The sequence below is a fragment of the Callospermophilus lateralis genome, chromosome 10 (assembly GCF_048772815.1).
Source record: "Callospermophilus lateralis isolate mCalLat2 chromosome 10, mCalLat2.hap1, whole genome shotgun sequence".
NCBI classification, from domain to species: Eukaryota; Metazoa; Chordata; class Mammalia; order Rodentia; family Sciuridae; genus Callospermophilus; species Callospermophilus lateralis.
In genome coordinates, this window is record NC_135314.1 from 6,233,097 (window position 1) to 6,376,106 (window position 143,010).

Here is a 143,010-nt window from a genome sequence, read left to right on the forward strand (position 1 = left end):
TTGTGAACGTCCCAGTTTTCTGGCTATTAAAGAAAATAATAAAATAAAAAGGGCTCCTAGGCGCAAGAATTCCATAAAACAGAGAGCGGTGTATGAGGCACATGGATGCTCCCCGTCCTGGTGGGAAGCTCAGAGCAGCTCTAAGTCTGTGGAATTGGAAGCTCTCACGCCCTTGCTCGGTGTGGGGGGTGAGACTCGGGCACCCTCGCCGTCCGGGATCAGAGCAGCCCTGCTTTACCTACAGGAATTGGATTTGTGAGTTAAAAGTGAATCATAATGTGAAGTGTAACTAAAAAGAACCAATGAAAGGGAAAACAACTGGGCTCGGTGGTCCGCCCTATAGTCCCCCGCCCCTCAGGGTGGCTAGAGCCCAGGAGTTCAAGGCCAGTCTGGGTCAACATAGTGGGATCCCCACCTCAAAAGAAAACAAAAGAAAAAAGTTGACCTTTCCAGAACCCTGCAGGTGTTTGGCCAGGATCCTGCTAGGGGCAGATATGTTTTTCCTGTTCCCCTTGGTGAGGGTTTGACAAAATGGAGACCTTCCGTGTGTACCTGTGCCTGTCACCTTTGCCCACAGTGACGCTCCAGTCCCTAGCTGGGCCCACCGGTGGAACCTTCTAGATGGCTCTCAGTACATCCGAACTTGACTGGTGCACACCACTCCCACCCCCACGGCACCCTGGAAGCCTGAGGGAGGGTGCGAGGGGCAGCGAGCCCTGACCTCCAGGAGCTGGTGCTGCGGGGAGCGTGGTGTCCGCACCTCTCCACACCAGGGCTTTTTTTTCAGTAACATGGAGAATGAATTCTCATCCTCAGCCTCTGCTTCCTATTTGCCCATTGATTTGGAAGTCACAGAGGGACACGTGGGAATTTCCCCACATCTCCTGGGGAAGGTGATCTGGGGTGGATGCAGAGATTTTTTTGGAGCATGGGGCCGAATCCAGTCACATAGGACCTGGAGACCTTGCGGCCCTTAGCAAGGGCAGAGAACCAGAGTTGGAGGCCGAGCAGGAAGGGTCTCCTGCTGGGGCAGAGTGACCCCCACAGCATCTGCACAGCCACTAAGCAGAGGAGGAAGGTGGTGGAAGAGGAGAGGGATGGACTGCTGAGGCCCACTTCCTATGTTCTTCTTTCAGGTTAAAGTGCTGTGATTTGATAGAGTTTTCTTTCCAACTACTATGCAGGTTCTTCTTTGGGTGAGGACTTGTGTGCACCCTCAGTGCCTGACCCATGACTTGGCAGCCAAGGTCAATACAGATTTGGAGGATAGATGAACAATCACATAGGAAGAATATTTTTCTTCTTTAACAATGTTGCCAATGTCTCTTTTTGAGTAAGGCATCTGGCCATGACATTCTACTTACATATTGCTGCCTAACAAATGACTCCAGAGCTCAGAGGCTTTAAATCACAGTGGTCCTTCATGGTTCCAGGGGTTGGCCGACTGAGACAGGCATTCTCTGCTCAGTCTCCTGTTTGTTGTGGTCAAGTGGCTGTTGGGGCTGGAGTCTTCTGGTAGTTTATTTATACCTCTGGGGGTTCATGCTGGCTGTGGGCTGGGACTGACCACTAGAATTCCTGCATGTGGCTTGGGCTTCCTCCCATGATGGTGGCTGAGGTTTAAGAATGGGTGTCACCAAGAAAACTTGGTGAAGTTGGCCGTGGAAGTCACAGAGCTGAACTGTAAAAGGCACCAGCCCATCCAGATTCTTCAAGGAGTGGCATATGGAACCAGCCTTTCTAAGTAGCCAAGTCAGCGCCAACATGTGGAAGGGCATGGGTGGGTAGAAAATCCTACTGGAACATCTTGGGAGGTATAACCTTCCTGGTGATATGGTGGGTGCCTAGCAATGCAATGAATCTGCCTTCAGGATGGTTTCTACACATATGCCTGAAACCAAACTAGTTGCTGAAATAGTTTATCTAAAAATAATTTTAGGCAGAGTTCCTTTGGAAAATTGCCAAATGGGAGCTAGGATTTTATGTCAAAGTCCAGATGAATCTTCTGTCCCCCTGTCATGATGCAGGTAAAATAGATGTCCACTCATTCATTCACTTATTCATTCAGTATTTTTTTAAAATTGAATATTCACTTGCTGCCAGGTCCTGTTAGGACTCCTGCTGAGCTGGAAACCCCATAGCACACAGGGTCAGAAGCCCTCTTAGAGACTATTTACCTCCCTTCCCAGTGATTTGGAAAGCTGCTCAAAAGGCTGCTTCCAAAGTGACCTGGGCCTACAGCTGGACACGGGGAGGGGAGATGCAGACTTCTGGGGGAAGGGGATGGGTGGGCCTGAGGCCTCCTCTGAGTCTCTCATCTGTTTACTATCTAGTGTGTGTGGGTGGTGGGGGGAGCATTTGGGTGACTCACAACAGCAGCTATAATCTTATTTTGAGTGAAAATCTCAGGACTTGCTTAGAAGGCTATTGGAAACCAGACAAATGGCCCAGACACTGGGCACATTCTGTTCAGAGTTCAGGGAGGGGTTGGTGGTTTGGCCACAGCCCACAGGTGAGCCTCAGCTGTCCTGTGGGCAGCTGGCCCTGGCCCTGTCACTGGTTAGTACTTCACCCAGAACAAAGAGATCCCAATATCAAGTCAGACTGTGCCCCTGAGGGCCTGTCCTGGGCTGGCCACAGCCATGTCCACACCGCCGTCCCCTGCACTTCTGGGCTCTGTGGACAGGCTTCATTCACTCACATAGCAAGTGCTGGATGTGACTCATCATGGTGACAGCTCCGGGCTCCCAGATGTTTGCCACTCTTTGTGGGGAACTGGGAGGGAGGATGGCGGCGGACCTGCTCACATGCACGCCAGTTCCTCCTTTGAGCCACCTGTAAAGGTATTCATTGATTTAAAAAGGAAAATCAGCACAACCGAATTAAATTCCTCATTGGTGCTACCTGACAGGTAAGGATGAAGCCAGGCTCGCCACCCTGAGCCAGGCATCCCTGACCTGTTTCTGTCTCCGCCTAAGCCAGCAGTCGGTGTCACTGAGGCTCTTCCACCAAGGTCCTATCTACCTGCAGGTGCACCATGGTGACGCTAGGCCAGGATCCCCCATGACACAGGAGCAGCTGCATCCCATCTATTTTGTGATACCACTGACACGCAGAAGCCTGTTTGTTGCCTCTAAAAGTGGCCGAGTCACCGATGAAACTGCATTAATCATCCTTCTGCAGAGTCCATTGGAAGCCGACCTCTCTGCTGGGCTGGCAGACAGAGAGGAAAGTGCATGCTGACCACAGCCCCTGGGGCCTCTTCAGATGTTGGTCAGAGCCGCACCACACACAGCCTGCCCTGGACAGCCCTGGACGCAGACAAACAACTCTCACCCGTTGACCTCACCAGTGCTTGTAGATGAGCCAGTGTAGATGGAAGGGGAAAAAAGGAAATACTGCGGATACTTTAAAGTACAAGTGAGGACAGAAAGAGGAAATTTACAGAATAGGCTATATTTTGGGCAAATATTGCCAAGGACTGCATTTTGTTTAAGTGTTCAGCATTCAATGAACAAAAAATTAGTGTAATTGTATAATATTATTTTTCAAGAAAACCACCAGATTTAGTTTTAAAGCTTCTTTTGTTTTCATTCATTCATATATATATATATATATATATATATATATATATGTAACTATTATACATACAACTATACGTACACTTATGATACCATTTTGTAATTGAAAACTATAAACAATCCCCAAATACTATCCCCCCACTTTTTGTTTTTTTAATAAAGGAAGGAAGTTCCACAGGACTCTTTCACATCTGATGTATAATCGTATAATTTCTGTTCCCTTCAACAGATTTCAGCTCCAAAAGGACCCTACTAAAGTCTGAGTTTAGGCAAGATTCTAGCGACCAAGCCAGTGTGGCCCACAAAACACACACACACTAGAAACTGACCTGTTAATTCAAAGCAACTTGTACCAGGAAGGTTTGGAACCATCTTGAATTATTGTAAAGTATAATATTTCTTGGGGTTCAAAATTATAACAGTGGGGTAGAGCGATCATACAATGTCCCTGGTCCGGTCTCACCCAGGAAACCATGCCGTTAGTCTCAGGGGCAGATCTGTGCTGTCTTTGCTCCTAACAGCCTGTATGCCCTTCTGCTCTGTAATACCACCCAATTCACATTTTTCAAAAAAACTTTTCTACATTATGAATATTGTGTTTTAATTTTAATGGGTGAAAGCACAACTGCTTTGTAGGATAATAACATCAATTCAAGGAATTTGAAGTCAGGACTGGGGCATGTGGGTGTTCTCTCTGAGGGCCTTTTGGGGGACCCTTAGCGCCCTCTAGTGTCCAGGAGCCAAGCTGCTGGAAGGGAAGCTCCTGCAGGGCTGGCTCCCTGTAGGTAGGCAGGAGGTTGCTTCCTGAAGTTCTTGGGGCAGGATTGTTTTTGTAGCTGTAATTAAAGGACAGAGTAGTCTCCACCAGGCAAGGGCACAATGGGGACACCATGATTTCCCTCCTGGCTTATCACTGCCAGCATGTTCAGAAAGTCTTTCCAGGTGGCGCTGAACACTGCAGCCTTTCTCCAAACTCATATCGAGATCTGCGTTGGGGTCAGATGACAACAAATTAACTTACTGTCTAGCTCCATTGCTGTTCAGTGCATTTACTGAAATAGGATTAGGCACATCTTCAAGTGGGCAAATTGGAAAGAACTGGCCCCCTTGACTGACTCCCACTCTACCCTTGTCGTCCCTGCCCTGGCTGCATGGGACATGGTACACTGTAGAGGGAGTCATTGTGATAAAGGCTACAAGACAGCCGTCCCATCCCATCCCATCCTGTGTCATCATGTCCCCCGGCCCCTGCCCCCATGAGGGGCTCTGAGTGCTTCATGACTTCAAATTCGGCATAGGCTTAGTCGCCTGGTGATACTTATGCGAATGTAAAGGAATTTATGGCACACATTTTCTGTCTTGGCTTTTATTTCTGATTCCATTTGTGATATGAGTAAATTAGCAAATAAATCATCATACTGAGTCATGTTAAAATAAATAAAAGACCATCGTAACTCAAAAGCAGCCCCTAAGAAAAGCAGGAGCAATTATTAAATGCAGACTTCTCTGTAAATTGCCACCAGTTTAGTGGCATTAGAGTGCCATTTGTTATCTGTCTTTAGGAGATAATTTATATTTTCTTTTAAAACTAATTATAGATCAAGACAAAAGAAAATTATATGATGAAGATGGTGGCCAGTATCTTAGAAGGGAGATGGACATACTCTTTAAAAAAAAATCACTTAAACTTCTGACCAGTGACCAAAATTGATGTTCATTTCAACCACCCAAGATGACTTCTCAGGGTGGCCAGTGATGTTGTCTAGCACCTGGGACAGAATCCTCTGGATCCAGGAAGGGGGCAGAGAGGCAGGGCACCCTCGGGGCAGGATGGCCAGATGGTCTGGGCACCCTCAGACTGTGTGCCTCCTAGAGAGACCAAGGTGACCAGATGCAATCTGATGGCTGTGTCATCTGAGCTCAGACATGCCCATTTAGACGCATTTAGTTGCTCACAGATTCTACGTAGAGGCTTGATTAGCAGAATCAAAAACTTTAATGGTCGCTTTAAGCTGAACTATTGTGGCAAGAGAACCGCTCTCCTCGTGGGCTGTATTTTTAATTGTGAGTAATACATTGACGTGTTTAGGGTCTCTGATAATGGATCTGACATTCTTGCATTTGCAGAGGCGTGTGGTGTGGGCAAAGCTGGCACACATGGGAGAATGTGGGGGCTGCTTATGCAATTGAGTTTATTGAAATCATTGCTTCATTTGAGCCCATGGGGCCCACCTGATGTGGGCTTCAAAATGAAGGAAATTGCAACTCAGTGTTGAGAAGTCGAGGATTTAGTATGTGATAACAGTTTCCTTGGTTTAGAGGGGTTCCAATCAAGCAAGAGACTGAAGAATATATTGACCACAGAGAAAAAGTGTTGGAACAGCAGTTATTTAAATTGTCATTGGATTGTTTCTTCATGTGCTGATGGGGGATGGCGTGCACCCATGTGCGCTCACACACACACACACACACACACACACACACACACACACACACGTACACACACAGCTTTACCCAGTGGGGCCAGTCCTGCGGTGTGCTATGAACAGAAGGAGGTCCTTCAGCAGTGTGCAATGGCGACCTTGAGGGCTGGGAGCGCCTTACTCTGCATTTGTTCTCAGGCAAATCCTCCTATTGATGCAGACGGAAAAGCCCCCTGAGTGATGTTGTTCCCATTGTAGGGGCAGCTCCAGATGCTCGAGTCTTATCTACAATCTCAGGCATGTCCCTGGCAGAATTCCTTGGGACATCCTTCTTGCAGGGCTCTTGTGAATAATCCAAACACTGTGCATTTTAAGATTCATGTGTCATCTTAGGGACAATATACAGCATTTTTGTGCTATTGTTTCACTCTTAAAAGCCTGTGTTTATTTCATGGGTCGGTTCCAGGCTCCGCAGTTTCATGTGTGCGGAATCCAAGCAGACTGACCGCTTCCCGAACCCCCAAGAGGGGTCTTGTCACCCTGGCTTCCTGAGTGCCCACCAGAGTTCCTGCGTGGAAGGGGCATTCCGTTGACACAGATGGGACGGATTAGTGTTGGGTCAGTGACCACCACGGAGCCCATGCCTATCTTCTGGGGCTTCTTACTAAAATCTATCAAAAAACAGTGAACCTTGCCTTGCTGGAGGCAATTTAAAAACAAGGTGCATTTTGCTACACATGGGCTAGGGCGCGGCTGCTCGAGGTGTCCTGTGCTGCATGTTACACAGAACAAGCCTGCAGTTGACAACAGCTTCCCCAAACAGAACATGCCATCTCACTTAGACATTAGAATGTAACTTTTGTTCACTATAAATGTTCTGAAAATACAGATGATTCTAAAGAGAAAGGAAGAAAAAAATGACAAAAAATTATCTACTGTTAGTATTGTATGTCTACACCTGCTGATATTTTTTCTTTCCTTATTCATTTTTAACATGATGGGTCTGTGCTGTAATTCTCCTTCATGGCTTTTTAACTCGCCGGGTAGCATGTCAGAGAAGTTGTAATATCAGAGCGACCGTCTCCTACCTCATTTTCCGGGACACTCTCCGTGACGATGGACATGGCTTTGCGGGTCTCATGCATGGCCAAGCCAAGGAGTAGGTAAGTCATGAGCCTCCACCGCCTCTTCTGTTCTCCACCACGTCACGCGTCCTTGTTAGAACTATGTTGTTCTCCTCCAGAGCCTTCTCCACTCCCCAGCTCCCTCACATCCTCCACGTGGAGAAGTCAACAAGAGCACGAAGATGAGAACTTGCAGAACTTGCAGAAAGTGGGAAGAGTTTCAGGACAAGTAAACATGGGGGCGTCTCTGTTGTCACAGTTCATTGGTGGTCTTTGGATCTTACATCCTCCTTTTATTTGGAGCAAAACACTGCAGACTTCTGAAGGGTTTGGGAGAATTCGTGGGTGATGGATGCCTGACGGATAACTGCAAGATAGAAAAGTGTAACTGATCGAGGGGCTGCTGCCTACAGCTGCTGGGTGGGCTCCCTGGTCCAGGTTGGTGTCTCCTCAAGCCAGGGTGGGACAGGATGGGCCATTTGCAGATGGCCCCCTAACTGGTGACCTTGAGGGCCGCTTTCCCTAAGGAAGAGTGGGATCTGGGTGTAAAGGTAGCCAGTCGTGAGGCAGCTGGCACCCAGGCTGAGGGTTTGGTGTCGGGTCAAGGAAGGATGAAGTCACCATTTTCACGTGGTTTCCCTAGGGTAATGTTCAGGAGGTGGCTTTTGCAGTGCAGTGTTTGATCAATAGGTTTGCCCTGTGCCACCAGGAGCTGATCAAGTTGGCTCTAACTGTCCTGAGACTCCCAGGTGTGGATGCTGTTCATGCCATTCTAGACCTCAGGACTTGCTCTCCTAGAAGATGCTGGGAATCAAGCATTTCTTCACTGGAAATGAGAAAGATAAGGCTGGGGACGTAGTTCAGTGACAGAGTGCTTGCCAGGTGAGAGCGAGGCTCTGGGTTCTATCCCAAGCACCATTAAAAAAAAAAAAAAAAAGAAAGAAAGAAAGAAAGGAAGAAATGGAAAAGGTTGAATTTGCCTTTAAAAAATTGGTTTAAAACTCAAGATCCTAAAAGTCAACATTCTACAATCATTTTTTAGATTTTTATGCATTTTCAAAATTAGAATCAAACTGGCAGAATCTTTAGGAAATAAAAATTTCATCTGGTTTCTCTTTGTTGTGATCCAGGCAAACAGATTAGTCTCAAATAAAACAATATTCTCATTATTTAAAGAATAAGAGATATTACATATGTGTATATGATGCATAAATAAATAGGTAGATCATCGTGGAAGAACGGGATCTCCACAAACATGCTAGAGCTTCTGGCTGTCGAGGGCAAGCCAGGGAGGCAGGACCACGCACAGCTCCCTCCCGGCTGCTCTGTTAGCAAAGGGGTCGTCTTGTTTAAGTTGGTGCTTGGTAAATCCTTAATGCAGCACTGCTTATGGGAGACGACCCGGAACACTAAACCGGTCCTCTTTAGAAGAGAACAAAAAGCAAGAAATCTTGGGGAAGCTAGAGAGGGTTTTTCCTTTCTTTTTTCTTACTACTCCTGAATTCTAGTGGAAGCTGCCCAGATAAAACAACTCAGGACTTTGAAATTTTAGGGGAAACACAGTTTTAATCGGCCTGCCATCTCACTCATTGTTCACAGATGAAAAGGGCGGAAATCAGCCTCCCTTCAACATGGAGGTGCTGAGAACTCACAGCTTCTGATTGCTACCCAGAATGAGATTTCGTAGGATTTCTTCCTCAGTCCTCAGGTTCTTGCTTGTTTGCTTTTTCTTCTCTTTCCCTTTCCTCTTGTCTCTCCCTTCTCTTTTCCTCATCTCCCCGTCCCTCCTCCTCTTCCTCCTCCTCCTGCCCTATCCTAACACAAGAGGGGGACCTGGGGTGGGGCTGAGGACATGGGAACCTTTCAGAACTAGAGAGGCGCAGGCTGGTGGAGAGCGTCTGCCCGGGCAGGCCCGCAGCCTGAATGAAAGCAACTCCGAACCTCCACCTCTGAAGCCCAGAGTGGCCAGTGACTCAGGTTCTGCTCTATTGTGTCCCTGGGTCCCCACTGAGACCACACCTCTTCACTGGTCCCACTTTTGTGTAGCTAGATCCAACACAAAATGTTGTTTCTTCCAGAGAACAAGTAATTTCCTGACAATGAGTAATTAAAGGCCTGGAATCCTCTAAGGAATGTGCAGGCTGCATGAGCTGTACTTCCTTGAGTGGAAAACAGCCGTGTGGCCCTGAACCTGCCGGGCCTGGAGCACTTAACGAGATCCTCACATGGCATCTCCTGGCAGGCCACGCTTGTCGGGCTGTTGTCCGCAGCCTTGCCGCTTGCCAGGGGACTGCTCACAGACATTCTGAAATGTGGGCTGTATTCTCGTTGTTTGGATTTTAAATATTTGAAAACAAAACTTTGACAGGTTTATTTATTTATTTATTTTTCGTCTCTTGGTGACTTTGGGTTGAGAGCCTACATCTTTGACCCTTTATTTATTTATTTTGTGGAGCAGATCGCCACTGTGTGTGTTTGGAAGGACAACATAAAATTAAGTAGTTCTGAAACACTCGGTTGAGGGACGGAGGGTCACTTTAGCCGGCCAGTGGCCATCTAGGAACGTGAAGAGGGTCCCACCTGCAGAGTTGGCCTGCAGGGGAAACAGCTCAGGTCCTCCATCCTACCTGAGTGGCACATCCCGGGAGAAGTGGGCCGAGTGTCCTGGCACCCAGGTGGAGGGTGCCCTCCCCATGTGAAGCCATGCGGAGTCCCACCACATCTGTATCCTGCCCGGGTCCTGGTGCAGAGTGTCACATGGAGCCATGCCGGTCACACCTGCTGTGGCAGGCTCAGTCCCAGGCAATTGATGTCTTTTTTTTTTTTTTTTTAATTAAAAAAAAAATCTCCTGGCTGCATATCATCAAGAAAAACAACATTGTTTTCAGGGTCTCTTATCTCTCCACTCCCAAATATCCTGTTTCTTCGGACTGGGCGGCCAGGACCAATAGAAACCTCTTCCTGCCATTGGCTGACTTCATTTCCCAGACTTAGCACAATCTCATCCGCTCTAAACAACCTCATCAAAACTACTTTCTGGTCAGAGAGAAGCAATAATTATTATTAACATTTATTAACAATCAATAAACTTGATTGCATTATGGCCAGCACTATCAAGGTAAGGAGAGGGTTCCTTTTCGTTTGACAGAATCTTGTTCTTCTTGCGCTTTCTCTGGTTTCCTTTATCAGGGTAGATAAGTTAGGGTTGGGCAACACCCCCCCCTACCACAATAGAGGACAACAAGATTTCCTCTGCACTGCCTAGTAAATTTCCTTTTTCCTACTCCAACCATCCGCAAGGCTTAAAAACTTCAAACTCAGAAAAAAATTGGGGTTTCTAAATTCACTGTTGAGTGCTGTGGGTGACTTTTGCAAAGCTTTTTGGAGCGCTTCTGAATTTTTAGATTCTTTCTTGATTCCTCGCGGTGCCTGGTGGTGGTTCCGACTCCGGGCAAGAGTCGCCGAGGTTGGAGGGCAGGGGCAAAGGAAGAGATGGGCTTGACAGAGTTGAACTTTTGGAAGCTCTTCAGGGACTCCTTAGCCCCAGGCATGCCAGCCAGTCCCCGTGGAAACGAAGAGATGCTCAGCAGGTGGCTGTGGGTAATGGGACATGCTGGTGTTGGCTTGGTTGGTGGGACCTCTGTGCCGAGGAGGCCAAGCGTTCCTTGGTGGTGGTAACTGGGTTTGTTGGGGACGTGTTTATGGTTAATAAAATTCCTACCCCTCTGTGCACTGTAAGATTTCTTCCGAGAGATGTTGGTTTGTGGGGATTGGGGAGCAAGGGGCTGCGGGTTCCCCGTGCTCTGGGTGTTTGGTCGGAAGTATTTTCTTGCAGTGTTTCAGTAGATGGCATGTAGAGTTTGACCGGGAGCTAGACCCAGGTCGGTGGAAACCTGACGTGGTTCAACTCCTGGAAATGAAGTCAAGGCAGTGCTCAGTGCCAGCGGCCAAGTCTGCGAGGCGGTGGGCATTTTCCAGGCGCCAGGCCTTGGTGACATTTGTAGAAATGAGAAAAATCAGCAGCACCAGCAGATAAACCAAGGAGACGAGGAGCAGGGGCCCGCCCTGAGCTCTGCGGCCGGCGAGAGGTGAGGAGCTGCGGGCCGTGTCCGCGCAGGGTGTCGGTCAGCTGGAGAGCTCACGGACGTGGACGCTGGCCTGGAGCTGGGCCGAGGGGTTTCCCAGAGTCCTCTTGGCTTGGTGTTTTTGTTGTTTGAAATGTTTGTTCTGGAGACTTGCTTGACACACACCCTATAAACTGTGTTTCAGGAGCTCTATTCCGTTTTATTAGTCAAGTGTGTTCAATAATTCATCTCTAAATTCATGTACCAAAGACTCTCTCGCCTGACAGAGAGGTTTCTTCTATTGAAATACAATTATCATCAAAAAGGATTTTAAAGCTGGAGGTTTGAGGTGCTTCATCTTCAGTGAAACTTCAGTAGAAACTACTTGATTTCGCGGGCCCAAATGCTACCCTTTTGGTTTTTGTTTTTACTCTTAATTATAGCCATACTTCGTAACAATCACATCAAATGTTTTGGTGTAAATCTTAAGTAGCTTGAGTAGAAGCCTCTATGTTCCCCTCCATCAGTGCATTAAATGGGACAGAAATAACTGACCCTCCTTTAGGAGGTAGGAAACACTTTGAAAACTGCACGGATGTGTTTGAGTGTTCAATTTAGAGTCTATTTTGACAAAGACATGAAGTTGTTTTGGGAATTTGAATGCTTTGTGATTCTCAGAATAAGTTTTGGGAAATAGTTCACGCTTCTATTTAATATTGATTTACTACTTTATTACACTCAATGCACGGGTAGTGTGTCTCTTAAGTGAACCTCTAAAAAGTGACTTCAAAGCCCTTGGTTAAAAGCCTCTCTTCGCAGGTAACTCCCAGAGGACTTGCCTCTGTGAGGCTTGGGCGAGGTCAAGAGATGAGTTTACAGCCCTGTTTACAGAGTAGAGAAAGGAGGTCTGGAGTCCTGGACTGCAGTGTTAGTTATGTTAGTGCAAAGCTCCAATTAGCACAGGGAAAATTACCGCTGCGGTGGAATTAGGGAACAGCTCCCGACACAGGCTCTTCCAGTCTTCTAGTGTGCGCACTGTTTTGGGTCGTTCTAGTAAATAAATCCATTAGCTGTTCAGGTGTCAGGCCCTGGGAATTTGTAAGGTTGTACTCTGTATCTGGGTGGGATTTGTTCTCTTCACTGACATTTATAAGATCCCGTGAGGCACTTGGAAGAGGGAAAAAGTATTTGGCCCAGTCTGTGATTCCCATCATTCTCCCTTGGTGACTTGAGATTGGGAACAAAATATCTCAATTGGAAGAAGTGAAGGAACTAGGAGCTTATGTTTATCTTTTTAAGGGTCCTTGGGTTTTAGGAAGAGACCCAGAGTTCTAGGGGAAACGCGGGCGAGCGAAGGAGCTCATGCCTGTGTGCAGGCTGCTCACCCTTGGCCTTCGGGGCTCCCCTGGCCTCTGGTGCTGGACGCCATCTGTCCCACCTTCACCACAGACCAGCTCTGTGTTTGCTTGCAGACTCCGGGAGACCTGCTCCTCTCCCCATGACTCCGTGAGGTTCACTTTGGGGGGTTCACGTGACCCCCAGCCTTCCCTGATACTGTTGACCATTTAGGAAGTCTGGTGAAGTCAGGAGCCCGACTCAGAAGAGTGCTTTTAAACACATCAAAGAAAATACTCAGAATACAACGGAAATCTCTTTTGATCCGTGGGTCCCCTGTGGGGGTCAGGAACCCCAGGTTGCAGCCCCGATCCTAGAGTTGAATCTTTAAAATGGGAGCTTGGGGGGTGCCCTCGTCACACAGGCCCAGCGTGACTGGTGAGAGCAATGTTAGAGGAGAATCAGGATGTGGAAGCCACCGAGAGGCTTGCCCAAGGCCGAGGGACGGGGGCTCCGTGCCTGCTTCAGTGACTCGTAGAGAAAGGCGTTGGTTGAACCCACAGGGCTTGGGAAGTTTGACGATAAAACATGAAGTGATGGGAAATTGGTTTCATTAATTTAAAAACATCCAGCCAGCTTTCTCGATGTCACGCTGTGCACACAGCAGGCACCCAGAATAGCGCCACCCACATGAAGCAAGCTCATTAAAATGGAGGGTGACGGGAAGGAGGGAATGTCCTCCTGGGATTCTGGTGGACGTGACTCAGGGTCTCCATAGCAATAAGTGTGTATCTTCCACCCACCTGTTGGCTTGAAGGGATGTGACAGGTTTTATTCCTTGATACTCTGTGGGATTCTGTGATAGTAGAAAAAAATGACAGTGCCAAGGGCTGTTGTCCTGCTGTGTAAATGTCACATCCCAGGGCTGGTCCTCATCTCCTGCTCTTGCCTAAACGTGCGCTGATAGACTGTCATGTTAAAATGACTTGCTGTTGGTCCCTGGGCTGCTCCTGACCCCAGGCTGCCCTCTGTGGACGCAGCTCACTTCCGCAGGCTCTCTGCTGGGCACACACCTGTGCACAAGGGTACTCAGCCACCCTTGGGGGCAGAAGTGGGAAATCCAGGGCCTGAGGACCCTGGTCTCATTTAGTGCACCATAGGTCTGCTGCTCTCTTAGAGAATGTTCCAAAATGGACCCATTTCTTCATTATCTACATCTTTTTAAAATTTTTATTTTTAAAAAAGTGTTAGTTCAATTAAATTTTTGTTTTGCAAACAGACCTTTATTTAAGGTGGTCGGGGGGAAGCCTACAAACACACATACACACACTTATGTCTCTTAAAAAAGCATACCTAAGAATGAAATCAAATTTTTAAAAACAACCATTTCTGACACCTTCAGGAAAATCATTTCTTCTGTATTGAGCACTCTGTGGTGAGTGGGGCCCAAGGCAGGACCGTGGCTTAGGAGCTGGCAGGAAATAGAACAGCTGATGCTCAGGAGAATCAGATAGAAGAGGCCCTGGAAGTCAGTCCTGAGAGCTTTCTGACAGCTGATCGCAGTGAAGGCATTTTAGAGGAGGGTCTGCGGCCTTGCCCGGCTGGCTGGCACACTCTGCTCTGTGGGACCTCTTCTTTAGAGCTGGGGACATCTTCACGCTGCAGGAGCTGCCACCCTCCTCCTATCCTGACAGGATGGGGGAGAGCTGTCCCCTGCCCCGCCCCAGGGAGTGTGCCACAGCACCCCTGAAGGTCGATCTCCTACTTGATATGGCCACAGACACACCTGCACTTGAATCCTCATCCATCTTGAGCCCCGGGGCAAGGTCCCTGACCTGTCTGACTCAGTGTCCTCATCTGCAAAATGGGATGGCAGTGACTGTCCTGTCTTGTGCTGTGCGGGCTAATGTCAGTCATGCCTCTGTTTGGTGCTCAGTAAATGGAAGATGCCATCAGAAAACCCAGGGGATGTAGCCCTGCCAGCATGTCGCCTTGTCTCTCTGTCCCTCCTCTTAATTCTATGCCTGCTTTCCTTGTGTCCTGATGCTTCTGCAGGGACAGGGAGAGTAAGGGGTTGGGTCATTCTATGGGGCACTGTAGTGTCCTCCCACGTCTGCAGCAGGCACACGGAACCTGGGTGGCAATGAGTCTGGGCAGGGCAGGAGGAGAGAGCCGGCCAAGTCCTCCAATGGAGGTGCCCTGGGGCAGGTGTCCAGCACGGGACAGAGGAGTGTCCAGGTAGTCACTGAGGTGGTGCTGGTCAGCCACCACCTTCAGAGGCTTCCTCTTGCTCTGAGTTTTTTTTGCTCTGTTTGTGCAGAGAGGCCAGAGGCCTGCCTGACATTGTGCTCCTGGTGAGTGCAGGAAGAGGGGCCCTGGAACGTCTCCACGGTCCTATTTTCTTGTTAATTTTGAAAAAAATGCATCCTGTTGCTTTATACAAACTACCAACACAAAGCCTTCTCATTGTTGAGATGATGAAAAACAATCAACCTAAATTGCCCCAGATCCAACGAGCAGAGAAAAGGATGGTTGACACTTGGTGTGTCTTTGCTGCCTGCACCTGTCTGATTTGCTTCTTCCCTTTAACTCTGCTTTACAGATATTTCTCCAAATCTTGGAAGGGTTTTGATAGGCAGAATTTTATGTCGTGTTATATTCCATCTAAAAAGAGTATTAAAATTTTTATGACCCTATCCTGTTGCAGGAAATAGTCCTGTTTTCAAATTTTCACTAATCATATTGCAATGTACCCTCTCTTCGATTTTTAAAAATTTATTTTGTTAGTATCAGTGCTTAGAAAAGGAACTTTGGGCCAAGAAGTATACATCTCTTCAATCTTTGCCAGATTCACGTATTTGCTGATTTCAAGATTATTTGCCAGTTCACTTCCTAGAAGGATTGTACCGATTCCCACTTTCTCTAGCTGTACGTCCAGTTCCACTGCACCCAGAACAACCCTGAGTGTTTTATTCTTTGCATCTTGTTCATTCTGGCAGGCAAGGACAGAAACTGGTTTCTATTTCTTTAACTTTACTGTTCTTACTGTTAATTTTACTTTCTTCTTCCTGTAGACCTGTTTCAACTAGTGGCCCGCTGTGTCCTCAGATTTTACTTCTATTTGTACTTTTGTTCCCTGTTTGATCCAATTTGCTTTCCATCTATTCCTCAAGTGTAAGACCAGCTCATTCTGTCCACTCTCTGCCAGCCTCACCTCCTTTGGGAGCGTGAATACTTTCTGATCCCCACTGAAGTCCCTGGGACCTCCTCTCCAGAGGCATCCGTCCACTGTGTCTGTGTCTTCAGCAGGCCAGCTGTGGGCGTTCAGTAAGCATTAAATAAGTATGTACTGGAAAACATTAATGTTAGTTAAAATTCTCTGAAGTCATAAAGAGGAAGTTAAAGAGATCAGAGTAATACAGTTGTGAATTTCAAATAGAATTCTCATTTCTTTAGAGAGAGTTCTCATAAGTTAGAACAAATTAGGCTGAAACGAATATTTTAAAGAGCGTAAAACTGCTATCAAAGGAAGCTCTAGCATCCTGACTTCGTGGACCAGGTTGGAGTCCCCTGGTGCTGCCAGCTGGTGCTGGGCTCTCCTGCTCTCTCCCCTTCTTGCAGCCCCTGGGTGCTGGGGACGGAGGGCTAGAGAGGCTGGGGACCCAGGTGTATCTGTCTCCTCTCTGTGCCATCCTGACCTCCTTGTCCCCGTTTTCCCCTCTGACCCAGGTATTAAATGACTGCTGAGACTCGCTTCTGCATTAAGAGACAGGGCAAGGCGTTCCCAAACTGGGGAGCGACAGTCCTTCCAGCTGGCTCCTTTATGTTGTCTATTCCTGCATGAAAAGTCCCGCGGAGGGCAGCAGTTATTTTACTCTTGGTGACCAGGCAAGTGCTGGAAAATTCAGGAACAAAAATTCTAGTACTCAATTCTACATGTGGTCGGTGATAAGAATTCTTTCCATATTTGGCAATATCCAAAGGGCAGCGGCTCCTGATGCCAGATCAGCTGCGACATACATGTCCTCACCCCCAGAGGCCACTTCCGTGCTCCCTGTCTTGGGGCGTCAGGAGCAGCGAGGCAGGTCGGAGTTTTCCGCAAGGCCTCCCCATGTGTCTCCTTGGGGCTGGGAGGAACCTAGCATCTGCTGTGCTGCACAGATAAGTGCTGAGACATTTAGAAAAGAAACACTAAGGCCGAGCAAAGTGATTTGTTTTTTAAAGTGCCCTGGCAGAATCCAATCATAACATGAACATCGGAGCTGTTACTTTAAACACTTCTGTGAAAAACAAAGCATGCCAAATTCTGGAAAATGCGATCCAGTACAGAGCGCAGAGATCCCGCACTTGCAAATGTAATACACTGGCTCTTCAATCCTTCCGCCTCCATCTCTCTTGCCATCTTGAAATTAGCGTCTAGCAAATAGCGCCGGTGCTTTATTATTATCATTTTTAAAAATTAAATAAGCAAACATTGCTTCGGGGACAGCACACAAGAGAGGACCCCTTTCCACCTGCACGTTCACTTTTCACCCAAGGCCATTAATTTGAGGTTCATCAGCCAACTGCAAATTTCTCAGCCCCCCTCCCCTTGGGTCCCACTGGCTCTTATTTTTTAAAACTGACAGTGGCCAGGCAAAGCAAAGCTCACCTTTGAGGAAGAGGGAACTGTTGAAACGATACTTTGGGATTTGTCAACGTATTACTTGGTGTCTCAATTTGAGGTAGATTTCTCAAGACATTGCTCCAAGTTAAAAAAGAAAAAAAATTTAAAAAAGGAGAGAGTGTGTGGCTTTTCGTTGCGTAGGGCACTTTGGCTACCTGACCCTCCAAGGGATGTCAAAGTCCTAAAAGCTCGGCCAGCGTTTATCTTTTGCCCCGAGGGGCACTTGATACTCTATGGTGACTCCCTTAAAATAGCCTCTGTGGGAAAGGATTGCTGTTATCTTCCCTGCAGGGGGCGGAGGCACAGATGGCTGCTGACAGGGAAGAGGCCAGCCTGGGAGAGGTGGCCTGTCACTGTGGGACTGCCGCAGAAATCGGTCCCTCCCCGGACCTGGCTCCTTCAGAGAGGAGCTGGGCTGGTGGGCCCTCTCCTTTCTGACCTTCCATGTGCCTGCCCCAGGGTGGTTCATGGCAAGGTCACCGGTGGGACCTCAGAAGTGGGGACGGCCCTGTGTTTGAGCCGCTCCTGGCCCCTTCCTGGTTAGCGAGTTCCAGCCTCACAGCTGGAACAGAGGGCTCGGGTCCCAGCTCTGGGTGTTATGTGAGTGCACCAAGGTGGAAGCGCTGGAAACCGCAGTCAGCACCCAGGAGCCCCTCAGTCAGTGCCAGCCAAGTTTTACCATCCACTCAGGTCCAGTGTTCCTTCTGGGACTGCAGTCAGGAAACCCATAAAGACTTTTAATTTTTACATTTTTTTCTTTCCCCTTTTGTTCAATTTCCACAACGGTTTTGCAAATTCAGTTTTTTTCCCAAGGAGCCAATGTGTCCATTTTCCTTGGACTAACATGTTCTTTTCTCTGTATTATGAAATAAAAGCTCTGATAGAAACAGTGAGTTCCCAATTATTCAGAAGCACTTTGTGGGCGTTGGAGAGGACTCAGCTCAGTGTTGGAAGTGCCTATGTTGAGTTCCCCTGACCTGGGAGGACACCTGCAGGGCCCTGTCCCCTGGGCTTCCCTCTCTCCTCCTTACTCTCCTTCCCTCCTCTTTCACCCACTTGGCAATGGCTGGCAGCCCCATGGGAGGTTTGAAAAGCAGGCAGACGGCGATGGGGAGATGACCCTCCTGGAGCATCTCTGTGCCCAGAGCCCTTGCTGGACCTGTTCTGTCCCTCACAGCTGCCGCTCCCTCCCAGACACTCAGTCACTTCTCTCCTTCTGGGAAACCTGGGACAGGGCAGGTTTGCAGACTTTTGATCCAGAATAAAGAGATAAAAAGAAGGTGCCTGGAGAGTTGGCCTGGGCCAGAGGAGGGTCTTCAGCGCCTTCTCATTCTGGTTCTGACATTCCACTTCATCTCATCTGAACTCCTGGAACTGGACGCACCTTTATGTTCACGTACAAATTAAGAAGACTGCCCACAGACAAAATTAAATGACTTTCTGAATCGTTCATTCCACCAGTGAAGTTATAAAGGACAGTTTTCATTGACTTTACCCCTTTTTAGCCAAAGAATATGATCTCAGTTTAGCCTGTGTTAGGCTTAGTAAAGAAGTGAAATTTCTTTTGCGGCGAAAGAAATTTCCTTTGTTTCTCGTACACCCCTGAGAGGACCCCTCTGTCCTCTCCGGGTGTGTCCCTCCGACTCTCTCACTGTTGGAAGCACAGGCGTGTGGCCACCAGTTTTGATAAGAAGCTGGTTATGAAATGAGCACAAATGTAATTTTTTAAAGCCTTGTTCTCTGGAGATGGAAAACATCTTTTTTTAGATCACATGTTTACTGCGTTGGTAAACAGTAAAATGCTGCTACAGCAATTACCTTGAGGATGAAGGTTTGTAGACAGATCCTTCCTGCGTTCACTTCCTACTCAGATAGCCAGCCCAGCGCAGGCGCGCCCTGCAGGAAGGGCTCCCGTGGACACTTCCTCTCCGCCACTGTGTGGCTCATTCCTTATTCGTTATCTCTTCTCCAAGGGGAATAAACCTGTCACTCTAGGTTTTCTGGGGAGAATTCCCTGCCTTGAAAGAGGTAAAGAATTGAAGTTTTAAACTAATGATCCTCTCAATCTTGGTGTCTGCTGGGTGGGTGGAGGAGACTAGCCCTGTCTGTAATGGTGTGTCCTGTGGGTACCTCAGTCCCTTCTGAATCCCGGATGACAATGCATGAGTCTAATAGTTCTCCTTGAGATCTGATTAATGACTTTTCCCAGGGCTGCTTTGTTTAAAGGCATTTTGAATTTTGCTTTCTTTACTCAGAGATCACCAGATTTGGGTACAAAAATTTCAACTCATATTTTGTTCTCTGTGCTGAGTTTACACCAGTTATTAAATTCCAAGGAATGCATTGTTTAGGCCCTTTGAACCAAAGCAAATAAAACCACAAGGTACCAACGTTGAACAATAGGGGATCATCAATTACCCCTCTACAGGATATGTCCTTGCGGACCAGACCCTTTGTAGGGGGAAGAATATCTCAAGACAACAAACAATAACAATGAACAATAAACTAAACAAAATAAATAGCACCTGAGAGGCCCTCCACTCAAGCACTGGCAGAACACCAAAGAATGATGTTTATGCATGGAAACGTACAGCTCCACCCAGGTCTCCTGCAGAGAGACCCACAATAATCAGAAAACCAGCCAACGCTCGTTCCTGGGTCACGTCACGGTGAAGCATCTCCACTGGAGAGCAGAAGGCACCTGGGAGTCTTGGATTGCAACAGAGCAGACAGTGGCCAGTGGAGCCTTGTCCCTGGGGAGCACAGTCAATGCGGGAGGTGGCTGCCAGGTGCAGAGCAGGGGAAGGTTGCCCTGAGCAGCTGCAGACACAGGGAGATGATGTAGTTAGTGTCTCATGAGTGGGGGGGAAAGTATGTTAATATGCTGTAGTGATTTTTATCTACATAATCACCCAATCTGTTTATTTGTATTTGAAGTAAAATTATTCAAAAAGAGATTTTCCTTTAGAGAATCATTTGATGATACATTTGCTTGTCTCATTGGTAGACAGGCCTGTCAAATGCCTAGCCTCCTGGTGGAATGAGGCCTGCTTTCTTCCTTGACATTTAGTGTGCCTCTCTGTCACCTGGTAGTGACACTCTGCGGGCATCTCCCAGTATCCCCCTGCACACCACGCGATGCCTCTTCTGCTTCTGCTCCTTTGCAAAATGCCTTCCTTGGTCCCTACGTCTGTGTGGGCCCAGGGCCACCCGAATCTCAGCCCTGTGATGCTCGTGCAGCCAGACGGCACATAGGTCGTCTCTGAGGCCTGCTGGGGCAGCCTACCCCTTGACATCATCTCTGAAAACCACGTTTTCCGGCCAAGGATTGCTTTTTGCTTGTTTTGTTTGCTTTGACCTGGAGTGAACAGATTCAATAGACCCACCGGATGGTATATGTTTGGAACAACAATAACAAAAACTTTCTTCTTTTCTCCTTTTTCAAAAACAATTATTATAGAAATTTAGAAAATAAATATTTAGAAAATCAGATAATTGATTAATTCAATTGACATTACAGGAATTGGTTAATTAAAATAATTGATATTACAGCATCAAAGACTGTTAGCACTTGATTGTTTTGGAGTTTTTGAAATCTTCCCTCCATTTTTCTCAGATAGAGTCTTTAAATAAAATTGGAGAAATTAAATTCATTTTTAGTAGTCATTTCCCACTCACTTCCTTTTATCTGGAATAGAAGCTCTTCTGAAGTTCCTGTGGTCTCCCAGATCTTCTATGCTTGCTTGGGATCAGGTTTGGCGTCCCTTCCCGAGGACCCGCTTCCTGGGTGTGGAGCGGTCTCAGGTCATCCCCCCGTCACGGCAAGGTGGCTTCCTTCTCTGCGGCTCCCTTTGCTCATCTGGAGGGTGCATCCCATGACGATGGTGCTGTGGTGGAGGGGGACGCTGCTCCGCCTGTCTGCGCGTCGAGCTGTGGGGTGCCTGCGGGAGCCGGGCTGGCTGCCACGAGCTCTGAGGGGTCATTTACCTTCCTGGGTCCCCACATCCTTGCTTTTCTTCCTGGATTGTCTTACCTCTGGAAAGGAAGCTCCGTAGGCGCTGGGATCTGCAGCTCCTTTGCGAGGGCTGAGAGTATTTCTCTGGGGGCTGTTGGCGTCCTCCTCACTCTGTTCCTCTGAGGGTCCTAGAGACAACACAGTGCAGTCACGATCGTGGGACCGTCTAGTGGCTCAAGCAGCATGTGACCAAACTTTCAGCGACTCAGCCCTATTTTCAGGAACCCAGAAAACCAATGTTTTGATGATTCAGAGGAAATCCAGGTAGAGACTGAGAACTGTCTCCTGTCCCCTCCCCTGGGGAGGGCCACGAGCGGTCCTGGAGTTAAGGAATTGAGGGTGCTCTCCAGCCACCTCCTAGAGCTGGCATGTTCTTTAGAGGAGAGGAGTGGGCATCTCCTGGTCACCATCCTGCTGGGCATTGCTGTGATTTAGTCTAGGCACCTCAGTCCAGTCCAGCAACTCTGCGCCTCCAGTTGCCTGGCTTGTGTCACAGGATCTTTGATGCTGATCTGGCCTGGCGACGAGCAGGTCCTCGGTCTCATGGGTGAAGGAACACCTGCTGGAGGAGGAACGCGGGTGGTGCCCTGCGCTGTGTCACACAGAACTGGCTTTTTGTACGAAGGCAAATGGAGTCCATTTAAGGTTTTTCCCAGATGGGTGAACAATTGTTATGTACCTTTATTTTAATAAATCCATACTTTCTCCCCAAAACTGTTTTGAACTGTGACTTTCGTTACTTATTTATTTATTTTGAGTACCAGGATTTAATTCAGGGGCACTCAGCCACTGAGCCACATCCCCAGCCCTATTTTGTATTTTATTTAGAGACAAGAGCTTGGTGAGTTGCTTAGCACCCCACTGTTGCTAAGGCTGCCTTCGAACTTGCGATTCTCCTGCCTCAGCCTCCTCAGCCTCTGGGATTACAGGCACTTGCTACTGTGCCTGGGTTTATCCTTTTTTTATTTTATTTGTTGTATATGTTTAAGTTGCATGACATGAGTTTTGATATGTGTGTGTGTGTGTGTGGACACACACGCATATACATAAAGTTATATATAAAGTTATTATACTCCAAAAGATGAACACCTCTATTATCCCCCATGGTGACCCATGTCCTGAGTGCGTGTGTCAGGAGCACCTAGGAGCTACCCCTGGAACAAGGTTCCTGACTATGATCACTAAGGGTCATCCCCCTGTTGTACCTTCGACTTCCAGATCGATCTTCCCCTGACGGCGTCTGCTACTTTGAATCCTTTGACTTCCACCTTCCCGTTTCCTGTCCCGCCTATAGCCACATTTCAGTTTTATGGACTGTCTCTAGGTGTACTGAACACTGTTTTCTCTTCTGGGTTCTAATGGGTGCCCCTCCGTGGGCACCCACCTGATGGGGGTGCTGTCTCTCGTGGCCACAAATGGGAACATTTTCACTCCCACATCAAAGCGGAGACACAGTCCCGGCCAGACAGCGGCCTCTGTTTGTTCTGGGCTCTTGTCTTCATGAGGTGGACCAAGCGCTCTCACTTTGGGGGGCAGCAGTGCGTAATTACCCGTGTTTATTCAGGGTTCACATTGGGTCATTGAAATATTCAATGGTTACAGCCCATTTTACAAAAGGTCTTTTGGGTAGGAACTAATGAAAAGTTGTATTTAATGGGCTATGATGGGGACTATTTATTTTTTCACTTTTGTTCCTGTAGTCACTCCTTTAAAATTTCAGTGACACTGTAATTTAATCCCTCAAACACACACGCTGGTCTCCACGAACTGGTTCCCACAAAGGTTTCCATGTTCATTGGAATCTGGCCGACTACCGGACTATACTTACTATGTAAATGGCATCTGCAGTGGATGTCATGTAACATAATAGTTTCACCAATAATGAAGATTTATATTCAGTTGCAAAATAATCTGCTTTATCATAAAGATGGATTTCAATAGCAATTAATAACTAGCTTTAGGGAGTGAAATGGCACTCCCTGCTGAAATTTAGAAATTTGCAAACATATTATTTAATATATGGACCTTTACAGATTAAAATATTATATAGAAGACAATGAAGAGGTGATGTCTCATAAAACCTAAAGTATTTTTATTACTGTGATAAGTTTTTTATGAACTAAGTTTTCAGTCTAATCATTTAAGGATTCATCTTGCCATTGTCTCCACAGGGGCTCACACATAAAGTGACACCTATAAGTATTTGCTAAATGAATGAAGCAGGAGTAAGTGATAAAATGCACATTAAAACCTTTCCCCAGCCAGGTGCAATGGCACATGCCTGGAATCCCAGTGGCTGGGGAGGCTGAGATAGGAGGATCACAAGTTCAAAGCCAGCCTCAGCAATAGCGAGGCACTAAGCAACTCAGTGAGATCCTGTCTCTAAAAAAACATACAAAGTAGGGCTGAGGATGAGGCTCAGTGGTTGAGTGCCTCTGAGTTCAATCCTCGGTACCAATAAATAAATAAATAAATAAAAGTTTTCCCCAGCGAAGCACACACTTGGCAGTGGTGTGATTCCAAGAAATCTGACAGGGTTCCTCTTGTATATAATCTAGTTTTTAAGGAGTCAAAGAAAAGGAAATGATTTTATTTGGGAGTCAAAATGTTGGAGGCAACTTGCCTGGCCCTCCAGGAATCCATTGTGTCTCACACTAATTGTCCTTTGGATCAGGTCACTTTTAATTGTTTCAGGATAATTAAAAGCAACCAGGATTTGGAGGACGAGTGTGTGTGGAGCGACCATGATTGACTAATTTGCCCACGATTGTTGGTTGGAAAACATACGGAGGAAATGAGATTTTAATTTCCTTCAGTTGTTTGTTTTTGACCTTCTAAAATTATTTTCAAACAAATAAAACTTTGAGAGAACTAAAGCTGTTTGTCACCACACCTGGCCATAGGGCCAGGTGTGAGGGCCATTAAGATGTGAACTGGACACTCGGCCCAGCGGTCTGAGGGAGGGCATAGGAGTTGATGTGTAAAGGTTTACAAAATCAGATTTATTTTGGAAAATATAGACTCTCTGGTCACTGTAACCAGAGAGCAACTTAATTCTTGACTTACATACACTCCAGCGCTGTTGGAAGCTGTACTGACTCTATAAGGCAAGTGGTGGGTCCTCTAGTTCCCCAAAGTGGCAAAATTTTTGTTAAAAACAGCATCCACAGGAGGGATGTTCGTCTCCCAGGGCAGCCGTGACGCTACCACAGCCGGGGTTGAGAGCAGAGAGCCGTCTTCTCCCACAGTTGAGGAGGCAGAAGGCCAAGGCCAAGGTGGGCAGGCTGCTTCCTCCCGGAGGCTGAGGGAGGCTCCGTTCCCTGGCCCTCCCCAGGGTTCTGGTAGTGCCCACAGTCCTTGTGATCCTTGGGTGTGGACACCTCCGTCCACTCTCTTCTCTCTCTTTTCTCTGTGTCCCTGGGGGCTCTCCTGTGTCTCTTAGGACACGTTCGCGGAATTCACCACCTACTCTAATCTGGTGTGACCTCACTTCGGTCATTACTTGACCTTAGCAAAGATGCTGTTTCTGAACAAGACCACATCCTGAGGTTCCAGGTGAATGAGGACTTGGGGTGACAGTGTTCAAACCCTACAGGTGGGAAGGAAGCAAAGGTCTCAAGGGGGGCCCTCTCCCCGGGTCGTAGGTTTCTAACGGTGGTGCCGGGCTCCTTCATCCACAGCCACTAACGGGTGAAGTCCTGCCAGGACTGTCCTGTCCATGCTCATGAATCAGTCACTCAGGTGTAGACAGCATCTTGGAAGAGGGCAGTGCAGCTAGTTCTCCTGAAAAAAAAAAAAAAAAAAAAGAAGTAAAACTTCACAGCATTTAGAGCTGGCCCGCGAGCCATTACGTTGTCAAATCCTGTGCCAATCAGAATAAAATCACTGTAAGGCCAAGTGTTTACTCGCCACTGTTTCAGTTTCACAAGACACTGGGTATGATGCTGTGGTTTCCCTTATCTCGTCACTTTACTTGGGAGATGTCGAGAAACGCAGGCAGCCCAGGGCAGGCTCAGGGCTCAGCCCCGGGAACCACGTGCCCTCGGGCTGCCCGCCGCCCTCCTCCCGCCTTCCAGCCTGCCCTGAAGGACAGTGTGCCGGTTGGGTCCGTGGAAGCAGGGTTCCTGTGGCCTCCTCCAGGACGTCTGCACGCTGAATCGACACAGTTCCACGGCAGGAGTCACGGTGGGCTCCCTCCGCTGGCATCACCGTCAGACACGGTCATTTTAGTGCTGACTGCTCATCATGCCAGTAACACGGAGGACTCCGCGAGGTCATCTGGGGAAAGAAAGGCAACTTTAAAAAGCAATCCAGGGGCTCCCCGAGTGCCCTTGTCTAGCTAGGTGACATGACGGCCACTCCCCTACGCGTCATTGGCTGGGTCAGGTGCCCATGGCCAGCTCCTCCTCTCCCCAGGTTAAGGCACTGGGAAGCTTCCAGTGTGCCTGGGAGAGTCACACCGCTGCCAGCCTTTGCTGGCATCCACTTAGCCACAGACACGGAGATGAGGTGGAACCCCGTGGTGGGGGTGACGCCCGTTGCTCTGCTCTCCACGTGCCCGCTCGGTGGGTCGGGATTTCTCACCCTCAGAAAAGCGCCGTCAGGGGTATGATTGGCAGCCATCACAGCGAGGCCCTGTTGCCGGAACGCTGTCCTGGGACTCAGCAGAACTTCTCCGTGTGGCGCACGTGCCCTGACATGCTGGAGACACAGGAGTGAGCCAGACCCTGGGCTCAGCCTGTTGCACATGGGGCCTTGACACCCATGAGTCACCCACGGGGTTCAAGGGCCAGATGAGAGCCGTGGCAGGATGGGCGATTCTGAGAGCTGTCCTAGGCCATTATGATAACTAATTAAAACTTTGGGGGAGATAAATGTGCTTAGAACACACTAAAAGAATTCTTTCATTTTTTTCCTTTTTAAAAAATCTGAGCTCCAATGGCTCGGCAAAATAGAGGATATATTTCTTATGTTTCCTTGCACATAGACCTAAATATTGTTCTTGTTTAAATGCTAAGCCTGTTATGTACCCTACGTTGGTTCGTAGCCACCTCTGAGCTATAGGGGACTCAACCTTTCTCTGTTTATTGTCAGTACCTTGTATATACATGGAGTCCAGTGGCTAGATATAATTCCTAACTCCTAATTCGAAACAAAGCCACTGCCTGGCTGATGAGTTAAATGACCTTGGAGCTCTTTGGTGTTGTAAAGATTATCTTTTTTTTTTTTGTACTGGGGATTGAACACGGGTGCTTAACCACTGAGCCACACCCCCACCCATTTTTTATATTTTATTTACAGACAGGGTTTCACGGAGTTGCTTAGGACTTTGCTAAATTGCTGAGGCTGGCTTTGAACTTGTGGTCCTCCTGCCTCAGCCTCCCAAACCACTGGGATTACAGGTGTGCACCACTGCACCCAGCTTAAAAAGGTTATTTTAACTGCAGGTTTCCTAGTGAATCCCCCCACTGCTGGTATTCTGCACAGGCCACCTTGGTTAGCTCAGTCCGTTGGGGCACATGCTGATAAGGGGGAGATCACAGGCTTGCATGTGAAGCCAAGAACCTCTCAGAGATTGGAAGTGGCTGGCGTCTGTGCCCACATGCTACAGCACCCATGCAGCATCTGCGTGGTTGGAAGAGAGCAGCTGGTAAGAGAGAGAGCTCACTGCCAATGTTTCTGCAGTTAGAGAAAGAAAAATTCGAGTTCATCCTTACAGTGGACCTGGGCCCTGCAGGAGAACAGCTACATCCAGGTCCCCTAGAGATTGTCATGCTCATCCATCAACCCAAGCCAGGACTGGGGAGTCACCCGAGTCAGCCACAGAGCCGGCACCCACCTTTACCCTGGGCTTTGTCACTGGTGCACATCTGCACAAAGGGGCCATGCATAGAGTCCAAATCTGGTTGTTTAGTCTAGGGGTGCGGGGACGGTTCTGTCTCTTTAATGTTTATAACGGTTGGACATTGCCTGTCGGGTGAAGGTTAATTGCTCTCCGGTTTAAGCAGTTCTGTGCCCAGATGGGTTATCAGGGCTGAACACTCGTTACAAGATTAATCTCGTTTCCGACAAGACTTCCCTTTCCTTCAACTGATTTTTGCCCGGCCATTGGAGCTGTCATCGGCCGTTAGAAGGAGGGTGACTGCTTGGGGCTGTGAGTGGTGGGATGCAGAGGAGCAGCGCAGAGCGGTGGCCCTTCTCAGGGAACAGCGCAGGAGGATACTCTGGGAGGTGTTGCCAGGCCCAGGCTCACAAATAGCAGGGACAGTTGGAGCTTTTGGGCCAGCGTGCTTGGTGACAAGGCCCAAAGGCCATCGCAGCCACCTCCCCACAGAATCCCACCCTGTGACACAAAGCTGTGGTTCAGGCTCCTGAAGATTCTAAGATAGTTTTTCTGCAATTAAGAGTTCATTCCAGAGGACCCCCCACTGAGCCCCGAATGCCGCTGTAACTGATGAATAGTGACCCAGTGGAAGCAAAGTCAAGGTCCTAGAGTTGGCGGGTGGAAGCAGCGAATGTCAGGTGCCACCCACGCTGAGCCCCGCACAGAGGGACCTACGCTGGGGCTCTTCCTCTTAGTCCCGTGAACACTTCAGGGTTCTAATTTCCCAGATTCCTTACATATCATCTTTTTTTTTTTTCCTTTTTCTTTTTTAAATATTTTTTTTTAGTTGTAAATGGATCTTTTATTTATTTATTTATTTACTTATTTACATGTGGTGGATCAAACCCAGGGCCTCACCCACGCCAGGCATGCGCTCCACACTGAGGCCCAGCCCAGCCTCTTACGTATCATCTTTACCTACAGGTGACAGGCAGATTGCTGGGTCCCTTTGGGGTTTGGTGTGGGCCAACTGACACACCCACTATTCACCAGCCATGTATTGGGCTCCACCAGGGCCACCTAGCAGGACAGCCAGGCTCCTTGGGCACCCTCAGTGCAGTGGGGACATGTGGGGGACACTGACAGGTGGCGCACAGGTAGCCAAGATGGGATCTGGCAGGAGGCCAGAAGTGTGGGGCAGAACGGAGATAGAAGCCCCGTGGCAGGCCAGGTGGGGCTCAGTGTGGACCGGGTGTCAGTGACGGTGTTCGCAGTGACGTTTGTCTGTCTGGGGAGCAGGCGGTGGGCCAAGGCCCGAGGCAGGGACCGGCTTGTGTGTCTGAGAGCGGTGTGTCCTCTCGTGGTTTCACAGAGGACGCCAGCCGAGGAGGGGCCTGCCCTGATGAGGGGTCGCTCCTCTGTTTTCACCCCATCTCCTGGCCCCGGGCAGCTCTGCAGATCCTCCAGCTCCCTGTATTTGGGGTGACTCTGCAGGCCGTCAGTCCGGGGCTGCTTGGTGCACATAGACTTGGGATGCCTTCTGGAAACATGCGCAAGACAACTTCCTAAGTGCAGAGCCTCAGTTTCCCTACCTTGACAGTGGGCATAATGGTAGCTCCTACTTTAAAAGGTCCAAATGAAGCCGCGCACGGATTGAGAGGGGCACTCTCCTAGAGCCTGCCTCGTTGTGACCATGTCACTAAGGTGGGCTATCTATGATGTTTCCTTTACTCAGATCCATCCACTCCACTGAGAACAGTGAGGTGCACTGTTGTCAGGCCGAGAGACACTGCTGTGGGTTAGAGGTTGATGTCCTCATTTTTCAGTGACCCTGTCAGAGCCTCTCTCTGTCCCTCAAGTTTCTGTGTGGCTTAAGGAGACATTTAAGCCCCCAAAGCACGAGGTCTTCCAGTAAGAGGCCAGGAGGAGGGACAGCAGGAGGAGGCGAGAGTGCTTGGTGCCTCCTCTGGCCTCAGAGGCTCTGCCTCTGAGAACTGGAGGACACGCCCCCCCCCTCCCCCGGGGACACCCCGCGGCTCACCTGACCCTGCATTGCAAAGAGGCTGTGCAGAACTGTGTTGCCTCTGGTGGCCTTCAAGGGCAGCACCCAGTGTGATCCCGTGCTCTCATTTCTCGGCTTCTCTGTTGAGAAATGAGCCGCTTCCCTTCCGAGACCTCCCGCAGGAGCAAGGGCCGTGAGTGCTTGGGGAGGGTGGCGTTGAGAGCGCAGGATGACCTCAGCATGACCACTTCTGGGAAGTAAATGCTCCTTAGAAAGGAGAGCTCCTTGTGGGGACGCGTTCAGTTCCCTGCCTGGTCCCCATCATCATGCTGTCAGGGAAAAAAAAATCAGTGGTCTTACTTTTTCCAACTTCCTTTGTTCTGCAGTTTCCTTTGTGCAACTCCAAACTCACCCATTTTATGTAGGTAGAACTCAAGTGAACTGTAAAATGATACTAGATCATACATTTAAATACAATCTCATTTCACAAAATAATAGCATCCTTAGACCTTGTCTTTAACATCCCTCCCTGCCCCCTCCCCTTTTTGTATATAAATTTTGTGTAATCATAGATGGAAGCTTGACTTTATTTGTTTATCTCTATATGATGCTCAATATCAAACCCAGTGCCTCACACATGCTGGGCAAGTGCTCTGCCACTGAGCTTGGGCCCCAGCCCCCGGGGCTCTTTTTGATTATTTGCTCTGTGGCCACAAAGAATATTTCCTCCTGGGTGTGTGTCAATGCGTCTTCGTGTTCGACAGATTTGAGTCAGTTTCCCGTAGGTCAAGGTGGGATCCAGCTTGAGTCATTATTTCAACACTCTCTGGTATGGAAGATAATGACGTTCTCTTCAAAAGGGAGAGAATGTCCTTAATAAGAGAATTAGATGTATGGTTATGTGGAGATAGAGAAAGCTGGGCTCAGTGTCCCCAGGAGCAGCGGAGCTCTGAGCGAGATAGAGGCCGGCATTACAGCCGCACCTGCCTGGACAGCGCGTGCGGTGGCACACGGGGCCGAAGCCATTTGAGGAGCTTCCCAACAGGGCTCAGCCCAGCACAGGGTGGACTTGCTGTGCTTGTTCTGCTCCTGTGACTTAGGAAATCTGAGTCGTCACTGGCACCTCTTGACTCAACTGAGCAGCTGAGGTGCCCATGGTGAGAAAACTCAGCTTCCTGGAGGCCTCAGACCCACGTTCAGAGCCGCCCAGGGCAGCACTGTCCAGGGCAGCCCTTGGGATGGATGGCACCAGGGCTGGCCAGCTCTTCCTGTTTGTTCACTGCTGTGTTCCCATCCCTTAACCTTCACGTTCCATGTCACTGTTCCAAGACATTAACTTGGTCCTGTCACTGGACGTGCAGATGAGCTTTGCTGGCTCCCACCGCGTGGTCTGCATTAAGGCCAACCCACGCAGTGCAGCAGAAAGGTCCTCGCGAGTCTCAGTCCAAGGCCTCGCCTCTGTGTCCTCCCACCTGAAACTCGGGGCCACTCTTAGGCTTCCTCAGCACCAAGGGGACCTCAAGGCTCTGGCTCAGGTTTGCCAACAGACTCCTGCACCCCTCTCCCCCTTCCCCAGCACCCCTGCCCTATCTGGGTGCCTGCTTTGCATACTGAGCTCCTGTCGAGGAACGTGATGGAGAATGAGTTCCACGACCCTAGAATATCCTCCACATCTCTGATTTTGAAGGATTTGAGCCCAGAGACGTGAATTCTAGTCCCGGCCACTCTACTCAGTAGCCATGACAGAGCAGTTCTTCTTTCATTAGAAGAGGTTTGGAGTGGAAGATGAATGCACATTCAGTGTGCTTTTCTTGAAAATGGTTCTGTGGCCTGGGTTTCCGTGGGCTCTCTCCAGCCATTTTGATGAGCAGAGGCACAGTGGAAGAGCCTCTGTCCAAAGCTGTGAAGCTGCAAACTCATCCCCGTCAGCCCCTGGGCTGAGGCTCCGAAACCCTCACTCTAAGGAGCTGGATCTGATCGCTCTTCCGTGCCCTTGTGACATCACGGGGCTGCCATCTCTTACTTTGTTCAGAGTAGACATGGAAAGGTGGTTTGTGGCATCGACTGTATTTATGGGATGTAGCCTGAATGTGTGGTCACTTCTCAAGTGTTTCCAGTTACCAGGGAGAAGAGAGGGACATGGAAACCATCAGAAAGAGTCACACGATTACCAAGTGTTTTCTACTTCCTTTAAAAAACATTTATTTTTAAAAATTTCAAGTCTACGGAAGTGTTGGGAAGATCATAAGGGAGTTCCTGCACCTTGCAACCCACTTCTCCCTGTGTTAGCATCTTACATAACCATGGTCCAGTGATTGGAACCAAGAAATGAACATTGGTACAACATCATTAACCAGGAGTCGGGAAACTTGGCTCCCACGTCGAATCCATCCCACTCCTACAACAATTGGAGGTTTAACTAGAATCTGCCACCCCTTGCCTGACTTTGTCCTGCCATGACAGAGGGGAGTGGCTTCAGAGGAGGCCATGTGACCTATATTTACCACCCGACTAGAGATCGCCGTCCTCTGCTTTAAATAAACTACAGACTTACACATTTTCCAAATTCTCTGTGGCTCCCCTTTTCCGACCCAGGATACCCGTTCCATCTAGTGTCACATCTCCTGGATTGTCCCATCGCCGACAGTTTCTCATTCTTTCCTTGTCTTTCTGACCTTGGAGTGAAAGCATGTGGCTCAGGAATTCACAGAATGTCCGTCTCTTGGGTTTTGCCATGGACAGAGAGTACAGATGGTCAGCAGGATATCCCAGAAGGAACGTGCGCACCTTGTTGGGTCACATCTAGGGTCTGTAGTGTCACGTGAGTGTGGCGCGTAGACCTGCCTCGCTTCTTACGGTGGGTGATGTCTCTGGTTGCTTCCCACGGTTCCTGCCTTTCTCCCTCTCAACGCCTACGTCTGGGAAGCAGGCCACCCATTGCACCCGCCTCTAGGGGAGGGGAACTAAGCTCCCTCTTGGAGGGTCAGGGATCACTGGGTTGTAGACTGTGTTAGCACAGCAGGAGTCACGAGCAGATCTTCTGAGGGAGGAGGTGAAGTCGTGCAAGCACCGCGTGCCCCCCACCCCGTGTGTCTCCCACTAATCCAGCCTCTGTCGCTGGTCTTCAGGGCTGGGGGGCTCCGACGGGGACTTTCCCCCTCCCTCATTCCTTCCCTGCTTCTTATTTGGGATTCTTTTCTTTAAAAAGTTGTCTCTTATCCTCCGATTGTTCACTCAATTCTATCATTAATTTGTATCGACATGGATAGTTATTTTATTCTTTGGACTCTGAGAGAGAACTTTCTTGATTTCTTTGGTTGCTCAGCTCACCCCAGTACCAGCCTTTGGGTGCTCCTGTGTCCTTCTGTCCTGGCTCTGAGCCTTCACTTATTTTTAAGCCATGCTTTGCTTCATTTTGAAGTGCAGGTGCCCTCAACTTGCAAGGGGCGACATCCCAACCAGCCCATCTCAGGTTGAAAATAGCTGAGACAGCGCCCAGGACACTAACCTGCCTCCCTCCTGGCCTAGCAGCCGAGCACACCCGGAGGGCCCTGCTCACCCTTGTGGTGGTGTGGCTGACCACTCTGCTGCTGCCCAGCATCATAGGAGACAGTGGTGCATGATGCTAGCCCAGGAAAAATTCAAATTCAAACTTCTGAGTATGTTTTCTACCAAATGTGTGTCACTTTCACCTCAGTGAGCCTCTGCAGAAAGGACCACCTGTGCATTTTTGCAGACTTTTTAATATTCTGAAAACTTGCTACACTTCAGAAGGCCAGCCAGGGGAAAGTGGACAGGGTCTGTGGGTCGCGGGCAGTGCCGCCCTCCTGTGGGTGCCTCTGGCCTTCCGTTGAGTGTAGCAGACACGGGGGCACAGCCAGCGGAGGGGTCAAGTGCAGGTGAGGGGTGGGCTGCAGAGCAGGGAGTGGGTGGCCACAGTCCCTTCTTTTGGACAAGGTGCCCATGAGTCCCTGTGGACAGCGAGCAGGACAGGGCTCCAAGTCGAAGGTTTGCCCCATGCAGTCATCTCCTTCTCTTAAGGTCATGAAAAAAGGAAACTATCTTAGTGGCTGTGTCACCTCCCTCCCTCAGGTGCAGTGGGAACAGTCTTCTTTCCCTCCTGACCCTCAGAGCTGCACCTCCAAATCTCGGAACTGGGGCTGCCCCTGGACAAACCATGAGTCCATCAGAGCTCCTGGGCCCTGGCCCCTCACCTGGGAGCCCACAGCCTCACTGCCATTGTGCCCTAACAGAGTTAGAGACCTGGAATATCCAAAAGCCGGATGCACGTGAGCTCTGGCAGCTTGACCCAGGGTTTATCTTTAAACTGGCCCCCATAAAATTCAGCCTGTATGCCACAGGCAGCACTTAGGAGGATCAAGTGAGATAATGATCGCAAGGTGCTTCTTAAACTGCAAAGTGCTCAGCGCACAGTCAGTCCATGAGTTGGCATAAAGGCTAATTCTATGACACCCATGTCATAGAATGCTGGAATGCAGAATTCTACATCAGAATCTCAAGGTAGCAAACGATAGTGCAGGATTTCATTCATTCATTCCTTTATTCTCGAAATACCCCATGGCTGGTGTATGCCAAGAGTTGTTCTACGTTCTGGGGACAATATTCTGAAAACCAAGAACGATTATCTCAATAGAAACCAAATAAATAAATGCCCACAGATACTCACAATCATTGTACAATATATAAATCACACGTTATGCCATCAATCAGAAAAAGCAGGATAGAGAGGATGGAGAGAGGGACAGGCAGATTTTAGAGGAGGATCCGGTGATCTGTGTGGGCCTATGAGGTCCAAGGTGCATTTTAGACATTAAAAGAATCTAGAAGCATTTCATCTTTCTAGCCCAACCCCTATTTTCCACAGTAGATATAATTAGAAAGGGAATTGATTTCCATTCTTAACAAATAGGTGAGGCTTTTGAATCGCGGTCACTCTTGTTGGCCTACAATTCTCAGATTTTAGATATCTGTGGTCAAGTTCAGATAAGAAGACATTGAGCAATTAAAATTAAACAATGATGCTCGACTCATTTTCTTACGTGTAGAAGGCTGATGACAGTTTGGTCATTGAGCAATTTCACTCTGTGCTCAGGATCTTGGTTAGGTCTGAGCCACACTATGAGTGTCTGGCAGATTCACCTGGGGAGGTGGGGGGTGGGGGGCAAACTTACACGACTCTGTGACTGGTTGTGTCCCAGAAAGGCGCTGGCCTCAGCTCTTCTAGCAGTTCTGCATCTTCAGTGAACTCAGGGGGCATTGCTCTTCTCAACAGGAGGTGCTGTGGCTTTGGGGTCGGCTGTCATGTTTGACTATGTGGCTCTAGACCCCCCTTGGAAGGTGTTCCTGGCTGTGCCCTCTGACTGCCGGAGCGCCCTGTCCATTGCAGTGACAACTGGAATCACCCCACGTATTGCCAGACACCCTCCTCCCTGGCAGGGAAGGGACGTGGCCTTGAGTTGAGAACCAGATGCAACACTTTCTATAGGTGCGTTGTCTTTCCTGTCTTTAATTCTTAAGCAAAGGAACTATTTACCCATTTATCACTGGCCTCCACGATCTCCGTCTTCATACCGGGGGACGTGTTTATGGAGTCTCCAGTGCTTATGTGCCTGCAGAGAGGCCAGCCTCTGTCCTCCAGAGCCTCCCAGCCCACGGTCCAGTCTTAGGAGAAAATTCACAAGGTGTCTCCCAGGCTGGTCTTCTTTGTTAGCATCTTATTTCTACTAAAAAACGCACGTTATTCAACCAGATCTTTTGTCTACTATTACTACCTGGTGATTTTAACAGACTCTTAGAAAAATAAGTGAAATAGAAGAAAAATAAGTGAAATAGAAACTTAGTAGCGCCATGTCGAATGGACTTTCAGTTTTCCTTTCATTACATTCTGAAACAAAATGAATCTTGTATGGCTGGTAGTGCCAGGTTTTGCTTAGGAAGCAGCTGGTTGAATGTGACCATAAAGCGTGAATGTGTGAGAAAAGAAGCACCAGGGTGCAGTGAGGTCTCTCCCTCCGACACAGCCGCGTGGGGATGGCCCATGGGTGTGTGCTCGGGTAAGAGCAGTCAGCACAGGAGAAGCAGCACAGGAATCCCTTCAAGTCAATGATTTTCTGGCATCTTTTTTTAAAATACATTTTTTTTTTATTTGTAGTTGGACACAATACCTTTATTTTATTTTATTTATTTATTTTTACGTGGTGCTGAGGATCAAACCGAGCGCCACACACGCGCTAGGCTTTGAGGTCAGCTGTCATCTTTGACTAGGAGTGCTCTACGTTGAGCCACAACCCCGGTCCCTGGAGTCACTTTTTTAAAGAGAAAAGCCTTTCATGTTAGCGTGATAGTTTAGACGATCTGGGATCAACACACAGAATCCCTGCCCTTCCTTTCTTTCTGCCATCTCCCATCCCGTCCACTGGGATAAGCTAGCTCGCCTTCACCAACTTGAGATCAGTCAGCTGTGAGTAACCGGGGCGACCACAGCCATCATGATGGAATATGCTTAGAGCCGTCGTATGAAATGTTTCACAGCTTGGAGCAGATGTGACAGGTGAGAGCAACCCTTGGCTCCATCTTACAGGTAAGGAGATGGCCACCTGCATCCACTCAGTGATGGTGTGGTTGGCCCCGGAGGTACAGAAACCAGTTCAAAATACCTCTGCCCTCAGACGCTTACAGTTCCATGGCCTGAATCAGACCCAGGAGCCGTGAGAGAATATAACATCATATGCAAATGGTGGACAGCAGTGCTCAGTAGAAATGATACAATTAAAAAGACAAGTCGCTGGGGAAGTGGCTGTACTAAAGACGACGATGTTGACCCCCGTGGGGAATGAAGGTCATATTGGAACTAAACGAGGCCGTGTGTGAACGCACGTGTGCGCTATAGACCGGGGGACTGCGAGGTGCTGTGATTCCTGCCCAGCAGGGTCTCCTGCACACAGACGATTAGCCTGCACACTGACTGCTCCGCTACCCAGGTGGGTCCGCCAGCCCTCCAACCCTGGGGAAAGTGCCTGAGAGAAATCAGCTTAAAAAAGAGGGAATATTTATTTTGGGCTCATGGTTTCAGACCATCGTCACTCGGTCCCATTGTTTGGGGACTGTGGTGAGGCAGAACATCATGGTGGGGAGCACACGGTGGACCATAGGCGCTGGTTTCATGTGACCAGGGAGTAGAAAGAGAGAGGGGAAGGGGTCAGGGTCTCAACGGCGCTTTCAAAGGCCTGGCCCCAGGGACCTCCAGTGAGGCTCTACCTCCCAAAGTTCCCCCATCCCAATAGCACCTGCAGCGGGGACCAAGCCTTCACCACGTGAGCCAGATCCCAACTGTAACACTGCGTGATGATAAGACTGACTGAAGGGCTGCCTGTAAGTTCTGTTGTTTCACTTCTCAGTTTATTATTTGAAAATAAAATGAGAAATAATTTATTATGTACTAAAAAGTGTTCCCTACAAATTCATATTGCCTAAAAAGAAAGAAAGAGAATAGCCCAAAGCCATTTATAAAATGATTCTGGGAGAAAGCAAGACGCAGCTAATCATGTCCATATGTCCCCATTCATGTTCCTGGGACACTAGATGTCCCAAAGCATCGAGTCCTGCTGGTGCTGATGATGGTAATGAGCATTTTGGCTGAATTTCTGTGAAAGTCCCCTCCAGAGAGATGGGGATTCTTCTTAAAATAATGGCTTATCAATGTCAGATGGCTAGACCTCTTGAGTTCTCATGCAAGAGATACTTGAATTGTGTCTCAGGGTAAAGTCAGAGTCAGTTAGTCCTGAAATGTTTGCTGAATCATTCATGAGCTCATGGGTAGATAGACCTCATATTAGGAACCAGGTGCTCAGAGTTCTCAGGATGAGAGGGACTTTCAGCAGGTGATGGAGTCTCTGACTGAAGCCATCCTTCTTGGAAACGCTTCTCCAGGGGAATCTGACAGTGACACCCAGGGGCATGTCCAGTTCCTCTTGGGAGGCCTGGCTTGAAGTCACACTTGAGCGGTGGACACAGAGGTTGATGGGGAAGGCTCCCCTCGGGGTGCAGTTGTCAAAGGTGCATTGAGATGGCTCCATTCTTGCCTCCGCTGTGACCTGTGCTTGAGGGTCATCAGCTGTGGAGATGGGGCAGTCAGATCCTCCAAGTGATCTCAGGACCCTTGAGGAACTGTGGCCAGCGAGGCGCAAGCTTTCGAATCCTTTGCTTATCTCAGGTTTAACTTTTGTTCTTGGAAAACGAGTTCCCAGTATCCACTCCATAGGGACCCGCACCTCTGCTGTGCTGTCTGGAGAAGGACGCCCCTGCCCCTGTGCAGAGCCTCAGCCTGGCCTCTAGGTCCATCCACTGCCCAGGGGAGACAGGAGGGCGTGGTGCCAGCTCTGGCTTCTCTGCCAGGTGGGGCGTGGGGGGAGGTGCAGACCTGTGCCAGCCACGCACCTCACTCCACCCAGGGCTCCTCGGGCTTCCCCCAGGAACCTCACCGGCAGCCAGGGGTAGGCCTGCAGTTTATTCCTCTCTCCCTTTAGCTCCCAGCTCCTCTCGTTGGCTGGCAGCTAGTGAAACAGGTAAGAAGGCAGGAGGCTGCGGGGAGGAAGACCCAGGGTTAGGAATCCCCAGAGTGGTGACAGCCCAAGGCAGGAACGGCCATGACTGGGTGTGTGCATGTGCTTCCACATGCTCCTCTCCCTCTCCCTCCCTCCCTCTCTCTGTCACACACACACACACACACACACACACATACACGCACACACTGTAGATGTGTGTTAGGTCAGTTTCTACGTCGAATGCCACCAAAGCAGGCTCTTCTGGTGCTTAAACTTCCCTTGGAGTTCACCAACTGATTATATGTTCTGAACACATATGGCTTTTTTTTTTTTTTTTCTCTTTGGACTCTGAAGTACTTGGAAATACTCAAGTCAAGGTGCAAATTAGTGGATTTCTATTGGCCTCACATCTGCGTCCTTTGAAACTGGTCATCTGATGAGAGCTCATTAGCGTTGCAGAATCCTTTGCTGGTGTGCCTTCCAGGGTCCCTGCTTCTAATTTCCACGTCTGGGTCCCTGACACACTTCCTCCCAACTCTTCCTCCATCCCCCTTCCCATTCCCTGAGGGCACACCTGTCCTGCTGCACCTAACTGCACCTTGTTAGTATAATGCACTTGTTCATTGGGACGGTGTGCCTCTCTTTTCACACTTTGGTTTCCCACTGTTTTTTTAAACTAATATAATATAATATAACATAATGTAATATATCAAAGACTTGGGGCCAGGTAGGAGGAAGAGGATTCTTTGGGAGCAGCATTGCTGGAGTGTGTTCGCTCCTCCCAGTGCACACTTGGGAGTGTGTGTGTCCTGGGAAACATTTGCAGTTCAAGAACTTTCTTGTTGTGCCTCTTGAGTTTGAACTTGAGCTGCACGGTGCTGTTTCTGCTTTCCATCTTTGGACCTTTCTGATGAGCTCTAGCTGGAACCTCGTCCAGATGAGATGGTCTTTCAAGGATCCTGCTTCACAGCAGTTCCAGACACCGCTTGAATTTGTAGGACGGGAGGGATTTCCTGCCAGGCCAGAGGCCACCCCTTTCCAGATCAACCTTCCTCTTTTGGTTGTTGGGACACTGTCTTCGTTGTTCAAGTCACTTACAGGGGAGTGTTGGAAGAGCAGTCAGTGGGTCCAAGCCCCCCTCTTTGCAGACTCAGGGTTTCTAGGGGCTAGAGATGTGGGACCATCTGGGACAGACTCAAGAGTTTAGACTTATCTTTGAGCTGAAGGACCATGTGGCAGGGACGCCATGTTCCCGTTGAGAATTCCTGTTCTGCAGTTTGTAAGTGAACTCACATGGCTCCTAGTTTGAGCCTCCCTCCCTGCTGTTAGTTGGCCACTCTTGGAGGAGGCCATAGTCCCAACCCGTTAAGTCATTTATCTGTCGGGTGAGTTAATGAATCAGTTACAAATCAGTGCCTGGACACTGTGCCGTGACACCGTGCCTGTCTTGTCAGGGCCACTTATGGAGAACTGATCATCCCTTGGAGAATCTGCTTCCAACATGTATCCCCCTTGCTTTGGGACTGCATCCTCCAGGGTCACAAGCCCACGAGGGATCATCTCCGTACACGCTGTAGGAATGAAGCCACTCATTGCTAATATAAACCAAACCAGTTATGCTTTCCTCATTAGTTAAATTTGTATTCAAGTGTGCCTTACCTACCTGACAGTGACGGAATCCTCCACCAGAGGAGACGGTCCTCTAGACACTGCAGAGCCTTAAATGTTTTAACATGAAGTTAATTACGGCTGCAGCGGGGACTTTTCTTCAAGGTCCTCATTTTGTAGACCCAAGAGTGTTGGCACCTGTGCACCCCCAAGACAAGCACATACATTAGTTATATCATATTATGTATTACTTCAAGAAAGTATTAATGTCTCTAACTCAGGGACAAGTTTAAAAATAGTAGCTTTAAAAACCCATGAATAGTAAGGAGTGCTCCTCACCTAGGATCGCCCAGAGCTCTTCTCCCAAAGCTGTGCTGTTGTCCTCAGAGTTGCAGGGTCAGCCTCAGGACCTGCGGGGGGCCTCAGCTTCTCCTCGGAGAGCCACGTGGGAACCGGCGGCGGGGGGGGGCTGTTCCCCTCCTTATGTCACCCTCTATGTCTGTTTTTTGTAGGGGACAGGACTGAGGAGGGTGATATATCCACAACATAGTCAATGGTGGTCAACCAAGTTAAGATGGGTTGTCATCACAAGTGGGAAGAACTCACAAAGTGGTGGCAGTGCTTCATTTTTCACATAGATTTTATTCTCAGGACAGTTTCAGGTTCACAGCAACATTGGGCAGAAGGTACAGAGAGTCCTCATGTGTTCCCCGTCCTCCGTCCAGTGTCCCCACTATCTGTACCTCGGCCAGAGAACCCCGATGATGTCGAGGATCCTGCATTCACACATGGCATCCAGAATCCGCGGGTCATGTCAGGGCTCGCTCCAGGTGTTGTGCTTCCTATAGGTTGTAGACACGTCTGATGACATGGGCCCATCCTTACGTGTCACATGGAGCCGTCTTCCTGCCCTGAAAGTCCTCCGTGCTCTGCTGTTTTCCCTCCCTAACTCAGTGGTAGCAGCCCCTGACCCTCTGCAGCTCCGCAGTTTTATCTTTTCTGGAGTGTTCTGTAGGTGGAAGGGTGCAGTAAGTAAGTGTGCAGACTGGCTTCTTTACCCGGGAATGCCTCATTTCCCCCAAAGTCGGCCAGGCTCTTTGTGTATTAAACTTGACTGGAAAACTTCAAGTGTGAGTCAACTAACAAAAACCTACTAACACAGAGCACGATTATTTTAAGTCTAGCTTTCTTGTCTAACTAACTTCCTCATCACTTCCTAGGGTTGGATAATCCAGGTTTCCCTAGGCTTCCGTTCCCAGAAGGCAGAGAAGGACGTGCGGGGTCACTAGCAAGTGACTAGCAAGCAACGTGGGACTTTGAGCCACCCAACCCATCTTCCCAGAAGGCTTGTCCGGGTGTTCAGGTTTTTCCCCATTGAGTCCCTGTCATGGATTCAATGGAGACCATGCCACCCGGATGCACTCTTGGCTTCTTAGGGAAGGATGTGAAAGGGGAGACCAGGAGTGAGAAGATGTAAGAGTAGGGAGCACAGCCCCTCTGTAGGCAGGACAGAAGTCAGCGTCTGGGGGAGGCAGCCCAGGCCTTTGGGAACTGGCCCAGGTTACGGATCCCATCTGAGCGTCCCTGGCTTTCCCACTCCACCCAGAGCCCTCACGCACAGGGCATGGTCCCACTTCTGTGCCTCTCCTCATGGGTCCTCATCCAGAGATGCCCCTTGTGAGCCCAGTTCCTGCAATTCTTCGAGGGTCAGTGCAACGCACTCCAGTTCTTCCACGCTGCCTTCCTTCATCCTTCATCTAGATGGTCAATCGCAGCCAACTCTTAGCATCCACATGTAGGAATTCATGGGACCAGTATTCACTGGGTGTGCAAGCTGTGTGCGCCTTTTCCAAACACTGGAAAAAATTAAATAAATCCCAGCCCTAAGGAGCTGATATCCCCTAATAGTGACCAGTCTCCTGACTCTTCTTCCAGTGTATTTTTGACCCTCTAAATTAAACTAATGACAAACTAAAATGACAGACTTAGAGAAGAAACCCTCTTGATTTCACTGCCACCAAGGCCCACTGGGTTTCTCTGCCCACAGTGGATACCCAGTGACATTATTTGGGTTAAATACTAGAAGAATCTGTGTTAAAATGGAACAGGTGTGTGCAGTCCCCAGGAAGCACATAAACAGGAAGGATCTTCTAGCGTCCGAGTACAGAATGCAATTTCAACATTAGAACAACTTGACAATTAAACAGAATGAAATACCTCAAGTTGCCCTTGACATCACCCAGGGCATGCCACCTGCTCACCTGAGCTGCACCAGGATCACCGACATGAACAAGCTGGGCGCTGGGCCTGGAGTCCAGGGACCAGCTTCTCAAGCTACCTTGGACCCACAGGCAAAGGTAACTGTGCAGCAGTCAGGCCGTCTACGATCTGCCTGTTTCCTGCTGCTCTGGGTCCCCTTGACAGACCTGCCTCCTGTTTTGCCAGAGGACACGCCACTTTTGAGAAGGCTCAGGGGGAAACAGATGTCCGTGCTTTGTGGATAATGGAGAGTGGGCATCCTTCAGTAAATTATTCCCGGGGTTAAAAAGTCGAGAGCCAGCACTCAGCAATTGGGGTGCATAAAAATGCCAATCCCCCACTCCCAGACTTTAAGTCACACAAGTTCCAAGTTTAACACATCACGAGCACTTTTCTGGAAGAATCCAGATTGGCTTTTCCCCTGCTGAGAGCTCTCTGTTGTCAACTTGAGGGAAAGGCCAGTGAGTGTCCCCTTGCGCAGTTCTTTGCTGCTAGATATATGCTCTTGTTCAGTGTCTTCTTGCCATCAGGCTGTGGGTACCCGAGGGAGGACAGGCTGGGTCCCAGCCACAGTTTAATTCCCTGTAGCAGTGCTGTCAACCTAATGGTCTCAGGACCCCTGAAGTCTCTTTAAAATGCTGAGGATTCTAAAGAACAGCTCTTTATACTGGCTGTATCTGTTGCTACAACTAGGGGTTTTAAAACATTGACTTACGAATTCACTTAAAAGCAAGGATAGCACACCCATTGCATGTTAGCACACCTGTCCCGTTTTCATGAGAGCTACATCCAAAGGAAGCGTTTGGGGGGAGAGTCGGCATCGCTGTCCTTTCTGGCACGTGGCTTCCATGCCTGGCCTCGCAGGAGGCGGCGTCCTCGGGGCTGTCCTGCAGGATAGCACGGGAAGCTTCCTGTTCACCTCCCACAGGATGAGAGTGGAAAGGCAGAGGACACGGCAAGCTGTGACCACAGTGAGGGCCGGCTCTGCCTGGGGGCCCCTGGAGCACACTTCCAGAGGCAGTGGCCTGAAGTGGTTAGCGTGGTAGCTGGCACTGTGCTGGGTGGGGACACATAGCCGTGACCGTGGGACATGACCTCCACCCTCCGGGACCTAACACACTCTTACATGTGCAGCTGTGTCTCATACATTTGGAGGATGAAGTCTTAACCCTCAACACCTCAAAATGTGACCTTATGTAGAGAGAAGATCTTTATAGAAATAATCAAGTTAAAATGAGGTCAGGTGAGTGGACTCCAATCCAGTATGCCTGGTGTCCTCGTGGAAAGGGAAATTGGGGCACAGAGATGCATAGGTGGGTGAGGGGACGGTGGCCAACTACGAGCCGAGGTGCAAGGCCTCAGGGGAAACCTGCTCTGCTGATCCCCTGGTCTTGAACTTCAGCCTCCAGAACTTGAGACAATAAATGCTGCTCCTGCCCAGCCTGGGGCACTTGCACAGATGGTGCAAGAGCTGCTGAACCTGGGTTCAAAGGCAGTCCTGAGGCCCAGGTTGCTGGCTCCTAGAAGGTTCCACCGTAGAGGTCAAGCCGCCCTTCAATAACTGGCAGACCCCTTCTGCAGTCGGAGCTCTGAGTACTGGAATTCTCCACAGCGGTGCACGGTTCTCCTAAACGTTTATCATCTTGTTTAAAGAGGAAATAGCTGGCCATTTGCATCACTGCTCAAGTCGTAAACCTTCGCTCCAGTGCGCAGTGAGCAGGAAGGAAGTGACCCCACAGTGGCCATTCGCCACCCAGAGGCCCTGCAGCCCTGCAGCCTCACGCCCACCGCTGTCGCTGGGTTGGCAGTGATGACGGCCTGGACGACTAAGGATGGTTGCTGTGGTCAGTTTCCCTGGCTGCCCTTTCCCAGAAGTGGATGGCAGGTGGACTTGGTGAGGTATTTCCTGTGTGTGCCAAGTCCTTTAAAAATGGCCATAGATTCTGAATGAAAAGTTCCCAGCATTCCTGTGTGTGAGAATGAATAGAAGTTCCCGTTGCACGTGGGGCAGGCATGGCCATAACATTTTATTAGGTGTGGCTTTTGCTGTTCACATGGCGAGCATACTGTGGACATTCTGATTGCATTTAGTTTTGAAAATAATAAAACTTAAAAGATAGAAAGAATTTTCTTTGCAGAGCCCTAATGAGGTGGAAAATATTAGTACGTCTCACAGAAGAAGACAATTTCTGGGCTTTTAGCCAAGACAGCTAAAGAGAGTCATGCCCAGAGAAACAAGAGCAGGTCCTTGGAAAGGCCTGCAAGGCTCTGGGCCCAGCTTTACCTGGCTCATCCTGCACCTTCTGCTGCAGCGCTCTCCCTCCCTCCAACGAAAGGCTTCCTTCCTGACCATTCCCGATCCCAGTGTTCCTCCCTCAACCTCCAGTGCCCACCTCTGGCCTTGTTTGTGGCCAGAGCTAGAAGGCAGAGTCCCCTGAAGTCCCTCAGTCACCCTCTATGTCAGCTCAGGCCTCTTCTCCACAAGGACCACCCTGACCACACTATGAGGAACCCACCCCTCTCGCCCCAGCCTCCTGGCAGCTGGGCCTTCCTCCATCACACTTGCCATCTTCTGACCCGGTTCTCGGACTTCACCTGCATGTGGCTCTCCTTGTCCACCTGGTTAAATCAGATCCCGATGCACTAGCTCTGGGCCGGGCTGAGATTCTGCCTATTTAACAAGGACCCACATGCTACTGCTAGGAGCTGCTGGCCCACAGAGCCGACTTCAAAAACAAGGTTCTCATTTACTCTATAATTTGATTGAATTTTAAAAATTATTAAAATGTATCTCTTGTCTGCATTTGACAGAATACAAGCCTTAAGTACACAGGGGCCTTTTTTTGGTAATTGATGTCATGTAGAAACACCTAGAAGTTTCTGGATTATAAATGGTGTTCAGGACATACTTGTTTAACTTATGAGTAAGTGAATGTTGTCATTCCTGGTGGGGACATGTGATTATCGTGGGGATTAGAGGACTTTCCTATGATGCAAACTTCTAACCTCTTTGAATTAAAGTGTCTTGACCTGCTGACTGGGTCCCGCTCCCTGTGGTGTAGAAGGACCAGTCTTTGGGTGATAACAAAGCCGAGTGGTCACTTCAGGTTGTCAGAGTAGCAGAAGCCAAGATGTTTGCCAAGCCGACTGAGGATGTGCTAAGATTGTCCCCAAAGGAAAGTCTAGTGGTGACCAAGCCCTTGGATCGCTTTGGAGTCTGCACAGGGAATCAAGTGCCACCTTAAACACAGTGACACGATTAGAGTTGCCATTGAGACTGCCTCTCCTCTGCGTTGGACCTTGTCCTCTGGTGCTGACACCCACGGGGCCTTGGGTCACCGCGACTGAAGGCGGGTGAAATCTAGCAAGCTACAGAGCACCCACTTGCCATCCCTCCAGAGCACTTTCTCCCTGGAAGCTAGACAGGCTGTGCGAGGTGACAGTGCTGAGGGCGCTGGAGGAGCTCACCCAAGGTGGCCTGGGCCTGGTGCAGGAAGTACCCCAGGAGGGTGCTTGGAGGAAAAGGGAAGGTGCAAGAGCCCGGGTGGGGCTGTCAGGAACCAGGGCAGCAGTGCCGCAGCCTGGAAAGGAGTGTGGGGAAGGAGAGCGGCTGACGGTCTTCAGTGGTCCTGGGTGGATGGCAAGGAGCCAGCCTGGAGCCTGGAGCAGGGGCTGTGGGGAGCCCACTGTCCATCCTAGTAGGGCAGCTGCGAGGCCTGAGGAGCCAGTGGGAGATGAAAACTCAGTCATAAGATATCTTCGTAAGTACAGCCCTCCCTAGTTACTTGGGTATCTGAGGACCACCTTGGGGACCCCACCTTGGGGACCCAACCCTCAGATGGTCAAGTTCCAAAAAGGTGCAGCACTGGCACCCATCCTAAGCACACGCTCCATCCCATACTTTAAGTCATCTCTGGTTACTTAGGATACCTGCTCTGATTTTAATGCCGAGTAAACAGTTGTCCTGGATTGTTTAGGGAATAATGACAAGGAAAGAAAGTCCATACATGTTACTAGAGATGCAATTTAAAAAAAAGAATATATATATATATATATGACTTGCTGTTGGTCTAATCTGTGGCTGAGGAACTTGAGAAGTGAAGGGTTGATGGTTCACCCATAGTTTGGTCCCTTTTTTTTTTTTTTTTTTTTCCGGTCCCATAGCATCCCCATGCACCATCAGCTACCGACCCCATCCCTACACCGGGACCCATACACAGACACTCGTTTGCTTAAAAGCAAAGTACAAAGGGAGAGACAATGGTGTGTGAAAATCAAGAGAACCATCCCGGGTAAATCCTGCCTGGGTCTATGTGGGGGAAGTGAACCATGCTTGTAGAAACTCTGGGTCCACAGCAATTCGTCATTACAGTCCCAGCCTTGGAGGTCAGGGCCGTGGGCACCAGTGTGGCCACGGGTCCCCGGGCCTGGGTGAGGGCTGGAGCATTGGGTGGTCTGGTGGGCTAGGTTTCTTCAGGTCAGGAGCTTTGGGGTTAAGGTAAGACAGTGGCACAAATGTTATCTGATTTCCGGGGCCTCAATTCTTTACACCTTGTTTCAATTTTCAATCAGTCTAAAGCACAGCTTTGTTTACAGATTGGTAGCCCGAGTGCAAGCCAGGAAGGCTGGAGGTCAGGAATGCAGCGTCCTGCATTCTAGGGAAGCTGCTCCCATGAGCAGATGATCCCCTGGGCTCACCGTGCAAGCTGGAGGGGTGGGCTCTGAAAGGAGGGAGTGCTGCGTAGACCACAGGGCCTGGTGGGAAGGTGTCTGACACCACTCACCTGTCCACCTCCACCAGCAGGTGTCTTTGTGCTGCTCAGGACTTGCATTATGGTGCCCAGGAGCCCTAGAACTCCCTCCTCTACTCCCGGAAAAGAGAGGTGGTAAATATGTCCATACGTGCCTCCTCCGTGGAGGTGAGTGTGGTGAACAGATCCCCAATAAGGAGACAGTCAGAGACCCTTGTGGAGCATCATTGAGATTTCAGGCCACGGCGCTGTTCTGCAGGGCAGACTGGTTTCGATATGAATGAACCTACAGAATTTTAAAGAGCAGTTGTGACTTGCAAAGTAGATGGATTTTCAGAGAGACTTAAGCCAGAGGCATGAGAGCCCCGCTGGGCATGATCTATGCATGCATAGGTTGGAATTATCAGGCACGTTTACCGCTTATAATTGAGATGCATTGGGGGTTGAGGTCAGCACACCCAGAGTCATAAAAATCAAGTGCAGCAACCCGATTATTGGTGCATTGGAAGTGTTGGGACGACAGGGCGCAGACTGGCGCATCATGGGAGAAGAGTGAGCTGGGTGCAGAGCATTCACAAAGGTTTTGACACCCTGGCTACTTGGTCACCTTCCTGTGCAACATCTGGGTAAGATTTATGTGCTGGAAAATCTTCTGCAAAACACTGGCTTAACTTCCTGGCCCTGGGGAGGGAGGTACCATCATTCATGGAGACCAAGTGCCAGCTTGGCAGGAAGTGGCCCCTTGGAGGGGTGAACAAGGGCTCTCTCTCTCCACAGTGGGGATCAGCATCTAAGAAAATGGGAATACCCACTTCTGCTCACGCTCTCTACACTGTGTGAGCATCATTATCTGGGGACAAAGATGAAAAGGAAGAGGAGGTCCCCAGAGCACTGTGTCAACAGTGTGGACTTCCTCCTCTGAGAGCCCCCGTTTCTGCGAGACTTCCCGTTAGGAGAACCAGACTTTCTTTTGTGATTGGTGCATTTCGCGCACAGAATAGCTACTGCATCCCCATGCAGGAGGTTGGCTCCCAACCACATTTGGTGACAAAAACCAGCTCTCAAGTGCCGACTTCTTGCCATTAACACAAAATAAGATGTCCACAAGGACATGGGGAATTAAAACCTGCAGACAGTGTGGGCAGATCCTACAGTTAACTAACCTCTAACCCCCCCCCCCCCAGGAACCAAACAGTGGCACCTCTGTGCCCGAGAAATCCCCACCCATCTATGAATCTGCTCAAAGATGTCAAAGGGGGAGTTGTAGGCTGGTGTGGCAGAAGAAGGCTACCAGCTAAATAAAATAGATGTCATTCTGGTGCACAAAGCAACCTTAGGAAAGGTCAGGAGACCAGACCCTCATTTACTAGCTAAGGAGGTAGACGCCTCAGAACAGGAGGGGCACTGAGTGGCCGAGCCATGAGCTGCTGGATCTCCAACCAGTGCCCTGTGCTCAGGCTGCTGCTGCTTGATGTCCCCCGGGCACCTGCATGTTGAAACTGGCCTGATACCCATCTTGGGGGAATGACATCAATTCTTTAAACAGTTAAGGCTGTTGTAATACCTCCTTATGGAAAATTTTGGATCAGATTTGAAGGCCTGAGATAGATACCTGGTGAACATTAGCTAAACGAGAGACAGAATCATGGGCGGAGGCCAGGACATCTGCTGCTTCTCTTCTGCTTGCCAGGGTTTTTCCATTGTGCCAGAATTTTCTCATGAATAAAATACTTGGAATTTTATCGAAAACAATGAATCCATGTGTCAGAGATTCATGGATGAGACCCATTCCAGATGTGTCGCACACTGCATTTTTAGCATATGTGTGTTTTGAGAAGGCCAAGCACAGGGCTGTTTTCCATGAAGCTCCCTCTGAAGACCAGAGGAATGCTACCCCGTCCTGCCTGGCGGGCAGAGGGGACCCTTCCCAGAGAGGAACGATGCACGTGACTGTGTCCCTCCATGAGCCTTGGACGGATGTTCTGAGCAGACTCTGGGCCCCTCAAAGCCAGAATCATCTGAATTTCCACCTGGGCTTGCAAACTTCAAACATCAGAAAAGTAGAATGGGGCCGTGAACTTCTTCATAAAGCCGCCATAGAAACATGTCCTTCTACAAGTTTATGGAAAATCCCAAGAAGTTTAGGGGAAAGTTGATCAATAGCATCACGGACCATCCACCCTGGAAAGGAGACCTTCCTTCAGGACCCTGAGGAGTGTCAACAGTGTGCCATGTGCTACTCTAGGGGAAAAGAGTAATTTCTAAGGACGTTGAATGCTCATTCATTTACCCATTGACTTTTCTTTTTCTTTTTTTTTTTTTTTTTTTTGGTTTTCTGTCTTTTGGTGGCCCTGGGTTCTTTGTTGGATTGAACCCAGGGCCTTATGAATGTAAAGCAAGCACTCTACTGCTGAGCTACTTATCCAGCCTGGTTGGTTTTCTAGAGAACATCAGCAGCAGCTGGGGAATGCACCAGGATCCATCCCTTCCTGCACGAAGCCTCTGTTTGATTGACATCAGTATGAAATTGCAGCTGGAAACCCACGAAAGAACTGAACCAGGGGACACAACGTCTGAATCACACGGGGCCAAAGTGACATGTGTGTTCTTAACAATAAAAGATCCAACATAATCTTCCCCCCCAATCAGTCAGATACACAATTTTAAAATTCAATGCTTAGGAAGAATAAGCCACCATGGCATACAGGAGACTGCATAATCCTCTGGCATCTGGCTTATTAGAATAAAATGTCTAGAAATGGAGAATCCTGCCTTGAGCCATGCGAAGACTTTGGCTCAGTCATACCAACTTCTTATGTGATAATCATTTAAATTTAATATTAAGGCTTTCCGAGCCTTTTCCATGCAGCAGTTCATTTGGGCCATTTAACCAGCTGCTTGGGAGCTGGGCATCTGCGACCTGAGCCAGCTTTGCAGTTGAAGAAATTGTGGCGCTAGCCCAGGTGCACCAGCCTCACCTGAGGATGTTATGAAGTGGATTCTCCCCCAGCAGGTCTGCAGCCCAGAGGCCACACTTCTCACAGGCTCCCAGAGCTCAGGCTTGGAGCAGGAAGGGGCTCAAACAGTCACAGAGGCAAGGGCTTGGTCCAGCTTGACCCAGGTCCCCGACTCCAGACCCAGGACATTTTTGTTCTGCCACTTGTTGACTACATTTGAGTGCCTCTCCATGCTTCCATCAAGCTTTGTGATTTAAAAAACAAAAACAAATACTTTCCATCTCAAATGAGTATTTAAAACTAGTTAAAATAAAGGCTTTTGTATGAATATTCTGAGTGTGACCTGACAACAATGATTAGAAAAACAAGTGTCAAAGTCAAGAGTACTAGCCACCCCACAGGCAGACAGAGCTGGAGGATGGAGATGGCCTTTTGTTGCTCAGATTTAAAACGTAGTAACAAGATGCTTCTGCTCATGTTCTGGCATTTTCTTGTTCATCTCCAACAACCAAGGAGAAAAATGTTTTTTTGCTAGAGGAAAGAGAAGGTATTAACATCAAACTCATTTTTTTAAGTTAAATTTATTTTAACTGATTCATAAAGACAAAGAAGTCGTGCATCTTAGTGGGGTATATGGCGTGACCCTCCAGGGGTGCATGTCCACATTGTGCATTGGGCTAATTTCCTGGGTCTCCTCAAACACCATCCGTAACTGACCAGATGCCCCTGGCTGGGCTGAATGAGCCCAGCTCATTTGCATTTTGTGTGCATTTGGAGAGCGGCGTGCACAGCCCCGAGATGGCAGAGGGGACTTACTGTGACGCTAGGTTGGCGGTGTGGTAATTCCCCAAGGTTCATTTAAGTCTCGTTTCGTGATGGGGAGCATGACCATTCCTTGAAAGCTTTCTGTGAAGCGCCGGTCTTTCAGAATATTTCTAGGCTTTCTGCTTTCAGAATTCAGACCTTCTCCTCTTGCTTGGGAAAATTTGTTTTTTTCTACCACGGCTTTCTTACCCTTTCCTGTAGGTTTCCCACTGCAGTTCCTGGCTCAAACTTTCGGGGATTTAAATCGAAGCCCGCAGTGCAGTGCCGTGCTTCATGGTAGCATGATGGGGGAGTGGGGGGGGGGGCGACTGCAGCGAGCCTCTAAACCCCACAATTTCCCATCTCACAGAACGCGTGTCCCCGCTACTTTGGATGATGGAATTTTTGGACTCCACTTAGAGAATCATGACGGGATTCTATATTATTTCCTGACTCAGTCCTATGATCAATATGAACATCAGCAGACGTGTTATGCAAGAAACTGTTTTGGTTTAGAAAGACAGAGAAGCAGGACCTGCAGATGGTTGTTTCAATAAAGGTATGGTCAGGGGAGAAGTCGTGTGAGCAAGGGGCCAGCTCAGCCTGCCCAGAGCCCACTAGAGGAGAACGAGCTCAGAGCAGGGAAGAGCAACAGGAGGTGTATGAGCTAAGGTTGTCCTGGTGGAAGCAGGAGATCAAGCCTTGCAGGTCAAGAGAGGAATAGGCAAAGGTGGAAAATGAGAATTCAAGTTCTCTGTATTATTTAGGCAACATCTATCTGTCTTGGAGGGTGCAGATTGCCTTAAAGATAAGGAATATATGAAAGCGCTCCATTAATAAAGATAACAAGGATCATCTCCTTATCTTTATATTTGTGAATATATACTCATGAGGTATATGTGTGTATACATTTGTATATGCATACATGTTCATAGTATGTGTGTGTGCATGTGTGCATATGCGAGTGTGTGTGTGTGTGTGTGTGTGTGCACGTGCAAACATGTCCTGAGTCTCATCCCCAGCACTGGGCTGGTATAGCGAGTTGTAAAATCATTTGATACTGAAGCGATACCACATTGGACAAATACGCTCTTTAGATGGACTTCATTTGCCTACATACATTTTTCCTTTGAGGTTAATCCAAGACTTTTTTATATTTTTGAAAGACTAAAATAGCAATGTGTTAAATTAGAAAAACGTGAACACAAAGCTGGATGCTGCATTCAATATCTGAGTTAATGCTTCCTCCTCTGAAGAATTCAGAAAAGAAAAGAACGTCTAGCAGGAAGAAAACTGCCCATGCCCAGCTGGACGAGGCGTCCTGGACTCACACTGCTGGGCTGTGGGCGTGTGTCATAATCACTAGACACACTGGGCAGAGGAGGTTCGTGCTGCCATATTGGAACTGGAGAAGTACGAAGGCGGTGGATTGGAATCCCCACTGGGCTGGTGCCTTTGGGCTCGTGGGCAGAGGGGCTTCTGCTTTGGTGTGTGTTGCTCTTTCCTTCTACAAATGTGATTAGGAACCAGACTTTCCAGAAGCATCTGCTATGCTTTGCCTTGAAACCTCAGGTGATGGGCTGAGACAGCTAATGAGTAGTTTTCCAGTCCTGTTGGGTCCACAGACATCTGTCACAGGTCTCCAGAGTGGCACAGGCTCTGGCGTGCTCGCAGATGGTCTCCCTACCTGTCTGTTTTCCTGTGTATCAATCATTAAGAGAGGGCAGCCATCCACCTGCTGTGAATCCCATTCATGGCCATCTCCTTGGGCCTGAATAATTAATTGGATCAACCACAAGGCAGTTGTGTTGGTCTGAACCATTCCACAGGGATTACATGCACCTGGGGCCTGAGGCTCAGGAAGGCCTGGCTTAGCAGGCTCCTTCCTGGGCTCCGGGAGACCCTTCACTCTCCACTTAGGGCCCTGATCCTTGAATCCAGCCCAGATCCTGGGATTCTGTGCCTTGTGCCCTTTTCTTCTTCCACCTTTTCTCCACTGGCCGATCTCTTTCTAGCTGGCTCCATCTCTTACCTGAGAAAGCACATCTCCTGTGTTCACAGCCACAACAAGGCAGGGCATCGAAGGCCAGCCATGGGGCTTCCATAGTCCACCTTCCTGCTCCTGATTACCCCAGACAGTGGCTGGTGGTCAGCCTGGGGAGGGGGACTCCACCAGACACGGCTGTTCCACCTCTCCCCATGTGATGCTGCTTCGTTTCCCAATCCTGCCCTCTCAACTGTGGGCAGGGGACGACGGACTTTTAAACTATGATAAGCGTTAAAAGATGGCATTCCTTGTAGTTTAAGATGACACAGGTGAGAACATAGGCCGCTACTCTGCCTGCCATCAGAGAAGAAATATAGACGTCTCCACTGTGTTGGGAGAGCAAGCACCTCGGTAAGATCAGTATTTTAAAGCACAACCATGTTCTTAAAATGCTTCTTCCACAAAGTTTTTCTACTTATTATCAAATAATTAAGGCACATGAGACTTAAGGAAACGCAAGACTGACTTGGGAATCCAGTTCTCCAAGTCTCCCTCTGGCCATCTTGCTAACTTTTGAAAAGCCCATACAGACCACCTCCCTCGGTGCCCCTTCCTTGCCCAGTGGTGGGGAGAGCTGGTCATTTGTTAAGATTTTCTCAGTTTCAACACTTGGCCACTCCCAGGCTTTCAGGCAAATTTAAGCATGATGGATTCTCTGTTTTAACAATGTAATATTTTTATGGGCCTTGGGGATCACAAATTAGAAACAAATTTGGGCCAAAATGCTGATTTTCTAACATTTTACTTGAAACCTAAGAACCTAACAAAACCCTGATCCATTGCACAGGGATCTCTGAACTCCTGCTGGGAATGTCAGTGTGCACACGGACTGTGTTCCACTCGGTTTTTCTGCTTTAGTTTCTCTTTTTAATCTAAGTGTTCTGGATGCTTTGCTCTCCTTAAATTCACTTACTTGAAAGTAGACACTCACTTCAGCCTTACAGTATGAAATACAATCCAGTTGAGTCCTCTGCCGTCCAGGAATGCAGACCGACTGTTATCCCGTAACCAAGCTCCGGAGGAATGGCGCTCACATGGTACTGATGTCTTAGTGCTCAAATGAAGCAGTCAACGCTGGGGTTCTAACACAGCGGTGCCTTTTGTTTGGGGTCGATTTGCTTAGAATTTATGTGTTTCTCATAAGTCCATAAAAAATGGGCTTGGGAGGCAGCCACTTGCCACATCCCACGACCCCCAACTTTCCTGGAGCTGCAGAAAGACACCCCCACGCCCTAGTGCACACCAGGCTGAAATTCAGGTCTTTTTATGCTAACGTGGAGTCGGCATATTAGGTTATTATGCCTCATTTCTGTCGGGTTTGGGTTGTTTTTGCAGTTCCTAAGCCCCGTGGCTGGTTCTGAAAGAAGAGCATTCCTGTTGACTAGGGACTGCAGACGCCCTGGGCAGGTGGGCAGGTCGTGGGCAGGTAGGCGACAGGCCAGGTGGCAGAGGTAGGGAGCAGGGGCGGTCAGCCACAGCAGGGAGTCCCTGCAGGAGTTGGGAGTGCACATGTTCCTGGTTACTACCAGGCTCTGCACCCCCTTCTGGTTGTAATCCCGCTGGGCTGGAGCGGCTCCCCTTTGAAGTCCTGGAGCTGGCTGGCCGGGAGAGTCCATGGGGGCTTTGGCCATTCAGACTTCACAAGTGGATGATAAACCTCCATCTAGCCAAGTCAGGAGGAGGAACCCAGGAGCCCCGGGCTCTGCGGCTTGGCTCTCGGCTTGGTTTATTAGCGTTTAACTCTGGTGGTCATTGTTGTTGAAACAGGTTTCTGAAAACGAACCTTCTCTTTGTCTTCTCTTTGTCTCCCCCCATTAAAATGGCTGCGGTGGTGGGAGTGTGTGAATCTGTTCATTTCTTCCATTTTCTCAGGCTGCAGCTAATTCTGGGCGCTGGGCAGCCTCTGTGAACTCAGAATCACTTCAGGGCTGTGCTTTTTGACTTCTTTCTTCTGTTCAGAATGTGGGCTCTATTTTACCCTCTCTGAACTGTTCATCCTGAAGTCTCCTTGATGGTAGTGCCTTTCCCCTTTCGTCAGCCAAAGCAATGGAAGAAGGGTGGCTTTAAAATTCTGAATTACATCGCCTCCCTCATTTTTATGCAATGTCAACTTTGAGAAGAATTTTAAGATTCTTCTCAAAGAAGAGAAGTTTGCCTTTTTCAACGCTAGCCCCTATAAGGTTTTCTGCCCTCTTAATCAATCTCTATTAACTTTGATTTCTTTCTTTAGCGGGCTCTTTGCCAGATGTGAGAACAGGTCCTTCCCACAAGCACACACTTAGGCTCACTTTGAATGTTTTGGTCCCCCCTGCCCCCCAATACTGTGCTACAGTATTTGGCCAGTGACTTTGTTTAGAAGAATCCCTTACTTTATCTGGCGGATGTGCTGATATTTTAAAGTTATTGCCTGTCTTGTTGTTGTTGAAGGCCTTTTATTTTTAATTTGTGATTCGAAATTTTGCCTGACTGGTATATGTGACCTGTTTTTGCCAACTTCTGACATAAATCACACATGCATTCATGCCTCTTGTCACCAGAGAGCCAAAGCCAACATTACATAGCGTGTTATTCCCTCCGAGCCTTGCCTGGGTCTGCCGCCCGCCGAGGAGAGGCCGCGGCTGCAGCCTTGTTTTCTGTTGGGAGTTGGTAGACCCTCTGCTCCGCACTGCTGTGCGGAGGGAGAAGGAACTCTCATTTTGGCCCTGACTGCTCAGCAAGACCACTACGTCTGTGGTGCCGACTTGACTTTTAACCCTGCGCCTGTGAGCTTGAACCCTGGTGTCCTCGGTTCACTCACTGTGACCAGGAGAGAGAGGGGTGCAGGTGGCTCCCTGAGCGTCGAGGCCGCCCTTTGCCCCCCGCCCCACCTCGCCGTGGGTCTCCTGGGTCCCTGCAGCGCGTGGTGTGAGTGTGTGGTGTATTTTCCCTGCTCTCCTCTTCTCGGCCTGGTCCTGGCTCTGACTGGCACAGCCTTCTTGGGGAGAGCGTGTATTCCTGTTCGAACTCGGTCTTTCTCAAGGTGTCACAGGGCTGGGATTCCAGGGGTTCCAGTGGGGTCAGAGTGTGGCGTTCCTGCACAGGCACCTGGCACTGCTCTGGGAGCCCACCCTCAAGCTCATTCCTTCTGGTTCTTCCTACTGGCTAACTCGTGGTGCCGTGGGTCAGGTCCTTGGGGATCTGGCAGAAAGCGTGGGGCCTGGGCAGTGGAGGGCAAGGGGCAGGGCACAGGCAGGTAGGGAGGCAGCTTTGTAAACGGAATGGCTCTGATGCCTCTGGGAGGTTCCCATCCCAGGAAGGCCGCTGAGGGAGGCCACCGCTGCTGGCAGGCATCCCAGTCCGCTCAAAGAGCCAGGAGGAAGCCAATTTAAACACACTTCCCAAGCCCCCACACAGGACAAGGGCGTTCTGAGGCTGGGGACAGACGGGGCAGATGATAACACAGCTCCCTGCTTGATCTTGGCCGGCTTACTTAAGCCCAGGTTTGGGCCTTTCTGGATCCTGGGAGAGAGAAGGTCTCCCAGTCCCCGCTGCCTCCAAGGCTCCATTAAAAAATATGGCCAAACTGACATTTGCTTCCCTTGAGCCCATAGGAGGGCGAGGACACCAGGGGACAAAGTAAAAACGAGTCCTCTCCTGAGGTTCTTTGTGGGTGTTATAGCAACCAAAATTGGATTGACTCGCAATTGCTCTGCACAGTTGCCATGCGATAGATCATTCAAGTAGTTGAAATTCCAAATCAAATTCGCCTTTGCTGATTTGGCTGTAGACTATAAACACAGCCATAGACTAACCACTTGTTTGACTCAAAACCACAGAAAAATGATCCAACCATGACAAATTTCTATTTCTTCTCATCAAATCATGCAGAAGAGGAAAGATATTAATAGAAAGTACAGAGGGGGAAAACAGAGCTTTTCACTGATCCAGATATTTTAACATCCTGGTATTTGGAGGCATCTGGATCATTCACAGCTTCTTTTTCTTTTCTTTTTTTCTTTTTTCTTTTTTTCTTTTTTGGTTCATTTATCATCCAGATGTTTGCCATCACAGAAGCACCACTTGGAACTCGATTCCAGCTAATAATGTAGAGTGGAAAAATCCGTACCTCTGTCTAGCTGTCGTTTGGTCTCCCGCCTCCCCTCCCTTCTTCTAAGGACTTCTTCCTCCAAATCTCTTGGGAATGGGGCAGTTTTGCCAGATGCTTAGGTGTCCGCCTTTACATTTCTTTTTTACTCTTCACGCCCGTTCTGTACCCTGTCTGTTTGAATTATAGATTGCATTTGTCAAATAATGACACACGCACTTGAATGTCTTCGAAGACCTTTGAAATTCAACTTCCTTGAGTTCAGATTAAAGTGGTCCTCTCTGCTCTGCAGCAGTCGAGCCTGGGGTGGTGGGGACCTGCCTCCCGGGCCTCCAGGCCAACCCGCAGAGTCTGGCAGGGGCAAACCCAGGTGCTTTTCCTTCTGAAAGGTAGACGTGGATACCATAAAAACGACCTGAAACGTGGTCCCCCGTTGAGATGACTCTGTAGACAGCATCTTTAGACGACTGTCCTCGGCAGTGTCCTGAATCTGTGTCTCTTTGGGCCGCCAGGAAGCATTGTCCGTCGTGAGCGAGGACCAGTCGCTATTTGAGTGTGCCTACGGAACGCCACACCTGGCGAAGACAGAGATGACCGCATCCTCCTCCAGTGACTATGGCCAGACATCCAAGATGAGCCCGCGTGTCCCTCAGCAGGACTGGCTGTCTCAACCCCCGGCCAGGGTCACCATCAAGATGGAATGCAACCCCAGCCAGGTGAACGGCTCAAGGTAAGGAGTGCGCTGGCCTGTCCGCCCGACCTCCTCTCCCCACCCCTGTCCGGCTTCTGCACAGACTGCTGAGACGGGGAAGCCACTGAACGGTAACACTGGGTGACGTGGAGAAAAATGTGCTCTGCAGTGGTTCGTGTTGGGGGTAGAGGCTGTAAAAACCAAAAACTCCCTTTGAAGATGGGGTGTTCGGTTCTCCTTCCCAGGCATGAGGGCTCTGGGGCCTCAAGGGGGCCATGTCCACATGTGGCAAAATTGATCTCTGAGTTTTCATTACTTGGAAAACAATGTCGTCTTGCGCTTTGATGGAGGGAAGTGTCAGCTAGTGGCCAGGCCGTGTCCAAGCCACCTGACTGAGCTGATGAGTCTACTCGGCCAGCCCTGACCCCTCTCCACCCTTCCCCGCTGCTCCCCCCTCCCCATGCAGGCTGGTTTTTCCTCTCTCTAACTCCCACTTGACGCCAGGCTCCCGTAATTGTTTCCTGAGTTCGTCATGAACAGGAGCTGTCCCTGAGACTGTGTTATCTGGTGCACACCTGTCCCCAGCACGCAAAAGCATGTCTTTGGATGTTCATTTGAAAAGTCCAATTAACTCTCATTATAATATGCTTTCCCAGACACGTTCAGGGAAGAGAGTATGCGATCTCAAAACAAAGAAAGGTCATTTCCTTTAACAGTCACCGGATCTACCCTTCTCCTCCGTAGCATCCTAAGAATGGTTCCCACTGTCTAGCACTTTGCTGGGTGAAGGTACTTTCATACCAGAAGCCCAGCAGCCCCTGAGCAGCCCCGCGAGGAATGCTTGTCCCCAGCTGGTGGCTGAGGACATGGATGACCGGGCATTTCCTAGATAACCCGGAAGTACCATTTAAAGGGACTCAGAATCTGGGCTGAAGCAGGGTGTTGAGTGCCCACCGCTGTAGCAAGTCCTCTTTGTTACTTTGTGTGTATGTCTTAGTGTTCAGCGTGTGTAGTGCCAGGCTTTCTGGGCCCTGGAAACCTTGGCATTGACCGCTGGTGCAGGGTCAGCCATACCAGGTCATAGTGCCCCACGGAGAATGTCAGCCCAGGGCTGAAGGCTCCAGGTGGGGAGGCAGGAGGTGTCAGCACGGCCTGGGCTCCCAGAAGTCTGCCGTGCGCTTGGCACTTCCTGAAGGTGGGAGTGACTTAAGTGACGAATGTGCTGTGACAGGCCCTGCAGGTAGAACGGAGGTGGGCTCCTCCCAGGCCCCCAGGAGGGATGAGTCCCAGCATCTCTAAAGGGCCTTGGTAGAAAGGGCAGGCAGAGGGTCCAGGACACCAGAGTCATGGGAAGTTAGTAACTTTGAGCAAGAGATTTTGGGCTAAATTCTATGTATTAGAGACGGTTTCTTCTGATCGTTAACATTATACTTTCTGAGTCTTAAAAGAATTCAGTGCAGTCAGGTTCTACAGAAAGCAGAAATGTTTATACAGAAGAAGAGGCGGTGGGGCTAAGATGGCGACAGAGCCGAGTCCCTTTTGGAAGGAGTCCTACGGTCCCGTCCCCACGTGCTCATGTTGGGAACACCAAGAACAAGATATGGCCCTAACGCTTTTCCTCCTCGGAGGCTGATGTCCACCTGTGGGGAGTGCGCCTGTGTGGCTGCGTGTGGAGAGAGTGGGTGGTGATGGAGAGGGAGAGGACCTGGCAGTGAGCATGGCCGTGCCTTGGTCCTGGTGTTTAGACTGTGGCCTGGGCCCACGTGTAGGAAGGCCAGTCTGCACAGGGCCAGCCTCCAAGAGCAGAAGGAGCAAGAAGGCGTGGACAGTGTCTCAGAAGCAAGGGTTTCTCTGTTCTCTTGTGCTATCCCTGGGTGGATAAAACAGCATAAGACGAGCATGCTGTGTGCAAGGGAAGTCCGAACACGGAGCTCCCGAACATCGCCCGTGAGTCCCAGGGCTGGTGGCTGAGGTCCACTCGTCGTCCTGGTCAGGCCTGGGCAACCTGTCTGGCCTGTGTGGTGACCCCAGGGCCTAGGCACAGATAACTTGATCCCGGCCAAGAAACACATCAGGGCCGCTCACAGCCCCTCACCCTGCAGCTAGGGAAGCTCCCGGATGTACCTTCGCTCAGGAGGGAGACGGGACGGGTGCTGGTCTCTTCTGGGGACAGGAAGTCGTGTTCTAGGGCCTGCGCTTCCTGCAGGGAGCACGGCACCTTTCAGCTCTTCCTCTCAGCCCCGGAGCTGCAGCTTGGCTCACACTCTCATGGGAGATGTTCAAGCACAGCTCAGCTTTTGAAGAGGCTGGTGATGTGGTTGGGCAGCTGGGTGCCCAGTGAGCACAGCCACACCCCCCTGCTCCCGTCCCTGGCCTGTCGGGGCGCCAGCCTGGCAGGCGCTGTCCATGGAGAAAGCTCCTTCCACCTGGGGTGAGGTCCATGTGCCTCCCCATTGGAAAGACTCAGCCAGGCAGGAGGAAGGGAGGCTGCGAGCTTCCACCCCAGAGCCTCGTACGCTCTGGACACCCAGTGACGGTGCCCACGTCAGCCAGGCACCCAGTGGTGGCATTCCCCACCCAGGAACGCTCTGGGGATGCAGTGTGGGCAGGCGTCGGTCCTCTCTGCACAAGAGACGGGCTCAGTGCTCAGGACTGACCTTCCAGAGCCCAGTGTCCTCTGGGCTTGTGGAGGTGGTGGAGTCTGACCCAGTTGGGTCCAGGGAAACAGCACCATGGGAGCTCTGAATATTGTAAGAGCTCTGCTTTAAGGAATTGGATCATGCAGCTGCAGGGCTGGCAAGTCTGAAGTCTGCACACAGACTAGAAGCTTCAGTAGGATTCCTGCATCACAGTCCTGAGATAGAATTTCTTTTCTGGGAAACCTCAGGTTTATCTCGGTGGGCCTTCAACCGATTATGAGGCCAACCCACACTATTCAAGGTAATTTTTTTCATTAACTTAACTGATAGTAGATGTTACCCACATTTACCAAATATCTTCATACCTAGATTAGCATTTGATTAAGTCCCTGGGTGCTATAGCATAATCACATTGTCACAAGAAACCAACCACCGTGCCTGATTCTGTCCAGGTTTCTGTGCTGCTCAGTGATGGGACCATTCTATTTTCAGATCTCCAAAACAGCATGCCCTGAGGTGGCCAGTTCCCTGATATTGAAGGTACTCCACCTGGCTGGACAGGATGTAGTTGGGGGGTCAGGATCAGATTGATGGCTCATCAGGGACCTCTGGGCTCTGAGACTCACAGAGCATCGGGAGGTCTCTGGGCAGTGGGTCTCTCTGAATCTGCTGCCCAGGGAGCATCAGGAAGGAAAAGCACACAGCTCATCAATGCAGCCCAGACTCACGTTGCCTGCAGGGTCAGAAGTGACCCAGGGCTCAGGGGACTCACCTGGATCACATCCCAGGCCTGTGCAGACACTGTGTTCTTTTCATGCAAGACAGGTCTAGTTCCATGGAAAGAACATGGCCATCAGTCCCTCTGCTTTCTCCTGGAGACCCTGGATGGACATCAGGGCTGTACCAGCCTCGTCTGTGGTGCCAGGGCTGGAGGTGGGGTCATGAGATGTCCGTCAGCCCCCGAGGGGCTTCCTGCCAGGATGCCTGGGGCAGCATGGCTCCCTCCACATGAGCAGCACCAACAGCACCTTCTGGGTCCTTCAGCTGTGCCCAGGGGCCGGCCTGTCTCCTTGTCTTTCCAGCGGCTTCTTCTAATTGCCCCGGCTCTGAATTTCTGTGTAACGGGCTTTCCTGTAGCAGTGTGCCTCTTGGAGCCAAGCGCAAGGGGGATTCGGGTTGTCCCAGTTGGCCGCTGCTGGGATAAGTGTGTAGCGACCTGCGTGTGTGTCACTCAGCTGTTGTGAAACCCTCCATGGGAGAAGTGCCCTCTCTGAGCTCCTGTCTGGCCAGAGCAGGACTCACCTGCTTTTACCTAGGGTCTTAGGGCACGGCCCTCTGTCTGTCCCCATCCGTGCATCCCCCACCGAGGAAAAGGCCACGTGCTTTGGGAGGAAGGAGGGACTCAGTTTGTAACCAAGAGGCAGAATGCTACAGACCTTAGCCCTGATGTGCTTACAAGCTCCTGGAGTGAACTACCAATGGTAGAGTGAGATCTTTCGCCATTGTAATGGCATTTCTGTAAAAAATAATAAAAGAAAGACTGGAGAGAAAGGAGCCGTGCTTTGTGAGCCAACAGGGGAGTCGCTGTGGGTTTGGCTTGGCCACCACAGGATTGCGCGGCAGGACTCCTCCAGGCACGGACCTGATTGCAAGTCGTGTAGACACGGGATACGTTTGGCAGTTTCAGGGGTCCCTGTCTGTCCCTTCCCTTACTCCAGTCTCATTTAAAAGAAGCCCCAGTGTTCACACAGTGGGAAACTGGGCGTGTGCGGCCGAACTCAGAGCAGCTGTCTTTCCGGCACGGTACACAGCGTCCTGCAGGGAACCCGGGAGGCTCGGCCTCCACCAAGTCCCTGCTGCTGCCTTAGTTTGCTGTGAGGTTCCGAAGGTTCAAGCCACCGCAGGCTGGCGAGACAGGCCAGGAGGCAGTGCACTCCCAGACGAGGTCCACGCCAAAGCTGCCTTCCCGTTACAGGTGGGCGCAACTGCAGGCCAGGCTGCCTTCCTCTGAGCATCCCTGGCCCGGCCAGCCCACCACGGGCGGCCTCCATCTTTGCCTGCATGTCTTCACGATGATGTCAGTTCCCTGCAGCTCACCCCGAGGCCCCCAGCAATCAGAATCTAGTGAATTGGTTCTCCATGCTGCATGTCCTGCCCACCGTCCAGTCCCCCAAACCCCCAGAGCCATTCAGCGCTCGATTCTGCTGGGTGAGGATTCGCTTGGTGGGCTGATTCCCAAAGTGGGGTTCCAGGACCACACCTGGGAGCTTGTTCCTGGTGCAGACTCTCAGACCCAACCCCAGACCTTCCGGATCTGAAGGGACCTGGGGTGGGGCCCAGAAGGCTGTGTTTCAATGAGCCCTCCAGGGGAATCAGGTGCATGGGTCGGGGAAGCTCTGCTCTGCTACAGGATCCAGGAAGAGGAACCAGAGTGTGCCCTGCGTGGGGCTGGCTGCCCGTCGAGGGAGTGGCAGGGGACGCAGCAGGCAGGGCAGGTTCATTCCCTGGACAGTGTCTGCCTGAATGAGGAACACCTCTGACCCTCTCCACAGGGCACTCTGCCACCTGAGCAGCAAGAGATGATGTTACTTGGGCACCGTTCCCCATGCCATCTGGGCAGGGAACCCTGTGTGACCTGCTGAACTCCAGCCTAGGATCAGGTAACAAGGTGCTTGGGAGGTGTTATTTTAAAAGAATGTGTAATGTGATGGGGATGACAGGAAGGGGTTACCTGATTGGTCCATCTTGGCCTCAGACACAGGATTTTGCACAGAGTCATTCATTCATCCAACGTTTATTGAGCACCTACTCTGTACAGCCACTATTCTAGGGATATAGCCATAAAATGCTCAAAAAATCCTGACTTGCTAAGTTCTGTGGGGAAGAATGCCTTTCAAAACTTATTAAAATATACAGCAGGTTAGGAGAAAAGTGAGGCAGGCCACTCCAGGGGTTCACCCTGATAAGGTGACAATCTGTTAGTCCTAAAGGCTGAGGGAGAAGCCTCATGATTGAGCAACAGAAGAATATTCCAGGCTAAGAGAATGCTCAGCACAAAGGCCCTGTGGCCACCCTGAAATGTGTGAGGCAAGAAGTTGTAGATGCAGGTGTAGATGGTGGCATTTAGTGACCAAGGGCCAGAGTCATAGGACATGAATTTTTAGAGACCATAGGGCCCTGAGGGGCTTTGCCTCTCCCACTGAGCAAGCCTGGAAACTATTGTGCAGGGGGAGCCCAGGGGCTTGGGGGGCTTCAAGCAAAGGAGGGATGTGATGTCACTCAGACTCATTGGGGTGTCCTGGCTCTATGTTGATGCCGAGGTGGGGAGTGTGGGGTCTCCACAGAGTGGCAGTGGGGGAGGCTGGGGGAGGTGACGTATCTGCGTGTGATTTGAACCAGTAGAGAGCCCGGTGCTCTGCTGCTGAGCTGGACACAGGGCCCGGGGAAGACAGGAGGTTAGGGTGGGCTGGAGGCTTGAGAGGTGTGCCCCAGACAAGCTGTGGAAGGACCAGACCCCCCTTCAGCAGCAGCCCAGAAACGGGGGGCTCCGTTGGCTCTCGTGAACACCAGGTAGAGAGGGGGTGCTCCTGCCTCCGTGCTTGAGCTGGGTGGGTCTCAACAAGGGAAACCGTGCATCTCAGCAGGGGCATTTTGCCCCAGGTGGCACTTGGTGATGTCCACAGACATTTTTGAGTACCATGGGGACACCCAGGGGACGGAGGTCAGGAGACCGTTGATATCCTGCAGCGCACCAGGTAGCCTTCCCCTTCCGAGACAATCACCCGTCCCCCAGGCCAGTGGCCTGGGAGCCTGGACACCTGCGCACACTGACCTCCTGTGGGTGGTGCTGACTCTGCACAAGCCTGGCGTCGCTGCTGTGGTGAGAGGCCAGGAGAAGCCCGTGGTCCATCCCAGGCAAACAGGTCCCCTGAGGTCCTGAGATGGGCCCAAGAAGAGATGCTCAGGGCCCGGCCACAGCAGGGCCGGGGGGTGGTGGGCTCCACAGGCAGGAGAGAGCCTCACAGGGACACTGCAGGTCAGCACTTCTACCGCGTGCTGTGACGTCATCCCACCACCTCATCCCATCTGGGAATGGCGGAGTTGGGATGAGGCCTGTTTTCCAGTCAAAGACCGCGGGGCTTCCAGGGGCTGTTGTACCTTGCTCAGGTCCCCCTGCCGCGGGCCGACGACCACAGGCCTGTGCTCCTGGCTGCCCCGAGCGTCCTCGTTCAGTGGGGCATCTTCTGTGCTGTCAGGGACGGCAGGATGTCCTCCAGGTGGTGGACAAGCAGTGAGCACTGCACTCTGACTGTGGATTTTCTGATTTCTGATTTATTTACTAATGTTAAAATTCACGTCGCGGATTTTGAAAGCGTTGACTTTCGGCTTGCTGTACTTGGATGCGGCACATCAGCCCACCCGTGCCCACCTTTATGCCCACTTCACCGGGTTCTCCAGACGGAGCCCTATGTTTAAAATACTAAGTGTGGCAAGGGACCTGCAGCCTTGACACTTTAGTGGCCTTCAGGAATGCGCCTTGGGCTGGAATTAAAACTAAGGTAAGATCCTGTTTCGGGTGGTGACCCTTGACACGCCACCTGTGTTGGTGTTGGAAATGGCGCTCCACTCGCCTGCCGCACCCAGAATGCAGCCGCTGCCGGGCTCTGCCTCTCATCACACTCCCATTGACGGGCACCTGGGCGTTTGGTATCGAGAGCGGCTGGGGCCTGGTCTGCGGCCTGCTTGCTTTGGCCCACTGGGCTGGGCAGGGAGGCTGCTTCCTGGCTTCTCTATGGAGCTTTGTGCGTTATTTTAAGCCGGTGGAACTCACAGCTCTAATTGCTTTTGCTCCTTTCTGCCTCAGGGCTCTGGCTTGGATTGCCATAAAAGATGCCTCCTAATTAGGCTGGGCCACCCTCCGAGCTGTGGGCAGCGCAGCAGCCTTGGAGACTTTCAAATCAGCTACTGTCACAGCAAGTGCCTTGGAGGACACAGACTGCTGTGACGAAAACACCCCACACTGGGTGGCTCAGAAGAAACAGAAACGTATCTCCCCTGGTTCCGGGGGCTGGGAAGCCCACCCCCAGGGCACAGACAAATTGGTGTCTGGTGAGGACCTGCCCCCTGCCTCCTGGAGGCTGGCTTCTCCTCACATGACGGGAAGGACAGTGGAATCTTCCTTTGCCAAGGCACTGGTCCATTCAGGAGCGCTCCACTTTGTGACCCAGCCACCCGAGGGCGCCTCCTGGTGCCTTCAGTGTGGACACACATTTTAGTCAGTTAGTAGCAGCTTGGCCTCCTCCTAAGGGGCCTCAAGTCCATGCAGTGGTCCATCCCCTGCAGAACAGGACATGGCGTGAGAGAAGGGAGGTTTGTGTCTGGGGGAGACATGTCCAGTGCCTTCCTCAGTATTACCCTCTCTGATCTCCAGGAGGTTAAGGGCACGGGCACTGTCTGGTGGACAAGGGGAACACACAGGGTAGATGGAAGGAAACCCCGGATTATGGTGGGTGCTGTCAGTGGCACAGGGGGACTGCTTTGGCATTTTCTGTAGCCACAATTTGCACAGCCTGTTCCTAAAACAAAAACCCGAAGCTCCCTCGTGGCTTCTTGGTGCTTTCTTCTCTGCAAAATGAAAAGATGTGGCTTCTAGAGACCTGATTACAGAACATTCTGTTTCCAAACACTGAGCCCCCAAATGGTGTGCTTCCCCCCAGTTTTCACCATCTCAATGTGGCATGGTCGCCCATTTCCATTTCTAGCTGTTAAGAGAAATAAACACTCAAATAATGAAACTCTCTCAGGGAGACCTCAAGCCCCTTTCAGAGACAAAGGACCGACTGTTGGTGAGCAGGAGAGGGGGAGTGTTTGATTAATTTTGTCTTCAACTGCTTTGGAGAAGGGGGAAGGAGCAGGACTGTTGGGGAGCGGCAGGGATTCCAGGTGTGGAGAATGTCCAGAAAAGGCAAAAATAACACGCAGCGGTGAAGACGAGCATCTAGGGTTCCACTGGTGCCGAGTTGTGCATGAATCACTGCCCGGCCCCACCCGCCGCTCGGGGCTTGGGGTCTGAAGCAGCTTTTCCACTGCCTCAGATTCAGAAATAAAACAGGCCCACAAATTACCCCCGGAGCGTGCAGACAGTCCCCTCCTTGTCTGGCTTCCAGACCTTTTGTGGTGACGGACTCTCATCCACACTCTGCTGGGCTGATGAGGACCAAGCCCCGGCCTCAGGGTCCTGGTGAAGAAGGCCACCTGCAGAGGGAGGCTTTGGATCTGGTCTGCGCCAGGCCTGGGTGTCCGTCTCCGCCAGCCTCCTGCCGTGCTCTCCAGCAAGTGACCCTGGCCTCTTTGGGTGAAGCTGCCAAAGACGCCTCTACCTGTTCCCCACGCAGCTCCACAGAGACCCCTTCTCATCATGAAATAACCCCAGACACCATGGAGAGCATGTGGCATTCTACCGAACAGTCACAGGCTGGGACGGATGATGGTGAGCGTCAGCTGGCTTCCCTACATGAGCGTGCTCTGAGGTGCAGTAGGAGCCAGGTGCCAGGGAGACCCGCACATGCACACACGTGTACATACATGCACACACACTCACACATGTGCACACACATGCACACATCACATACACATATGCACATACACACACGTGTGCGCACATACGTGTGTACCGCCCCCCACATACACACACGTGCGGTGTGCTGCCGAGCTGGCTGGCACAGAGCTTCAGTGTGTGAGGCCCGGTCACCCCCAGGGATGTCCTCACACAGACTCCCAGAGTCACTCAGTCTTCCCCGTGAATGAAGAAGGTGGCCTCAGAGGGGACTCATCCAACCATGACTTCCTGAATCCAAGGTGAGGGTCACACAGTGGAGCTCGGGGCTGGCTGCGGAGATTCAGTCGCAAGTTCACTGTCCCTCTCAAAGACGTCAACTGGGCTAGTGCCCTCAGGGACAGGGGCCCTGGAGATGAGCGAAAGTCAGGGTCCAGATGGGAAGAGTGGCAGGGGTGATGTGCAGCGTGGTCTCCCAGAGCTCGGTGTGTGGCTTCAAAGTGACACCTGGACATGGACCATGAGAACAGGGACCCTGGTGCTCCTCCAGCAGCCGGGCAGCTGGTGTAGAGGGCTCCAGGCACCCTGTTGAATGCCAGATGAGCTGGGGAGCCAGGGCCGGTCACCCGGGATAGCTGGAGATGTTGACTTATCCTGGGGTGCCATGGGCCAAGGAAGGGCTTAGCTGGGACCTGGCCAGCTTGGGGTCGTCCCTGGGGAGGAGAGACCTGGGGCAGGGAAGAGGACACCCCACAAGTGGAGCTCGGGGCTCCAGCAGCCCCTGATGGAGAAGAGGGCCACAGAGAGACTGTGGGTGCAGAGGGCATTGAGGGCAGAGAGGACAGACCTGGAAGAACAGGCAAGTTTGGACAGAGTGGGCAGTCCGGCCTCTGCCCCCTGGAAGAAGAGGAGGTGTTGGTTCCCAGAGTCCATTCTGACCCACGGCCAGTGCCTCCGCTGACTGTCCTGAGGGAGGGCGAACCACAGATTCCGTGTGGCTGCTGGATAGCTCCGGGCTGGACGCTGGGTCACCCGCTGACAGCGAGGTCCACTCACCGTCCCAGGGCCGTGGGGACGCAGCATGGGCCCGAGGCTCCCTGTGGGCCATTTCCATGGCTTTTCCATGAGAGAATCTGCCCCACCCTGGGGAGACTCTGGTGTGAGAAGACTAATGTCAGATGCCAAGTTTCGTTGGCTTCAAAGGCCAAAGCCCTCGCGTTATATTTCATGTGTTTTGTGGGCACATGAGCTCTCTCGGAGGGATTCTGCACGGCGAGGGCCACGTGAGGCTCCATCTTGGCCTGTGCCCACCCCATCTTGAGCAGCGGAGGCTCGGCTCTGCCGGCCCGCTGGCTCCCCTGGTCCTCGGCCCTCCTCCTTGGGCCCACCGTCTGAGTCAGATTCATGCCAGCTCTGCTGTCCTGGCAGTGGGCCTTCTAGTCTGACTTCCTTCCACACTAGGAGAGCTCATCCATCATCTGCCTAGAACATGAACCATGCTGAGCTCCTCCGTAAAGTTCTGGGGAGGAACACATGACATTTCACTGCAGATTGAGATGAATGACTTTTTTTGTGGCCAAACATTGAAACTCGTATGTATGTTTGAATAAACACAGCCATCTTCAGCGCCAGCTAGGAACCTGCCTTGCCCCTGCGGCTGCCCACACCCAGTTCCCTTTGGTAACACTCCTCCATGACTGTCCTCAGGGCCGCTCTGAGGATATCCTTTTCACATGCTGAACTGAGTCTTCTGAGGGTCCGTCAGTTGTCTCGCGTGTGTGAAAGGGATTCCTCAGGGGATTGGCTAAGTGAGCTCATATTATGTGGGAGGCAAGAACTTGAACCCAGGACCTCAACTGTCCAGGTTCAAATCCCAGTTCTGCTACTGGCTCTGCAGACTTGGACAAATTATCCACCTCTCTGTGCTTCATCTGTAAAATTCCTGCTGCATTTATCCAGTTTTGTGTTGGTTAACGACAGGGTGCATTCTGAGAAATGTGGGCTTGGGTGATTTCATCGTAAATGTATTTATATAGAGTAAGTTAACCATCCTGTCACTGGGCAGTATAATCCAAGAGGACCACCTTGCGTGTGGTCTGTGTTTGTGCAGACATGACTTCAAGGAGTTGTAAGATGAATTAATAATGACAGCTGGCACACAGCACCTGTCATGTGCCGGGCCCTGTTGCTCTGTCCGTGTATTTAATGTAAACCTATGGAGACAGTTTGGAGCCATCCCTAGCTCCAGTAAACTCATGCTCAATGCACCAAATAAGTTCTGTAAAGATTTGTTTGCTAACAATGTGCCAGAGGCTCAGGAACATAAGTTTTGACCTATTTAATGTTAACAGATTTCTATTTTGAATCTACAAATTGGGGGACTATAGAAACTCGAGGAATGTATAAAATTCTACCTCTCGAGGTGTTTTCAATAGTTTTTAAATTGCTCACTTACTTGACACCTTTCTGGTCTCTGGCTGCCCGTCATCTCCAGAAGCAGTGCTGAGCACAGGGAGCCTGGAAGGCGAGCCGCACACCGTCTGGATTCCTGCAGCGGAAGCAGCAGAGCTGTGCTCAGAGCACCCCTGTCACCAGCCTCTGCTGGCACTGGGGGACGGTTCTTGGGTCTGTGAGGAGATGCTGCAAAGGCTGTAGCACACGGCGTTACCCAGTTCTCCAATGAGAAACTGCTCCCAAGTCTCAGCCCAGGGAACGCCTGGCTTCTGCTGAACATCTCGTTGGTGTGTCCTGTGGACCCCTTGAACCTTGAGGTCAGATCTCTTGCCCGTTGCTTTGGCGGGTAGAAAGCTCAGGGATCAGCAGGAGTCCGGCCTCCAGAGCAGCCAGTGGCCACGGGCGGCTTCTGTCTCCTGATGACTTTTCTTGTGTTTCATGATCTGGGTTCTCTCCTTGGTCACCATTCTGTCTCATATGCATTTCTGTGACCCACTTTAAACTTCAGAGAGTTTGAGGATGAGCAGGAGAGTGACATGTATTCAGAACACCCCACGCACACAGCATCACTTCAGAGTTGCCGAGGAAATCCCGAGTCCCCGCCCCAGAGAGCAATTCAGACGCCAAACCCCGGTCTGTCCACGGAGCTCTCTGGGGCTTGTTTCTCCCAGGCTTTGGATTCTGACAAACAGCTGTTGTTTGTTTGTTTGTTTTGGTACCAGGGATTGAACCCAGGAGACCTCCCCAATTAAAAAGGCCTCAGATTCGGTGACACTGTTTGGACCTATTGGGCTTGGCCTTGTCTGCCTTCTCAATGGAAATTCAGCTAATTTACAGTTTCCCTGACGTGCTTTGCCATGTTCTTTCACCATGGATTTGGAGTACTAGTGTGTTTCAAGAGTCCAGTGCTCATGGTCTCAAATCATCAGCACTCCAGCCGCCACACAGGAGCAATTATGTGCTTGAGGCTCAGCAGGCCCGTTTAATTGGCAATGTCTGCCGTTACCAGAAGAGGGGCACCCGCTCTCCACCGGCTTCCTCCTGAAGGTCCCGCGTCTCCCTACACTGTTTCTCTATTTCCTGGGGAGATGACAGTTGTGTCAAATGCCATGGGACAGTGTGGGATTGCTGCAGGATCTGGCCTCCTCCAAGTGCATCTCTGGAGGATGGCCAGGTATTTGGGCGGTGAGGCAGGCGACTTCTTGGCCATGTCTAATTCCACCTCAGAATCCTTCGTTCTGAGACGGTCGTCCCCTCTTGGGCTGACCCCACCATATGTGGAGCTTCTCCTCGTGTGCCTCTTCCCTCTTGTTGACCCCATGTGTTAAGTGGGCTTGTCCAGACCAGGGTTTGGAAACAGGACCCAGACCTACAAATGTGAATTTGAGCGTATGGTAAGGTGCAATGTTTTTTGGGACATCCTTAAAGGAAAGAGTCTTTGAGAGCAGTACCTTGAACTGTGCTTATCTGCAATAAGGAGGTGTATCCCCCAAATGATAAGATACGTTTCATATCACCGAATGATCATCCACTGGACAGTCGTGTAATGCACAACCTTAGAATTGGCACGGGGACTGCTGCGACACACACGCAGATGCCAAGAACACAGCGTTTGAAGGGGTGCTCTTTGCTAGCGCGTGTTGAAAGTGGGGTATCGAGCACCCCGATCCTCTCGTGGTGGGGCCTCTGGGTGGGCCGTCATGGTGCAGGTGGATATGAGCCCTGGGGGTGCGGGAGTTCCTCCTGGTGATAGGTGCTGCTAGAAGACACGGTGAGGTGTGGCTGCTGGGCAGTGAGCAAGGGCAGGCTTCCAGAGTGCAGGTGTGCAGATGCACTCAGAACACGACTTCTAGATGGATGCATTGCAACTCGGGAAGCCTCATCGGGTCGATTCTTTGCTTCTGCAGGAAGTGCCCTGAGTTGTTACCGGGCACTTCCCATGTACCCATCCTGGTTTGCTGGAGAGTGACCACTCTCCAGGGTCAACGTGGTGGATCAGGATGAGGACCGTGGTACTCACTTTAAACCAGAGCAAGGTGGCCCGAGGATCTTGATGCCCATCTTGCTTTTCAAAGCGGAGTGGCTGAGCTTTATTTGTGGAGGTGTTCTCCGCACAGGGAGGGCCATGGGCACCGAGGTGAGGTCACCCAGTGAGGTCTCCATGTGCCTCCTCCTGACTCTTACCTTTGTGTACACTGTCCCCTCCTATGTGAGACAGACAGGCCAGCACCTGCCACCCGGGGCTGTGGTGAGGACCATAGCTGGTTAGCAGGGCCACAGCTGTTAATGCTACTCTGTGGCTGTGAAGATTTCCAAGGGTGCCTGCAAGAGGACATGGCAATGAGAGTAGCTCAGGCCTCGCTGACCTGCATTTGCTGAGCTTCAGATCTGCACAGACTCAGGGCTCCTGAATGGAGGTGACAAGTGAATCAGGACTTTGTGGCTGTTGCTCTGATTACTCCCAAGACCCAGGTACCATCTACCATCTAAAATCCCTTTCCTAAGCAACAAAATCCCTCTAACTTCTCCTTCTTAGTAACTTCTCTCCTTGAGACAAATACACCAAAACATGCACACTCCACCCAGCGGGTGGAATTTTCCAAAGGAATAGGGAAAGTCTCAAGTGAAGATATTCTGTGTTTTGATATTAGGATGGGTCTTTCAGAGATAAGTGTCTGAAGCCAGGAAAAACAGCATCAAGAGGAAATAATGCATGTGCCGCCGCATCGGAAACATACAGGATCCATGGGAACCCGACGGTTGATATTTTTGAATTTCCTCTGTGTTAGCACAGCTGTGAGCTGGCAGCCGCAGGGCGGAGCCTTCCCAGTCCCTCTGGAGGGCCGCAGCCCTGGGCAGCCCTTGTTCGATGGCTGCTGCTTTCTCCTCCTGGTCCACACTGAGCTCCCTCCATAGGCTCCCGACACATTTGCAAGAGACGCTGAGGATGAGCTCATGTTCACAGTTTCCGGACACCACAACATGCTTCCCAGGGTTCTGGGTTCTTGATTGGCCCTTCCTGTTCACACCCTGCCAAGGCCTATGGGTGTGCAAAGACCTCACCCCGCTCCAGCCCTGCCCCACCCACAGAGTGCCCTTCAGCCCGAGATGGGTTTGACCTTTCAGACGTGAAGGTCAGGTCCATGCCAAGCCTGTGGTTCTAGGATTCTACAAGTTCACTGCAGAGCTCGGCCAAGAAGGTATGGAGAGGAACCCCGGCCTTAAACACTGGGGCAGGGATGTAAAATCCAGACAGTGAAGGTTCCGATTCCCCAAGAACATGGCGGGGAAGCATCGTGTTGAGATGGGGAGGCATTTCTGAAAGTCTAGCTTGGAGCTGAAAACCCTAATTCAGGGTCTCCCTGCCGCTGTGGGTCAGTCACCTGGAAGGCACCGACATGTCTCTTGGTTTTCTGGTTAATCTGGCTTTCCCAGTTGGCGTTCCCCTATTAGATCCAACTCTACCATGTTCTGCTGCTTTCAAATTTCATTTAAAACAAACAAGTTTCCTCTTCCTTCAAAGGCGTGTTGTGTTTTTCTGAGTGACAGTGGCCACCTGAGTAATGGCAGACCTGAGGCTGACTGCCGACTCCTCTCTGTCCCCGCAGCTACTCACACCCCTTCCCCAGGTCCTCGTGGGCTGCTGGGGTCCACTCTCCAGCTGCCTCCCCGGCCTCAGCTCCCCACCCTGCCCTTCCTGCCGCAGGGTGGGTCTCCCGAGTCCAGATTCTGGGACTGGCCGTGGAGACAGGGAGTCCAACACAGGGGCTTCATTCTGAGGTGTCGAGGGAAACATCTAGAAAACCCTTGCTGGTGTAAGCGCTGGCCGTCGTGGTGAGGACAGCCGCTCACTGTCCTGCACGTGCTCCCGGTTGGCTCCCACACGTAGAGCTGACCCATGGTTTCAGAAGAAGCTGCTGGAGAAGCCGGCGCCGGTGGCAGCTCGTCTCCCGCGAGTGTGCTCCGTGCTGCTTCTGGTGGGGCAGCATCGTGTGGCACAGGCTGCCATCGCCAGGCCCCCTAGACTGGGGCAGATACAGGACTTTAGTTCTCCAGTTCTGGGCTCTCAGGTCAAGGTGCCTTAGAGTCCTTGGGTTGAGATGACCTGGTGGAGAAAGAGGCAGAGAGGGGAAAGGAAGGGCACTAACGCCATCACGGGGCTCCACCCTCACGGCCCCATCTAACCCCGACCCTCCCACAGCCCCACCTCAGTGCCATCGTGAGTCTGGGGGAGGGGCACAGCCTCCAGATCTCCTGGGCGCTGCACCTGCCCCCCCCCCCCCCCCCCCGGCTTTCTCTGCTCCTTCGGCCTCAGACTCCTCCCCGTGCCCTTGCCTGGTTCCCTGTGACCCCAAGACCACGGAGCCAGCCCTTCAGTTGCCATAATCATGGAAGAATTTGTCTTCTCCCCAGGAACTCCCCCGATGAGTGCAGCGTGGCCAAAGGCGGGAAGATGGTGGGCAGCCCGGACACCGTGGGGATGAACTATGGCAGCTACATGGAGGAGAAGCACATGCCACCCCCCAACATGACCACGAACGAGCGCAGAGTGATCGTCCCAGCAGGTGAGCTGCTCACGGCCGCGCTGTGGCCGGCACCCACGCCCTCCTGGAAGGGTGGGCGGGCACTGCTGTGTGGGACCCCTACTGCGGCCGTCGCCCTCCCTGGTCCGGGGTGGCCATGGAGAAGGGGGGCTGCAGAGTTCATCCACCCACGCAGGCCAAGGGCTCATGATTTCCCCCAGAGCCAGGAAACGGGCAAGCCCACGTGCACACCCCGGCACATGCGTGTTGGAGTTTACGACACGTGGGAGAGCCGCTGGCTTCCGACTCTGTCTTAAAAGTAAGTGTGCACACCCATGTGGAAGGAGGGTGTCCAGGCAGGCACAACCCTCAGGCTCACGCACACTCACACGCACACACATGTGCAGATGTGCATGAGTCCACGGAAGGTGACCTTCCCTCAGGGGAGCTGCCCTTCCCCGAGGTGTCTCTGTCAATCCCGTCTGTCACGAGGTGTGGGTTTAATAGATGACAGGCTCGTTTAAAACTCGTTCTCGTCCAGTACAATGGAGAGTGGGCAGCTGTGTCCTGCACTCCGACAAGCTCTTGGACGTCTGAAATTCCAGTTCTCACTGGCCTGAGATACAGACTGTAATAATCAGAGTGATTCTTTACCCCAGACCTAATCCAAACTCAACCCAAGGAAGAGCTTTCTTGACTTTGAGGGAAATGCCCAGAACTTAGTCATTTAGCAAAACCACGGGAGAAAGAACGGCTTAAAGCTCCTGGGAGATCCAGGCTGCAGAAAACCGGCACTCAGCAATGCATCCAGTGCTCAGTGAGTGCCTTCTCTGTCTCTGTGTTGTGGGAAAGTGTCTGGGGCTGAGATGTGCAGTCTTGGGAATGAGGATTCCCTGCTTCATAACTTCCCTGCTAAGAAATATGATGCACAGAGACTCTAACTAACTTTTCCAAGGACAAACAGCCGATAAGAGGCTGAGTCAGAATCCCCTCCTGTCACTCATTCTAGCCATCTGACCACCTTCAGATCTGCCACAGGCTCGGACTTGCTGTCACCTCACCCTGGAACCCTGGATTCTAGGTCTTGCTATACCTCTTTCCTCATCAAAGCTCTGAGAATATATAGCCTTCTGAGCCTGTCCCCACTGCTCCTGTCTGGAGTGCTCCCCACTGCACCCCATGGTGCTCAGTCCCCTGTCTGTCTGCTCCTCTCTTTCCCTCATTCTCATCTTTCATTATGTCATACCTCAGTGTGAAAGTTCTCTTGCTACCTTCCTCTCTCCCCAGAAGTTACCCTGGCAAAGGCCCTGTCTTTAGACAGGGCCGAGCACAGTGCCTGGGTGCAGTATTTGCTCTGCAGAGCTGAGTGCAGTACCTGCATGCAGTAGGTGCTCAGTGGATATTAACTGACATGGGGCACGGGTGGCTGCTGAGTGGCTCTGCACTACTCATTCCTGGTTGTCACCGTGGCAGAAGACGTGCATGGTGACACATGCCCGCACTCCGTTTCCCCGTGCCCCAGGTTCCCCTGAATCCATCTCTGTGAGCACAGTACAGACAGGATCAAGGCCACCACGGCCTACTTCCCCGTGCCCTGCATCAGACCTCACCAGTGGCTCCTGTCCCTTTCCACACAGGAGCATTGACATGCAGAGGTCCTGTGCTCTGGGTTCCTCCCCCGGTTTGTCACTGTGTGGCTTTCCGTGAACTGCCTGAAGCTGATGTGAGGAGGTTTGGTGTGAAGGGACCGTCCCCTGGGTTACGCCTGACTTTGAAGCACATGGTGGAATTTATGGGAGACAGGGGTGGTGCTGCCCGCTGTGTGCTTTAGGAGAAGGACAGAACCGTGGTGCTGGCCATTGGAAGGGGGCCAGCAGATATCCAGGGCCACCCATGCCAGCCGAGCTACTGCCCGAGACCACCTGGCTCGCCACGTGTCTCAGCACCGGGTCAGTTCCCAGGGGATGGGAAAGACTGGCCACATGGTGTCCCAGGCCCAGGTGCCTGTCCTCGATGTGGTGCCTGAAAAGCGTTGAGAGAACCGTGAGCCTGGACGGGGCTGGGAGGCCAGTGGGGCCAGACTGGCTGGGCACGGACAGGGGGGGACAGGGGGCAGTAGAACCAGAGGAAGCCCACCCGCCCGCTCCCCTGCGCCCGGCTCTGGGGGGACATCGGGCTGCCGCTGAGGCAGGTCCACTTTGAGGTGTGTAGGATGAGAGAATTTCTGAGCGGCCCACGTGCTTCTGTCCCTTATAGAAGGTGGAGGGGATCCTGGTGCTCCTTTCACTGGCGAGGTCGATTTCTGCGATGCAGCTGTCTCCTTGGGGGGCATCAGACTTTGAGCCTTTCTACCTTATTTCTTTGTAAACGATTTCTGTTTAGGGAAGAGGAGGTGTTTCTGTGAGGAAGCAGCCAAGAGCCAGGGTTGTCCTGTTGGAGCGTGAGCATTCCTGTGCGTGGTGGGTGCTCACTGAAGGTGCTGGTGGGAGGGGACGGTGGCTCTGCAGATGAGCTGGGTTTGGTACAAGGCTGCTTTTCCCCCAGGGAAGGGGCTCTCCTGCCCTCCCTCCCCCGGTTGCTTCACGCCAGCACAGGCAGTTATTCAGTTAACCGTGTTTGTAAGAGAGCTAGTTGTGGCTGATTTTGCAAGTTGTGAGTCTTTCAGTTATTGACCAAGTTTCAGGTGTGTGTGTTCACACATGCACACACACACACACACACACATGGGCTTCCTTGCACAATCTGGCCAGTCCTCCAGTGTGGCCACAGGGTTGCAGTCCTATGAGCTGCATCCCTGTCCTCTGGCTCCAGCACAGGCACCTCACAGGCACAGCTTGGGCTTGGAGGGTTCCGGTTCACAGAATTATCCAGATCCAGTTCTGCAGCGTCCACACAGCTCTTACTAGTTAGGCATGTTGCTTGGCACCCAAAAGTGCAAATCACAAAGATAGCCAAATGGGAAAAAGCACTTACTATTCCTAGGCATTTGTACTCTCCGTCAACTGCAGAGACGTTCTGTCCTTCACGTCCTAGACATCAGAGTGGCCCAGATAGAGTCAGGAAAATGGGCGTGTGGACTGAGAGGTGACAGAACAGAGGGCTTGGGGCCCTGTTGGGGTCGGGATGGGGCGCTTATATGTGGAACTCAGTTTTAAAAACTCAACTGAGGATTTGAGATTGACTTTAATACTCAAGAGCTGTAAAGAATCCTACAAAGTATCCCTAATGAATAAAAACCGACTGTCATTTGATATATTTACACGGCCTCCTACTTCAGAATGAATTTAAGAACATTTACGTAAATATACACGGAAGAGCACTGTAGAATCAACTTTAAAATAAATAAGGAGCTGGGGTTGTGGCTCAGAGGTAAAGTGCTCGCCTACCATGCATGAGGCACTGGGTTCAATCCTCAGCACCATACAAAAAAATTAAAAAATAAATAAATAAATAAATAAGGAGTATGGACTAAGATCAGCATTTAACAGAGGGAAGCCAGGAGTGAGGCGCCCTGCACGTTGAATCACGTGCGCACATGGGGGCATCGAGCTGTATCCACGCTCCCTGCCCTGCTGCGGGCACATCCCCAGCAGGCCCCTTGTGAACTGGAAGTGGACGGTGATCTGAACACGCCTGACCTGCTGCATGCTCTCGCTCAGCCTGGCCTTCCCTGAACCTGCCCAGAACTCTGGCCTTAGCTACAGCTGGGCAAAACCCTCTGGCACAAAGCCTATTTGATAATGAAGCTTTGAACGTTTCCTGCAATGACTTAAATAGTGCACAAACACGGGGAGCAGAGAGCAGCCCCCTGGCCTCACCTGGTGTCACCCCGAGCCCCAAGCTGACAAGCAGATCAGGCCCCTCATGAGGCCTGGGTCCCGTGCTCTCTGTACCTACCCACAGCCAAAGGTGACCTGGTGCCACTCAGGCACCCCACTTCCAGGTGCTTCCAGCTGGGCCTCCCCGGCTGTGAGCATGGATTAGAGAACCGAGAGCCGCAGACGTGTCAGGGAGTCTCATCAACGCCTGACCTGACGATGGGTCCTGTCCCCCGTGTGCCTCTGGCCACTCGTGGCGGTCACTGCTGATTTAGATATTGACGAGGATGTGCCAACCAAGCGGGAGACGAAGAGGAAGGCTCCATCTTCACCACTTTTCTTAAATGTTGCAAAATGCTGACCAAATGCAATCGGACCTCTGGCTGTAGCAGCTAAGAGCATTTTGAAATACTTTTCTTTTTCCCTGTGTTATTCTCCAAAGTGCGGAGCAGCCAACTTCTCCAGATCTCCACCTTTTTTCTCTCCCATGTGTACTTTCATTTTTAATTCACTCACTTTAGGCACAGGCCCCTGTGGCGTCCAGCAGCTCAGGGACAGAGCGGCCACGCTCCCCTCTTCCCTACTTCTTCATCCTCTCGCTCCCGAGGACTTGCACCTGAGAGTGTCTCCTGGGAGACCCAGACCCCCTCTCCAAATACTGGAACTTCCTGAGCTGGCCAAAGCCCGTGGTAGCAGAGGAGGCCACCCACGTGGCGTAGGCAGAGAGGACGCAGGGTGTGTGGCCAAGACGCTCCAGACCATCTGAGGACTGCGGATCGATACAACCAGAGGGCTCAAGAAGCTTCCGTGACACCCCACACTCTAGGTCCCACACCGAGCCCGGGGTTCTCTGCCCCCCGTCCTGACCCTGGCCACTCTGCTGCTGCTGGGCTCACCTCTGCCTTCTCACAGCCCGGAGTCTTGGTCTCTGCTGTTCCTGCTGCCGCAATGCCCTTCCACCCTCTGGACTGACACATTCTTCAAGGCATCTTTGAAATTCACCCTGTCTACAAAGTTGTGCTCAATTACCTCTAGAAAATTAACTGTTTCTCTTAGTGAAATGTCACTAAGTTCTTTAATTAACACACTTTATTTTGTTCATGTTGCATTCTCTAATGAATATAGATACTTACTTAGGTAAGAAAATGCCATTTAATTCCACACGGATTTCAGAGGCCTTATCGACTAAACTACTGGCAGACATATGACCCAAACAACAGATCCAGTGAAAATTGGAAATTAATTAAGGCCATTAAAAACACAAATGGAAACTAGGAGCAAGCGAAGGAAGGATAAAGTCATTCTGACCACAGGCTTTGGATAAGATACTGTAGTTATTCTTCTAGTGCAAGCTTTGAGCTTCCTGGAAGCCAAGATAAAAAGAGAAATTGGGGGGAAATTATTCAAGAAGAAGTTTCATAGGGAAGGTAATGTTTATCTCGCATGGAATCCTAAAGGCAGGTTCCCTTGACTTTCTGAGCGGGCTCCACTGAGGCTCTACACCTGAGCTCTTTCCCGCACAGTTGCAGCACTGTATTTCATCAGCCCGTTGCTTGTGACAGGGTGGCAAATGCTGAGTTATATTAGTGAACAACTCAGAGCAGACAGGAGACGGACACCTGGAGTGAGTCTTTGGTGGGGTGTTTGCGTGTTGAGACAGGATTTTGAGTTCTGAACATGAAAGAGGACCACAGAACTCTTGCATAATCCTCCCTCAATATGACATCCCTGAACTGACCTTTGAAAGCAGATGCATGATAAGTAGTAGAACTGCCCACACTGGTGGCCAGTCTACTGTGGGTCCGTCTTACGGGCATTCTTTATTTACAAGCCTGTCTATTCTTTTGGAGAGGAAGCTTCCTGAGGTGGCAACGCAGGGTGTCTGTGTTCTTGATCACCAGAGAAAGCAGGGAGCACATGGTCTACTTGTGTGTGTGTGGGTGGGTGGGTGGGTGGTAGTGAAGGTGACCTCTTGGGTTAACTGTGACCCAGTCGATGAGAACCACAGACTCCCAGGAGTCACAGGGTCCTCGGTGATCTTAATTCAGTGTCTTCTTTTAAACATGAGACCTCCGAGGCCTAGAGGTGACATGGCTTTCCCAGGGTTGCAGGCACAGCTGGTGAGCCGACACGTCTGCATCTTCTTCACCACACACAGAGCACTCCCAAGACTCCGTCCCACCACCCGACATCGTGGACGGTGTTTCTGTGAGCTTCTGTTTAAGTTCCTGCTGTGGCAGGTCAGACAACGAAGCCAACTAAAGTGGACATCCTCAGTCAGAGCCAACTGTAAAGTTATCAGCTGAATAGTGGTTGGTCCCAGGAGAGAGTGAGATATATATATATATTAATATGGCAGCTGCAGTCTCTGGAGCACGCACAATTGTCGGGCGCTTGAACTTTTACTTTGAGGTGTTATCTCCAAATCACCCACTGGTGTGGGTTCTATTTATTATCATCCCCCTACAGACAAAGAAACCAAAAGTAGGGGTGCTGGAAGGACCGTGCAAGATGTCCTGGCCAGTAGTGAGGAGAGCCAGGACCCAGGCCAGTTCTGTGGACTCGTCTGAGCCCTTGTTCCTGCACCACGCAGACACCCAGGAAGGGCACAGGAGAAGGGGTTCAGTTATTGTGAAGGACCTGCAGGGTCCCTTCCCAAGAAGGCTTAGGAAGGAAGGAAGGGGTACAGAGGTGCCCACATGGTCTGCCATGGTGCCCAGCTGACCTGGACACGTCCACAGTGGAAGGACCTTGTCTGCTTTTCTTGAAACCCACAGTCTCCACTTTGAAAGGAGCTTAGATTTTTACCTTGAGCAGCGGAGTAGATGCTGATGAATGCACAGAACACGACTGTACAGGACAAGTGTCCCTTACCTGAGATGTGGGCACCAGCAAGTGTCTCAGATCTTGGATTTTTTCTTTTTTAGAACGTTTGCACACATGATGAATTGCTCAGGGTTGGGACCCAGTCTAAAACAGAAGTCGCTGTTTCACACACACCTCATGCTCACAGACTGAAGGCCGTTTAGCTATTCCTGTGCACGTGTGTTTTGACGGCAACTCACATGAGGTCAGGTGAGGAAATTTCCACGTGTGCTGCCATCTTGGAGCTCAAAAAGCTTTGTATTTTGGTGCCTTTCAGATTTTAGGTTTTCAGATTAGAGGGATGTTTAACCTGTAATGCCCATTTCACATGGTGCCATATGGATTGACTTTGACAATATGTAGAAAGGGCTTAAATAGCCCCTAATACCTCAGAATGTGACTTTATTTAGAAAGAGTGTTTGCAGATTCAGTCCAGTTAAGGCATATTTACTAGTGTGGGCTTAATAAAATCACAAAAGTGGGAATTCAGACAGACACACACAGAAGGGAGTTGTTGTGATAGCGCACAGAGGAGACATCATGTGAAGAGGGAAGGGGTCAGCGTGAAGCCAGCACAAGGCAAGGGAGGGTTCTACCCATAGTCTCAGAGGAGCAGTGGCCCTGCTGATATCTTGACTTCGACTTGTAGCCTCCAGAACAAAGGGAGGATACATTTTTATTAATTTAAGGCACAGAGTTTATGGCACTTTGTTACAGCAGCCATAGGAAACTGATACAGCTTGCATGTTGTAGTTAAAACACAGAGTGGATAAGAAAGCTCGAAGATATCTATGCCACAAGGACATGAGTAGACCAAGGACAAAACTCTGGGGCATTGACATTTAAAGAAGGAACAAAGAAAGACAACCCAAACAGGGAGAAATTTTCAGGTGGAAGCCATTCTTTTGCTTCAACATTATGAGCTCGAGAACGTTGTCCTGTTGCCAATCACAAATGGGAAGCAACAGGAAGGAAAAACAAAGGTCAGCATTGATCATTAGCTCAAGAAGAGTAGAGCATGGCTCCATCCAGAGAGAGAAATTTGGGTGACGTGTCAAAGATGTGTTTAGAGCCCAACAAAAATAATTTAGTTATATGTCTTTAACAACTAAAACCATTTCTTACAGACTTAGACCCTTTCATAGGAAGCTGCACAATTTATGTGGACAATTGAGCTTTGGACAGTTGATTAGTAATGCCTGGAGGGAAGCATACCAATAGCATGAACTGGGTTGATGGCTGCACTGAAAATGGGGAATGTTTGATTCTGTAACAAGTAAGCAGAGAATGATCTAGATTCCAGTAAAACCGACAGCTTAGAAGGACCTGAGAATAACACCTAGAAATGCAACATGAAGTTCAACGTCTTTTTAAGTGACAGGTGGATGGGGAATAAAGAATTCCTTAGGACTAAACAAGGAGGGGACTGAGGAGAGCAGCACCTTGTGTTGGCCCTGGTTGTCTTGGGTGGCATGGATGGAGGTGGGTACCAGTGTCCAAAGGGAGGAATTGAAGAGGAGAATAAGGCATGGGGAAGACACAGCAGTAAACTCCTGGAAACAGAAATGGATAGATGTGAAAGTAGGTGCATGATGTGCACTCAGGAGGCGGGTGGAACCGGGACTTGAAACAGCTGAGGAGTGAATTAGAGAAAGTAGACACAAGGACGTTACTCGGGGCACAAAACAGTGACACGGAGATGCAGAATATGGAACAATGTGGAAATTTCCATCTGTGCTGCCGACTTGGAAGTCAGGAAGTCCCGGAAAGGAGAAAACCAAGAGAACGGAAGAGATCAAACATTGGAACAGATGAAAGCTAAGACATTGACGAATGGTGGATAAGGCCAACCTGCAAATACAGTGACCCCAAGTCAATCAGGACAATGCAAATCTGCCCACGAGGACTGTATCCGGGAGAGACGGCGGAACCCCAAAGACAGTGCTGTGTAAAAGCTCTGCAGACCAAAGGCAGGATCAGTGACATTAAAATTGATCATATGTGTATAAATATATGTCTGTATGCATGACCACTTCTGATACGATGGTTATTTATAGAACTCTACACCTAATAATTAGAGAAATGGATTTTAAATGTCAAGAGACATATATACCAAGATTGGCCATGGATGGTGCTAACAGAAAAGTACAGACCAGAATTTTTAAAAAATCAGTGCCATGTGGACCCCATTCGCGGGCCAGAGAGCAGTACAACTAGCAGTCAGTAACAGGAGGATGGAGGGATCCAAAAATCAACACTTTGAAGGGTCCAGAGGCACCTGGAAGGCAGGCCCGCTCCTCGAGGTGGCGGCTCCGTCCTCTGTGGAGGACAAAGGCATTGTCCCCGGCCAGCAGCCCTCTCTGTCCAGCCTGCTTCAGGAATGGGAGGCCCACCCTCTGGGGAGCAGACATGCTCCGTCTTATTTTTGCAGTTCTGAGAGTGTCTTGGACAGAGACGGGCCAACCTGCCCGGGGCCTGGTTTCATAACAAAGACCTCCCCAGGCCTGTGATTCGGCTTGGGGACACATTTTATTCGATTTGATTTTTGTCATTTTTTTTATAATTGAGGGTGGCTTTTATGTCAGGAAAGCATTAAATCACACTGATATCATTCAACACAAAGGACACTCAGGACTTTCATTAACACCACCTTGGCCCTTCTTTAATCTTGCTCCTCTTCCCATCTCTAGAGGGGCCTTGGAAATACCACGCTGGCCTGGGTGAGGGGTGGCAGTGGCCCGGGGCAGTGTGCACCCTTTGGCCTGGTTTCAGTACCGACTTTATATCTTCCTGGTGGCACTGGAGCTCTCCTTGGTCAGACTCCTGTTTCATGGAGGATCAAACCGCTCAGCCCTCCCCCACCCAGTGCTGTGACCCGGAACGCCGGGAGCTGAAACTCCAAACCTCGGTTCTTGTGTTCATTAAAAGTCAGACCCCCAAAGTCATGCAGAGAACTTTATTAGGAGCACCAGGGAGGTTAAAGTAAAGCGAGGCTCAGCAGAGAGCACTCTCAAGGGAGACAGTGGCCGTCTCCACAGGGCCGCACAGGAAGCAGCGCTGTCTGCGAATTGACGACTGCTTGACGCTTCCCGGGAGGACCGGGCACTGGCCCCTGCGCTCTTTGCAAGTCAGGTGTTCAGCTCCTCCGTCACGTCGGGTGTGGAGATTTTGACCCTAGTTGGTCCTTCTGGAGCGGTCATGGTGGCCATCCTAGTCAGGGGGCTTCGTCTACAAGTCAATCCCATGTTAATGTGGGCGCTGGGGTCAGTAGCTGAGCACTAACAGTAGCTTAGAGTAAATGCTCAGTAACGCCTTCTTAGATTCAGTTACCTTCCTTTCCAGACAAACGGAGACACCTCTAGCCATGATCCCTAGCTCCCCACACCTCAGTGGACCCTGTCAAGAGTCCGTCCCTCCAGCGCTTGCCCTGGACTTCCCAGCCAGCGCCTTTGCTTCTGTTGATTTGCTGCAGAGTAACTGCCGCCCTTTGCTCTCTTGTCCACTTTGAGGGTTGTTTAAAGAAGACCCTAAAGTAATTTAAAGAACACCTCCTCCAGCACCTCGCTGCTCAGTGCTAGCCACACCTGACCTTGGCACCCCCACCCCACCACGTGATGGACAGGAGACAGCGCGTCTCCAGAGCGCCGAGCAGGATGGTGCGCTTCCCTTTATTCTCTGTTACACTTTAAAAACTCGGACATCCTGAAAGAGGATTCAGGGAACTTATAGGTCCTTACCGTGTAATCCAAGACACAAGAGGCGGCCGGGAATCATGGCCCCGTTCCCCTGGGCTGCGGGCTTCACCGTCCTCCTGCCCGGGAGTCTCGCAGTGGCGATGACAGTTCTTTCCAAAACAGTGGCTGCAGGAGGGGAAAACAGAACGACTTATCTTCCGTGGTTCATGATTCCTCTGACAGCGGCCACTCCAAGAGTTCCTTAAAACAAAGCGATCAATCAGACTTTTGTGTTTAAAGGAAGAGGTGGCCCCAGCGATTAAATATATTCTTTCATTTTAGCGGAGTTTGAGACACAAAATCCCACATGTTGACGAATCCCTTTTCTGCTCCACGTTGTGGTTGGCAAAGCGTGTTCACATGCATTATCTCACTGACTTTTCAGGTTCCCTAACATTTCACTTAATTACCAACAGAGAAATAAAATTGAATTCCAGAAATTCCAGTTTATGTTCAGTAAATGGAGGACTCTGAACCCCAATGTGCAAATCTGCGTATCCCTGCCCCAGTGAAGCCCTATGTTTCCATGGCCAAGTTTTCTGTGCCGGGGCTCGTTGAAGATGTATTTTGATCCCTCAGAGCTCTCTAGTTTCACTTTCAGTCATTCCTGCTTGGATTCAAGTAATCTCTCTCTGCGATGGTGGGGCAGAGCGAGAGGAGGCCCGTGGAGGAGGGCAGAGAGACTCTCCTGGGGCTCTCTGTGGAGCAAAAGGTGACCCATGGATGGCAGCTAGGCCCCAGCTTACGGGGCACTGTGCACCACTGCAGCATGCAGGCCAGGCCTGGGCAGCTGGGGGTCAGAGGGGGCTGTGTCACTGGGGCAGGGCCATGTCTTCAGTCTCATCGTCACTTCTCTGCTCACAAGATGTGTCCTGTGAGAGCATCCACGGCAGTTGCCCAAGGAGGGGACAAGGCCAAGTGAGGGCAGGAGAAGGGGCTAGTCCTCCGGGCAGTAGTTGGTGTGGGGCACCGGCACGGGGTGTTGGTTCTGGAGATGGCAGGAGGCTGTGGGTAGCTCCAGGGAGGGCGCAGGTGGGAAGGCGGCAGGGACTGGTGACCGAGGACTGCGAGCTTCGTGCTTGGACTTGCCCCTGGCCCCTGCCCCCACTGCAGCACCCAGAGGAGGTCAGAACGGCTGTACCTGGACAGGTCAGATATGGACGCCTCATTTCCTCTGCCAGTGTCCCTTTCGATTTTCAGCATTTGCTTATAAAACAATTTGTATTAATAAAATGTAAAAGAAAGTGAGATTAAATCTTTACGCTCATGAAAGAAATTTCATAAAAACACTTGAACACACAGCCTCTCTATCCATGGGTCCCACGTCTGCCAGTTCAACCAACCGGGTATTGAAAATATGGAGAACAGAAATGTGTCTGAACTGAACATCCAGGGAGATTTTCTGGTCATTTCTGTAACTGTGTAGAATAGCACTATGTACTTAGTATTCACATGGGTTTGGTATTGTAAGAGACCTAGAGATGCTACAAATTATGCAGGAGGCTGTGAAAAGTTATGTGCAAATACTCCGTCTCTTCACATAAAGGACTTGAACATCCTCCAAGTTTGGCACAGAACTAATCTCCTGAGAATGCTGAGGGATGTTTGTAATACCTGGTTTTCATTGTTTAAAATAGAAAATGCATTTTTATAAATAATTTTAACCAAAATTTAGAAAGAGAAAATGTAGTTAATGGCAAAGAAAAATCTGAAATACCCTCTCCTTTCTCCAGACACAGCCACTGACATTTTGCTGCATGGCCCCAGCTTCTTTCCCCACAGATTTCATACTTAACAAGACCCAGCTATATTGCAATACTGTTTTGAACTTTTAACTTAGCCTGCTTTGAACATTTTTTTCAGATCCATTAATATATTTTAGCAATGTAGTTTTAGTTTCTAAAATCACAGGAATATTCCTAAATGAACCGCAACTTAACTAGTTCTCCTTTGCTGGAGGTGTAGGGGTTTCCGGTGTCTTGTTATTATAAACAACACTGCAAAGAACAATCCTTGAAAAGCCATTGTCTAGTATTTCCTTAGGATGAACTTCTAGAAATGGAATGTTTAAGCCATGGACTGTGATGGACTGTGACCATGTTTAAAGACATGGAAATGTGTGGTCAAATTGTTTATCAGAAAGTTCTTAGAGATTTAAACTCCTTGGCAGTAATTGAGAATAGCCTTCCCCTAGAGGAACAGGAGCATTTTAGAGGTCAGGACAACGTAGGTTGACTGCACCTAATCCCCTGAAGGACAGCTGACTGAGGTACGAGCACCTTGGCATTGATTGGGAAACCAAGGAAGGGTGCACCGTGGGACCCCAGAGAGACTGGACTTCTCTTCTGAATTGTCTTCCTGCAGTGCACTTCACCTTTGGACTTGGAGCCAGTGACTTTTAGGAGAGGTGTGTATTCAACATTTTGAGGACATGAAGAGGAGAAAATCTACTTCCTAGGAAGTAGTTGTACCGAGGACATAGCCCTCCCATATTGTTACTAGGAAAACCAAACCAAACCAAACGGACAGATTGACTAGTGCCTAGCAGAGGTTCTCACTGGGGTGGGGCTGTGGAAGGTGGGGTGTCCCTCTGTGAGGGACATCAATATGATCTGTTTTGGGATAAGGAAAAGTCCATATTTGCTATAAAAATAAAGCAGCCCAAAGGTTTGAGCATGCTGTCCCTGAAAGTAAAATCCCAACCCCAGGACAAAGAGCTTTCTGAACTTCAGTGAGCTGGACAGCGTTAGCCTTCTACATCACATTCAGTTTCCACAGGCGAACAACCTGTTCCCATACGACAGAGCAGATGTACAACAGGGAACCCACCCCCCTTGCTCTTCACACCACCATTGGCATTTTTGGAGATGTTTTCTTTGCAGTAAAACCAGAGCACCCTTAGCTTTCAGTGTCTGCACCCTGGCTGCTGATTTAGAGCGTGTCCCATGACTCACTGGTCTAGTGGAAGGTGCATGTGCCCTGTGTCCCAGCAACTCCACCCCACGGTACTCACGCCTGGCCAGTTTCCCCCAGTTTAGAGTGAAGGCCTGGTGGAAAGGCGCTGTGTGGTTCAGCAGGTGGGGCGGGTGCAGGGAGTCTGTGTTTCTAATTAGCTCCCCCCTCAAGCTGGGGCTCCCAGGCCGGAGGACCACACTTGAATGGCGAGGTGCTGGGTGTTTGGTCTGAACCTTGGTGCACGTTGGAGTCACCAGCAGAGGCCTTTCCCATCTCGGATGCCCAGGCTGCTCTCCAGCCTCAGTACACCAGGACCTCCGTGGTGAGGCACTGCAGGTCTTCTGTCTTCCCAGGTGGTTGCAAGGCTGGGGACCGGTGCAGCCTCCTCCACGTGGGTGCAGGGAGACAGTGGGGATATTCACACAAAGGACGCCCAGGGCTGCTTCATGACTGACTGTATCTGCCTGAATTCACTGCGCTACATCTTGCAAGTAGAGTGCTGTGGGCCCAAAGCAAGCCAGATACCATTTATGTTAACTTTAAAAAACGCAAAACAATACGTGCTGTTGATATGGTAAAGAATTAAGATTCGTAGAGGAATGTGGCATGAATTCACTTCAGGGTGGTGGTGACTTCTGGGGTGTCCAGGAGGGGCATGGCACGGGGAAGACTCTGCTGTGTTTGAAATGACTTCCTCCTTTCAGCAGGCAGGAAGGAGAGGGAAGGGAAGAGGAGGGAGGCAGAGGGTGAGAACCAGAGCAGGGGAAGGAAGGGAGGGGAGGGAAGCCCTGGTGATGGGCAGGGGCCTGTGCTCACCCTCACTCGGTTCCTCCTGGCCCACTCAGGGGGCTGGAAACGTTAGTGGGACATCTGGCTACAAAGTGGCCAGTGCCGCTTCCTCATTTAGATGACCAGAGGGTGTGGCATGCCTGGCTTCTGGGGCCTGTCCAGAGTCCGAGGTCAAGGCTCCGTGGCCCACAGGAAGCAGATGCAGGGGGAGAGGGAGCTCCTGGGTGGGTCCAGAGAGTGGAGAGCGGCAGGACCAGGAGTCGGGCCCCTGCTGCCTGCCCAGGTGTCTCCGCGCACTCTGGGGAGCAGTCTCAGGGGAGACCCTCAGCTGGGGCTGTTTACAGTTCAGGGTCACCTGCTCTGGTTCCCTAGGGCCTGCCCTCCACGTCCTGCACCCGGGTCCCCTTCCACGTGGCAGTGGAGCGTGAAGACCCTCTCTGTACCCTGTGGGGTGTCTGTGCTCCAGGCTCTGGAATCTGGAAGTCACTCACCCGGCCCGGCTCCTGCAGGTGCCAGTTCATCGCAGGAAAAGTCTAACCGGCAGCTGACAGCTAGCCGTGTAGCTAGGGTTTGGGTTCACCACCAATTCGTGGTCAGTGTTTTTATTATTTTTCTACTCCATAGTGAGTGTCCCCCTGCACATGTATTCTAACTCTCCAAACATCCCAGTAGTCTGTCAAGGAAGAAAAAGTTGCCTTTTTGTCTTATGCATTTTTAAATGAATAAGTTAAAATAAAAGTAAATGGAAAAACAAAGAATTAAAAATATCCCTGGTCCCTATGGGAAACTTTGCCTGAACCCCAAAAGACGTAGGTGGTATGCATAATTCTCACCTTCCAGAACAATCCATGTAAAGACATCTCACATCTGTGGTCTGAGTCATTTCTCTTTCGCCCAAGACACTCTGGAGCAGGCGCTGAACCCTGCCTGAGGCTGGCACTTCTGGAGCAGGGAGGAGGCTGCTCTGAGGCTGGGGCTGGGCTGGGCTGGGGCTGGGCTGGGGCTGGGGCTGGGGCTGGGGCTGCTCTGAAGTTGGGGCTGGGCTGGGGCTGGGGCTGGGGCTGGGGCTGGGGCTGGGCTGGGCTGGCTGGTCTAGGGCTGGGGCTGAGGCTGCTCTGAAGTTAGGGCTGGGCTGGGGCTGGGGTTGGGGCTGGGCCTGGGCTGGGGCTGGGGCTGGGGCTGAGGCTGCTCTGAAGTTAGGGCTGGGCTGGGGCTGGGGTTGGGGCTGGGGCTGGTCTGGGGCTGGGGCTGGGGCTGGGGCTGGTCTGGGCTGGGGCTGGAGCTGGGGCTGGTCAGGGGCTGGGCTGGTCTGGGCTGGGGCTAGGGCTGGGGCTGGAGCTGGGCTGGGCTGGGGCTGCGGCACACTCTGCCCTAAAACCTGTCTTCAGAGGTTGATGGCAGATGTTTTTCCCCTTTTCAGATCCCACGCTATGGAGCACAGACCATGTCCGGCAGTGGCTGGAGTGGGCGGTAAAAGAGTATGGCCTTCCGGATGTGGACATCTTATTGTTCCAGAATATCGACGGCAAGGAGCTGTGCAAGATGACCAAGGATGACTTCCAGCGGCTCACCCCGAGCTATAACGCTGACATCCTGCTCTCCCACCTCCACTACCTCAGAGAGAGTAAGCCGACCCTCCCCACCAGGAGCACTGGCTGTCCCCGGGGGCTGAGGGGCCTGAGCTACAGAGGGTCCAGACACAGGGGTGGACAGCAGCTTCCTGCCCTCCCCCCTTGCCTGTTTCAGACCCAAGGGTACAATGTGCTAGAAGGTCGTGGACGTAGGTGAACAAGACGTCACCCCTGAGAAGTAGTGAGTGCTTTTCTTTGAAGCCACCATAGCTCAGTGCCACCTCCCACAGATCCCTGTGGGCAGGAAGGTAGAGTGTCCCAGGGAAAAGACACATTCTGTGGTCACACGCTCACTGGTCTCCACAGTGCCCTAAATTGAAATAGAAGCACCAGAGCAAGGTGCCTGCTTGAGGGGAATCTTCCCGGAAGCGAGCCAGGGCCCTATCACGTCCAGCACAAGGAGGGAGGTCTTCACTTCATCAAGACAGTCAGCGTCACCAGACGGAGGGGGAATGGCATACTGATGGCCAGGCTAGGGAACAGAGCATCTGCCGTAGGCTTTAGTTTCTGCACCGCCAGGCATGGCCAGGAGAGCGTGGAGGGGCAGAGACCTCCCTGCCTGGCTTTGCCCAGTGTGCCAATCACTTCTCCCTGGATAAGGACGGCCCCAATGGGGGTTGAACATGCTGAGCGGGTGATGGGGTATCTCCCCCAGTCCCTGATGGGAGCACGGGGCTGGTGGTTTCCTCTCTTTCTCTCTCTTTTCTTTCTTCTTTCTTTTTATTAGGGGAAGTCTTTTTCATTTGGATGTTGCTCTCTGTTGTGTCTTGTAGCTCCTCTTCCACATTTGACTTCCGATGATGTGGATAAAGCCTTACAAAACTCGCCACGGTTAATGCACGCTAGAAACACAGGTAATGGCAGCCCCGCCCACCCCAGGAGGAGCACAGGACCCCGTCTGCAGGTGCATGCTGAGGGCGAAACCAGGACCAGTCAGGGCATCAGAAGGCAGGACACGGGGCAGTTGGTGGTCCTTGTGTCTAAAGGAGGTTGAACTTCAGCCTACCTTGGCTGGATTACAGCATTCTGCTGCTGGTCCCAGTGCGTCCACCTTGCTGACTACAGGAATAGACACGTACAGCTTGTTTGGTGTAGAGGGATCCCCAGTAATCTCCATTTTCCCCCATTAGGATTCCCAAGGGATTGCTTATTACAAGTTGGGGTTGTGTTTTCCTTCCTGATACAGTTTTGGGTATTCAGACTTGTCTGGCTCGGACATGTTTGTTGGGGAAAGGCAGTCAAGAGAATGTCTGTTACTTTTCTGGAACTTTTGCTCTGAGGGAAATTCTGCTCTAACTGGAGAGTAGGACGGTGATCCCTAACCCCATGCCTCTCTCTCTAACCACTGGCTCTACACTTCACCTATTTATGGTCAGGCCTGGGCCTACTGGGGTGGAACCCAGAGCTTCCTTCTGGCTAACCCTCCTCCCTTCCCTCCGGCTCAGTTGAGCTTGGGTTCTCTGCAGGTGGGTGTGCTCTTGATCTGCCTCCATTTCCTCCCTCCTGAGAGAGTTGCTGTGGAAGTGGGGCCACACACTGCTCACCCACTGAGTAGCCTGCAGGGACCCTCCACAACCACCCAGGCCAGGGGGGGAAACAGCAAGGCCTAGAGGCTTGGTGGGCCTCAAAGGCAAGCCAGACAGCTCAGGGCCACCCTCCTGGAGAAACTCAGCCATTTCCCAAGTGTTCAACCTTCTGTTTGAAAATGTGCAACCTGAGTGAGTCCTAGTTTGACTGTTACGATGAAATTGCTGTTTCTCTCATTCTATATTCAAAAGATCATGCTTTTAATGTAATATAACGAATGCTTTGAGTTGGTAGTAGACCTTTTCAATTCAACCTGCTAATGATCTTGTGGCCAGAAACAACAAATAACAGGCAAAGTAACGTCCCCCTCTAAGGAGACACCTTGGAGCTACGCACATTTTCTGATAATTTCACAGTCATTAAAAAACTCTTTAACAGTGAAGGAAAATTTCAATAAAGCTCTGAATTCATTAACTTTATATTGTTAAACATAAAAGCATTCAAAAAGCAGGACAATGAATTCCAAATGGACTGAATGTTGAAAAGGGAATTTTCTCAGCTGACACTATGAGCATTGATGGAAAAGGGAATGAGAAAACATGCAGTTGAGTAGCCGTGGGTTGATTTCTAATGATATCCATATAGTCCCAAGCGAAATATTTCTAAGTCCCTGGTACTATTTTCTAAGAGATCTGTAAAATATTTTATGGGTTTTTATACAAATTGGGGAGAAAAATGTGCCCCACAGAATTTTTTTTTTTTTTTTTAAATAAAATGAAATTGCTGGCGGGTCACAGATGAAGCTCTGGGAAGAAGCTGTGAAATTGAAACACACAGCAAATAGAGCAGGGGAGAGCAGGCTCCTGCGCACTTGCAGAACCCGTTTGTGGCCCGGGTCTTGCTCATTCCCCTGAGGCCTGGTGAGCAGCTCCCAGGAGGTCCCCCTCGTGGTCACAGGGCAGGTGGACTGGCTGAGGCTGAGATGGACAACCTCCACGCCGACCTTCACATGTTTTGTCTTTCCTTCTCTGCAGGGGGTGCAGCTTTTATTTTCCCAAATACTTCAGTATATCCTGAAGCTACGCAAAGAATTACAACTAGGCCAGGTACGCCAACAGCCCCGCGTGACCTCCACTGAGAGAGCCCAGATGTCCCGCTGACATCTGAGACCTAAGTCCCATGTACAGAGAGCCGATCCCGGATCTGAAATGAGTCCCCACAGTCTTATTGCTGCCCCTATTGATTCAAAAACTAAATCCAGTCTAAGCACAGCATTCAAAGACCCCAGGAAAGGCGTCCGAACTTCCGAGTTAGAAGAACATTAGCTCTATAACTCGCTGCTCTGAAGACAGGTGGGCAACAAAGGCACCTAGGGCGCCTGAGAAAAAGTAGCACATGCAATTTGGGGTTAATGGAAGGACCGCTGTGTCATCTGTCCTGGGGGAGAGCACAAAGCAAGAGGCATCCCCAGAGCTGTCGTGACCAAATTCCCAGCTTGACACAGGAAGCCGATCTCTAGAGTAGGAGCATGGGATAGATGATACTTACCTGTGAATCTCACTTTTAAGAAGGTTCACTTAGGTGATTGATTTACGTGTCACTCACCCAAAAATAAAGGTTTACTGAGTGTCTCTTAGTGCCAAGCATGAAGCTAGATCCTGGGATCTAGGCATGAACCAGACCCCAGGAGGCTGGCTGTCTTTGGAGAGCTCACCTGCCTACTGGGCCCCTTGGTCTGTTCAGTGCTGAGTGTCCCCCGCACAGGCCGCAGAGGGCACAGCTGTGAGCCAGAGAAAATGCTTAAATTTCTAGATGCTTCAGTAGAGCACTTAGAGCCAGAGGAGCAGACAAGGACTTTTAAATGCTTAACCTGGAGAGCTGGATCTTACAGCAGAGGCCCCCTGTAGCTATAAAACCCAGAGGGGGCAGCCGCAGGAGCCAGGAGGGATTCAGCCCGCCTGAGAGGTGTCAGGCGCTTCCCACAGGACTGGGCACAGGCCCGAGAAGAATCAGGCCTTTGCCAGGTGGAGAGTGAGCAGGAGAGGGCACCTGAGACCGAGGGTGCTGCCATCCCTGGACACCCGTCCCCCCAGCATCTTTAGGACCACCTGTGAGCTAAGTGTCCTAGTGCCAGCCTCAAGGTCGGGGAGGTGGTGATCCTGGGCATTGGCTGGTTTCTCCATACTTAAATGTGGGTCCAGAACCCGTGTCTTCCTAGACCCAGGCTGCCCTCTAACTCTGTCCATACCCAGCCGCATCAGCCTCAGATGAAGTGGTCCAAGTGGCTCTGCGGCTGCTTTCCATGATGAGGACGGGGTGAGGAGCTGGACGGGCGTGGACCAGGAGCTCTCTGGGGAGGTTTCTACCTCTGTACTGCCCGGTGACTGCCATGGGGACTCTGCTGGTGATTTTCTCTCCCCCAATCTGAGATTAAAAGCCTGTTCCCCTGTTCCTGGGAAGCACGGTGGGAAGACTGAGCTCGCGTCCTTACCTGTCATGTTAGAGGCCATTGATATGCCGACAGGACCTAGAGTCTGCAATAAACCAGGTTGGTCCCAAAGAACCCCACCAAGTGTATTGAAAATGAAAAACAAGTACCTCGCCTCTGGCTCTAGAGATTTCTGAGTTCACTGCTAGCAAGTGCGCGTGGGGGTAAACACAGGGAAGGGCGGCAGCGACATTGTGAGCACTTCAGAGATGTTTCCATCCATACTTTAGAAAAGTGAAACTTATCTGCAAAACATTTGGCCTTTAAGAAATGGTCAGTTGGGCTGGGGATGTAGCTGAGGAGTAGAGAACTGGCCTGGCAGGCATGAGGCCCTTGGTTCAGTCCCTAGTACCTCCTCCCCCTCAAAAAAGAATGAATTAACTTTTAAAACTCGTTTGTTTAAAATTGTCTCATGGATGTCACCTGCTGAGTTTCAAGGCCTGGGCTTGTGAACTCTGTTGGCCTAACCCATTGGTTAGACCAGCTGGTTGGTAGAACAGCAGGCCCTGCCATACTTTCATGTTTTGGAATGTGGTAGACCCAGAAGTTGTGGCCCATCCAGAAGTATCAAAAGGAGGGTGGCAGCAGAGGAGATGCTGGCCTCCCTCTGTCCCTAAGCCCAGGGAGGGCCAGGGTGACAAATTCCAACTTCACCCATTGCTTTGATGGTGACCTTCCATGGACCCATCGTTTAAGCAGACTTGGGAGGTCTCAGACTTTCACTGCTCCCTTATTATTAGCACAGTCTGCCTCTGGGACTTGATTTGTATTTAGAAATTCCCATTTTGATTACTACTACTGTCATTATGAAAATACATGCAAGTATTGGTATCTGACTTGTAAAGAATGTAAATCAGACTGGAGAAGCCAGAGGACTGTTTACTGTGGGCCAGATTCAGGGATTCGACCTTTTTCAGCCATCGCCAAAGAATCAACCACTCAGGAGCAGGGCCTAAGAGGTTGGGATTGGGCCTCAGGGAGAATGGGCCTGGTACTTGTGATTCCCAGAGTGGCAGGAGTCACAGAGGAAGGACCACCTGTGGTCAGTGGCTTTCAGAAGAGATGACTGTTAACTCTTAGACTCTAACCTGGGAGTAGAGCCCCAAGCTCCTGTCCCCTACACCCTTGTGATCGTCATGGGATGAGGCACAGAGGACCCTGGCTGGCGTCCTTGTGCTGACCCTGAACCAAGCCAGGTTCCGAGCAGAAAGTCTGTCGAGACCCTTCTGTGCACTTGGCTGTTCACCACAGAGTCCCTGGAGGAGAAGCAGGATGGTCTTCCCGCTGTGCTAGTCTGAGTAGCATTCTCCTTTCTGTGAGGCCCCTCCACCTGCGGGTGTCTCCGTCCAGTCCTCCTCCTGGTGCTCCCTCCCCACCCTGCCTCCTTTCCCTCCTGCCTTGGGTCACCCCTTCCCGGGCTGCTATCCCAGTCTGCCTTTTCCTTTTTTCATGGCTGAACTTCCTCAGTGAATCATTGATTCCAGAGCCCCTGTCCTTCAGTCCCACCTCACGGTTGGCCAAGACTGTTCAGCGACCCTGCAGGTGGTCTGGTGGTCTGGTCAGTGCTCACCTCCTTTGCTCATGCCTCATCCCTTCTAGCCCCTACTTGTCCCTGTACTTTCCTGATTCGAAACACACCTTCCATGACCCCTGTGTTGCATTAGCACTAAGATCAGTCTCTATAAAATATTGGCACAGAAACACGTTATTTTACAAACTGTGGTTTTATGGTCATTATTGCACAGTACTGTGTTTTTTGAGTTGTCACAGTTATTGCTACCAGAAACACTTTCCCCCTCCTCTGTAAACACTTTTCTCCTTCGCTGATTCTGCTCCTTTTGAAGCCACAGCCCCTTGAGATCTCAGGATAAAAACAGGTGTGAGCCACAGAACATTGCAAAGTATTCGACCCCATGATGCACCATCTGCCTGGCCTCGTAGGAGCAGTCCTATGAAGCTCCATTCTGTCACAAGGGTGACATTCTACTGGCACTTCCTTCCTCCTGCATCACCATGACAACTCGGATATCTGGCTGAGCATCTGCATGTTGTCACAGGCGACTGGAGAGTGTGACCTGGACACACAGCCTTGATTTCTACTCTGAAGCTGCTGTTCTTTGGGAGTTTCTTGGGATCTTAAATCACCCCTGCATTGGCGCTCTCAGCTCAGTGCTGCTCAGTGTGTCCAAGCACGGCGGGAGAGTGCGCCAGCTCTCAGGTGCCGTGGAAAGCCTGCATCTTAGCAGATGGTTCCAGCTGCTCTTTGCTTCCCTATAGCTATACCGGAACCACAGAATTGCACACCTGGGCAAGAAGAGAATGCAAACAGGATTCTAGAAGGCTTTAGGAAGATCTGGAGGAAGACAAGAAAGATGAGCTTAATGGCATGAGGGCTGACTCTCAATCCCTTCCACAGAACAGGAGTTTATAGACTGATTCTGGGAAATAGCTCTCAGTCTTTCCAAGTTTGTCTTCCCCGTTGGCATCCGAGCATGTGGGAGAGGGCCAGTCTCCTCCTTTCCCAGCCAGCCCTGCCAGGGGCCTCTGCAGTGGCTTTGCAAACCGGGCGTGGATCCTGTGCAAGTGAGCTCTTCTGTGATCCTGGTTCTGGACTTTTAAAAGGCAGAAGTGATCCGGGAGGCTTCTAGTGTGCTCCGTTTCAGTGAGCTGGGGGGAAGGAGAGCCGAGAACTTGGTGAGAACTCAGCCTTCCTGGGAAGGGCAGCCCGGACGTCCTGATTTGCTGATGTCTTGGGAAGATGCCGTGGGAAGGAGCCTCACCCAGAATCAGAAACTCATCCTGTTCCCAGGAAATATACCCCTCCATCTCTCTCGGGTGTGGAGAAGCAGCACCCACCAGGCTCCCTGGTGCCGTCACATTATTTCTTGTCTGGATCACGGTGTGTAGCACACTCTACAGTCACCCCAAGATGCCTGGAAGTCGTTTTGATGAAGTTTAGCTTCTAAACCCTGTCTTGTGCAGGAGGAAGAGCACAACGAAGCCAGACGGCAGCTTTCCCACCCACGGAACCTGCCAGGCATTGGAGCAAAAGCCCTTGAGAGTGGAAGTTGAAGAGAAACGATGAGGGTGTTGAAGTGACCCCCCACACTGAGACGGACTGTGTCCTTACCAGATCCCGTGCCTGCTGTGATTAAAGGACAAATGGCAGGCAGGACGCGTGGGGCCGTCACTTTTTAGGGAACCAAGAGTGAAAACTACTCACTCTGGTGTGGAGCCATCACCCTGTGTCCCTCACACCAGCGGTCCCCAGTGTCAGCGCTTGCCAGTGTCACGTCCCACAGAGGGCAGCTCCATGCCACAGCATGTGATCCGTATCTGACAAGGAAGGCCAGCCCAGAATGTCATGAAGGAAACAAAAGGGAGCTTATCTGCCGCGGCAGCGTGTTTATGGACACGTCCATCACAGCCCAGCGACGTCTCCAGCACTTGGCTGACAGTTCGATTCTGTCTGGTGTGTTCAGGCCCCAGCTTATTATCTAGGGAGGAGAGGACGTGTTTATTCATCCTAAAAAGGATTTTTATGAATAAAGAGTTTGAAAATATTTTTGTAGTCCTAGTTTGGTGCTTGATGTTTTTCCAGTCACACTTCATCTGCGAAGCTTTTCGGTTCACAGTCGTGTCTGAGCTACCTACGGTCCCCAGCGAGAGCTGAGGCACAGTCCCCTGGCGCAGGGAGAAGCAGGCGCTCTCGAGCTCGCGGCCATCTTTGAAATTTGTAGTGGCACCCTCCAGAGAGCATTCTGAAATCATTACCTGCAAGAATGTGGAATCATAGAGGACCAAAGGAAATTCCCTAGTGGTGGCTTTCTCAAAACTCCAGTGTGCACCCAGGTCACCTGGAATCTTATTAAAATGCCAAATCTGACTCAGTAGGTCTGGAGTAAGATTAGACATTTCTAACTGACGCCCAAGTGCTGCTGATGTTGTTGGTCTATGGACCACAGTTTAAGAAACAAGGATCCAGGACATATTTCCATGGTATCTTGCTTTTTCATTTGGTAAATATGTGTGCTTGTCTGCTCATGAATCGGGGTAGATGTTGCATTACTCGTAGAGTCTTCTTTCTGAGACAATTCTCATATTGAGACTCTGGCTAGCCTTTTTTTTTTTTTTTTTTTTTTTTTTTTTTTTTTAAGAATCTGTACAGTGCAAAATGCTCCCAGAGAGTTAGGCTGAAATTTAGTTGTAAATTGATAGCGGCTGCAAATGTAATTCCCACGTGCAATCCCAACTCCAGAAAAGTGAAACTCCGAGGAGCTGGGTGGGAAAAGCTGAAGGTCTCCTGCAAGACTGCCAGCCGAGAAGGAAAGTGAGCAACAGCAAGTTTAAAAAGAAAAATTATCTAACCCTTCAAAGCTCAGGAGGGTAGGGTTTCAGAGACCACCCCAGTCGCAATGCTTGCAGCCAAACAGACCAAATAAATTAAGGCAATCCTGTGTTGGATTTCACATCACATATCACTTCTATTCTCTTTGGGATATGAAAATAGGAAGAGACACATGCTCAGCAACTTGGTCAAGCTCTTTGAAGACTGACCCACCCCAATGCCATTTTTAAATTTGATTAAATGATTTGTTTAAAGAGAGGTTTAAAGATGATGGCACTGCCTGCCCTCCAAGTGAGATTTTTATAGCCATCTCCTGCTGTCTGGAAGGAGAACACCTGTTGGAATACCTGGCTATGGCTTTCAGTTGGCCCCAGGTTGACATTTGCATTGAACTGAGGCCCATGGATCCAAGAAGCAGTTGTGAAATGACTCTGTAATCAGATTGCAAGGAGGAACAGCTTTGCATATGCATAGTGAGAGCAGGCATAATAATATTTTTGAAATATATTTTTGAAAGAAACTTGAAATAACATAGAGTCTTGGTGCTCATTAATAGAACTCACACTGAGGAGGCAGAAGCACAGTTATTAGATTTACTCTGCAAAGTGCAATGGAGGTTTATGGACAAGTGAGATCACCATACAAACACGAAGAAATCATGGAGTAAGATTTGACATTTCTAACTAACTCCCAAGTGCTGCTGAAGTTGTTGGTCAGTGGACCACAGTTTAAGAAACAAGGATCCAGGACATATTTTCATTGACATGTCCTTAGCTCTGAAGGTCATCATTAATAGGTTGTGGGGCAATTCTGTAGTTCTTGTAATGTCCTCTAATTCATTTCATACAATTAATTTTAGAGACATTCTAAATTTGTTTGGAAAAGGGAAAGAATGGACATTTGCCTAGAAACATAACTAGACCAGTTACAACTGGCAGTGTAAACAGATGGAAAAATGGGAGGAAACCACGGGCGTCAACTCACAAATGTGAGGATCGAAGGTAGCAATGGTTCCTAGGGATGGGAGGAGGAGTCCAGATGCCTCTTGATGGATTTTGGTGCAGACCACAAATAAGAAGTGGGTGAATCAGCTAAGCTGGAGGGAGGGTCATCCAATAGAGGGGTGGATTTGGGTCTGTCCAAGATGAAAGCAGGACAAATTAGATGGTAAAAAACAAAAACAAAAACAAAAAACAACTTTAACATGGCCTCGACCTCTGATTGGAGAAAAATGCTTCAGAAGAGTCAGCAAGCTCTGGAGGAATCTATCTGCCAATAGGAATTTTCAGATAAATGGAAGAGAGAATGTATAATTTTGTATATTTTGTTATGTCAACAAAATATACAAAATTATAATTTGTACATAGAACCAAGATCTATGGCACATAGGTTGAATGCTGCTTTCTATTACTAGACTTTCTTATAAGCTATTTATTCTAATAAACATAAAATCTTTTAAAAAATCTGTTAGAAAAATTGCATTATTGGGTTTTTGAGTCAACTTTTTTGTCTTTCCAGATTTACCTTATGAGCCTCCCAGGAGATCAGCCTGGACCAGTCATGGCCACCCCACCCCTCAGTCAAAAGGTACAGAGTTGCCTCCCTCTGCCTTGATCTGCATGTCACCAGGTGTGTGTGACTGCTGATGGAGTAAATGACAATTTAATTAATCTATGATTTTCAACAAGTGGTTGGTTTATTCCTTCGGCCACAAAGCACAACCAACTCTAAATGCTGTTTGGGTTAGATATACCTTCAGAACAGAAAGGAGGGAATGAGGTGCGTGTTTGACAAGATGTCTGAGGACAGACCCAATGACCGGTGTTTTCCTTAATTTTGGCTCTGCCTCACTTTATTTTCCTGATGGTTTCTCTTTTATCTGTTTATTTTACAATATGAGTCATTTTTTTCCTATTCTGTAAACCATCTCAAATTCTTCATTTTTTATTTTTGAAAGGAATAAGGTAGTCACAAAATTTTTAAATAATGGAAAATTTAAATCCTTCTTTTTGTTACAATGTCTTCATTTGCTCTCATTGGAAAGGGAAATTTGTCCTCACCGTAAGTTGCTTCTTGTTAAAAGAGTCAGATTATTATCTTAATAATAAAAGTAATTGATGGAACAATTATGTAATCAACAACATCAAAGACGAGTGGCCAAACCAAACCTAAGTTATAGCCAGTTCTCTTTTTGTGTGTTTGAATTTCCAGCTGCTCAGCCGTCTCCTTCCACAGTGCCCAAAACTGAAGACCAACGTCCTCAACTAGGTATGTTTTAGGACTCCCCCAGATGGTCATAAAAGAAGATCCAGGCCCAGCAGGGAACATCTAAAACATGCCATCTTTGAAAAGAACTTAGTTTATGTCTTTCTTTGCGACAGTTTCATATATAAACCAGGGGCCAAACAGTCTGTCCACTCTTTTGGGATGACTTGAGATTTTGCTGAAAAATGGGGGGGAAAAAATTTGTGTGCAGGCTGCCTTTGAGATCTACAAATTCATTTAACTTTATTTCCTGTGCCGTGTGCACCAGGGCCAGGACGATTACACGTGCCAGGTGGAAAAGCAGAGGAAGGTCCATATGGCCCTGAGCTGAAATGGCCAGCCTGGGCACTCAGCACAAATTCATAGCCCTGTTCTGGTCCTGGGTTAGAGTGAGCTGTGGGCCAGGTTTCGGGAATCAGGGAATCCAAGTCCTGCTACTACCTAGGAAGCCTTCAGCAAGAAGCATCTCTGGGATTTCGTGTGGCACCTCCTAAAGGAGATGGAGGCAGGTGCTTTGGGGACAGGGAACGATTTCAGTTCTGAAATACAGAAATCGGTTCTGTTAGCCCAAAGACTCAGGGTACCAAGTCACAGTGATGCCTTTGGATCTGACTTCTTTTCTTTCTGCTGTAGATCCTTACCAGATTCTTGGACCAACAAGTAGCCGCCTTGCTAACCCAGGTGAGATATCTGATGATTTTGTTCGCACACATTACTCTTCAGGTGGTGGCAAACGTGTACTGGTGAGAAATTCCTTCAACGGAACAAACTGTAGTCTCAGGGTTCACTGGATTGTTTGCTTTAGGGGAAAAACAGGTCGGGGTATAAGCTAAGATTCTTAGCTTCAGTGAAGAGCATTGTAACCTAATCTAAGCTGTAACTTTTCTAGGGCTGTTGTAACAAGTACTATGGAGCAGGTTGCTTAATAACAGAAAGTATCATCCAGAGGCTGCAGGTCTGACGCCCACACGCTTAGTGGCAGCGCTGGGGGCTGTGAGGGAGGACCTGCCACAGGCCTCCCTCCCTCCTTCGAAGTCTTGTTGTTGTTGTTGCTGTACCAGGGATTAAACTTGGGCCCTCCACCACTGAGCCACACCCCCAGCCCTACTTTGTATTTTATTTAGAGGCAGGGTCTCCCTGAGTTGCTTAGCACCTCGCTTTTGCTGAGGCTGGCTTTGAACTCACGATCCTCCTGCGTCAGCCTCCCGGAGCCTCTGGGATGACAGGCGTGTGCCACTGCTTCCAGCTCCTATATCTTTTTTTATGATCTTCCCTCTTTATGTGTCTGTGTGTCCAAATTCCCCCTTTCTATAAGGACACAGTCACATTGAAATAGGGCCTCCTCCAGTGACCTCACTTTAACTTAATGATCTCTGTAAAAACAAAGGCTCTGGGGGCTAAAACTTTGATGGGTGGATTTGGGTTATACACATTTCAGGTATAGGAATTAGGGTTCTGGGGCTAAGACTTTTGACATGTGAATTTGGTGGGGGGGGGTGACACAATTCAATCCATCACACATGCAGATAAAATAACTCATCTTTTTTAAAAAGGAGACTGTTAATGACAACCACAAGACTTCAAATTAGGACCCTCTTCCATCATCTGTTTCTGAATCTAAACACTAGAGTAAGGTGTTTAAATGCCTCCTTGGTCCATTGTAGCCAGCGCCTGGCTACAGCACATCTCCTGTCCTCACGTTTCCGTGCCAACCCAATCGTCCTGTTTGTGTTCAGATCAGAACCAGCTGTGCAGGCCCCCGGCTCCGGCTGTGCACTGCACCTGTGGGACGTTCTCAGCAGCAGTCAAGTGCGAGACATCCTGGTCAGTCACAGGGCGAGTCCAGGCTGCAGTGTGCCTTGCCTAACTCTGAGGCAGAGTGGGTTGGGACGCCAGCAAGTTCAGGTTCAGGTGGAGGCCTTCCCCAATCAAGAATCCCTGCTTGGAGAACACCAGCAACGGGCTCTTTGACATGGAATTGTGGTTAGCACTAAATAATTCAACAAATGCTATTTAAGCAGCTGAGTAGCTAGAGGGGACTGTTTTCTTTACTGCTTTAGCCTTGGGCTCAAACTAGGAGCTCAACCATGATTCCTTGAGTCCCTGAATGCCAGGAGTCAAGAGAGGTGGCCCTGGCCTCAGGATGCAGGTCGGTACAATGCTCCAGGCCAGAGCAGCACGCTCCTTTCTCTAAGTGAGCGTCCAGCTGGAGGCCAGGTCTCTGCAGGGGTCCCTCCCCATCCCTCTGCTCTGCCTCCCATTTGCAACTGGCTCATAACCATTCAAGTAAAAATAATGGCTGTGTTTTGAGAGGATTATAATCAGTCATGCTCCAGGAAGACGGATCTGGCAGCAATGTTCTAAGGACAGCTTAGAAAGACGGAGCGTGTGGAAGCTGAGCACTCTGGGAACGCTCACAGCACCGTGTGAGACAGCAGTCCAGCAGCTCCCACAGACGCCCCCACAGGATGTACCATGCCTCTGAGCCCTTCTGTGCATCCTGCCAGCCCTGGGAGATTGTTATCTCCAGCCTACAAAAGAAGAGTCAGGGGATCAGAGAAGTCAACTAACTCTCCCTGAGTCACTCAGCCAAAAAGATGGGAGGCCTGCTTTGAAACCTGTCTCTAGTCTGTTTCTGGTCCTGCACGCACTACCCGCAACTTGCTTAGCACCTTGGTTTTGCTGAGGCTTCTTGGGGAAGTCCTGCTGTTTGTCAGGGGATGAGAGTGTGTGCTCTTCCAGTGGGAGTTCACCAAGCTTCAGGGAGGGGGCAGTCCTAGCAGGGCCTGAGGGACTGCGGAGGGGTGTGCAGAAGCCAGGCCAGAGAGTCACGGCTTGTGCAGGACTGAGCACGGCAGCCTGGGGCCTGGGTTCCAACCTCTGCCCACCGTGGGCAACAAAGTCAGTTCTGAGCTCCAATGTCCTGTGGCTCCAGTGGGCTAATCTCATGATTCTGTGGGCATTAACCTGTCACTTGTAAGGATTTAGGACAGTGCCTAGCCCAGAGTAAGCTTTCAGAGGATCTCAGGAAGTTCTGAGAACACCAATATCTTCAGCTAATCAGAAGAGCCAGCAGGGTGCTGCTGGGCAAGTCTCCTTCCTCTTCAGTGAAGAGACACCTTTACTCACTCTGGTTTCCAGCCCAGACAATCATAATGAGATTCCTGAACTGAATTCATTCTTACAGTGACCTGCAAGGTGGGCCTACTGCTGTCCCACCCACTTTGCAGAAGAGACAACTGAGGTGCAGAGAGCTGGGGAGTTCCTCAGAGTCCCATGAGCAGCAGAGCCAAGATTGAGCAGCCCAGGCCTGCACATGCTCACCTGGCGTCCAGCTCTGGAGCTCAGGGAAGGGGCTCCCAAGGGGACACCCCTGCCTCCATGCGGAGGGTCCACCTGTGCTCTGCTTCTCTGCGCCGCCTCCACCTTCTATAAAAAGTGGCCCCAGACCACTGCCACTTGGGGCATGCTGTTTGCTTTCATTATGCCCTTGGTTCTGGTCAGCTGAGGGCTGTAGACCTCAGTGGGACAGTGGGACAGTGGGACAGTGTCCACCTGCAACACTCTGCCCCGCTGTGTTTTGGGGACTGTTTAGTTTCTTGCCCTTTTTGCTAAGTTTCTACTTCGTTGCTAGGACGTTCCTCTTTTTCTTGACTATTGGGAGACAGCTCTTCTCCCACCAGGGGAGGGGGTGGCCTTCCAGACTCCTAAAGCTACCCTTCACCCTTTCACCCTGTAGCTGGGTGGCACATGCCACCTTTTCTCTGGCACGTGCCACCTTTTCTCTGGCACGTGCCAGTCTTTTCCCAACTCTGATTTTTTCAGTTTAGTGCCTGAGGACAGAACTGGTTCCTCCTTGCTGATGTTGGACAGAAGTCAGCAGGACAGGGTGAGAGAGGAGGTCTGAAGGGCTTTTTACCAGACAGGTGATTCTCCAGGTGGAGGTGGCTATGCTGTCACATGAAAAACCCTTTTATCTTTTTCCTTGTTGGCATAGCCAGTGAGTGACCCAAGCCACTTTTGGTTTTCTCTAAATGCTATTTTTTTTTTTAAAGAATTCTATTCCGTATCACAAAATGCACCTCATCACACATCATTATTGTTTTAGCAGTAAAATAAGACTTAGTAAGGTGCTTTTGAAATTTTTGAAATTCTGTGGCCAAGAGTAACAGTGACTTCTCACCTATCACTGTGTGTCCTTGAGAGTTCTCCCACAGTGAGAGCCTTCGCGGCCTGCACTGGAAATGCAAAGCATTTGGTTCAGAGTGTTAAATTTAGCAATTAATGAGGCTGATAGCGTGTTGAATTCTATGTTGTTCACTCAAACTTGCACTGAGTTTTATGTGTGTAGTTTAATTCTCAGGTTTGGAAGCTGCTGAATCTTGCTCCCCTATCTCTTGGTTCCACAGAGCCTTGGGGTGCTCCCAGGCCTGACCCCTGTGCCTTGCCAGTCAGTGGGTGAAGTGGCCTAGCAGGCCGTTGGCACTCCTGTCTGCCCAGCTTGAGTTTCCTGCCCTGGATGTAGACCCCCACTCTCTAGCTCCTCGGAGGCAGGAGAGGTATGAGCCCACAATCCCCCACTGGTTCCCTCCCATCATGTTGGTGGGGGCAGTGGGTGAGGGACACATTTCTTAGAGGTGACGACAATGCTTGAACAGACACCAAGTGCTCTTTGAGCTGTGTAGGCAAATCTGTGGAGTTGCTCTATGGGAGCAAGTTGACACTGAATATTTATTTTCAAACAACTTTATATGTTTATAGTGAAGCATATGTTAGACTGTTAAATCAAACATTCATGGTTTTTCCTATTCCCAGGTCAACTATGGAATTCTTTTTTCAAGTTTTAATCCTTTGGTTACAATATATATACTAAAACCATATGGTTCTCTCATACCATTCTTTGTATTTTAAAAATGCATATTAATGAAATGTTGGAAGGAACACAACTTGATTGGGAACAGTTTGTATATGTAGTTCGGAAAAAGCAAAGACTTCCATTGGGATGAGCTACAAGCTGTTAATATGTTTCAAATGTACTGCAGGCTAAAGACCATCTTTTCCAGAATATATATATATATATATATATATATATATATATATATATATATATATATATAAATTAAAAGCTGACCTTTCTCACGATGCTGTGGTAAGGATGAGTTCACAAACATCCACTTCCATGTAGCCAAAGTGGAAACAAGGATTTATGAGTTGCACAATTATATAGGGAGCCAGTGGGAAAAATTTATGGTAAAAAAAAATTTATCATTGATTTTCACATGACATCAATTCCCTGAGTAGTTGCCAGTTGAAGTTATTTTAATCATTTTATCACATCTATTGATCCTATTTATCATATTAAAGAAGGTATTTTTTTTGGCATTAAGCCCAAGATAATTTTGTTAGTGGGGCTTTGAGAAGACCCACCTCTCATCCATTTTAAAGCTTCTAAAGCCAGGGCCACACAGCTCAGCTTCTCTGGGCTCGGGATGGCTGTCAGTACTTACATCACCCCTCCTTGAGGAGCCGTGAGTGGACTTAAAGCACTGAGGCACAGTGGTCAGAATGACAGGGCCAGGAATTTCTCTGATTTAAGAAAACCAAAGGCCATCTCTGTGTGCTTGCGATGAATGGAGAGAATCCCGACTTTGTCCTCGCAGCTGAGTGGCAGCGCTCTGGGCCGGTCTCCTTTGCTGCCCAGAAGGACTTGCCGCGGTGTAATGTTGTGGGGGTTTCTCTCGGGAACACTGCTTCACAGTCGGTGTGGCCAGGCCGGGCCGCACGTGGATTTCCGTTGCCCTGTGTTGGCCTCTGTACTGGAAATGGGTGATCTGGTTTGAAATGGAGCCAACGTTTTTCTGAACTTCCTCATTTTGAGTGGGTTAATTCTGTGTTAGGAAAAGTTTTGACAGAATTGCTTTCTGGGCACCAGCAAAATGTTTTGTCAGAAATAACAGTGTTTACTTCCATTCTCTATTTTTTTCCATAAACATTTAGATGTTCATTTCCGAAATCTGACTTTTATTATTTCACTTGACCTAGCCAATATAAATAGTATTAAGTCATTATGACCATCCACATAATGGCATTCTCTGCCTTAGAAAATAGGAAAAATCAGCTTTTCCATCCCCCAAACACCAGGCTGACCTGGCTGTTCTCTGAAGGAAGTCAGAAATGGATGGAACCAACCTGAACTTTGCCCCATGTGAATTTCCTACATTCCACGGGGGACTTGGATCTCTCAGATGAGCCTGAGAATGACCAAGGTCAGCTTCCTAGGTGTCAAGCAGGGGATGAGGCTACTGGGCAAGTCATGGTCAAAGGCGTGTGTTCTCAACAGGGAAGGCTGAGGAAGCAGCGTGGGGCAGCGTGGAGACTAAGGAGGTTCCAGATTTCTTAAAGCCTCCTTGAATCTGGACCCTAGCTTCCACCTGGTCTTGTGGGAGTGGGGAGCAGACCTACAATGTAGGTCCTTTCTTGAGGCAAAGGGCTGTCCCATAGTTCCTGGGTCATTCTGACCAGGGGACACCTGGGGAGATGAGCAGCCCCTGTCCATCCAGGCCATCTCTCTGGAGCCGTGGGTAACCACAGGACAAGAGCAGGAACACCCCAGCTGCTGAAGGATGGGAGAAGGCCTGGTCCAGGGCATCTGGATGGCATGGGAAGAGCGCCAGCTGCTGTCCTGGGCCAGGTGCCCACAGCTCAGAGCCTGTTCTCACTGGTGCTTTCTGTCCTTCCTCCTCACTAGGTAGTGGCCAGATCCAGCTCTGGCAGTTTCTCCTGGAGCTCCTGTCTGACAGCTCCAACTCCAACTGCATCACTTGGGAAGGCACCAACGGGGAATTCAAGATGACAGACCCCGACGAGGTGGCCCGGCGCTGGGGAGAGCGGAAAAGCAAACCCAACATGAACTACGATAAACTCAGCCGTGCCCTCCGTTACTACTACGACAAGAACATCATGACCAAAGTCCACGGGAAGCGCTACGCCTACAAGTTCGACTTCCATGGGATCGCCCAGGCCCTCCAGCCCCACCCACCAGAATCCTCTCTGTACAAGTACCCCTCAGACCTCCCCTACATGGGCTCCTACCACGCCCACCCTCAGAAGATGAACTTTGTGGCGCCCCACCCTCCAGCCCTCCCCGTCACATCCTCCAGTTTCTTTGCTGCCCCAAACCCCTACTGGAATTCACCCACTGGGGGCATATACCCGAACACCAGGCTGCCCGCCGGCCACATGCCTTCCCACCTGGGCACTTACTACTAACCCCTCGATGGAGGCCTTTCCCAACAGTGTACAATCGCCGATCAATTGCCACAAACTCTGTCGGAGAACATGAATTAGAAGTGCCTCAAGCCAGAGGAAAAGGCTTGATGGGCTGGGGAAGGGAGCCAGGGAAGAGACCCAAAGACTCATGGTGGGAGGGAGTTACTAAAGTGTTACTACAGAAATAAGATGCTCAAAGTGTAATGCATACGGATGTAGGATCTGTGGACCAACCGTGACAAAGACATTGTGTGCAGCAAGCAGGAAGTCCTGAGGACAAGTGCCAAAGGAAGTGGCCTTAAGTAGTGTATGAACTGTAGAGTAGAGTGTGGGATTCCGCTCATGCGACCCAGGTTTAAACTAAAGCAATAGAGATAACACAGTCTTGGGCTAACCTACCGTTTATAATGTCATTTTAAGGAAAACTACCTGTATTTAAAAATAGAAACATATCAAAGCCAAAACAAGAAGACGAGAGAGACTGTGGCCCCGCATCAGACATTGCCAAGGGTTCCTTGGCATTAGCTGCGTCAGTTGGAATCCGACTTGTTCCATTTGATAGACAGCTGTCAGCTCTCTCAAACTGTGAAGACAACCCAAAGTTTCCATCTCCTTTACAGGATTGCAGGAACTATGAGCCAAATGGTGGGACTGCGGATGTGTATAGAGTGGGCGTGTTATGGTAGATAGAGGGCTGGAGGAGGAGGACGAGGAGGAAGCAGAGGAGGAGGAGAGGAGGAGTGGGAGAGACTTTTCAAGCAGCAAAGACTGAATTTAGGACATTTTTGGTGGAGAAAGATTATTCGTGGAGACCTGAGGTTTAATGCAGTCAGTGTTATACCAAACCCAGTGTTACCAGAAAGGACCAGTGTAATGGAGGAAGGGGGAGTGGTAGAATTAAGAACCAAAACAGCCATCTCTTTGTTTGTCAAAAGAAAAATTTAACTGGAATTGTCTGATATTTAAAAGAAACGTTCAGGACCTCAGCATTCTGTAGGGGTCTTGTGCCCCACAGGGTCAGGTAAGAGTTGGCCTCTGGCCACCACAATCAGATCTCAAAGGCATTTTGGGGAGGTGGGGTCCAGTTTTCCTTTTCGAGTCGCGAACGCTGTGCGTTTGTCAGAATGAAGTATACAAGTCAATGTTTTTTTTTCCTTTTTATATAATAATTATATAACTTATGCATTTATACACTACGAGTTGATCTCGGCCAGCCAAAGACACATGCCAAAAAAAAAAAAAAAAGAGACAATCAAAGATATAATGTGGCCTTGAACTTTAACTCTGTATGCTTAATGTTTACAATATGAAGTTATTAGTTCTTAGAATGCAGAATGTATGTAATAAAATAAGCTTGGCCTAGCATGGCAAATCAGATTTACACAGGAGTCTGCATCTGCACTTTTTTAGTGATGAAAGTTGCCTAATAGAAACTTGTGCTGAGTGTTTTGGGTTTTGTGTTACAATTTTACTTTGTCCAAGAACTGATGCCAGTGGGGGCCAAGCAGATAGGATGTTGGACAGGTGATGTGTGCCCCTCCTGACCCTCTTGCCTCCACCTTGATTCCCAGCACCATCTGCAACAGAAGGGCCCAAAGCTTCACCGTGAAACTTCCACATGTACACCTAGAAGGGAAAGAGGCCTCTAAAACTGAGGCTATAGTTGAGGAATTCCAGTGTAGCACTAGCCACAAATCACCCTAGTTTCTGCTATGATCATAAAACATTTGCAGAATGGTGAACAAGCCACTCCTGTGAACAAAAGCTGTTGTTACGATTGGTCAGTGAATCATCATGGACAGCTGCAGTTTTTCACTTCAGGGACAGCTTCTAAGTTTGCCATGTAGCTTCTTTCTGGGGTCCTCATCAACTAGACTAGTGCTCTGATCCTTCCATGCCAGAATAGTCAGGCACTGTGGTCTGAGATTCCCCAGCCCTGGGCCTGACCTTCCAGCTCTCCTCTCACATCCTGTTTCTGTGATCCAAACTCGATTTCTTTGAACACCTTCTCTTTGTGTCACAAGTACGGCCCACCTTGGCCAAGGTGAAGGCGATTCTGGAGAGGAGAGGCAAGTCACCTGTAAAAAGGAGCAAGCCTGTGCACCTTTTCAGCCTGAGTCAGTTTAAATTGGCCATTTTATAGCGGTTTCGGGGCTTGTTTTGCACTTTGTAATCCTTTTGCTATGATTAAACAAAGTTGCCAAACCTCTGTGCTGTGCATATTTTGGCAATGGTCTTGAAACTCAGTAGGGTACGATTACCAAAGCTTCAGACATCCCTCATTATTTGGATGGAAAGGAGCCCAACCATCAATCATTCTGCAGCAGCTCGGGAAAGGCCCACAGAGGGCCTGCATCTCCTTAGGACACAATGAGGAAAAGCAGGGTAAAAGCTGGCAGCAGCGAGCGACCCAGACAGTCCTAATGGAAAAGAGCATTCGTTTCTATTTTGGAATGCAAACGCAAGGCTCACCTACATTCTGCATGTGTGAAATACAAGTTTGCTTGGCTAATCATTCAATTCTCCCTTTCAAGACTGTAATATGAGCAAAATAATAAAAACAAGACATGATTATCATATTCAATTCTAACAGATGTTTTAAGTTAGATTTCTCAAAACTCCTCCCTCAAATTCAGTTATTAGCCACAAGTGTGAGCAACTGGGATAATTTGAGGATAACATGATAATACTGAGTTCCCCCAAATAAATGATTCTTAAGTTGTCTTGAAATAATGGTGGTGCTCTGATCCTGTCACGATCATATTCCAAAGCCCCCCTGGATCAATTTCACAATTACATGATCCTTCCTCTCTCTAGGCTTCTCCCCCTTTCCTGGCTCCTCCTTGTTGATGATCACAGTCCCTGTACAACCCCACTCCTGCTGGCAGAGCTCTGTCTTCTCTTCTTGCCTTAAACAGTCTTTGGGGTTTCGTACTTGGAGAAATCCCCAAACCTCAGTCAAGGCCTCACCGTCACTCCCTGTCTGATGCCCTTGTTACATTTGGTGTGGGTTGAGGATGAGTGTGATTTGTCAGGACTGGCTCCGCTGGTCCTCTGCTTCTTCCAAGTGCCTCTGCACAGTTGAAGTACCTGCTGCTGGGTGCAAGGGCCTGGGGCAGCTACTTGGGATGGCAGGTGCAGCACCAGTTGCTAATGCTTGTGAGCTGGGAATTGATGGGAAGAAGGAGATCATGGATGTCCCGTGGATCCCTGAACAGACCCTTCCCCTGCACAAAGGGAACAGCCTAAGGTCTTAAAAACTTGGTTTAATTAGTCTGTAATCACTCCACCCAAATAAAATTATGACAAATGGAGAATAAGAAGTGCTTTGGACGGTTCAAAGGTATATCAAGCTCTGCACTTTAACTTTGATTTCAAAAATCTTGTCATTTTCCCATTAAATGAGAAATATTGGATATAGAAGTCAGTATTCAAAATGGCCAGCGCCTCTCTTTTGCAGTGGTTTACACAGAGGAGCCTGGGTCAGTGTATCAGCAACACCTAGCACCTGTAAGACAAGTGAATTTCCAGGAACTGCCCAAAGCCTGCTGGAAGAGGTTCTAGGGTGGGGCCCACCATGGCATTAATAAACCTTATAAGTAATTCTGATGCACACTGATGTTTGAGAACCCCTGTCTTGGAATCAAAGAAAGCCCGAGTCTCCTCATGGAATGTTGAGTACGAAATCCAGGACTGTTTTTTCTGTAGCCAAATTAAAATCAGCCACTAAGAAAACCATCTTACCCTGAAAGAGTTGTCCCAAGTAGTGCCACCTATGAGTGACTATCCTCACCAGTGCTAACTTCTCCCTGTGCAATCAGCTGTTCATGGTGCATGACACATAACCACACAATTGGCAGCTGACACAATGTACCATTACAGTTCCTAGGGACCAAGAGTCCAGGTGTGGGCGGGGTGGTTCAGTCCCATCAGGCTAAATCAAGGAATTATCTGGGGGCTGTAAACTCACCAGAAGTTCAGGGTCCTCTCTGGTTCTTGGTGGAAAAGAGTTCTCTGCCATTGTAAGACTGAAATCCTATGTCCTTACTGGTCAGTCAGGGACTAGTCTTAATTTTTAGAGATCATCCAGGGTTCCTGCCACATGGCCTTGTCCACACAAGGTCATTTACTCACTCAAGGACAGAGGGAGACTCCTACTTTGAGTCTCTCTGACTGGTTGAGGGTTCGCCTGATTAGGATAGACCCACCCAAGAAAATCATCTTTTATTTTTTTTTAGTTTGCAAAATCCTTACTGCCATAGAATGTAACTTAATCACAGGATTCGTGGCTCATCATAATCACAGGGTCTGCTCACACTAGTGATACTGGGGATGGGATGATTTGTTTTGAAACAATAGAAATGAAGCCTAGCCAACTATTGTGAGTACACACAGGCAAAGCTTTAATTAGGGCTTCAGCTAGAGGGAGACAGCACTGAGAGCCCAGGCTGCTCTCTGAACAAAGGGAGATGCAAACTTCTGTTGTCTTGCTGGAGTGGGCAAGAGTCCCATAATCTCCCCTGATCAATGGCATAATTCCAAAACACGTTTCTTGCTTGAGACCTGGACCAGCTGGTGGTCACTCTTGTTACTGGTGCCATCAATGTGCAGACATCCTGGCCTTGTGGCTCCATCTGGGACCTGATGACAGGGCTGAAGGACTTTAGATGCTTAGGCTGCTGATGCTGCCGGAAAAGCATGGAGTGAAAGTAGAAGAAAACAGGTACCAGCTCCGTGGACAGTCACCATGTCAACATGAGCAGACTCCCACCCCAAAGGCAAGGCAGCAAAGGGGACAGACATGAGGACAGAGACCCCATTCATTCACCATCAGATTCTGTGGGCCCAAGTGAAGAGTCAGTGGTTTCAGCAAAAGGGGGCTTCAAGTCCCTGCAACTGGCCTCAGTCACTATGATTGTAACTCACCATCAGAGGTGTCCTTTACAGCAAAGCCAGCAGGAGACTAGAGCGCATCATTCAAATGTGTGACTTCCAAAATTAATGACTTTTAAGTTGATTAAGTGAAGCTAGAAGGCTATTTAGAGTTTTCCCATAACAATTTGATCTTGTGAAAACCTTTTGCTCCTGGGTTTTATCAGGCTCTCACGGTGGGTCTGTTGAAAGGAGCTCAAGAGAGAAGCAACACGCCCTGCTTCCCAGGCAGCAGTCTCTGAGGCCTGAGGGGTCATTTCGCTGTTCCAGCTTCTGCCCGTTCCATGGTGCTTCCTGTCTCTCAGGCATGTGGACAAGGGTGGGACTCTTGGGGGCCATATTAGAACTGAGCCTACACACCATGGGTATTCTGCCTGTCTTTATAGCATTTTGAAAGCCTTCTGGCAAACAAGTGTCCTTAATATGCACATTGTCTAGAAGACCAGCCACACTCACGCACCTTACTGAAGTCCAGCGATCCATCCCTCCTTCTCCTGCAGGCAGGCAGTGTGGTTCTCCATCCGATCTAATAGTTATAATTTGACAGATTTGAAGCTGTTCATGTCAGGATTGTCAGGACCAATGCTAAGTTTTCATTTGTTGTTCTGTGTTCTTTTAAAAGAAAGAAAAGCAGTCCAAGTTAATGCTATAGAGAAACAAGTGTGTAAGCTTTTTACACTTATCACTGTAATTATAAATTCCTCTTACTATGTAAAATAACTTCATTTTCTCACAAAATTTTTACAAACTATCATTCTGTAGACATATGCCATAATATTAATTGATCATAATTTTTTCTAGGACATATTCAATTACAGGTTTGTGCAGGAAGCATGGTTTACATAGAAATAAACAAGTTTTTCATGTTTTGTAACAACGTGTCCCTTAAGAATACCGGAAAAGCATGGATCAAGAGCATTGATTAAAATATCTATGCATATTTTGGGGCTGGGGTTGTGGCTCAGTGGTAGAGTATGTGAGGTACTAGGTTCAATCCTGAGCACCACATAAAAATAAATAAATAAAATAAAGGTATTGTGCCCAACTAAAAATAAAAAAGTAAAATAAAATAAAAAAGATCAATGTGTATTTGGAAGGGAGGTCAGGATGAAACTACATGTCTCTTTCCTTGAACTTACTTGTTCATACTTTTCAGGAATAAGGAATAGAAGGCACACTGAAGACAATTTCAGATGTCCTGGGGCTGACAATAGGTTACATGACAAATTCAGGATCCCAAAGAACAGCAAGAGTGATGGGCTAGATCTTAAGATTCTGGAACCTCCATCCATATGTAAGCACCAGGGTGCTGGACTGAGCAGAAACTCATGTGAAGAGAATTTCAGAGTCTTGGATATGATAGCGATAATATATAGAAGAGCCATCACCACATGAGTGACATATGGGCCAGACATGCCACATGCATTGCCTCATTACTCCTTCTCCTTCCAACTGCCCTCATGGCACAATTTAAAAAATCTGGAGAAACAATTTGCCTAGTTAGCCCAAGGTAAGAGGTAGAACTAAGTCTTGTTCAAGTGCTATCCAATCCCCAAACCTCTACTCTTAGTCTTAAGCTATTTTGCCTCATAGTGACAGAAAATCCAATGAAAGGGTGATGTGGCAGCTCAATCTCAGATCTATATTTTCTGAAATAGATTGTGAAAAAGAATTGTTTACTCTGCACTGAACAGATTCCCATATCAATTCTGGGCCTACCTATGAAGAGTGACATAAGCCAGCAAACTCACTGGAGAGAGAGAGAGGAGGGAACCCAAGGCTGTGCCACGGAGGACGACCTGGAGGGAAGGTTGCGTGTCTTTGCTGGGAGTGCTACTGCATTTAACACCCACTGACTCAAGACAAGCTTGGTGCCTGAAAGCAGTAAGCTGTGTTCATGAATGAACATGCAGAAAGGTGGTATTGGGACTAAAGGTGGGGTTGCCCATTAGTCCTACTCAAGGAAGAACTTTTTAATAGTTGTAGGAACTACAAATGGAATGACCAAACATTGTCCAGGAGTTCTTGGATACAGGTAAGGACATGTGATTGCCAGGCTTTTGGCAGCACATGGACTATATGGCTCATTAGGTCTTTTGTCAATTCTATGCAACTTGGGTGCTGCAGTTATTACATTACATATGGACCCACAGGAAATGCAGGAAGAGGCTCTGACATGAATAATGGTGCAGTAGCCTCTCTCTGGATCATTACCACTTAGTCCTAAGGGCAAGACCACATTAGGGTTTAAACATTAGAGACAATGGAATCACCCCAGATTACTTAGGCTGTGTCTCCAGACTGATTTGAGCCCAATTGGCTTGGAGATTAGACACCACCTATCTGTTCAGCTCTGCAGGGCCCTGAGAACAGCAGCAGCTAATGGGACTACTGAACCTTCCCTCACTTATGAGAAAGACCAGCTCCCCACAGCACACTGGCACAAAGCCACACGACATGGGGGTTGTTGGTAACAGCCTGCTCAGTATTAGACATGGCTCAGCTAAGCGTGTCAGCCTGCCTCAGGGACCTGGTCAACCCAACTCCAGATGAACCACTTCCACTCCTAGTAGGCAGAGCAGGCTGGGGACCAAGGCTGGCTTTTCACACAAGCTCCTGAGGTAGATAGAGGCCAAGAAAGGGGTGTGGCTGTAGCCTAAATGTGTGAGAAAGAATTTGCATTAGATGCTATGAAATCAGTTTGTAAAGTTTCTCGTCTTCATCTAGGAAGGCAGGGTATTTCAAGAAGTTGGCAGCTTTTTTACTTTAAATTAGTTCTCTTGTTAATTTCTGTTTTTCACTTGGAGTATAACAAACTTATTTGAGGTAGGTGAATGGATGACTTTCACATTCTTTTTCTATTAAGGTAAAGGGAAAGAAAAAGGTAGGCTTCCTCTTCTTTTCCATGATGCTCAGGCTATGATTTCCAAGCCTCCTCATCAGGACAGGGAGCCAGCTAGCCAGGGGAAGCTGCTGCATCCTAGTCTCATAATGTGTGACACTCAGGTTTCAGATCCGGAAAGGCGTCTCTCAGTGGAAGTCATTTTCTCCTCTGAACCACAATAATACTAATCACTATGTTTTGATGATAGTAATAGCTTAGCCGCAAACAAAAGCTTAACTCGCAGGGTGACAATCTGAGATGCCTTCCTCTCCTGGGGTTGAGCAACTTAAATCACAGGAGACCCTTACAACCTCTGCGCTCAGAATGCTGAGGCCCTCCTCAGCCATCACGTGGACGGCCTTCAAGGGACATCACGCAGAGTCCTGCCCCACGGGCAGTGGCAGTGGTTACCCAGTGGAAAGCAGTGCAGCCCTCCCACTTCGGGTCCCTCGCCTGGGCAGGGCTAGGGTTCTCCAGCCTCCCTGCAACGAGGCCTCCACCACAGACGCTGCAGCAGTGGCTCTGACAGTGCGGACCCTGGGCCACGCCTGGGGGAGGCCCCGGGCTTCTGCCTGGGGCTGAAAGGGCTTCGCCCGGCGCTAGGCACTGCCATCCCCGCTTCTTGGAGTGGGAGGTTGGAGGCCATTCCGGGCCGGCGGGTCCTGGGCATGCTCCATTCCACGTTCCATCAACCCAGGAGTCAGGCAGATAAAACACATACACCCCGTTAAATGGCGAACTGGTCTAATGCAGCCACTGCCTGATGCCTTTCGTGGACACCGTGCAGGCCGGAACCTTATGCTGTCGCAGGCCCCGCCTCTTCCTGTGGAGCAGCCCAGTTGCGGAAGAACCTATGTGACTGCCGTGAAGACCCTCCCCCCGGAAACAGACATGGTAAGGAATTCCCGTTCCGCACCGTGTGCCCGTTCCCTAACTAGTCACATCAGAATCATTGTTGGACAAAACATTTGCTCACAACATTCCTTGTATCTCTGTCTGATCACATTCATATGGCACAGGACATTAAAAAGTGGAATTATGCAATGGATACTGGACTTCAACGCTGTCAGGTACATATTCACCCTAAGCTGCCCTACTCCAATTAAGGAGAGCTGTATCTTTCCCCCAGTGAAGCCTGAGTGCTTATGAAGAGTTTATTCAAGTTCACAAGGCTCTTCAGTGCCAGTAACAGGAACTGAATCAGTGTCTGACTCCAAATCTTCCATCACTAGTCACTGTGGTGATCTACCTCCCAGAGAAAGGTCTTACTTAATAGTAAAGCTCATAGGATGGGAAGCTGTCCTAGGGTGGGCAAGCAAATGAGGATTCACGTGACAGTAGGAAGTCAGGTAAGAAGGGAGAAACTGCAGGAGGGAAACGCAAGTGAAGCAAGACTACACTGTTAGTTTGTGATGTTCAGTAGAGGAGGACCATGGCAGAAAAGAGTAAACTGAGATCATTACCTGAGGCCTCCCAGTAATCCCACAGTAGAAGGACCCTGCCCCTCTTATAGAGTGTCACATGCACCAAGTTAAAAAAAAAAAAAAAGATTCAAAGTCAAGTCAGTGAATCCAGGTTGCAGAATATTTACCGTCCTCAGATTGAATGCTATGTCTTAAGGTCAAGTGTTATGAGAAATTGAATCATTCATGGTTGTTTTGGGAAGCCCTTCTTGGTGTGCTTTGACTATTTGCAGTTTGTGAATCTGCCAGAGTTTTTCTTCTTCTGTGTAGTTCTTGAGCCCAGTCACACTTTTATTTATTTATTTTTTCTCACTGTGAGTCAGACTTTATAAGAATGGCTTTTGGAAAGGATGCTAATTGTAATTATTAAAACAAAAGATAAATCAATGGGGAGCAAAAATATTTGCACTCATTTATTCAACAAGCATTTATTAGATGTCTTCATTATCACAGCACTGTGAGACGAACAGAAAGGTGTAGGTGGGGAGTTCTTGCCCTTGAAGAACCTAGGAAGAGAGGAAATAATCTAGAAAGGAAGGAAAAATTAACATGAAGCTATCTAATACAATATGAAACCACATATGTTCCAGGGGAGCGCAAGGAGGAGCAAAGGTCACTGTAGGTGGGCTGGCGAGGAAGGCTCCTTGAAGGAGGAGTTATTGCAGATGGGGGATGATGTTAATGGATAGCCCACATTCCAGGCAGGGAGATATTCTTTTCTTGATTAGAGGCAGGAAGTCAGAAAACCACTAATCTTCAGGGGGGAAACATACCAGTCACGGAGAGAACAAAGCAAAATAAATCAATCAGGGCTGGGGATACAGGCTCAGTGGTACAACACTTGTCTAGTGTGAGCAAAGCATTGGGTTTCATCCTCAGTGCCAAGAAAAGAAGAAATGGATAATAGATAGGTACAGCGATAGGTATGTAGATAGAGACTACTTGCAGTCTGTGATTTATGTAATATATGAGGTCAAATAGGACATTTGTATGTGATGAAACAAACAATACTGAGGTGTGAACTTTAGGGGAGATCTTTATGGTAGAAATGACTGAAGAGGCATGGCTTTTGTGGTTACTACCTGCCATAGTCTGTGATAGGAAGAAGGGTTGATGCCCTAGAGAGTTAAGAAAGAATGCACAATTTTAAAAATATAAAACATTGAAATGGTAGGAAGTTTTGGGAAATGTCTCTAAGAATTATTTTTCCCGAAGTGGCCACTAAATCTTCTTGAACAGAGGCTATATTTTAAAATGTCTGAAAACTAAGATCATTGAGATAGAAATTTGTTTACCCTTTATTCACAACAAATATCTATTTTAGAGTAGCAGGTATGAAATCAGGCCAATGGGATAAAAAATTAAATTGACTTTGTAGACCTCAAAGTCTCATGAAATCATGTCACAATTTGAAGATGAGACTCCTTCAGGGAAATAGACTTCTTAATCTATGATATATTTCTTAATATGTGTAGCTAGTAAGAAGAACTTGAACTTGAATCTAGGATTTGGGAATTAGCCAGGAACATTTTCAGCCACACAGTGCTTCCTCCCCAGTGGTACCACAAGAACTTGACACAGAAGCACCATGAAGCCAGGTGACTTGTGTGGATGTGTACACTGGTGCTGTCATTTTTGTGCAGTGAGTCATACCTGGGGTTTTTTTTTGCCTGTTTTCTGGTCTTAAGTGTCAGCATCTCCTTCTTCCACCCTCAAGTTGAAGATGGAGCAGCCTGAACCAGGGTTCTAAAGGTTATTTAGGGAACAAACATTAGAGAACAAATGTAAAGGGAGACAATAAGAAGAGTGGCAGGAACAGGAGAGGGGTTGGTAAAGGTCACCCTGAGAATGGGAGAAGATCAGAGCCTATGAAATTTGTAAGCTCTGGGGACTTAGACCTCCGTGAACGTGCAAGATCTGGGACTGGATAAGAATTCAGGAGGGTGATCAAATGATGATCTTAGGGAGCTGGAACCATGTCACTAGGAAGGCTAGCCCCATTAGGGACTGCTGTGCCTCTGTTTGACATTGAATTGAAGCAATGGACCATTGGGGTTGGGGCAGTAAGCATGTACTGTAGACCAGGGAACACTTGCTTCCAGGACCTAAGATGGAGAGGTACGTACAGTGATGACGTGATTAAAGGATTTTAAGTTCCCACCAGTTCTTGGTAAGTTAATTTCATAAAAAAGAATGTAAGTTATTGCACTACTTTCCTACCTAATTATTAATATAACTATCTCCATTGTTGATAAAAACAAGTTGAAGGAAAACAAAAAGATTAGAATACTTGGCCTAATGGTGTTAGAGTATTGCTCCCCTAACAGCAGCACTGGTTTGAATAATACACATTCTTATTCACTTGAATAATTTATTAAAATTCACAGTAAGGGGCTGGGGTTGTGGCTCAGTGGTAGAGTGCTTGCCTGAGGGCGAGGCCCTGGGTTTGATCCTCAGCACCACATTAAAAAAATTAATTAATTAAAGATATTGTATCCAACTACAACTAAAAAATAAATATTAAAAAATTCACAGTAAAGAGAATTATAAGGCAGATTTCAACACATGGAAAAGATTATAATCACATAATACTGTCTCAGACATAAAGCAATTGTCCTTCATGTCAATAACAAGTAGACAAAATTTTTATTTAATAAACATACTGGCATTTCAACAAGAAGTAGAGTGGAAGTTAGAAAGTATTTATGATTTAATATAATGAAAGTAGATATCAAAATATCTGGTATTGAGAAACAATGTAAAAGGAAACAGAATAGAAGAACAGGAGAGGTTGGGAAAGGTAACTAAAGCAGCAAGCAAAGATAAATTTATAGGCTTAAATATTTCTATTGAAATGGAAAAGGGATGAAAATTAGTAAAATAAACTTGCATTTTAAAAAGTAAAGGTACAAAAAATTTAAAATGCAAGAATTAGAAAATGGGATATTATAAACATAAGCGCAGAAATAAATGAATTAAAAACAAAATAAAAGGACTAACAAAGTTTGGATTTTTTAAAAGATTAATAAAATTAACAAATTTGAGGTGAGATTGGTTTAAAAGTGTGTGTGTGTGTGTATGGTGTGTGTGTGTGTGTGTGTGTGTATGTGTGTATAAAATGTAAAGATAAAATATGGCTGCTGGATACTTTAAAAAGTTTATGGATACGGTGTGCTATTTTATACCTACTCATTTGGACTTGTGTATGTAAAAAAAAAAAAGAAACAGACCAATTGACATAAGAAGAAATAGAAAACCCCAAAAATCTTATAGTCATTAAAGGAGTTAGATTAGTGGTCATAACTTTTCCCTCAAAGAAAACTACAAGTGAGATGGCTTTATCAGTGAGGTTGACCAACTATTAAAGGTGCAAATTTTCTCAGAATATTAATGTAAAAAATGACACGCCCCAATATAATCTGTAAGGCTAGCATGACCCTGATACCAAAACCTAAAAGGGCAATCACTGTTATAAAAGTGAGATGAAACCCTCAGATAAGAGCAGGATTGGGGAAAACTGCCCATCTGAATAGACACAAAATATGATCAAATGTCTATATGCTATAAACTCCTAGCCAAATAAGAATAGAACATGAACACTTTGACATGATAGTGGTATCTATAGCAATCACACGGCAAACACTGAAGGTATTCTCAAGAACAAGACAGATGCCTACTATTATAATTTCTATTCAACAGAATGTTAGAGGTTCTCAGAACACAAAAGCAAGAAAAAAAATAAAAATGATACAAATTGGGAAAAAAACAGTCTTTTATTATTTATGGAAAATATCCTGTGCATAAAATATCTAAATTAATCCTTAGGCTATTTTTTAATTCCTGAGAGTTTTAGCAAAGTTATTAGAAATAATATTCAATTACAGTTCTAAGTACTAACCCACACATTTAGAAAATTAAAGTTTAAAATATATCACTCACAATAGCATTTAAAAGCGAAGTACCTAATAATAGATCTATTAGTGATATGTGAGACTACCACGAGAAGATCACGCTTTACTGATAGACAGTGAAGAAGCTCTAAATAAATGGAGATGTGAGTTGTGTGCAGATATGATGATTCAGTTTTATCCAGAATGTCTATTATTTGAAAAATAACCTAGAAATTCACTACATATCCTGTTAAGAATCCCAAAAGTCTTCTTTTCTTTTTAAAACTTGTACAAGATGATTTCAGAATTTTTTTAATTTTATTTTTTGTTCTAATTTGTTATATAAGACAGCAGAATGCATTACAATTCATATTACACATAGAGAGCACATTTTTTATACCTCTGATTGTACACAAAGTATATTCACACCATTCGTGTCTTCATACATGTACTTAGGGTTATGATGTCCATCTCATTCCACCATCTTTTTTACACCCCTTGCCCCCTCCTTTCCCCTCCCTCCCTTTTGCCCTATCTAGATTTTATGTATCTTCACATGCTTGCCCTCCCAACCCCACTATGAAACAGTCTACTTATTCAGAGAAAACATTTTGCATTTGTTTTTTTGAGATTTGCTAACTTCACTTAGCATTATATTCCCCAACTCCATCAATTTACCTGCAAAATCCATGATTTTATTCTCTTTTAATGCTGAATAATGTTCCATTGTGTATATATACCAAAGTTTCCCTAACCATTCATCTACTGACAGGCATCTAGGTTGGTTCCACAGTTTATCTATTGTGAATTGTGCTGCAATAAACATAATATTAGTAGACAGGTTGACCAATGGTACAGAATAGAGGACACAGAGACTAATCCACATAATTACAGTTATCTTATATAAGACAAAGTCGCCAAAAACATACATTGGAGAAAAGATAGCCTCTTCAGCAAATGGTGCTGGGAGAACTGGAAATCCATATGCAACAAAATGATATTAAACCCCTATCTCTCACCATGCACAAAACTCAACTCAAAATGGATCAAGGACCTAGGAATTAAACCAGAGACTCTGCATCTAATAGAAGAAAAGTAGGCCCCAATCTCCATCACATTGTATTAGGCCCCTACTTTCTTAATAATAGTGAAAGAATTAAAATCAAGAATTAATAAATGGGATGGGTTCAAACTAAAAAGCTTCTTCTCAGCAAAAGAAAAAATCAGTGAGGTGAAGAGAGGGCCTACAGCTTGGGAGCAAATTTTTCCACTTGCACATCAGATAGAGTACTAATCTCTAGAGTACATAAAGAACTCAAAAAGGTTAACACCAAAATAACAAATAACCTAATCAATAAATGGGCCAAGGAAAGGAACAGACACTTCTCAGAAGGTGAATTACAATCAACAAACATATGAAAAAATGCTCATCATCTCTAGCAATTACAGAAATGCAAATCAGAACTACTCTAAGATTTCACCTCACTCCAATCAGAATGGCAGCTATTAAGAATACAAACAACAATAAGTGTTGTCGAGGATGTGGGGGAAAAGGCACACTCATACACTGCTGTTGGGACTGCAAACTGGTGCAGCCAATCTGGAAAGCAGTATGGAGATTTCTTGGAAAACTTGGAATGGAACCACCATTTGACCCAGCTATCCCACTCCTTGGTCGATATCCAAAGGACTTAAAAAACAGCCAATACAGGGACACAGCCACATCAATGATTTCAGAATTTATACAGAGTGCCTTGATCAGCCAAGATATCCTTGAAGAAAACATAGTCTGCGTTTTCTGTATTTTGTCCTCCCAGGTAGTAAACATTACTATAAAGTAATAGTAATTAAGAATAAATACATGAATGGCTCAAAAAGGGACAAATAGACCAGTGTTTATGTCAGATAAACAATCTGACATACATTGGTGCCAGATATAACCAGAGGTGGTGCTGAAGATCAGGGCAGAAAGTGGCCTCTTATGGAAGTGGCACTAAACACCTGAAATCTGTGTAGGAAAATGACTCACGGGACCACACATACAAATTAAGGACACTTTCCTTGTTAAGAACTTAAATGTAAGGTGCAAATTTATAAAGATTTCTGAAGATTACAGGAAAATATCTGCATGACTTTAAAGTACAAACTTTTAAAAAAAAATTTAGACATATATACAAATTGTAAAAGAAATATTGAGAGAATCCAAGAATGTGGCTCAGTGTAGAGTGCTGGTCTAGCATGCTCAAGGCCATGGTTCCATCCTCAGCATTGAAAAGAGCAAAAATCAAAATGAAAAAGGAAAACTCAGAACTATTCTATTAAAATATGTCACTAAACAGGGAGAAAAGATAAACTAAATGGTAGGAGATGATAGTCTTAATCCATTTAACTAGAAAAGCGTTAGAATCCAGAATGTGTTACTATTATAAATCAATAAGGAAAATATAAGCTGTAGAAAATATGTGGAAAAACAGAAGAGGGCACCTCTCAAGGGTGGAAACATGATGGTCAACGAATGTTTAAGCAGTGTTTGGGGTCCTGGCAATCGAGGATATAAATTAAAATCGAGTTGGTATTCATTTTACACCTACCATATTGTTGAATATTAAAAGGTCCAACTAAGAACAGTGATGGTAAAGACATCAAATGAAGATCGTTTGCTACTGGTGGGAGCAAAGCTCTGTGTGATCTTTTTTGAAAACTGGCATTCATCGTAGAACAGGTGGGGCACATGCCCCAAATCTTTTTATTTTTTATTATTTAAAAAAATTTTTTTTTAGGTGTAGATGGACACAACACAATGCCTTTATTTTTATGTGGTGCTGAGGATCAAACCCGGGTCCTGCCCTTGCTAGGGGAGCGCTCTATTGCTGAGCGACAATCCCAGCCCCAAATCTTTTTATTTCTAAGAGATTACACAGGAAGCTAAGGAACTGTTCTACAACTCCACAACAAAACGGATCCCATGACGTTCCTACAAACATGCTTGAGATAAATGAAATAAAACAGGGAAGCACACCAAAAATCCATCAACCTTGGAGAAGTCAATCTGGAAACATCTGCATAATGACGTATGGACAGCAATGAATGGAATTCACAAACTTGCTGTTGAACAAAGAAGCAGGTGGGGAAGCATGCAAACTGTAGCTTCATTTATTAACTTTCAAGAGCGTGCAAAGACAATATATTGTTTAGGGTTCATGCCAAGTTAGTAAAAAAATAATGAAGAAAAGCAGGAAATTGTGATTCCAAAGTCAGGATGAGGACTCCTGTTAGTGAGATGAGAGATGGGATCAAGGAGCTCAGCGGAGGAGCACTCACCAGGCGTGCAGAGGCCCTGGGTTCCATCCCGGCACCAAAACAGAACAAGAAACACCAGAAAACCAAAACCAGAGAAAAGGACATTTGGATTCCAGGTCTTTCAAGGACCTGGCATGTTCTCCTCCCCTGCTTGGTGCTTTCTTTCTTTGTTATGTATTTGTTTAAACCCACTTCCATGTACATGACTTTCAATTGAACTGTGCTTTAAGTGATATGAAAAAACTAAAGTAGGCACAGGCTAAGCCCAGGTCTCCCCAGCAGGAGCGCCCCTGCCCCTCTTGTAGCAGTGAATGGCTACCCCGTGACTGTGCTGCCTGGGGCCACTCTTCCAGAGGATGCACCACTTCTTCCAGTGTAGGGTGAAGAGTTCAAGTTCAGCATGTTGAGCTAGGTATTCCCCAGAAAGGCTTGCTTCCTCTGCTAAATGGCCTCTCTTGGCTAGCTATTGTTGAGGAACGTCTGTGCACGATTCCATCTCTCTCTTACAGGTGCCTCATGATTTTCTGCCTTTTAAGAGCTGGAACTTAGTTTCCCACCTTTTTATTGTAGTGGGCTGAACCCAAGGACCTGCTCCAGTGAATAGAACGTCGCAGGCATGACAGTGTGTGAGTTCTGATATTAGTCACGGAAGGCAGACTGGCCGCCTCCTTGGACGAATCCTCTCAGAGAAGCCAACCCTTGCTTGAGATCCCCCATCGAGCCTCTGGAGAAGCCAGTGGTGTGCAGAGCTGAAGCCTCCCGTGAAGGCCCACCTGCCAGCCTCAGTCAGTCCTCAGATGACCTCAACCTTGGTCAATACCTTAACTGAAACCCCATGAGGGACCTGAGCCACAGTCACCTTGCCAAGCCAATTTATGAATTCCTGGCCTACAGAAGTTGTCATTTTTAGCCAGTGAGTGGGGAATTTGTTACATAATCAACCACTACCTGGGACTAGTACACTTAGCTTTCTCTGGACCCCTACCTGCGGGTCCTGCCTAACCTCATACATTGCTTTAGATATAAAGATAGCTCAGCTGCCTTGGCCTTGACTGGCCTTAGGTCTGCAAGGTCCTCCTCTGTCTCTGGCATATCTTTTGCTGGCTTTTCTCCAGTTGCATTGCTGAAGTATGTGTTGGCTCTCAGATTTTCTGAAGCCAAAGAACCTTAAAGAAATACCTTCCTCCAGATGTTAGAGGAGTGCTGCAGGAGCCGAGGCAGGAGCCTGAAATTCTGTATTTTGTAGTGGGGGCTCCTAGACCCCATAGATATTCATCGACTCCTACCACCTGCTCGACCTGGAGTATAGCATTTATCCCTTTAGTAGACAAGAGCCTTTCAACTCTTTCTTTGTCTATGGTGCAAACAGTGCTCACCCACTAAAGTCACCCACTTTGAGGAATCTGTGTCTTCACTTGAGTAGACAGGCGGGGTGAGTCTGGGGTCTGAGGGCAGCAGACTGGGAGCCCTCAAGGGCTGCTTTGCCATCCACAGAGACTTTTCTTCTTCAGTTTGGCTCTTGATGTCTCAATTAATTGGATGAGGCCAACCCACCAGATTAAAAAGACATCTCCTTTCTATGTTTAAAATGAACTCATCATAGCTACTAAGCACATCCAAATATACCTGCAGGGCAACACTGACATCTGTGTTCGGATGACCGCCAAGGGGACATAAACTGACAATCACAAAAGCAAGTCTAACCCAAGACTGCTTTCCCACCTCAGGCTGCACAGAGCTATGAAAAATAGCCACAGCTGAGTGTTGAAGGTGGCAGGCCAGGTGCCACTCCACGTTGTAGGCCCTCACCGAGGATTCAGCCTGGCTGGCCAGGGGAAAGACGGGTTCTCCCCAAGATGAGGCTGAGGTCCTGGGTTGTGCTGAAGACAAGTTTTGTCACAGTTGACTGCCATTGGACCCCCACCCAAGGTCTTCCCAGGAGAGGCAAGTTTCCAGCCCTTTCAGAGCAGGGTCCTTCTCTTGCCGTGGATTGCCAGACCTGGGTAGCAGCCTGCACACGGCACATAACCACAGAGCCAGGAGGAGACCCGCGTGCCCACTTCTGATCCTGACCTGGAGTTTTCTCCAGGCAGTGCTTCCCAGCAGGACCTGTGTGTGGCGTGGAACATGTCCTTGGCCAAGCAACTGACAAGCAAAGGTCTTAGAAGAGAGACAAATGACAGGTGTCTCTTAGGGAAGTCCCTATCAGCTGCCACGTGACAGATATACTCTCTCCTAACCAACCAGGTCATAGCCAGTGTCTGCCAATAGGAGCCTGAAGAATGCCATCATGGCTCTGTCCCTGTGGGAAGAGACTGGGGCTCTCGGCTTCTGCCAGCAGGGCTACCACCAGCCCACGGGGCCCCCTTGTGCAGATTGGGAAAGGCACCTGCTCTGGGCAGACAAATGTTCTGGGCCAATGGTTCACAGCAAGGTGCCACTCTGTGGGTGACACAGCCTTGAGTCAGGCAAGGGTTGGTGTAGGGAGCCCAGGCCCCACCTCAGCCTCCACTGGCCTCCAGTTGAGCACCTCTCTGCAGGGCCCCATCTGCACAGAATGAGTCCCCCCAGGACTCAGGGATTTGATGGTGACCATAAAGGTTCTTCCAGAGACTAGGAGAAACATGGGAACAAATGCTGGAGGTACTTTGCAACAGGTGTGTGCTGTGTGTTCCCAGCCAGAGATGATATGCCATCGGACTGCAGAGTCCTGCAGGCTGTGTCTTTGGAGATCAGAAACGCTCTTTCCTGCACAGGTTCCTAAATAGCCACCCTAGCAGGGCCTGAACTTGGAGCTTGGTAAAGATGCTGTAAGACCCCATGACCATGGCTGTAGCCGCTTCCTTTGAGGAGAGCAAATACCTTGCACATACGTATTTTTCACACAACATGGTATGAACTGGATACAAATTGAGGATGTTATGTTGTTCATTTCCAGTTCCTTCCCCCAAGGGAGCTGCCAGGGACTTTTGGATTCCGGAAGCTTCAGTCAGAGTAAACTCCTCAGATTGCAAGGCTCTGCCCGGTGCATCCTGCCCGCCCTCCATCTCCAGGGCACAGCTCTCTACTCACTCTTCCTTTCAGTCCTCGAGCCCAGGGTGTTTCCCATTGAGGCTTCTGTTCTCATGGTGCTCCCTGGGCCTCAGGGGTGCCTTTATGACCTGCTCTGTCCCCCTCTCTCAGCTATTTCCTCTCAGGCTTTTAGGCGGACTCAGTTCAGCACCAAGATGGTTGCTGAAACTCAGCTCGTGGGCTGGGTCTCACCCTCAGCATTACTGAGAGATTTTAGGCTGACTGGTTCTGTGTTTGGAGTCGGGGTCCTAAGCATTCCTCGGCTGTTCATCTGTATTCCTGCAAACCTGACTCACGCCCGTGGCATCCTCCTAGACATGATGCCCAAATGTCTTCAGACACTCCCAGATGTCCTAGGGGGCAAACCCTGCCCCTGTCAGGAATCGCTGGTGTCCATCATTGGCATCTCGGCCACTCCAGCAGGGAAAACACGTTTCCTTCCCAGTGGTCCCAAGGGGAGTCCTGGAATGAAACCTCACTGCCTGGCTCCAGGCACATGTCATCCCTGAGCCCAGGACTGTGACCAAAGACAGGCAGCACATGACTTGGTCAAGCTGAGTTCCCAGAGTCACCATTTGGTTCAGCCGCACTCTGACCCTGGGTGGTTAGGGAGGACCGGTGGTGCCCAGGGGAAGGAGGAAATCATGACCACAAGCAAAGAATGGTTACCTGGTCTGGAGGAAGTCTCTTCTGAGGAGACTGCATTCTCCCATGGAGTAGTTTGCTGTGGGCCTGCTTCTTGCCAATGTCATGGCAGTCCTCAGGTACCAAGAAAATTCAGATTATTTGGGTATTTTAATTAATAGGGAAAGAGATCCTTAAAGGGGCCAGATGTCCTCTAAATTGCATAGAAAACATTTTTGCATTTGTGAATGTTTCAGTTTGAGGCCTATTGTTTTCATGCAAGGTTTCCCACCAGCCTGAGCTTTCAACAGCAACAGCTCTAACGATGGGTTTCCTGGTGTCAAACCTTTTAATGGTGACTCCAGTACAGACCTAGGAAGAGCTGTTTATACTTAACTGAGCGGCACCCTAAACAAATCTCTTAACTTGGTTGATCTGGACCCACAACTACTTTATGTTAAACTAACATCATTTGTAGATAATGAGCGATGAGTTGAGATAAACCCAAATATTCTCTGTAAGTGAATCGATTAAGGTTCTCCATTTTTCTAGTGAAGCTGAGAAATTAAGACCGGATGACACTAACCTTAATGTTCATGGCTTATCCACATCAGAAGCTCCAAAACATGTGTTTCATGCAAGGAACCCCAGTTAGGAAAGTCCCAAGTATTTGCAATCTTGCTTCTGTCCAAAGGCTAAAGATAGCCGGGAGGTAAGTGGTCACAGCAGCGGGAACCAAGTCAACAAAACTTCCCGTCAAGCGGCAGTTCATGGCACCTTCTATGAGGCGAAGGACCCGCACTGTGACTTCAGAACCCACGAGCTGCTGGGACCGCTCCATGGTATCTGGGCGCCACTGGGTGAATGGTTCACATGTAGATGTGGTTGGGGTCCACGGGGTGGCAGGAACGTGGGGAGGTGTGAGCGGGTTGGGGAAAAAGCAATGCCTGCCCTTTACACGGCCACAGGCAGGTCCAATTCTGTGCCTCCTCCGAAGAAGACTTCTGGCTTTCTCTGATGGACACGGCCAGCTCTGCCGTGACTATGCCATATCCCTGTGCCTGTCTGGGGACTTGAACTGGAAGGCCGCCAGGCCATTTTCTCAAGACCTCTACGACTTTATGTCGAGTTCCTGCCCCTGGGTCTTGTGGCTTTGATTCTCTTGCCCAGCCTCCAGGAGCCTCTCTGATCTCCTTTCCCCAATCCCCCACCCAGTCCCTTTCCTGTTCCTCTCCCTTCCATCCCATAAAAACTGTCCAGGATCGAAAAGAGATACAAGAGCTTATGAAGTTCCTTTCACACCAAAGAACTCCAAGACAACCAGGTGCGTTTCCCTGGTGTTTCTTGAGGGTGCTCTACACTGGTGGGGATGGAAGGGCGGAGGGACTAGAAGCCCAGCGAAGCTGAAGGCGGCCGCAGGGAAGTCCCAGGCAGGGATGTGGGAGGGGAGCAGGGGAGGACTGCCTTCCTGTTTCAGAGGAATTGCTCTGATGGTCTGGCAGCCAGTGACCTGCAGGGGAGGAGCGGGCTGCAGCCTGACCCCAGCGCTCACAGGTCTGCAGGCGATTCACTTTCTTGGAGTGCTGAGCGGAAGCAGAGTCCACTGCCACGAGGCAGATTTGCTGATGGACGTTGTGGCCAGAACATTAGGGGATGATCTTGAACCTGAGGGGAGGGAAAGACAGAAATTTCATGGACAAATTCCACGCCTTTCACTTACAGGGTACAAACCTCTGGTGACAAGAACAGCTTCCCAGAGATGGCAACGGGGGCAAAGCCAGGCCACACGGAGCTGTGATTGGGAAAGAAGTGGGCACAGGTGACTAAGGGATTGAGCCAGAGCAGGGACAGCTGCTTGTCAGGGTGGGGCGCGCGTCTTGGAGTTCATGGGAACGTGTCACAAAGAGTGACTTCAGAGAGTTGCTTCCAAGCCCGGCTGAGGGTCTGCCTGATGGAAGGACAGGTTCGATCAGGTGGCCACCATGCTGGGCCTGAGCCCAGGGGGGCTGGGAGACTTTCCACGGCCCACCTGGGGCTGCCCTGTTCCCTCACCTCCTGGTCTGTTCCGTCTCCCTGACAGGCCCTGCCACACACGGCCTGCTCACTGCTCGTCCTTCAAGGACCATCTCAGACCTCCATCCCCTACATCCTGAGGGCCTGGGCCCGTCTTCAGGGCTCCTCTCACTCTGCGGCCTCTCTCCCAGGTTAATCCTGTACAGTCTCACACACTGTCTGTCTGTCGGCTGTGAAAGTGAGTAGGTGACCCCACGTGGCACCTAGGGTTGACGTCCTCTGTGGGCTCTGGTCTACTTGGACATCTGTCTCCAAATAAAATCAAACACCTGCCATTATCAAAATCAAATCTGCTGGCTCCACATTTCAGACAATGTGCAGAATCAGCTCAGTTCTCAGCACCTCCACCAATACCCCCGCAGTCTGCCCTAGTCCTGGCGTCAGTTTTGCTGCATTAACAAACATCCTCCAAATCTCGAGGTCATGACAACAGCATATAATTCTCACCTGTGCTCCGAATCAGTGGCCCTGTTCAAATGCTGAAATTCTGCTCACGTATTTTTGAATTCTAGGACCTGAGTGGAAGGAGGGTCTCTTGTTACAGGAGTCTCTTGTGGAAGAGGGGGAAAGAGCAAGAGGCAACCAGGCAGTGGCCTGAAAACTTCAGCTCAGATGTAGCCTCTGTGCGTGACCCTGGAGCCCAAGCAAGTCACTTGGTGAAGAGCATGGTCAGTAGTGTGTGTGTGTGTGTGTGTGTGTGTGTGTGTCTGTGGGGTGTATATTGTCCCTGGCGAAGCATACAAGGCAAAGGATGCAAAATTCAGTGGCTGTCAGGGACCATCCCACAAGGTCCCATCTCTCCTAACTTTTCTATTTCTCCTCTCTCCTCTCTCCTCTGCTACAGCAGCTAGACTAGCCTTTCAAAGCCTCCGCCCACTATGCCACTCCCCTGCCCAAGTCCTCCACAGGGCCTGGGACACGTAGAGCAAAAGCCCAGATCCTCGTCATGGCCAACAACAGCCTGCAGAATCTGCCCACCTGAGGACTCGCCTGCTCTTTCTCAGCTCTCTTACCTCAGGTGTGTAGAGCGCCAGCTGGTCCTCAACGCCCTTCCGTCACAGGACCTTGGTCCTTGCTGTTCTTCCTGCCTGGGTGTTTCGAGGCCCCCCTCACTTCCTTCAGGGCCCTGCTCAAATATTCTCACTCCCAGGCCCACCCTGCTGGACGCGGCAGCCCAGGCGGCACCTGGCCACACATCCTGATCCACTGTCTCAACATCACCCTGTCCCACCTTCACTCATCTGTGGGTCCTCCCCAGAAGGATCCTTCTCCAGGGTGGGGACTGGGCTTGTTCACAGCAGGGTGCAGGAGCAGGCCTGCAGCTCACCCCTACCTGGTCTCCGCCCTCCCAGGCCCAGGTGATTTTGGATTCTCCAGACGTCAGCTCTTCCCCCAGCCTGGTTGCCAGCCTCCCCTTGTCCCCTGGAGTCACTGTCCCAATCCACTGCCTGGGCGTTGGAGGAGATGGGAGGAAGCCCTGGCTGCCCTGGAGCCCTGGGGCAGGAACAGAGGGGCCGGGAACAGCCGGAAGTGGTGTGTGGGGCTCAGCCAGGGAAGTTCGGGAGGGCCCTGGCCATAGGGAGAGCAGGCGGGGAGGCTCTGAGATGAGCCAGAAACGGGGGCTGGCCCAGGGACCCGGCACTAGAACTTCTGCAGTTTCAATACCTGCTGAAGGAGGTGGGCCCCGTGGGGCTTTAAGAGGTGGTTTGTGCTCTGTCCTGATTCAGGGAGCAATCCCTGTATGGGTTGTCTGAGGGGTGGGTCTGCTCTAGAAGCCAATTTGGTTAGGTCTCTTGCCATGTGATGCCCTGTGCGTCTTGGAACTCTACCAGCAAGAAGTTCATCACCAGATGCAGACCCTTGACCTTGGACCAGAACGGGGAGCCCAAATAAACCTTTTTTCTTTTTCAAGTACAAGTCTGTGGTATTGTGATGTTAGTAACAGAAAACTGACTGTGAACCACAACCTCAAAATAAGGCACAGAGAGACTGCACTGGGCAGTTGAGGGCCGGCTGGACACGGGCTGAGCCAGAATAGTCTTAGCATGCAATGCTGCCCAGCGTCAGGCGATTCCCATCTAAGAGGGCCCAGTGCAGAGCTGGATTGTATTCACTGCTTGGATGAGTGATGTTTTATTTGGCTTTTTCCTATTGATAGACTTTTGGGTTGGTTCCAATTTGTTATACAAATAATACAGCAGTGAGTAACCATGGAGAGACAGAGAAAACCAGCAGAAGGCATGAGTGGCCTGCCATTTACATGTAAAAAGAATATTTAAAAAAGTGTTTAGAAGATTGGTTTATGTCTAAATGCCTGTAATGCCACCTGGGAGCTCCTAAGACCTACATCAGACCTAGCTGTCTCCTAAGTCTCAGCTGGACCTTTCTAAAAGCATCTTGAGTGCATGTGGTGGGTGCCGGCATGTGGTGGGTGCCGGGCTGAGAACCACAGGTGTGAGAGGGACAGTGAGTGCGTAGAGGAACACCACACCTTGGAGGAGCTCTGCAGGGAGAGGTGAGATGAGGGACTGGGCCTTCAAGTGAGGGGTTTCAGTGGGAGGAGTGGACACAGGGTCTTTTTAAAGGCCAGTTCAGCTGTGGTGTGAGGTGGCTCTCCTGCCCCATCTTCATCCAAGGGCTAATTAATTAAGGCCCACATTACTTTTTGAGGGGGCTGGGTCCATCACACACTGTCAGAATCTTCTTTGTAGACCAGGAAGCTCTGGCTCAGGGAGGTTAAGGAGCCTGCCCAAGGTCACAGAGCTCAGAAATGAGAGATTCGCACCCAGGTCTGAGAGGGGCTGGTTTCCTCTCACTAGGAGCTTCTCGGTAGGTGCAGGACCTGCAGACAGCTGGGCTTTACCTTTGCTGTTTGTTTGCTTTGGCTTTTCTAAGGCTTCTCTTTACCCTTGGCTTCCTACTGACTTCTAGGAGATTGTTCCCAGGGTGAGGCTTGTCCCTGGCTAAGTGCAGAAGGTCCTGGCCTCTCTTTCCCTCGTCCCATGACTCCCCAGCCCCCACCAGGAAGGCCTTCACAAGCCTGGGGGGCCAGCGGCCCCCTGATAGGAGCAGAGGAGGGGAGCCGCCCCCCAGGACCTTCTGTCCCTGATAAGCCCAGCAGGCGGAGGCGGGAGTGTGAGCCAGCCAACTCTCAGCCAACTCTCACCGGAAGAGTCCTGGGTGGTTCTATTGTTGGCTGTCCTGGGACTGCCCACAGGGCAGCCTTATCTGAGGCTGGCAGGGGAGGGGACATTTTTTAAAGCCAGGGGCAGGACCTTGATAAGGCGGCTTTGGCCTTGAGGGATCCTGAGGTTTAATGTCTCCCCTGCACTCTGTGCTTGGCAGGATGGAGCCAGGTCTTGGGGCGCAGCCTGCAGGCACACACTCACATGAATGTCCCTGAGTGTGTCTTTACATGAGCCTGTGTGTCTAGGGGTGTGTATGTGTGTGTGTGTGTGTGTGTGTGTGTGTATGTGTTCCTGTTTGTGTGTATTTTTTCCTTTTTGTGGTGCTAGGGATGGAACCCAGACCCTTGTGCTAGGCAAGCATCCTACCCCCAAGCCGCACCCGGCCGTGAGCGTGCGTGGTGTGGGCTGGTCTGCAACCTCAGCTCTGATTCCTTTGAAACTCCTTTCAGTTGCTGTTGGTAGGAAGAAGCTTGGAGCTGCTCCCCTTCTTCCTGGAAGACAGCCTATGGTAGTAATATTTCTAAGAGCCCCTGTGGTCACCAAGCCTAGAGGGCCCAGGACTTGGGAGGAATTCTGACTAGAGAGTCTTGTAGGTAGGTGCCCTGCCTGAGGGCTCACAAATGCTGGGAGGAACACGGTGGCTCCACTAGGTGGCGCTGGAGCTTCACGCACCGGGCATTGCAGATGGGGGAACCCAACCCATTCCTAACTCATTTGCCTGCTGCTATCATTTTATTTTCCAGGTTTCTCTTTATCATTCTAGAACAATTTATAGGCCAGTTGTAGCAGCATCTCATGGAACTCCTTGAAGACTTAGTTGTCTTTATTTGCCTCTTTTTATGGGCGTTTAAATTGAGGCCTTGCTAGAGGCTGGGGTGGAGGGGGCCTCAGTCCTTACGCCTTGTTCATTGGTCAGAGGATTAAATATAAATTGATTGTGATGACCTCGATCAAAATATATCCTGGGATTTTTGGGCTGGAGATGTGGCTCAATGCTTAAGTACACTTAGTTTTGATCCCTGGCCAAAAAAAAAAAAAAAAAAAAAAAAAAAAATATATATATATATATATATATATATATATAGAGAGAGAGAGAGAGAGAGAGAGAGATAGAGATAGATAGATAGAGATATAGATCTCCTGGATTTTTCAAAAGCACCTTGTGATATTCCTGCTTCCCACGAGTTGGATATCATGCAATTTAGAATGGGCCTTTCCTTTGTAGAGTGAGGACAGATTGACCATGGCATTTTAAGTGGTGGCTGGGTACAGAAGTCCTCTTAAAGCTCTTGGGACGTGAGAGCAAGATGGGAAAGAATAGGTCTCGAGGCCCCCCTGCTGCGGATTGGAGACTGCTTCCTCCATCCAGAGCAAGAGCTAAGGGCCTTCAGAATGGCCCAGCTCCTGGTCTCCAAGTCTCTCAGGGCCCAGTGTCCGGGCAGAAGCAGCCTGGCACCAGGGCTCCTGGCTGTCAGCCAGTGTCTGTGTCCTTCCTGCCTACCTGGAGCCCAAGACAGGAACAGCACTGGCAGCTCCAGCTCCTGGGCCCTACCCCGGGGACAAATAGATGTCCCAATTTGGGGCAATCAAGGTGCTGTGCTGAGACTCTTTGAGGACCTCTTAGGCTACCCCCCCATCACAGTCCTTCAAAGGCCCACATTTTAGGGCCCAGCTTAAAGGACACATTTCCCACTTCAACCTTCTATGACCACCTTCAGCTCAGAACCCTCGCCGTCCCCTCCCCTCCTCTGGCACATTTCTATCTGCCTGCCCACACGGACATGAGAGGAGGCAGAGGGTTCCTTACTGTTCCTTGGAGTCTCTCTCTTGTCCCCAAGGCTCCTGGGATTCGAGCAAGCTGTGCCCTGCCTTAGAAGGGAGATGCCTTCGAAACTCCTTCTTTGGAGGGTGGGCTGAGTCATACATTCAGAAACTAGGACTGACGCTTGGAGAGACTGGCAAAGAGGTGAAAGCAGGGGGAAGGGATGGTTTGGAGGGGGAGAGAGGAAGGAAGATAGGCAAGACTCTTAAAAAGAAATGATGATACAGGCTTGGATGTAGCTTAGCGGTACAGCGCTTGCCCAGCATGCCAGAGGCCCTGGATTTGGTCATCCTCAAAAAAAAAAAAAAAAAAAAAAGTAGAATGAAATAGACATTATTATTACTGTGTGTATATATGTGACTGCATGACCAATATGATTCTGCAATCTGTAACTCAGAAAAGTGAGAAATTATATCCCATCTGATTCAAATGTACGATATGTCAAGGTCATTGTACTGTCATGTGTAACTAATTAAAACAAAAATAATATATATATGTGTGTGTGTGTGTGTGTGTGTGTGTGTGTGTGTGTGTGTATTTTTACATATATATGTATGTACATATACAAAAGAAATAATCCGGATCGTAACCCGCTGGTTCTGGTCCGGGCGGCAGAGGGCCCGCTAACCCTCGGACGGTGCAGGCGGCTCCGGCAGGTGGGTCGATACCGCTCTCCTCCAAGAGGCGGCGCCGGTGTCCCCTAAACCTGCGGCCCGCAGCCCCGCGGCTCGGAGGTCTTCCGACTCCAGCTTCAGCCACGAAACCCGCGTCTGCAGCCCCCGCCGCGGGGAGGGCGCTTCCACCTTGGGCCCTAGAGGCCGGAGGAGGACCCACTCCCGGCGACACCTGCGTGGGCACCGCCCTGCCCCACCCTCTGGGCCGCGACCCCGCCCGCAGCTGGCGGTCACTTCTTAATCCTCAAGGCAGGGCCAAGAATCGAGGCTCTGGGGACAGCGAGCTTGCGCGACACCCAGCCACCTCCCGCCGGGGCTGGGAGGGACCCTGGCTGCCCCTCCTGCCGCCCGCCTGTCCCCGACGCTGGCCCAGCGGAGGGCGCCAGGGGCCGCCTGCGTGCTCCAGGCCTGAGCCCAGGGCGGGCTGCTTCCTGGGTGTTGGCGGTTGTCCTGAGGGGGCGCCCAGCTGCCCGAGGGTCTCCTCAGGTGCACGCCGAGGCCGGGGGAGGACTCCGGTGACCCCCTGTCCCTCTGGTGGCTGCCAACGGGGCCGTCCTCTGCGGAGTGCATGGCCAACAGACAGGCTGCTTCAGGGCCCTTAAATCCACGACAGAGTTAGACATGAAAAAAGGGACAAGAAGACGAGGTGTGTTCTGGGCCCGGGGAGGCCAGCCCCTGACCCCCAGTGTCCTCATCCCCTCCAGCCTCTTCTCTCCCTCCCTCCCCCTTTCTTTCCTCTTTTCCTTCCCTCTCTCTTCACCCTGGTGTAGGGTGGGAAGCACTGGTCACAGCCAGCGAGACTGCGAGGCCACAGCTGGTCACATTTTAATGGGTGCACAAGTAAGGCACTTCAGGATCTTGTTAACATACAGACTCTGGGGCCTGGGCCTGGGCGGTCCTGAGTTCTGCATTTCCAACCAGCCCCCAGACCCTTGACCTGGGGCAGCCTAGACAGCCAGGCATGCGGGAAGAACAGAGTTCCCTGTGTTGCCGGAGCCTGTCGGTGGCTCTCATGAGCGTCTCCAGGGGAATTGATGACTGATTGCATACTGCAGTGCGCCTGGCTCTCACCAGCACAGCTAGACTCTGAACCACCTCAGACCTGCTTCTCGGAAGCCTGCAGCTTTGTGTCATATCTCTTGGAGATCCTTTGAGCTCCACCATTTCTCATCAAGACAGGAGGACTTAAAGCAAGTGAAAAGGGAGAAATGGACACTTGGGGGCCACATTTGGGGGCATTCCCTTACTAAACAATAAGTATATTAGTCTGTTTTCCATTGCTATAACACAATGCCTGAGACTGGGTATGTCATAAAGAAAAGAAGTTTATTTAATCCATAATTTTGGAGGTTGAAAGTCCAAGCTGCATAGCACCAGCTCTAGTGAGAACCCTCTTGGCTACATCACAAGATAGCTGATGGCATCATGGTAGGAGCATGTGCAAGAGGGAGAGATCACATAGGGAGACAGAAAACCAAAACAGACTTGGGAAGGACAGGGCTTGCTCTTTTATAACACTCCTCTTAAGAAGCCTAACAGTTCCCACAAGGTCTACCTCAGTCACAGCCACAAGCAGGGCCCTCAGTGGCCTAAGTTCCTCCACCTGGACCCCACCTTTTAGAGGTCCCACACATCTCCCAAAGGCACCATTCTAAGAATGAAGCTCCCAACACCTGCATCCTTGGGGACACACTTGAACCATATTCCAACCAGCAGTGGGGGAGGGGGGTGGCTGGCACGTGGCCTGTGGGGCTAACCCCAGCCACCTCCTCTGAGCTTCGGATTCCTCCAGCCTGAGAGAGTGCCCTGCCACTCCAGCAGAGAGATTGGGGTTTGCAGTCTTGGGCAGCCACAGAGGCAACTTTGAACATCATCTGAATTTTGAGGGGTGCAACCTGTGCTGAGCAGGTGACTCTGGCCCACCCTGGAGTTGGAGAACCACCACCTCCAAGGTCTGTCCAGCTCTAAAGACTTCTTCCACTCAGAGGAGTGAGCTCTCTGTCCTCCGCGGTCTCGGGTGCTCATGGGAGGTGCTGCTGCACAAGGCTCTGAGTTTACCTGGCCCCTCCCCCTCACTCCAGGAGCTGAGCTAGCTCAGGGAAGCCACTTGGTCCCCGGGGTCCAGGACTCCACCTCCTCATAGCCACCTCCTTCTTTCCTGCCCCCTTTCCCCTGGACTTGGCTCAGCCCATCTCCTGTCTCTTCTCCCTCTTCCTCATGCATCTCTAACGCTTCTCCACACTGACAGCAGATCAGCCCTCCTCATCAGATGGCTTATGTTTTTGCCATGCTCCACGCATGCACACGTGTTATTTGCTTGTCTGCTATTACCACGGTTACAAAGAATTCAAGGGAATTCCTTCTGAAGAACCTTTGATTTGCTGGCCACTGATTCGGCCCACTCTTCCTCTCTCGCCCAGCAGCCTCGTAGCCACCTGTCATGCCCAGCTCCCTCAGTGTGGTCACACTAGGGAAAGCATCTGTCCAGAGCTCCTTAGCCCTCTGTTTATCCCTGCAGAGTCTTTCCCATGCTAGGACCAGTGCAAATATTCTTCCTCTCTGGTGACTTCCTCAGCACCGTGAATGCCACTACAGAGCTGGGAAGCTCTTGCATGCAGGGCTGGGGGGTGCTCATCTCACATCCAGGGCCCAGCCCAGTGCCGAGCGCTTCGCAGGTTTGCAGTACATGTTGACGGGCTGAGAAAATGAAGGAATGACTGCTTGATGTCCCCTCTTGACCACTGACCTTCACAAACTCTAGGAATTTAGGCTCTTCCTCTGACTGGCAAAGGTATTTAGATGGAATCTTTGAGTCTTGAATCCAAAATATAAAAACGAATATAATAGGCCCTCAATTTATTGTTCCCTAAATAGAACAATAAGAACCATAAGAGGGGACCACAGAGACACACGACAGAGCTGTTTGATGGTCACAGAGCTGTTTGTCTGTTGGTCTGACAGGCACAGCTATTGGGGTGTGCCTAGGATTGTTCATGCCTTTACTGGAGGAACTGTAAGTCTCCAAACCATCTTCAAGGTCAAGTCCAATAGCATAGGCATTGGCTGGCATGTCACAGGCAGAGTTTTTGAAAAGAGCCTGGAGATAAGTCTGTTGAGGTTCACTGCAGGTGGACCTCAGAGACCGGGAGGCATCCTTCTCCAGGAGTGTGGATTCTCTTTCTCTTTTTATTTCGGGGTGAAGACAGACCCTCCCACCTTCCACTTGGTGGAGTCATGGGCGCTCAGGCTGAGGGATCCCGAGGACCGCTGCGGAACACTGTTTCCTCAGCCCGGTCCTTAGGGCCCGTCCGCCAGGTGATTGGCAAGCCAGTTCCCCTCTGCTTCCTGCTACCACAGCCAGAGACATGAGGAACAATCAGGAGAGTCATTATTTCCATAACTGTCCATGAACAATTTTCTCCCTTAAACCACATCTCTCTGGCCCTGCCCTCAAAAAACAACCCACACCGAGAATATGTTTTCTTAAAAAACCTCAGTCAGATATCTTGGCTGGCCTGCCATTTCTTTTAGCAGATTCCAGGAAACAGGGACGCAGGCGTGCCTGCAGAGCCCCGACTTGCGGGTTTGTAGACATGACCGTCCGGTTCCGACAAAGGGTAGCCGGGGGTCAGGTGCGGGCCTCCTGGTTTGTTTTGTCTTCTCTTTCCCCTCATACACACAAAGCATGTGTACGCTTTTGCCCCTCTCTTTTCTGTTAAGGAAACGATTATATTTGACAACTGATCACACGTGAGTTGAGTTTTTTCTTAGGCGCAGTGGTGACAGTTACTGAGAAACTTGTTTCTGCCTGGTGCCTGAAACTTGAGGCAGCTTAGCAAAGACACCGAGCTGATTCCTGTGGGCTGCTGGTGCCCGGGGCCTCAGAGAAGTGGGGTGGCCTGTTTGTAAGGTCTCCTTTCCCCTGGAGTCCTGTGTCCAAACCAGACATGGGCACTCCCTAAGGCTTTGTAAACTGAGGCTTGGTGGATCCAAGAATTCCTGCTTCCTGCAGTTCATCAGAGGGTGGAATCAAGACCTTGGGGACATCCCCACCCTCCCTTCCTATCTTCCAGATAGCAACACCAGGGGTGACGCAATCTCCTGTTTTGTCATCGTCCCTAAGGAGCCATGACATGGACCACTACCTTCTGAGAAAGACTGGACTTCCGGAGGCCTTAGTGAAGAGCACTCCTCAACAGGTGCGCCCCAGGTCTTTCCCAGGAGAAGCTCCTCGGGATGCCTGGAGGGTTGCCATTTGCCCCTGGGGAGCCAACTTCAGGGACCCAGCCAGAGGGCGTTGCTCCATCCATCCTGGAACGACACTGCCTCTGGGTTCCTAAGATCTCTTTGGAAGAAATTCTTTCCTGGTCTCTTAAACTCCTCTTCTCACTGAGCAAACTCCAGAGACCGGGCTGCCTTTACCTGCGGGAAGCTCGCAGCAGACGTCGTCATAGCTAAACCCAGGCCAGAATCTTAGGGGGTTGAGCGATCCTGCCTAGGACCCTGCCTTGGAAGGCATTCAGTACTGTCCTCGTGGTTCATGACCACTCATCTTGCAAGAGAGGCCCCAGTATCTGCAGAGCAAGGCTGAGAGGTGACCAGGGGCACCCCTGTCGTTCCAGGGCCCGGAGAGCAATCGTGGACCAAGACCCCACTGGAGACAAACGCTGTCACCACTGTGTGGCCAAGGCACATCAGGCCATGGGCAGTGTCTTGTCTGTGTTATCTCATGTGCCTTCTCAGAAGAAAACTGAGATTTAGGAAGACCAGCAGGTTGGGCAAGGACACAATCTCACAACTCACATGCTGGGCCTGGGGTCTGACCAGCAGATCTCTGCTTTTCGCCGCCCCCCCCTCCACTGTCCCCTCACTGTGGGACAGTGCTTTGTCATCACCTGGTGCTTTCATGCTGATTTCCTGGGCTGGAGATGGGTGAGGACCCTCTTACCTCCAGAAAGAGTCTTCAAGGAAGAACTCCGTTCCCTGGGTGCACACTGACTGGATCACAACACACAGCAGCATGCTAGGGGGTCATAGTGAAGCAGAAAGAGCCAGAATCATGAGGTGGGATTAAACTATGTTCCCTTACAAGAACTTGACCCTTCTAAATATGTCACTCAGGCCCCTCCGTGGTGTGGAGGCCTCAGTGGACTCAGGTGGAGTGGTCACTGCCCCCTGCCCCAGTCCTGACACACACAACCTCGATTCTCTTCCAGTGCCTGTGTCTCAGTGAGTGTCCCCGTCTCTCACTGCCGCCCGCACTCCCCAGCTCAGGAATCACTGAAATGCTGCCATGTTCTTCTGGGAACCAACTTTGAGGAAAGAGGAGGATTGGGCACAAAGGGCACTGTCCACCCACTGTGCACATTAGAAAAGAAAATGTCTCTATGGTTCTGGGACTCTCTTCAAATGAAACTCTTTTCATTGCCTACACCTCTGTTCTCACAGAGCAGCTTTAGTGAGACCTCTCTCCCCACACCCCTAAGACCAATCTATAACTGAATTCTGCCTTTTAACATCTTACAAACTTCAAGACACATCCACTCTTTTCAGGTGCATTGCCGTCCCCAAACTTGGATCAGGGAGAAAGCTGTCCATCTGGTCTACCCGGAGCACAGCACTGTGAGTTGTCCAGGGTGTGGCTCTGCATCCCGACAGCTTGGCCAGAATCTTGTTTGCTTGTTTTGTGTTTCTTTGACTTTTGAATAGCCACCACCATAGTACCTGCTTTATTCGGTGCTTATACTTCATGAAACACTCTGAATTGGGCCAGGCACACAATAGATCAATGGAAACTGTCATCAATACTGCCCATTCTGGCCTTCCTCCCATCTCCCCCTGCGGGCAGCATGATGGTCTGACTGGTCTGTTGAAGTCCTTTCCGCAGCTTCCCTTAATATAAAAATGATAATGTAACAAATTGTCTTTGTTGAAGATGCAGGTATCAGTCTTTAGCTGACCTGCCAGGAAGTGCCCTGTGCAGGCCCTGGCCATCTCTGCTGGCTCGTCCCACACCCTACTCCCCAGCTTCTCTGGGCTTCACCCTGGGGTTCTTCGAGGCCTTCTGCTCACTGCCCGCTCCCGCCAGGACTGCTTGGGTCTTGCATTTTTCTCATCTAGGAATCTCTCCCCTCCCTTCTCTTTGGATCCATTTCTCCTCATTTAAATCAGTCCAAGGGCCACCTCTTCAGGAAGGCTTCCTGGGCCTCCCCTTACTTGGCCTCTCCTTGCCCTGTGGGAGGTTCTCCTCTGGGGAACTGTTTACTCTCAGGAGAAGGGGCCTGGCCTGGTGCTTAGCCTTCAGCAGGTGTTCAGTACCTCTGTGGTGAGGGCTCCCAGAGACACCACCCCATCCTCTGCCTGGAGCAGCCGACGTCCCTGCTGTGCCTCAGTCAGCCTGGGCAGTGAGCAGCCGGGTAGAGCTGCTGCCCATCTGTTCTCAAGGTTTGGCTGGAGGGGAGAAAAATGGTCCCTAGCAATGTCAGTCAGCTTTGCAGCACTATGACCTAAATCCCTGATGTGAACAACTTAGAGGAAGGGAAGTGGATTCTGGCTCATAGTTAGTGGGGTTTAGTCATAGTGGGTTGTCTCCATAGTCCATGAGGCCGAGCACCGTGGTGGAAGCATGGTGGAGGAGCTCAGAGAGAGAAAGGGGAAGGGTCCTCAGGGAGGATGCACCCTCCCAGGGCACACCCCAGTGCCCACCTCCTCCAGCCATGCCCCACTGTCTGCAGTTACCACCCACTCAGTGCATTCAGACTAGGACGGGCTGGTTGGTTCCACTCTCACAGTCCAGTCCTTTCACTTCAGAACATTCCTGCATTAACACAGGAGTTTTGGGGGACACCTCACATGCAAACCATGAACTAGCCTTGGAGTTGTACAATCCCCTGGTACGTTCACCCCCAAGACCTTGACAGACCCTCACGATGCTCCACTCTCCGTGGAACCATCATTTGCCCCACTTGCTCACTGGCAAACGTAGGCCCTGAGACATGGATGTGTTCAAGGCCACACATGGCTGTGGTGACAAGGTGAGCAGGAGGCCCAGGAATATGGTCCCCCATGTCCTTGTCCTGTGCCCCGCTGCTGGGCCGCAGCAGACGTTCAGACAGGGAAAGGCAGTGTTGGCAGCAGAGAAAGAAAGTCTGGCCCTCCCCTCCCCATCCTGCCCTTGGTCATGGGGGACTTCCATCTGCTCCACTTCCTGTTGGATTCCCCAGGAGCAGACTCTGAGAAGGAGTTTAGAGAAGGATGTTTATCAGAGTCCTTGAGCTCAGCTGGCCCAGGGGAGGGAAGGTGAAGGGGACCTTGAGTGGCAGAGGAGATCTGAGCCCACACCCAGAGCTGACAGCCTCAGCCGTCCCTGCGGGCACTCGGGAGCTAACGGGGCCTGGCAGGGTTGGCTAGGCCAACATGGCCAGAAGCTGGACCTTCACACGCCCTCCTCCGTCTGCCGCTGGCCCTGGGTTGCCCTAATTGGGCATCTCTCTGCAACTAAGGCTGCCCTGAAGAGTTGGACGCCCTCCTAGGAGCTGGGTCCCCCTGCCCTCCACCGAGTGGGAAGCTGGGCAGGAGTCAGGCCCACCGTGCTGGTCTCTGGTTCTGCCTTTTCTCCTCCTTCATCTGCTAATTTAATCAATGGAAAGAATTTTCTGAGTGTTTATTACGGGACCGGATGCTGCAGGGGTGTCTGTGTGTCTGAGTATGTGTGATTCATGGCTGTGACCCCTGACCCTAGGGTGATTGTGGGTCTAAGTAATTAAAATCAAGGAAAGAGCATGGCACAAGGAACATGCCGTTTCTCCATCAGAGCGTTTGTTTTCCACTCCCCTGGTTTCTACTGCTGTAAGTAATATTTCTGCACAATCAATGCTCATGGAACCTGTGTCCTCAAAGCAGATCCAGCGGCCGTGGGGCCTCCATCTCCCCCCACAGCTTGCTTCTGTTCTGCACTTTGTTCTCTGCCGGCCTCTCCATGTGCTTGGTGTCTTGTTCAGAGGCAGGCACAGCAGATGGCACCTGCTTCTGAGCTCAAGGGGACCCAGAGAGGCCATGCTCCAGGCCTGGGTTCCGACTCACAGTGCAGCGGGAGGGGAGTGTGGGTCCCCAGCCCTCAGGCCTGCTGCTCTTCCAGGTTTCACCCCTTCAGGGTGATGGCTTCACTGTGCACGCCCTGGAGCCCTGCGTGGTGCAGCTGGGTCACTCATGCTGCGAAACTGAGACCATTTGCTTTCCTCCTGGAGCCAGAGGGCAGGAGTCCAGTTTGGGCCACATTGCTCCAAAGAAGCCCAAAGGAGGCAGAAAGGAAAGAAGCGGCGGAAATGGGCAGAGGGCTCCGCTGTGCTTGTTGACGTAGCGCAGCATCATCAACATCATTATCATTATTCATTTTCTCGTGTTGCCTCTCCGGAAAAATGGGCTCTAG

General features: G+C 49.7%; 1 protein-coding gene across 5 annotated transcripts; it reads left to right on the top strand.

Annotated features, from left to right (window-relative positions):
- The first annotated feature begins 10,089 nt into the window (after positions 1-10,089).
- Erg (ETS transcription factor ERG) lies at positions 10,090-108,041 on the top strand. 5 transcript variants are annotated; one of them, XM_076869006.2, is made up of 10 exons: positions 10,090-10,246; positions 56,621-56,838; positions 72,862-73,013; positions 88,553-88,756; positions 89,537-89,617; positions 91,325-91,396; positions 98,645-98,755; positions 99,338-99,394; positions 100,025-100,072; positions 106,140-108,041. In XM_076869006.2, exons 1-10 carry the CDS (start codon positions 10,229-10,231, stop codon positions 106,658-106,660), a joined length of 1,482 nt encoding a protein of 493 aa, XP_076725121.1. In that variant the 5' UTR covers positions 10,090-10,228; the 3' UTR covers positions 106,661-108,041. The 5 variants fall into 5 exon arrangements, with proteins under 5 accessions (XP_076725121.1, XP_076725123.1, XP_076725122.1 ...); XM_076869007.2 differs by having other exon boundaries at positions 10,091-10,246; positions 98,645-98,713; XM_076869010.2 differs by lacking the exon at positions 10,090-10,246 and adding an exon at positions 10,559-10,718.
- Positions 108,042-143,010: the final 34,969 nt, after the last annotated feature.

Excerpts from the sequence above, each read along its gene's own strand:
- Erg (XM_076869006.2), top strand. Across the intron at positions 73,014-88,552 it reads CAGAGTGATCGTCCCAGCAG|ATCCCACGCTATGGAGCACA; the intron begins GTGAGCTGCTCA and ends TCCCCTTTTCAG. Across the intron at positions 88,757-89,536 it reads CCTCCACTACCTCAGAGAGA|CTCCTCTTCCACATTTGACT; the intron begins GTAAGCCGACCC and ends TGTGTCTTGTAG.